At 43.3% G+C, this 103,443-nt stretch overlaps 2 protein-coding genes and 1 pseudogene across 9 annotated transcripts; all 3 read right to left on the bottom strand.

Annotated features, from left to right (window-relative positions):
* Nucleotides 1-10,037: 10,037 nt before the first annotated feature.
* RCOR3 (REST corepressor 3) lies at nt 10,038-68,295 on the bottom strand. 8 transcript variants are annotated; one of them, XR_009867916.1, is made up of 13 exons: nt 68,056-68,295; nt 67,656-67,712; nt 59,041-59,118; nt 56,184-56,236; nt 52,095-52,256; nt 50,623-50,747; nt 49,874-49,952; nt 37,624-37,842; nt 34,100-34,177; nt 22,419-22,476; nt 16,661-16,813; nt 13,539-13,671; nt 13,219-13,307 (listed from the first exon to the last, which is right to left on the bottom strand). XR_009867916.1 is itself a non-coding variant. In XM_062210289.1 (12 exons), the coding sequence occupies exons 1-12, from the start codon at nt 68,225-68,227 to the stop codon at nt 12,254-12,256; spliced, it is 1,668 nt and encodes a 555-aa protein (XP_062066273.1). In that variant the 5' UTR covers nt 68,228-68,293; the 3' UTR covers nt 10,038-12,253. The 8 variants fall into 8 exon arrangements, 6 of the variants coding, with proteins under 6 accessions (XP_062066273.1, XP_062066274.1, XP_062066277.1 ...); XM_062210289.1 differs by lacking the exons at nt 13,539-13,671; nt 16,661-16,813 and adding an exon at nt 10,038-12,598 and having other exon boundaries at nt 13,066-13,307; nt 68,056-68,293; XM_062210290.1 differs by lacking the exons at nt 13,539-13,671; nt 16,661-16,813 and adding an exon at nt 10,038-12,598 and having other exon boundaries at nt 13,066-13,307; nt 68,059-68,292.
* A 206-nt stretch (nt 68,296-68,501) lies between these two features.
* Nucleotides 68,502-72,182, bottom strand: LOC133773391 (skin secretory protein xP2-like). The gene is made up of 2 exons (XM_062210759.1): nt 72,118-72,182; nt 68,502-69,171 (listed from the first exon to the last, which is right to left on the bottom strand). The coding sequence occupies exons 1-2, from the start codon at nt 72,180-72,182 to the stop codon at nt 68,502-68,504; spliced, it is 735 nt and encodes a 244-aa protein (XP_062066743.1).
* An 11,012-nt stretch (nt 72,183-83,194) lies between these two features.
* On the bottom strand, nt 83,195-83,678 carry LOC133773390 (U1 small nuclear ribonucleoprotein C-like; annotated as a pseudogene).
* Between the last annotated feature and the right edge of the window lie 19,765 nt (nt 83,679-103,443).

Here is a 103,443-nt window from a genome sequence, read left to right as displayed (position 1 = left end):
CAAGGCCTGTCCGGCTGTTGGCCTACCACTAGCCATGTCTTAGAGTTACAGAGTTTGCCCTGGCAGCAGGGGCTTGCCAAACATGTCAGGTGCTCCTGCCCAGCCATCTGTGGTCCAGGAAAGCAGGGCCAAGCCCCGCGCCCAGGCTGCACACACTCAGGAAGTGCCACAACTGGAGTCTTCCCACTCCTGAATCCTGCGCTCTGACGGTATTTTTACTCCCAGCGCCTATGTTCTGGATGATACTTCCCGTCGATATCAATGGACCAGAATTCCCTGTAGCTCTTTTACTTTGAGTTAGGCAGCCAAGGGAAAGATACTAACCTTTCAGCTACTCAGCAGTAAAAGGGGAGGATGACGCCTGCGGGGGGGGGGGGGGGGCACCACCCAGATGCGCCTCACAGCTGGGCAGGGACAGGCAGCAGGGAGCTGGAGGCTGTGGTCATGGGGAGGGGGCCAAACTGGCTGGCCCTAAAATGCAAATATGGGTTCTGGAAGAGCAGCGGGGAGCTTCCTGCCAACAGCCAAAGATCCAGGTAAAAGTAAAGGTTGGTTTACCTACTCCACTTGTGGGAATTGCTTTGGGAGTCTGGATCCAGCTCACATTCTACCTGGGAGCATTCAGTGAGCACTGCTCTATGGTTGCCACCATGTTGGTGTTCAGTGACCCTTAGCTCCTTCCTGTTCCTGTCCCCCAAGACGGTACACCTTTTCTTATGGCTGGCACCCTCACGCTGTACTTCTCCCCTGGCCCACACGATGTCTGTTTTGTAGAAATTCTGCCTCCTTTCCCGGCTGGAGACATCAGGCCGAGGTTGCAAACTTGTGGGTGTACCCGGGGCCCTGGGACTATCCTTGACTGAGTTTCACTTGTCTTCTTCCCATCAACTGGGAAAAGCAGTCAATTTGTTCCAGACACGATATCCAAGGTTTAAACATGTTGAAAGCAAGTTTTGTGTGTGTGTGTGTGTGTGTGAGTGAATCTGCATTATGGTAGGAGGTGGGGCCTGCATGACTCCAGGGCTGGGTGTCTTAACTGGGGAGACAGAGGGATTTTAGAGTTTTAGTCAGAATTCAAGGACATGTTCCCAATTCTTTGGATCACATAATCCTGGGCAGGATGTCTGGGCGAATAGAGAAGACAGACCCTTGGGGTATCCCAGCTGTGGCTTAACCTACTGGAACACAATGCCCACTCCTGTGTTCAGTGTTCAATCCACAATAACCCATTGAATCATCAGTCCTGCTGCATAGATGGGAAAACTCATTCATTAGACAATTTGGCCCAAATTGCAAAACTCTCAGTGTGGGAGAGGTGGAATTTGAACCTGGGAAGTCTGGTTTTCTTGTGCTCACTCTACCACCCTACCTCTCAAAGAAATGGATGGTGTGGATTACAAGAAAACACTATTAAAACAAATCATAGCAATTTTAATGTTCTGGAAATATTTGTTATTAGTTCAACATTATCTCTGTTAGGAAAAGAGTTGCAGAATAGAGAGGAGGTGGTACGTGAATTTACAGCCAGACCATATTTATTCAGAGAAAATAAATCCACAGAGCTGGGTGACCAACTGCCTGTGTGTACAAGATGGAGCGTGTGGCAGAAGGCCCCCAGGGGCCGGGCCTTTTTAAGGAGGGCTAGGGCTGGGGGTGGGGGTAGGGGGCAGCAGGGAGGGGAATTCCAGGAACTGGGTGGGGCCTTGGGAACCTGGAAAATAATGCAGGGTGGGGTATGAAGACAATAGGGTGTGAGACCCAATTGAGTTTCAAGGCCAAGGAGTACATTCCAAGTTTATCTCCTTTGGGCAATGAGGGAGAATGGCTGCGGCTTATGTCCTTGTTCCATCACTAACATTCAACACACTCCAGTCTTCAAACTCAATTCATCTACAAAATAACAAGTACATTTCTACAAAAAGGGGCGTATCCTTTCATCTGTTTGCCCAGACTTCAGAAGACATGGGTTTCAGGTGTTCAGTTTGCCAGGTAGTTTGAAGGGATGAGAGAGAACGCAGGAGGGCCACTATGGAGACAGAGCTGATGGAGAGGAGACCGTGCCACCTACTGGAATAATAGAGGCATGCATTTCCTTCCTCTGACTGCTCCTGTCGGAGGAAGTTGGGTGAGTTGAGCAGGACCAGGGGTCATACTTTCCATCACCCAGAGATCAGTGAGATCAGACAAGGAGGGAAAATCCTCTCCTCGGGCCCGAGGTTGCGCTGCTAGCTTCCATTGCAAGTTGCAGTGGAAAGTCTTTGCCCACAGCAGCGCCCCGCATGGAAAATGTGATTTAGCAGCAAACCACCCGCAGGCAGAAAGCAAACCTCAGGGTCTTGCGCACACGGAAGGCTCATCCGCTCACCAGGTGGGTGTTGCATGGAGACAGTAAATGCTCTCCGTCTCCCTCCTGACGCAGTGCCATGGGGTTCCTTTGCGTGCATCAGGTAACCTTTGCCCCTGCTCTGCTTGTCGCTGGGCAGAGCTCTGCAGGAGCTTTGCCTCGGACTGAAAGCAACAGCCTTTGTGTGCACCCAGCTTCAGAGACCCATGTCTTTGTCCTTCTACCTTATTTCACTGTTTTGCTATCTGATTAGGTTTGGTATCAATTAGAAAAAAAGCAGACCTGTACTGCACCTGTGGCCATATTTTCTATATTTGTTCTAGGGAGTCCCCCACCACACACACACACACACACACACTGCTTCATGGTGGTCATGGTTTGAGTGTCTGATGTAGTCAGCCTTTCTGTTGGAGAAATGAGATATTATTATTATTTTAAAACCAGGCCTGCAGTCTTCATTCTATGCCTGGCTAAAGGGGAGTCTGTCCATTCCAACAACAGCTTTGATAAGATTCACAGATGCATTCCTATGACTGCTCATAAAACATCTTACCATGTGAATTCCTAAGGTGGTAAAATACAAAGTTAACACTTAGGTTCAGGAATCACGAAGTAGGATCATGTGTTGGGTTGGTTTTGTTGAGTTTTAGAACAGGCTAGCAGCTAGGAAGACTGTTTTTCCACTGCTTCTTTTTGAGAAGGGTGCTTCTGCTGTCTGGAGAGATTTCCAGCGACTCTCTTGCAGCGCTGCGTAGTCACGTCATCGGCTTTGCAGAAGACAAGACGGAAGGAGGGGCACTCACTAAGGAAGAACCCGTTCTGGAAAAACCAGACAAATACAGCCCAAATGTCCTGGACTCAGCCACCCCTCATTCTTCCAGGACCTTGGCCCCACTGTCCTTTGAAATTCCGTGCTCCCTCCTGTCGGCACAGCAAGGGGTCGCACTGTGGGGCTGCCCCCGGGTTTGCTGCATCCGTAGTCCCACGCCTTCTTTCCATGCTTTTTCCTTTTCCTTTTTTAAAGTTTATTTCTTTATTTTCATTTATCTTCAAGGCTGAGTGACAGAGAAAGAGGGCAGAGAGAGGGGAGGGTGGCTTTTCCATCCATTGGTTCACTCCCCAAATGACCACAACAGCCAGAGCCTAGCCAGGTGGAAACCAAGCGCACCAACGTCAATGCAGGTCTCCCCATGGAGGCAGGCACCCATCACTTGAGCTGCCATTTGCTGCCTCCCAGGGTGCACGTGAGCAGGAAACTGGATTGGAAGTGGAGTAGCAGGGACTCAGGCCGGGTATGGGAAGCGGGTGTCCCGTGCAGTGACTTAAATGCTGGGGTAAGCCAAATGTCCACCCAGACACTCAAGGTTTGTGGTCTCCGCTGGCGCCGCGGCTCACTAGGCTAATCCTCCACCTGCGGCGCCGGCACACTGGGTTCTAGTCCCGGTCGGGGCGCCAGATTCTGTCCCGGTTGCTCCTCTTCCAGTCCAGCTCTCTGCTGTATACCGGGAGTGCAGTGGAGGATGGCCCAAGTGCTTGGGCCCTGCACCGTATGGGAGACCAGCAGGAAGCACCTGGCTCCAGGCTTTGGATCGGTGCAGCGCGCCGGCTGCAGCGTGGCGGCTGCGGCGGCCATTGGAGGGTGAACCAAGGAAGACCTTTCTCTCTGTCTCTCTCACTATCCACTCTGCCTGTCAAAAAAAAAAAAAAAAAAAAAGGTTTGTGTTCTCTTGATGTCAAACCACACAAGGATTAGGGAAGTGTTTTGTCATTTTTTTTTCCCTGTGTGTTTTCTGAAAGTTTGTGAGGCTTAGTTTTCTTTCTTAAGGGTTTGGGAGAACTTATTGGTAAATTTAACTGGGCCAGGACTTTCAAATTCAATTTCTTTGATTCAGTATTTCTGTTTGAGGCAGTTTTGGTAAGAATTTGTCTATTTCATAAAGATTCTCAGATCTGTTAGCATGAAGTGTTGATAATTTAATCTCGGTAGGTTATGTAGTGGAGGACTCTTTCAGTCCAGATTTTGATCATTTTTGCATTCACTTTTATTCTCGTCATTCTATCTCACCTTGTGTTGATTGTCTTCATGATTTCAGTGGTTTTCTGTATTATTTGTAACTTGTTTATTTTTACTGTTATTTCCTTTCTCCTGTTTGAGTTGGACTCACTCTTTTTTTTTTTTTTTTTTTTTTGACAGGCAGAGTGGACAATGAGAGAGACAGAGAGAAAGGTCTTTCCTTTTGCCGTTGGTTCACCCTCCAATGGCTGGAGGGCTGCGGCTGGCGCACTGCGCTGATCCAAAGGTAGGAGCCAGGTGCTTCTCCTGGTCTCCCATGGGGTGCAGGGCCCAAGGACTTGGGCCATCCTCCACTGCCTTCCCAGGCCACAGCAGAGAGCTGGCCTGGAAGAGGGGCAACTGGGACAGAATCTGGCGCCCCGACCAGGGCTAGAACCCGGTGTGCTGGTGCCGCAAGGTGGAGGATTAGCCTGTTGAGCCACGGCGCCGGCCAAGGACTCACTCTTTCTAAAGTAGCTTTTCAAGAAGAAAGCTCAGACGATTGGTTTTAGAACTTTCCTATCTAATATAAATTTGGGATTTTGCTTTAAAGATACAAATTTCCTCTGAGCACTGCCTTGCTGCATCCAGAGACTGTGGCATACTGTTCTCACATTCAAGATATTTTCTAATTTCCCTTTTATTTTTTGACTCCTAGGCTATTTACAAGTGTGTTAAATTCCAAATAGGAATTTTTCAGACTCTTGTAGTTGATTTACAATTCCATTGTACTCAGAGAACATACTTAGGATGATTTGAGTCCTTTCCCACTTACTGAAATTGGTTTATGACACAAAATAGAGTTTATCCTGGAAACAGCTCAGGGACACATGAAAAGATGGTTTATTCTGGTTTTGCAAAGAATGCTTTGTGAACTTCAATTAAGTAAAAGTGGCTGATAGTGTTTTCAAGTCTTCTATTTCCTACTAACTTCTGGTTCACACATTCTACCACCTCCTGAGAGATGAGTGCTGGCATCACTATAATGGTGAATGTGCCTGCTTCGTTTCGCCTTTCTGTTGGCAATCCTCTTGATGAACTCACATCCTTATCATTATCAAATGCACAACTTTATCCCTGGTAGTATTTTTTCATTTTGAAGTTTTTGATCTTAATATTGCACACAACAAATGCCCCAAGCCTGAGCAGCGCAAAATGCCACACATTAAGCCAGAGTTTCTTTTCTTTTCTTTCTTTTTTTTTTTTTTACAGGCAGAGTGGATAGTGAGAGAGAGACAGAGAGAAAGGTCTTCCTTTTTGCCGCTGGTTCACCCTCCAATGGCCGCCGCGGCCGGCGCATCTCACTGATCCAAAGCCAGGAGCCAGGTGCTTCTCCTGGTCTCCCATGCGGGTGGGACTTGGGCCATCCTCCACTGCTCTCCCGGGCCACAGCAGAGAGCTGGCCTGGAAGAGGGGCAACCAGAATAGAATCCAGGTCCCAACCGGGACTAGAACCCGGTGTGCCGGCGCCGCAAGGCGGAGGATTAGCCTGTTAAGCCACGGCGCCGGCCAAGCCAGAGTTTCTGTAAGGAGCGTGGCCACAGCTTAGCTGTGTTCTCCACTTCCGGTCTCACGTAGGATGCAGTCACATGTGAGGCGGGCTCTAGTCATTCCAAGGTCTCGCTGGGGAAGGATCAACTTCCACATGCACTTGGCAGGACTCGTTCCTGGCAGCTGTTGAACGGAGGGCCTGAGCTCACTGCCGGCTGTTAGAAGGCCGGCTGAGCGCCTGGCACGGGGGCCTCGGAAGCCTGCTTTGCGCGTGCAGTGCTGAGGAGTCTGGGAGCAGTGCAGAGGTCAGGATCTCATCCCAGCTGGTCACAGAAGTGCCATCCCCGTGCTCCTGCTGTGCTCTGCGGGGTAGAAGTGTGGGCCACTCACAAGGGCATGGACCAGGAGGTAGGAGTCATTGGGGGCTCTCAGTCCCCCCTCAAACTTGAGGTTATTATGGGATCCTTCTGAGAACATCACCATTTTCCTACTTTGCCTTTATCAAGTTGGGGGTCCCTTAGTTCTGTGAGATTTTGTCATAGATTGTCCCCATCTGCTGGTAGCACCTCTTTGGGCTTTCCAGTACTAAGGATTATTTCTGTTTTTATACTTCCAGTATTTCAGAAGTTTGGAGCAGGAAGCATCTTGAACTGGAATTCTATTTCTTTTTGCCCTGCACTTTAAATTTTTGGAATACAAACTACACTCTTTCCTTATTAAGAAGGCTGTAGTGTTAAATAGGAGATAAAAATTTCCTGCAACCACTGTGAAGTATAGTTCCCAATTTACAAATTAGGAAACTGAGGCCCAGAGAGGGTAAATAACTTGCTCTGTCGAGTTGAAACAGACTCATCAACTTGCAGTTTGAGAACAACTGGCCTGCAGTGCTGGTATCCCATATGGGTACTGATTCAAGTCCCGGCCTCTTCACTTCTAATCCAGTTCCCTGCTAATGAGCGTGGGAAAGCAGCAGAGGACGGCCCATGTGCTTAGACCCTAGCACCTGCGTGGGAGATCTGGATGAAGCTCCTGGCTTCTGTCTGGCCTAGCCCTGGCCGTTGTGGCCATCTGGAGAATCAATCAGTGGGTAGTGGACCTCTCTGTCATTCTTTCAAATAAATCACACAGAGTAAGTTTAGCTTTTCTCAAAGTAACTCAAAGGCATTATCTAATAAAGCCGCTGGGACGCTAACTGGTGATGCCCCTCAGCCTCTCTACTTTGGCTTTTCCTTCAGAGACCTGGCTCACCAAGACACCTGCTTCAGAATTCTCAAGTTTAACAAGTTATTGCGGGGCTGGTGCTGGGGCAAAGCGGGTAAAGCTGCTGCCTGAAGTGCTGGGATCCATATGGGCACCAGTTCAAGTGCCGGCTGCTTCACTTCCGATCCAGCTTTCTGCTATGGCCTGGAAAAGCAAGTAGAAGATGCCCAAGTCCTTGGGACCCTGCACCGGTATGGGAGACCTGGAAGAAGCTCCTGGCTTCTGATCGGCACAGCTCTGGCCATTGCAGCCAACTGGGGAGTGAACCAGAGAATGGAAGACCTCTTTCTCTCTCCCTCTCTCTCTCTGCCTCTCCTTTTCTGTGTAACTCTTTCAAATAAATAAATAATCTTTCAAAAAAAAAGTTATTGCATCGTAAAGATCTATTCCCCTATCAACAGGTTAACAGTCTACTTTAAGTCTGATTAATTCAACGTTAATACCTGGTTTTCACTTTCTCTAATTGCAAAGAACTTAAGAGCACAGTCCAGGCAGATAGTGTCCAACAGCCTTTACATACTCACATATCTGGGAATGTTCCATCTAATTTATAACTCCTCAGCTCTACTGCTACTGAGACATGTTGCTGCCCAACATTCCTTCACCAAGGCAGTTGGTTACCAAGAGAAAAATGGAGGGGCGGGCACAGCAGTGCTGTGCTGAGGGTTAAACCACCACCTGTGAAACACCAGGGACCCATGCAGGAGAGCCAGATCCCAGTCTCAGGTGCCCAGGGCTGTCACAGCCCCGCCCATACTCCTCTCTCCCAGATGGCTCTGCCCTGCTGAGGCTCTGACTTGGCCGGAGGGCTGGCAGAGAGATCCTCTTGATACACAGGGGAGGGGCAGCGTGCCTCCTTCTCTTGGAAGCTCCCAGCTGCTGCAGGATCAACGTCAGGTTCTCTCCATGGCCTGTGTGCCCTGCCTGCTCTTCGGTCTCCTTGTCGCTCACTAGGTCCCAACCCCCATTCGGCACTGTTCCTTCAACAAGCCAGACAGGGTCCCAAGACCTGTGCGTGTGTCCTCCTCTCACCTCCTCCAGGTCTCTGTTGAGACGTCACCTTTTCCCAGAAGCCCTCCTTGGCTACGTCACCATCCTCTCGTTTCCCCACGACACGGTTCCCAGCAGCATCCCTGCTTGACACAGGTTTATCCCGGCTGCACCACTTCCGATCCTGCCCCCTGCTAATGCACCTGGAAAAGCACCAAATGATGGGCCCTGCCACCCACGTGGGAGACCCAGAGGGAGCTCCAGGCTCCTGGCTTTGGCCTGGCCCAGCCCTGCCCGTTGTGGCCTTTTGGGGAGTAAATCAACAGATGGAAGCTCTCTGCCTTTCATAAATAAAATCTTAAGAAACAAGTAAGTTGGAGGGAGATTTATGTGACCTATTCTTTCCTGAGAGTAGGCAGTATGTTTTCCCATAAATCACCTTTCAGAAAATGAGATAAAATTTCTTATAATTTCCAATATGGTGTGGTTTCTCAAACTTGATTCTCAGATTCTTTCTGTATTCACTTATTGTATTACCTTCTTACAAATAATATAATTCACAGTGAATGGTTAAGTTAAAAAAAATACACATTTTAAGTTTCCTCTAATCCGAATGTACCCATCATTTGGTTTTGCGAGCACAAAGAATTCCAAGATATTCTTCCTGAGGAGACTCTGACACCTGTATTAACTAGTTAGCAGTTACTATGGGTAGCAGTCTTTTGATAACGGGAGTGAACGTTAATATAACATACTAACAAAAATTGGCATTTTAATCAAAGTACTTGCAACATTCTTTATATATTTTTTTGACAGGCAGAGTGGACAGTGAGAGAGAAAGACAGGGAGAAAGGTCTTCCTTTACTGTTGGTTCACCCTTTAATGGCTGCTGTGGCCGGTGCACTGCGCTGATCCGAAGCCAGGAGCCAGGTGCTTCTCCTGGTCTCCCATGCAGGTGCAGGACCCAAGCACTTGAGCCAATCTCCATTGCACTCTCGGGCCACAGCAGAGAGCTGGACAGAATCCGGCGCTCCGACCAGGACTAGAACCGGGGGTGCCGGCGCCGCAGGCGGAGGATTAGCCTATTGAGCAGTGGCGCTGGCCATCATTCTTAATATTTTAAAAAATTACACTTAGTTCTTGCTTTGTTCCATATCCATTCCTAAAAGAATGTAGTCATATATTAAGATAGAATTTTTTTTTTTTTTTTTGACAGGCAGAGTGGACAATGAGAGAGACAGACAGAGAGAAAGGTCTTCCTTTTGCCGTTGGTTCACCCTCCAATGGCTGCTGCGCTGCGGCCGGCGCACCGCACTGATCTGCTGGCAGGAGCCAGGTGCTTCTCCTGGTCTCCCATGGGGTGCAGGGCCCAAGGACTCAGACCATCCTCCACTGCACTCCCTGGCTACAGCAGAGAGCTGGCCTGGAAGAGGGGCAACCAGGACAGAATCCGGCGCCCAGACCGGGACTAGAACCTGGTGTGCCGGCGCCGCTAGGTGGAGGATTATCCTGTTGAGCCATGGTGCCGGCCTAAGATAGAATTTTATATTCTATTTCATATTGTACCTTTTATTTTATATTTTACTCTCTTAATGTAAGCTTATTAAGATGAAGTTTTGATCAATAACTTACCTTTACTTCATCCATATTACACTGGAATTAAAACACAGAAAGTATTTTTCATTAATTTTACCAGACAGATCAACAGTGACTTGTTATGTAATTAAAAAGTTAGCATAGATTCCTCAAAAATGATAACCTTGAAATTAATGAAAATGGTCATTAAAAGATTTTTAGGTTTTGCTTTTTTATAAAAGTTAATATTTAGGATTTCATGGTGAAGAGGTCCTAAATTACTCATATAACATGAAATTATATAAAATAGAAGACATAGACATCTTTAAATCTTTAATCCTTTGATTAAGCAGCAAGCATATCAATCTTCCAGGCCAAACACTGCTTAAACAAAAAAGTAAAATAATGACGTGCAAAATATTTACAAAATATGCAAAGCACACAATAAAGACATCTCACTATATACATGTGTCATATTACTAATGAAGCTAAGGTTTTTCTACTGTGTGCTCTAATGTAGGTAAATCAAATTACAGCACATCCCTCAGACACAGCACCTTGGTCCATGTCTTTGTAAGTGAATCACAATATACTTAGTGGCTGGGCAGATGCTGGCACTGACCACCTCGACTGACATATCCCACACACTGTGTACGGAAGGTCTACCGACAAGAGACAAGACATTAAAAGCTGTAAAGATATAGTGTGCACAATGCAAGACAATCTAAGTGCTTTAAAAATGCTTTAGATACTTTCTCTTAAGATATGTAACTGTCCCCCATGACTTTTAAAGGAAAAATAAGTATAAATTCTTGAATATTACGAATTTTAAATCAGTGACATTTGATCTGGTTATAATCCAGGACAGGAACTAGTTAAGATGATGAGAAAGAATAGGACCCAGCCAGGAAAGTTTCAGATTATGCCAGAAATTAGGGTTCACATGGAAGGAAAATCTTAAAACCAAACCTGATCAATGAATTTAAGCCTACAGCTCTTTAAAGCTATTGAGCCAATGGTAGAGACTATTTTCCCAACATTTGGGAATATATGACCTCTTAAAACATAAATTACGGTTTTATAACTACTTCACAAAGTAGTTCTAACTGCAATGAGAATGTGAATGTGCAAACATTCAGCCTTAGGTCCACTAGTATAGCAATCTGAGTGATCTGTCTCTGCACAGGTCATGATTCCAATATGAAATCACTATCAAAAATACTAGTAACACGTCGTTGAAATACTATCACTTGTAAAATACTTTTTGTAGGTGCTTAATGGTTGATTGTGTTGAATTAAGAAGACTTGAAATGTCTTTTGTTATAAAAAGGGGTCTCAGCATTTTGAGTTAACAGGACAAGGGTGACAATATACTGATACACATTAGATAACAGACTCTTAATTTTATGGAATAATGTTGATGACTTAACCCTAAACCAAACAAGGAATACACAAATGTGTCCAAACAGTACAACAGATTTATCAAGAAAACACCTTCATAGTAAATGCAGATCATTTTAATAAGCATGAGGGCAATTTTAAGTTCAGAATCTAAACATAAAAAAGATACTGTAAATAAATGCTTCCATAACCACCATCTCTACATAACTGATAAAATATAATAATTCTCTTCTAATGTCCCCAAATGTAGGCAACTACTACTTAAAAGCAGGTATCATTTAGAAACATTAAAAAAAATTTCCATAGTAATCCTATTTTCAAGGAACTTAAAGACATTATGTTTCAACACATTAAGTCCTCATTTGTGTGTAAAAGTATTATTCCAGTCCTCTTGTTACTGACAGATGACGGGCCAACGACCTTTAAACAAGGACTTTTCACTCGGACCCTACACTGTATATTAAAAGGGTTAGTAGATTCAGTACATTCTCTGTGGTTTCATATAATTGCTTTGCAATTGATAAAATTGCTTTCTTTCAAAGGAATGTATTTAAATTCCTTTAAGAAAAAAAAGCAACGTTTTTTTTTTTTTTTTGAAAAAAGGGGTATGTAGCTATGGTGAAATATGCAGAAAATGAACATATGTCAAAATATGAAATGCAGGCTATTTATTCTTGCTCTCCTAACATAGGAAAATGTTTTTTTAAAAATTAAATTAAAGAAAAAAAAAAAAGCCAAATGTCCTTAAGAAACTTTCACAATTCCTAAGTCAATGTTCCTGTACTAAGAGGTTGACTATGAAGAGGCAGGAATATAAAGAACCTCAGTAAAATAAATACAGTAAAGATGAAGCCGAACCCCGTGGTGTATAGAAGACTTAACTCTTTTTGCTTTTCCTTCTGTGAGACCACGTTGGTGAACACACACCCTAGTAGGAGGCTAACTGAAGGCTTTCTGCTGGGTAACACTCTCGCCTAGCGAACTGAGACAGCTCATCCACTTCTGCTAGTGCACTGCCACACAACTAGCTCTCAGCCTCATTACCTAAGAAGAATTATTCTCTCCTCTTTCCAATTAGTCAGATGAGCACTGGTAAAATGATGGGGTGCAAAGTTACTGCAGCGCTGTCCAATTAATTTTTAGTGCAGTGAGGACTGTGAATCTGTCTGAATTCCAATAAGTGACGGTGGCTGCTGACCACCCACTGTGGACAACACTGGTCTTGGGTTTAGACGGGGTGGCATAGAATTAGCAGGGCGAATGAGAGGTGGTGGAGGCTGATTTAAAGTTGGCCGGGGCTGGATGAACCGGGCCTGCTGCTGGAGTGGAGGAGGCTGCCGGTGAAGAGCAGGGGCAGCAGGCAGTGTTGGACGAAGAAGTGGTGGAGGCTGGTTCAGGGTGGCAATGGGGGCTGTTGGTGTTGGAGTGGATGATGGGGCAGGAGGTGATGGACCCAGAGTCCGAGGAGCCTGTGGGGTCTGTGCCTAGAGGTGAGGAAACAAAAACACAGGTGTAAGATGTAAATCCTGATGAACTTAGTACAACATAGTTTGGGCTGTCACAGGAAAACCAAACAAAAACATAACACCAGTGTTTATTGGAAGCACAAGCTTCTTTTATTTTAAACAAAACAAAACAAAAAAGCAAACAAACAAACAAAATAAAAACTGAGAAAGCAATGAGGCTACCAAACAGGCATCTTTATTAGTAAACAGCTTAACACTGGAAATAAAAAATAAGACTATGATGAAAGAACAATACACTCTCCATTCTGCCAGGATCAGAAATTAACATGTCATTATGACTTAAGAGTCATGAGATGCACCACTAAGTGTATTGTCAACCTTTCATGCTCATTTAGCTGGTCCTCTGACACATTACCCTTAGGGAACACCACAGAAAATGCTGAGTCCTCAGCTCATATTAGCTCAAATTCCATACACAAACACACCTCCTCTTCTTCATCAGTGCTCTTCCCTGATGGCACATTAGAAGCACTTTTTGTCTCCTCCCCTAAAGCAGAAGCATCACCATTAGAAGCCTGGGTTCCTTGTTCTGCTTCCCACTCCTGCAATACCTCCTCTAAGTTAAACCGACGCCTGTAGTTTACAAAGAAGTTCTTCACTTGGCCAACAGTCTTGTTGCCAATTACATCTGCAATAGCTTGAAAATCTTTACCATATTTGCGGACACCTGGAAGGCAAAGTAAATAATACACCTGTGAAGGATCAGTAAGGAGAGCTGTGTGTACTACACATCATGCACACACACAAGATACCAGCAATGAAAACCCTTTCTGATAAACTCTGCTCATCTCTCAATTCTGAGATAGAGGCCAAGACATCAGGTCACAGACGAACACTATCAATTATGTCATTTTATTGAGCCAGTCACTTGTCTTCAACTGAACAATCAGAAACTTACCATTTTTTACATACTCAGTTATTCTCTCCAATCCTCTCTTGAACTCTCAAATACAGTCCATTTATTGTAAAGCATTGAATTCTTTGTTCCATCCTCAATTCCATATTCATTTATTTCCCTAGTAGCCAGTCACCTAAATTTGAGCAACACCGTTTGTAAACAAAACTGGATGGGAACAGGCCATCTCTCTTATCCCCTCAATGGACTGAGTGAGTAGCCTTGAGCTCCCCCAATTAAGAAAAACATTGTCAATTGGGTCTTAATACTAACTTCAACAGAATACCTGCCTATCCCACCAGGTTACCAACAGACAGAAACAAGAATTTAAGCATAAAAAGCAGGAGAATCATCACAGTCTGATAGATTAAAAAAGGGAAGATTTTTTTTTGGAGTAAATTGTATTTTAACTCATCCAGTAGACCTAAGCTACGCTTTACAGCCTAAAGAATAAGAGTATATTCAAAGAGCACCTGTGTGCTCTGTTTTGAATCTAAGAATGGTTGTATCTTGTCTGAAACCCTAGCTTTTCATGGAGGAGACGTCAATATAATGAAGGATGATAATGAATGAAGTTGAGACTATCACTTATGCTACAGAATTAAAACGAGCAATTTTCTCTAAGAATTCGAGAAGAAGCTCACCAATTCATTTTAGGAAGAGATGCACTCAGTGCAAAGTGTAAAAGTTGTGAAAGATTTTTCTTCCATTATTTGTTAACTGCTTTTTAAAATGCCAGAAAACAGTTAACTTATTAATGACAGAAATGAGGAAAGAGACAAAAATAGGGGAGAATTAAATAAACAACATGTATAGAATCACAGATGAGAGAATAATTTAGGGATATATTAAGATCCCAGCAGGAGTTCTAGTTCAATTGTGTTTATTTTGATAATATTAAGATTTAATAATTTTAAATATTTTGCCACATTTACTTCATAGGCTGCGTATATTCTGATACCAGTTACTATGAAAACCAATTACCTAAAGAACCATCATGATGTGATGTAATTCTACGGCCAAATTCTGCCCTTACTTTAAAATGAGAATTTGGAAACAGGTATCTCTGGCCACACTCAACTAACTGAGCTTGGTTTATGGGGAGTCCCTTTATCTTAGAGAGTTTTGGGCAGGAGGTCTGACATTATTTACCCTAACCATATCCCATTTTTCTTTTTAATGTAGTTTTAGATTTGTAAGTTATGTTCACTTGCTCTGTTTCCAAAGGAAAGATATGCAAGGCAACAAAAAGACATTGTTTGCAATGTCTTATGGTATAAATGAATTTATATTTTCTTTAAATTCATGAGCTGAATTCCAGTTTGAATGTCACATTAAGGAAGACCTCTAATTGTGACTAGATTCCAATGAGGGTTTATTTGGCAATAAAATTCTAAGGTTATTTTTAGCAGTTACTGTTAAATATTCAAGTACTTCTCTACTACTTACTCCTTTAGAAAATATTAATCTTGGGATGGGCACTGTAGTGCAGCGGGTTAAACCGCTACTTGGAATACCTGCATTCCATATTGGAGTGCTGGTTCAAGGCCTGGCTACTGCGCTTCCAACACAGTTTGCAGATAGTGTACCTTGGAAGGCAGCAGATGATGGTTCAAGTGCTTGGGCCCTGCCATCCACATGGGAGACTCGGATTCAGCCTGGCCCAGACCTGGTTGTTGTGGGCATTTGGGGAGTGAATCAGTGGACGAGAAATTGCTCTCTCTCTCTGTTGTTCTGCCTTTTAAGTACATAAAAACCAACTTTTAAAAAAAGCATTAGGGCCGGCGCCGTGGCTCACTTGGCTAATCCTGCGCCTGCGGCACCGGCATCCCATATGGGCACCGGGTTCTAGTCCTGGCTGCTCCTCTTCCAGTCCAGCTCTCTGCTGTGGCCCGGGAGGGCAGTGGAGGATGGCCCAAGTGCTTGGGCCCTGCACCCGCATGGGAGACCAGGAGGAAGCACCTGGCTCCTGGCTTCGGATCAGTGCAGCGTGCTGGCTGTAGAGGCCATTTGGGGAGTGAACCAACGGAAGGAAGACCTTTCTCTCTGTCCCTCTCTCTCACTGTCTAACTCTATCTGTCAAATAAAAAAATAAAAAAAAAGGCATTAAAGAGGAAAACATTAACTCTTAAAAGACTGAGTTTCTGCCCCATTTCTTAATTTGAGATTGCTGCACTGAAAAATAACCACTAATTACAAACCAGACAGCATTCTATTAGTGTACTGATTTCCATAAGGGATACTTAATTCAAATTCTAAAAATGGCCAAATCTACTGAATACATGAGCTTAAAAATGAAAACGTTAAGTAAGTCTGGGATTGGATCTTCTGTATTCCTATTAGAAGTCACATTCCAGGTCTGAAGGCATAATAACCCTCAGGACACCTGCCTTAGAAAATACCTTCCCAAACCTTAGCTGTCCCCAAGTCCTATCCCATTATGTAACTGTTCACTGTTCCTTTTTTTTTTTTTTTAAACCTAATTCTTAATTTTCTCTGGCTCAATGGACTTTACCCTGTCACCAATATTCTAACATTTGCAAAATTATAGATTCTAACTCAAAACTACTTTCCCTAAGAGTTTTAGTTTTTCTAGGACTTTGGCTTTTCCCCAAGTCACCCAGGGATGCTTATTAACTCACGGATGCCAGTCTAGAGTCATTAAGGCTCAGAGCACCACAGTGGACTTTTGTTGTCCTGCAAACACACGTGACCCAGGTATTCATCCCCTCAGCCTGCAGGCTGACTGGCAGGGTCTCAAATAGCCGAGTTCCTTGGCAGTCTCCTTGGGGACAACCAGCAAGCCTCATCTATTCACTCCCATGTGTTGGGGCAGATTTCCTAACTTTCTCTGTGTAGCAAGATGTGGACAAGGTTGGCGGGCACCTTGGAATACCTTGGTCCTGTGGAATACCAGTCAGGACCAGCACGACTACAGTGCTGAGCACATCCCGCATGAGCCCCGAGGCTCTGCACCCGTGGCCAGCTCAGGCTCACTTAACAGAGCTGCTGCTTCAGGATTCTCTCCAGCCAGGTTCCTGGAGGACGACCTGTGTGTGTGTGTGTGTGTGTGTGGAGCAGCTAACAACTGACAGCACCACAGCAACCTTATTTTTAATTTGTACCTGGAGGAAAAGGTAGTCCATTCTTTTTTAATAGTTTACAATAAAGCAATCTGATTGCCTTCTCAGCAAGGGAGTTAAATATGATGATGGAATCAATCTCTTCCTGAAGATGTCAAAGGCTCAGGTATAATAGTTGCTAAATTAAAGTCTCACCTGTAGGGCAAGAGATCAATTTTCAAGGATTAGTGGAATAAACATTCAGAGAACCCTGGAAGAGGCAAATTATAAACTTCACAGGGAAAGGAAAAAACTGTTTTTAGTCAAATACCTAAATTTCATTTGAAAGTTACAATGACATAATTTGGCTTCCTATGATGATACCATCTTTTATATATATATATATATGTTTAAAGTTTGTTTGGGAACACAAAAATATAACTCAGTAGGGTATTCTGTTATGCGATTAATGAAAGCCTGCACTTTCCAACCAGTGCTCTGTGACCCAACACAAAACATCCATTTGTGTAACATCCATTCGTATGCTTGTTCACATTTCTTATTTACATGTCTAAGCTGCTATAGATGATATTTTTATTAATAGTAGATACTTCAGCATAGCCACAAGGCATGAATTAGTAAAGTTTGTCTATTCACATATTTTGATCTTTGGATCATAGCTAATGAGATGGTAACTTCAGGAGCACTTAATGGTGTTTTGTAACTGTACCTAGCATTTTATTTTTCTTTTTTTTTTTAAGCTACCAGGATAGCACAAAGCTGCTTCTGGTATACTTAAAGTCATCTTAAATTTTTGATTTTGGACTACAAAAGAAGGGAAAAATATGTATAGTGGCAAGCAGCTACTAGACAGTGAAATATCAGGGTATCCCTTTTCCTGCTTTTTACAGCAAAATTTCTTAAAGTGAGTATGTACTTAATATAATTAGGAAATACTAATTTTTTAAACTATTTCTGAAAGAATGGGAACAGTGACATCTAGAAACTCCAGGAATGTAGTTCAATCAGTAAGACCCTGCGAGTGCAGGGAGGGCTCCAGTATCTGGGTCCCTGCTGCCCACATGAGACCAGGGTTGAGATCTAGGTTCCTGGCTTCACCCTGACCCAGCCCTCACGGTTGCAGTCATTTGGGGAGAAAATCAGTGGAAGGGAGCTTTGCCTCTCAAATATAATAAAAATAAAAAATGCTAAAATATCAAGAAGAAGGTAGAAAAGATCTTAATAGCAGTAAACAGTAATTGGTGGACATAGGTGAGGGTTATAATCAAAAACCATGTATTCTGTTTTCAATGTCTATCCTTTCTCTTCTGGGTCTTGCATCCTCATCTTCTTAATTTTAAGATAAATTTTAAGATAAATTACCAAAACACTGAAAACTCTGAATGGCTAATTATTTGAAGTAAGGATCAGAGGGCTGAGGATTATACTTTTAGATCTCCATTCTTATGGTCATCTGTTAAAATAGAAAAAAAATTTTCCAAAGCAAAAGGCTGCATTTCAGATGCAAAGGTATGGATCTTCCATTTCCACTTCTTTTTGATCACTTGTGTACAGGGCTACTATCCTTAAACTTTAGTCACCTGACAAATCTACCTTTTATTCCATGTTATATACCATTCTAGCCTTTTCTTCTTTTTTTTTAAGTATGAGGTAAAGCTAGAAAGAAGACAATTTCTAGACCTGCAACTTAATTTCTGTTAAAAGGAATGAATATAAAAACTACAGGAAGAGAAAGTAACTTTTACTATAAGCAAAGCCAACTACATAGTTTTATCACTTTCTGTTTTGCATGAGATGGAGGCAACATGAAAAAAAGAACTACCAATTAAAGTTAATGTCTTGATGACATCAGAAAAACTCTCGTGGTTGTTTATCCTCAAATAACACAAAGATTTTAGTTGGGGAACATAATTGGTTTTTTAGTACCAACAGCTGGGAAACAAATACGTTTAAGAGGCAACCTGAAATAAGAATGGTAAATATTATAAACTGTGCTTCTGCCCCCTACAAACTTAGAGTGCTCTATTATTTAAATATTACTGTTTTATTAAAACAGCTAATAACTTCTATTTTACCTGAAAAAGAAAGGCATACCTAGAATTCATCCTTTCTTAATTCTTGCTCAATAAAGAATGCTTACTATATGACTATGATTTTAGGCTAACTTCTAACAGCATGATAGATTAGGAAAAAATACTTTTATATATGACAAGCTACAAACAGGAATAGTATCTTACTATCAATACAAATACATGAAGATAATAATTGGCTTCACTATTAACTAATTTGTTATAAAAGTTTAGACATTAAAGCTGGAACAGATGACAAAAACTGTTTAAGTACCATTGTTAGCAAATATTTTAAGAGGATTAAATTAGCGGCATTGACGATGTCCCACTTGATGAATGTTACTGAAACTGTTTAATAGGCAGAACTAGAGTTAATATAAAGTATTAAATTATAAAAATATAAACAAACATTCTTATTTGATCTGAGTATGATTTTCCGCTTTCCAATTAAGCGAGAAAGAAAGGGGGATGGGTAATTAAATGGCCAGCATATAGTTAACAACAATATGAGTAGGTGGAATACATATACTTAAGCCCCAGGAAAGGAACAAACTTAATATGTTCATTTGATTTTAAAAGAGTTAGAAGAAAAAAAGCGAGAGTTACAAATTTCACTACTTGCACTAGAGTCATTAATTCTTTCTCTGGGTCACTGAAATACTCTATTGTGAGCAAGATAAAATAAAGCATTTAATGAATGAGTGTCAAATAGAATATATGTCTAAAATGTGTTAATATGTTATACAAATTAAAACATTTTCGTGTCAAAACATAATTTACTGTTACTTTGTGAAACCAAATGTTCCTTAGGATAGTATCACATAAAGGTTTGCCATAAATAAAGTCTGGAAAAAGAAGAAAAAACAAAAGTACCTGCCCTCTAAGAGGCGTACTTCTGGAGTGCAAACCATGACATGTGAAAACAGATTCTGCAATTATGTGCCTTAACCACACTGACACTTAGGTACAGGTGACGCCACTACGTGATTATACTGCTTCTAAGACACGCTCCTGAGCACTACATAAACATGGGGGTATATGATACCAAATGGCACCTTGTAATTCTAAAATAACTATTTTGGACACCAATGGCTTTACATTGTTTTATTTTATGTAAGAATACAAAACAAAAAAACCAAAATGAAAACAAAAATTCTAAATAGTCAAAATAAATACATTAATACATTAAGGAAGTGCCTTTGAAATGCTTTAAGAACATCATGTATACTATACTTCCATACAAACTGCTGCTACACCAGTGTGATTTATTTAAAGGGTTACTTTTAAATGTGTAGAATACTGAATGTCTTACTCTAGAGAAAATATCTGATTATATGTATTTTTTTTTTAAATTTCAGTATTTATAAACTATATCCACATTTATAGCTCAAGCAATATATATATAAATCTTACCACTGCCTTTCCTTTGAATGCAGCTTTACACAATACCCAAGTCGGCAGTGTGAGTCAATGGACTCTACCACTTGTGAGTGAAGCAGTGCCATAGAACAGCATCAAACCCTAACTGTGCCGGTGCCACGGCTCAATAGGCTAATCCTCAGCCTGCGGCGCCGGCACAGCGGGTTCTAGTCCCAGTCAGGGCGCTGGATTCTGTCCTGGTTGCCCCTCTTCCAGGCCAGCTCTCTGCTGTGGCCTGGCAGTGCAGTGGAGGATGGCCCAAGTGCTTGGGCCCTGCACCCCATGGGAGACCAGGAGAAGCACCTGGCTCCAAGCTTCGGATCAGCGCGGTGCGCCGGCCACAGCGCGCAGGCCATGGCGGCCATTGGAGGGTGAACCAACAGCAAAAAGGAAGACCTTTCTCTCTGTCTCTCTCACTGTCCACTCTGCCTGTCAAAAAAAAAAAAAAAAAAAAAAAAAAAAAAAAAAACAAAAAAAAAACCACAAAAAAACCCTAACTGCTACATACACAAACATTTATCCATATTTTCCAAGATCCTCTTCAGAAAATCCTTACATTGGGAAAATCCCTTACATTGGGGTACAAATGGAACACACTAACTGTTAAGCAACTGAATACTGCAAACCAGGACTCATGTCTTAGCAGGATCGCTATTGGGATGGAGAGACATAAAGAAGAGCAACACCTACTCAAAATAATCACACTAGCACCATGAGCTAAAGCTCTGAGTATGAAGCACCCACTTATAATCCTAATTTTAAAACAAAAAATAAGCATATCATAAACAAATTTTAACATTAACTTACACTATAAATGAACTAAACCTTGCTCTGATTCACTCAGAAACTTAATTCCACAATGGTGGATCTGCTCAATGTGCATCCAGGACCTGCCTCTATATAGCATCAAGTATTTTCCCTTATAATGCCTGCATTATGCTCTACAGCCCAAAGGGGAGGCTGACATGCTGCTGGTACCCTCCAGTGACATTTGTAAAGCATGCTGACTGGCTATTCTTTTTCTCTCTAGAACAAACTGCAGAACCATCTATCAGTCCATCTTTAATGACATTATTCCGATATGTGCACGACATTTTTTGTATTAACATTTCCTAATGAGTATTTGAAAATATTTTCAAAAGTATGCTCAGCTATTTCACTGGGGCCTCACTCTCTCATAGTAGTTAACCTAGGTAAAACAACTATCAGTGGGTGGTAGTTAAGACCAGTTTGGGATGCCCACATCCCATATCAGGGTGCCCATGTTAAAAATCCTGGCTGGCTCTGCCCCTGATTCTAGCTTCCTGCTAATATTCACCCTGGGAGGCAACAGGAGATAGGTCAAGTAGTTAGGGACCTGTCACCCATGTAAGAGACCTGGATTGAACGCCTGGCTTTAGCATGGGCCATGCTCAGCTGCTCCAGGCATTTAGGAAGTGAACCAGCAGTTGGGAAATCTCTCTCTGCCTTTCAAATGAATAAAATACGTAAAATTTTAAAAAGCTATTAGTATTTAACACAAAGAGGGCTCAGCCAAGAAGAAACAAACAAACAAAAAAAATGCGGAACAAACTTTGTTACATAATCAGTCCTGCAGATAATTTACCTCTAAGAGAAAAAAAAATCCACAACACTGAATAAAAATGTGCAGTTTACCCTTCTTTAAATAGTTTAAATGTGGAAAAAAAATCCCAATCTATAATACTTCCAATTTGTCCAATTATTAGTATTCAGAATACAAAGTCTTCTGCCACATAACTCAACAAAGCATTCTTATAAACAGTGTATTTAAAATGCTTTTGTGTATCTTTTGATATGTCTCAAGTTTCTTTTTAAAAAAATATAAAGTCAGATCTCTAAACATTCACTGGTATATCTCTAAAAATTAAGTAATATAAATATTTCCAGTACCTTACATTTATCAAAGGGAGAAATACAAAGTAGAGAAACCAAAAATGTATCATAGTTGATTTATCTCTTAACTATATAAGTTATCAAAGTGTATGGTAAGAGTGAACCCAACAGCAGCAACACTGAAACAGAGGCACAGAGAGCCCATGTAATTTGGTCATGCTGTCATCACCATCAATTATTTAGAGCTAAGGTGTGATGTGCTGCTCAGGACCCCAAATGCACATCAGACTCAGAAGAAGGTCACGTCCACAAATCAGCACAGAACTCCTGGTCACCAGGACTTTGTGGTGAACCCAGGAGCCCTTTCTTGATGCATATCTAAACGAAGGGTAGAACTACGGTCACCTTTCATGACAAGTTCAATCATTAACAACAATAACTGCTTATCTTTAATATACCTTGCACTGCTAGAAGTTGCTCCTCTGTGGTCCAACGGGCATTAATTTTCTGATTTGACTACAAAATTAAAGAGAAGTTTCCTAATGAGGATATGAAGACAGACATTTTTCCAAAGTGCTTATTTTTTTTAACTTTTTACCATATCACAGACATGAAATTACTAAAAGTCTAATTACAAAGACTTCATTTTCAGAAGGATTAAAATACATGTATTTTAAGCTAGCTTTCACCCCACAGAAAGATAATGAAAGGGAAATTTAATAACTTGGGAGAGTAAACATTAGTATTTATGTTCTGATCACAGATTTTAAAACCTGAGCAAATCTATTAGTTGCCCACAACGTTCTATCACACACTATAGCGTAACTTTGGCTTAGTTTTAAATAGTTAAGACTTTATTTTCTTTTGAGGACATTTCTATCTCTAAAATGCTTTCTCAAATTTCTGAAGCAGAAAGTGATCTGCTAATAAGAGTAAGTTTCCTTCTCCCAAAACCTACCAATGTTTTGATAAAAAAAAAATCCTGTTTAGAATTTTTACTATAGTAATATTACATCAAATACCTAAACAGATGTCATTAGTGCATACCAGCTGACCCAATAAACTAAAAGAGCAGCAGCAGTAGATGGGGGATGGGGTGGGGTACAGGAGTAAGTACACCAGCACGCAGGTCTAAAGAGAACTGTCAAGGCAAGCAGCTCTGTGTAACACAGGGACTGCTGGGCAAGACAGAAAAGAGGCCTCCTTTGAGAAGGGAAACACTCTGGCCTCACCTCACCCATGGTCTCAGTATAGGAATCTACAGCACACAGCAGTTCTGGGAATACCAACTTTTTCACCATGAGTGAAGTCTAAGTAATTATTCATGAAGATGAAAAAACAAAAATTCAAAGTTAAAAACTGTTTTATTAGAGGACAAAGATATAATAAAGGAAGGAAAAACCTAAAAGAGAAACTGCTGGGTCTCAGATGAGATTTAAATGGGACAGAGAGGCAGGCAAGATGGTGGACAGCAGATATGCCTCAAGGTTAGCATACTGGCGACCAGGCAAAGGAACACCAGTAACAAGGACATGAGAAAGTGAGAGAACAGGAAAAACTAAGGGACTCCAGAATCAGAAATAAAAAGGTAAGCCAAAATTAAAATGGTTAACATGCAGCTTAAAAACATCCTCTCTGCATGATCGGAGTGCCTGAGTTTAACTGCTGGCTCTCACTTCTCTCTCCACCTTCCTGCTAATGCAGAGCCTGGAAGAAGTGGTGATGGGATGATGGCTCAAGTAATTGGGGTTCCTGTCACCTAGGCATGAGACCTGGAATGAGCTGTTTGGCTCTGGCAGGCCACTGAGAAGTGAACCAACAGGAGCTCTCTTTCAAAGAAGTAAATACAAATTTAAAGAAAAAATATATAGGCAATTGTTTCTTACTTAAAACAGGTATAAATATTTCAGAGTAAACAGTGAAAAACTAAAGGGATGATTGCAAATTAATCTGAAATATGAGAATAAAGCTTATGAAAATTAGTTTATTCCAAAAAACAGGGGCTGGCACTGTGGTGCACTGGGTGAAGCTGCTGCTTATGATGCCTGCATCCCATAGTAGAGCACCAGCTGGAGCACTGACTGCTGCACTTCTGATCCAGCTCCCTGTTAATGAGCCTGGGAAGGCAGTGGACAATGACTCAAGTACTTGTGCCCCTACCAGCCATGTGGGAAACCAGGATGGGATTTCTGGCTCCTGGCTTCACCCTGGCCCAGACGTGGCTGTTGCAGGCATTTTGAGAGTGAACCAGTGGAAGACTTGTCTGTCTCTCCTACTCTGCTGCCTTTGAAATGAATAAATAAATCTTTTAAAAAAATGATCAGTTAATTCGTTTTATTTTTTGGCATATTGTTTTTCATCGTACAAAGATACGACATCCTTTGGCTTTGAAGGCTTCAGTAATTTTTTCAAGGGCCCTTCATTGTTACTCAAATTACTTCTCTTTTAAGCACTTGCCTATGAGTTGTCATCTTTTTCTTTAATTGTTAATTCTGCTGGTTATACATCTGTCAACAACTGTTTAAATGACTGAAGTCATTCTCTTGTACTTTAACAGACTTCATGAAGCTTTTCCACATTTTGTAAAGCTTACAATTTCATTTACTTTTTTTTTTTTTTTTTTTTTTTTTGACAGGCAGAGTGGACAGTGAGAGACAGAGAGAAAGGTCTTCCTTTTTGCCGTTGGTTCACCCTCCAATGGCCGCTGCGGCCGGCGCACTGCACTGATCTGAAGCCAGGAGCCAGGTGCTTCTCCTGGTCTCCCATGCGGGTGTAGGGCCCAAGGACCTGGGCCATCCTCCACTGCCTTCCCGGGCCACAGCAGAGAGCTGGACTGGAAGAGGAGCAACCAGGACAGAATCTGGAGCCCCAACCGGGACTAGAACCCGGGGTGCTGGCATGGCAGGCGGAGGATTAGCCTATTGAGCCATGGCGCCGGCCAAAGGATCATCCAGGACTTGAACCGGCGCCCTGATAGGATGCTGGTACCACAGGCGGAGGATTAACCTACTGCACCACAGCGCTGGCCCCCTTTGTTCTGTACTTGTATTGTATTAGCAAGAATGACAGAGAATGACGCTGTGATGGAAGGGATTAACGTTACAGCCAAAGTCAGACAGAGTTGGTGAACAGAGCCTAATTTTATAATCACTAGTTTAACAGACAATGTGTTTTTATTTGGCAACTTTTACTTTTTCATGCATTCCTTAGATTGGGGTTGGATACTGTCCGGCCTGTGGGGCTCACTGGCTCTGCCAAGGAAACCACAGATGGGATGCAAAATTCGGTAAGACTACAGTAGGCTATTTTTAGGTGATAATTTTGTATGGCCCATGAATGATGTGATACATATCCAATGGCCCTTGGCAGAAAAAGGTTCCCCACCTCTGCCTTACATTAGTGAGTATCTGGATAGTGAGGAACCCCTATTCGTGAAAGTTGCAATACTTACATTGCAAGTTGTTCTGAGGGTTAAATTTTAATAGTTAAATGTGAGGATATATATGTAAAGAAAGCAGCAGCTATTACAGTGCCTGAGCAAACAAAAATTAAAGTTGAAACAAACTGGATACAAAGGTATGGTTAATGAAATGGGAATAAAAAATGAAATAGAAACAACGTGTGCTAAAAAAATTAATAAAGCTTACCAGAAAATCAGGAGATTGGATGAACACAAATAACTTTAATACAAATTTCAAAGTATAGAGTACATTTGGAAATTTAAGAGAGATATTTCGGAAAGATGAGAAGACATTCCATGTGCAGGAAACAACAGGATTTGTGCCTGGAAGCAATGATAAATAAGCTTGAAAAGTTGGGGATATTTAAACTAAAAAACTAGCAGAACCTCTTTTGGAAGGGCAGTAAAAATCAACATTGATAAGTGCACACCCAATTCAATGAGAAAACAGTTGTGTTATTTTGTTTTGTGGGGACCAGGGAGTAAGAGATATGAATAGAAGCAGAGTAAGACCTTTAAGTCTGGAAGCTGAGAGAAGGGAGCTGTTGTTGAGGGCCTGGGAAGCCATGAGATGCTGATTTGGTGGATGTGGGAAGACAGAGCGCAGATGAATTTAATTTGGGAGACACTGAGAACGTGGAACGAGCCAGACATGAAGGTGGATCTTGGGTTCCACTAGAGCCCAAAATATATTCATTAATTAAAACATTCTTTTTTCTTTTTTTGACAGGCAGAGTTAGTGAGAGAGAGAGAGAGAGAGAGATAGAAAGGTCTTCCTTCCATTGATTCATCCCCCAAATGGTTGCTGCGGCCGGTGCACCGCGCCAATCCAAAGCCAGGAGCCAGGTGCTTCCTCCTGGTCTCCCATGGGGTGCAGGGCCCAAGCACTTGGGCCATCCTCCACTGCCTTCCCGGGCCACAGCAGAGAGCTGGCCTGGAAGAGGGGCAACCGGGACAGAATCCAGAGCCCCGACCAGGACTAGAACCTGGGGTGCCGGCACCGCAGGTGGAGGATTAGCCAAGTGAGCCGTGGCACCGGCCTCAAATACATTCTTGAAGGTCTGGGAAATGTTTATAAGGGACAACAATAGAGCTGTATCTTACTTAGATGTAAGGTCATAAAATCAGGGGCAGGTGTTGTAGCGTAGCGAGTAAAGCCGTCAACTTCAGTGCTGGCATCCCATGTGGGAGCTGGTTTAAGTCTTAGCTGCTCCACTTCCGGTCTCGCTTTCTGCTATGGCCTGGGAAAGCAGTAGAAGATGGTCCAAAAGTCCTTGGACCTTTGTACCCATGTGGGAAACCCAGAAGAAGCTCCTGGCTCCTGGCTTCAGACTGGTGCAGTTCCAGCTGTTGCAGCCAATTGGGGAGTAAACCAGCAGATGGAAGAACTCTCTCCCTCTATCTCTCCCTCTCTCTGCCTTTCCTTCTCTGTGTAACTCTTTCAAATAAATAAATAAATCTTTAAATAAATAATAAATCAGCCTATTTTTAAAAACTGGTTATTTTCCAAAATTCTTTCTGAAATGTCTTTACAAAGATAGCTGCAGGGACAGGCAGAGTGTCTAAATACATACACACAGCCGAATATTCTTCCAGTACTAGAACAGACCACGAGGTTTTCATTGGGACACCAAATGAAAACTACCGGCTTAAATTTAAGCTAGGGGCCAGCATTGTGGCTTAGTGGTTGAAGCCTCCTTGGCACTGGCATCCCATATGGGTGCCAGTGAGAGTCCTGGCTGCTCCACTTCCGATCTAGCTCCCTGCTAATGTGCCTAGGAAAGCATTGCAGAATGACCCAAGTACTTAGGGCCCTGTACCCACATGGGAGACCCTGAAGAAGCTCCTGGCTCCTGGCCTGGCCTGGCCCAGCTCTGGCCACTGCAACCATTTGGGGAGTGAACCAGCAGATGGAAGACACCCCTCTCTCTCTGTTTCTCTCTCTAACTAACTAAGCCTTTCAAGTAAATAACATAAATCTTTATAAAAAAATTTAAGGTAGTGTTATTTAAAAATATATATTTATTTACTAGAATCTCCTTCAGCTCAAAGAGATGCTCCTCCAGGAGGCCACGTGAAAGCTATGACTGATGAAGGGAATGGTGGATTCAGAGTTTCCGGGACATGAATGCTTACCTCAGGGCATGCAGACGGAGCTCAGGGAGAACTGTCAGCACTACTACCTCCCCTCCCCCCAATTTAGCTGAGTGTCTAGGTCGAACATCTGTCATTTAAATGTATATGTGATGTGACTTTAATAAAGTGAAGTGGCAGGCCGGCGCCGCGGCTCAATAGGCTAATCCTCCACCTTGCGGCGCCGGCACACCGGGTTCTAGTCCCGGTCGGGGCACCGATCCTGTCCTGGTTGCCCCTCTTCCAGGCCAGCTCTCTGCTGTGGCCTGGCAGTGCAGTGGAGGATGGCCCAAGTGCTTGGGCCCTGCACCCCATGGGAGACCAGGAGAAGCACCTGGCTCCTGCCATCGGATCAGCGCGGTGCGCCGGTAGCAGCGCGCCTACCGCGGCGGCCATTGGAGGGTGAACCAACAGCAAAAAGGAAGACCTTTCTCTCTGTCTCTCTCTCTCACTGTCCACTCTGCCTGTCAAAAAAAAAAAAATAAATAAATAAATAAAAAAATAAAGTGAAGTGGCAAGATGGCGTATTTCCAAGAGAATGGAGAGAGAAATGAAATCTGAGGATAAGAATTTGGAGAACACCTGTATTTATGAATAGGAAGGAAAACTACAGTTGAGATGGGGATGTAACAGTTATAAAAGAGAGCATAACCTCTCAAAGAAGAAAGAGGAGGTAATCCCTTGGCTCACGAGCTCAGAGGAGCGCAAAGGAATCAGAGGTTGAAAGTTGTGGAACTGTGGTCATGAGAACTTGGTCACCAATGCTAACCTCAGGAAGCTGCTTCTGTGGAAATGACAGGAAGCAGAGCTGAAGCTGTCTGGGAGTAAACAGTCTGTGTAACAGAACAGGAGCAACAGAAGAGGGGGAAGACTGAAGGAGAAACACGGTAAAAAGTTTTTATAAAAGAATCCTCTAAGTTGACTTTTACAATATTTATTTTTTACAGGATTTATTCAATTTAAAGAAGACAACTGGAATATACCTATATATCTAAAACTGAATAGTAACTGAGGTTCACTAGGTGGTACCATACAGTATATTCTATGGCAAACCCCGATCTGAAATGACATTGTCTTAATAATATAAAACAAGACAATTTATAACAGTAATATATAAGGTCCCAAAGAGTCTTCTAGAAGAAACAAGAGTTTGCTTGTTTGACATCCCTAGTGAATTCAGCATTTTTAACTGCACTCTTTCCCTACTAAATTAATCTGTCTTCACATCCCTCCCATGTTTTTTGGTGGTAGATTCACACTACCTCTGCATTGGAAGAATGAGAAAAGGTTATCAAGTTAAACCTCTACCCAGTAATGCAAACCCCTTTTAACATCCTTGCTGAAAAAGGACGTTACTCCACCTTTGCATGAAGACACCCACAGATGGGACATTCTCAGCTTCACAAACACCCTTTTTCACTTATAATTCTTCTTCCTTCCTGATTAATCATCTTGTCCCTCCCTATCTACATGCATCCAAAACAAATCAGAGCATAATAACATGCCACCATCATCCCCAACACTCTCATCTATTTTCAAGGAAACACAGTATTTCCTATGTTGCAACATTCTTTGGATTTATCACTCGCTTCCATTCCCACAACTAATGCCCAACTCTACTCATATCCCTTTTACCATTCATCACTCACACACTTAGCATCTTAGCAGCTATAAAGCTTCCGTTCTAATTTATCCTGCTTGAGACTGCCAGCATACTTTCCCTACAATCAACAGTTTCCACTGCATCCTCCTATACTGAAGAAACTCCAGGGTCTCCTGTATGACTTTTTTTAAAAGGCAAACTTCTCCTTCTAGCTTCCACAGGACTTTCATACTCTGGTGCCTACCCACTTATCCTGCCACAAAGAAGCCCTGCTCCATCTCATAGACGATGCTCACCTCTTTCTAAGTAGACAATATGCTCTTGAGAAAAGATGATTTTTTTACTTCCACTGAATTCTTGCTCAGGACCACCTGCTGACTAAGTTTTAAAAATGCTTTTAACTGTCCCCAAGGATTTCTATTTTGAATATGCTGTTCAACAATGAACCACTGCTCATACTGTTCACTCTGGCTGGAATGCCCTGCCCCACCACTCTGTGTGTGTGCAAAAATCCCACTGATCCTTCAAACCTCACATGCAACATCCCACCCTCCAGGAAGTCTACTCTGATCACCCCGGCCAGATGAACAAAGCCCAGCTCTACTCTTGCAGCACTTCGTTTCTAAATCTATCAGAAAACTTGTATCTGTCTTAGAACATCTAGACTCTAAGTTGTTTTTTTTTAAGCAGGGGGAAAATATACCTCATCTTTATGTTTCCCTTCTCTCTGCATATACTCCTCAGTGCCTAACACAGTGCCTTACATGAAATGGGTGATAAATACTTGGGAGTGAATGGACTTTTTTCACCAAATTATTCCTTAAATGAAAATAACAAATACAACCAAGTTAATAAGCAAAGCATTTTAGTAATTATTTATTTTCAGTGGAGTTACCGTATTTAGGTCTATGGTAATTATTCCAAAGATTATCTTTCTTTGTTTAGGAATAGTCTAACTTAAAGGTAAGAGGGTAATTTTTTAAGGGCTCTCCTGTGATGGTCAATTTTGAAGTCTATCTATAGAAATTGCTCTCCTCTTGAAAGCAATAGGAATAATAAGATAAATATATCCCAGGGACTTTCTAGATGATAAAACATATAGGCATTTTTCAGATCACGTGAGTTCAATTAATCACCTTAAAATAACACCAAAACTTTAACATATGGATGGTACAATGATAAAATTTGGGGTGTTTTGGGGCTGGCATTATGGCATAGTGGGTTAAGCTGACACCTGTGATGCCAGTATTCCGTATGGATGCCAGTTTGTGTCGTGGCTGCTCCACTTTCAATCCAGCTCCTTGCTAATGCACCTGGGACAGCAGAAGATGGCCCGAGTTTGTAGGCCCCTGCACCCATGTGGGAGGCCAGGATGGAGTTCCTGCTTCCTGGCTTCAGCCTGCCTAGCCCTGGATGTCGCAGCCATCTGGGAAGTGAACCAGATGGGACGATCTCTCTCACTCTCTGTAACTCTGACTTTCAAAAAAATAAATTTAAAAAAATGGGGGACTGGTATTGTAGCACAGATTAAGCCACAGCTTGCAACTTTTTTTTTTTTTTTTTTTTGACAGGCAGAGTAGACAGTGAGAGAGAGAGAGAGACAGAGAGAAAGGTCTTCCTTTGCCGTTGGTTCACCCTCCAATGGCCACTGCGGCCAGTGCACTGCAGCCAGCGCACCGCGCTGATCCGAAGCCAGGAGCCAGGTACTTATACTGGTCTCCCATGGGGTGCAGGGCCCAAGCACTTGGGCCATCCTCCACTGCACTCCCTGGCCACAGCAGAGAGCTGGCCTGGAAGAGGGGCAACCGGGACAGAATCCGGTGCCCCGATCGGGACTAGAACCTGGTGTGCCGGCGCCGCAAGGTGGAGGATTAGCCTGTTGAGCCACAGCGCCAGCCTAACAGCTTGCAACTTTAACATCCCATAATGGGTATCAGTTCAAGAACTGGCTGCCCCACTTTCAATCCATCTCTCTACTAATGGCCTGGGGAAGAATTGGAGACTGGTCCAAGTGCTTGGGGTCCTACACCCACATGGGAGATGCAGAAGAAGCTCCTGGATCCTTCTTGATCCAGCTCCAGCTTGGTCTAGCCCAGGCTGTTGTGGCCAATTGGGGAGTGAACCAGCAGATGGAAGATCTTTCTCTCTCTCTCTGTAAATCCGCTTTTCAAATAAATAAATAAATAAATATTAAAAAACCATTAGGGTGTTTAACAGCCAGAGTTCCATTATTTACTGTGTGTGACCTTGCAGAAGTCAGTTAAACTCTCTGAAGCCTAGTTTCCCCATGTAAAATAATAATATCTGCCTCATCTACTTGTATGGAGTTACGTAAAGATCAAATGAGGCAGTATTCGGGAAAGGTAAAAAATACTACTGTACTTGATCATCTTTTTTGTTTTGTTCTGTTTCTCTTTTAAATTTTTTTTTTTTTTTTTTTTTTTGACAGGCAGAGTGGACAGTGAGAGAGAGACAGAGAGAAAGGTCTTCCTTTTGCCGTTGGTTCACCCTCCAATGGCCGCCGCGGTAGCGCGCTGCAGCCGGCGCACCGCGCTGATCCGATGGCAGGAGCCAGGTGCTTCTCCTGGTCTCCCATGGGGTGCAGGGCCCAAGGACCTGGGCCATCCTCCACTGCACTCCCTGGCCACAGCAGAGAGCTGGCCTGGAAGAGGGGCAACCGGGACAGGATCGGTGCCCCGACCGGGACTAGAACCCGGTGTGCCGGCGCCGCAAGGTGGAGGATTAGCCTGTTGAGCCACGGCGCCGGCCCTCTTTTAAAATTTATTTATTTATTTGAAAAACAGCGTCAGAGAGAGATAGTCCATCTACTGGTTCACTCTCCAAATGGCTGCAATGGCCAGAGCTGGTCTGGTCTGAAGCCAGGAACTAGGAGCTTTTTCCAGGTCTCCCACATGGGTGCAGGGGCCCAAGCACTTGGACCACCCTCTGTTGCTTTCCCAAGCACATTAGCAGGGAGCTGGATTGGAAGTGGAGAAACTGGGACTCAAACAGTGCCCATATGGTATGCCGGCACTGCAAGTGGTGGCTTTACTTGCCATGCCACAACACTGGCACTGTCATTTTTCTTTATACAACGTTAAGGAGGAATTTTTCTCTAATTTTAAATTATTATAATTAAATATTCTTTTATTTTATTTAGTGAGTATATATTATCCAGCTTTTCTTTTGTAACTTCAAGATATTTTCCTAGAAATTTCTATATTTTGTGTAAATTCTCAAACTTGTTAGCATAAAGTTCCTAATTCCTACATTTTTTAATATGTGCTGTTAATTTTTAATTTACTTCTTAAACTATGAAATTATAGAACTTTACATTTTTTACTTTTATGTATTTCAATACATAATTAAATATAAAATTAAAATAATTTAAATACAAAATGTAAAATAATTTTGTTGCAATAAAATAAACTCATATTTTTTGTATTATACTGCCCTTAAATAAACGCTAGTAGAATGTTTGTCAATTCACTTGTACATTTGCAATGATATCAGTCTATGTATTTTTCACTTTCTTCCATGACCTTTCCATCTTTCAAAGATTTGAAACAAACAAAAGCACTTTCTTTATAACAAGTCTTCCCTTCTAAAAGATTCTAATTAAGATGGCATATGGAGGGCTGGTGCTGTAGCGCAGCAGGTAAAGCCACTGCCTGCAGTGCTGGCAACCCATGTGGGCACCGGTTCCAGTCCTGGCTGCTCCACTTCCGATCTAGCTCTCTATTATGGCCTGGGAAAGCAGTAGAAGATGGCCCAAGTCCTTGGGCTCCTGCACCCGCATGGGAGACCCAGAAGAAGCTCCTGGCTCCTGACTTCGGATTAGCGCAGCTCTGGCCGTTGTGGCCAATTAGGGAGTGAACCAGCGGATGGTAGACCTCTCCCTCTCTGCCTCTCCCTCTCTGTGCAACTCTTTCAAATAAATAAATAAACAAATCTTAAAAAAAAAAAAAAAAAAAAGATGGCATATGGTGCATTATTTCTGTAGCTTTACTCTTCTGACCCCCCCCCCCCCAGCACTTCACAGATTATTTCATCCGTAACTATTTCAGTCTATGATTTTGTGGGAAAAAAGTCCTATCAGGATGAAATGAGATTATTTGATTATCATACTCAAATCCAGGGTATGAATAAGAACATAGGAGTTTCAGGAAAGCTCCTTGATTGGAACTTATCAGCATTTAAGTATTCTTACAGCTACATCACAAATATCAAATATCTATTTAGGTTTCAGCTGAAATACAAGTTAGGCTTGAGAAAATCTGTATCTTGTTTTTTATATTTTAGATTTTCAGGGACAAAAGTATATGAATGTAAGTCCACATCCTAAAACTCAATTGGAAATCTGAGCCAAAAGAGTGTAATTACAATAAAAACTTGTGAAAATAAACTCCTTTTCTTGGGATTTTTTCTTGCTATTTCCTCCAATTCACAGGAGCAGGAAAGTGCTTTGGGCACACACTGCTGTGGACCCAGAAATCCACTGATGACCTTCTATCATCGCATACACTGTGTCTACTCCTAGAGCCATGTTCCCCAACTACTCTGCTTGATAGGAATGCCTAGAGACAGGAAAGAAAGAATTTTACTTAGACACAGAATTAGTCAAGCTTCAAAAGTTCAACTATCTAAATCAGGGAAGGGGAAACTTTTCTTTGCTAAGGGCCATACAAAATTATCAACTTAAAAAATTATCTTGCTATAGACTTATGGAATTTTGAGTCCCACCTGCAGATGAAATGATTTTGTGAGCTTTATCTGGCCCACAGGCCAGATGTTCCCCACCCCTGATCTAAGTGAAAAAATAGAGATAAAACAAATTATATCACAACTAACAATACATGGGACCAAAAGAGTAGCTGAACACTGCATACCCCAAAGAGCAAAGTTTCACTATACTTAATCACATGTATTCTCCAAAAACATACCTCAGGAGGTTTGAATTCTTCAATTCCACCTTCCATTTTCTGTTTAAGGGCACTGTTTACTTGCTTAGCATTCTGAACCTTCAAACAAAATAACCCAAAAAGTGAATCAGATTATGTACTTGGGTAAATTAGTGAGTACTCAATAAATGAAAAAGATACATTCCAAAAACTTCTTAAATATTTCAGAATCGACATTACACAAGATGTGATATACCATTCACTCAACTAATACACATATTAACGGGCCCTACAAATATTTAATAAATTCAGACTTAGACTCTCTGAATGTAATAAGTCATACTCTGAGTTATCTTTTAACAATGTATGTTATAACCAAAGGCAACAGGCACACAGAGTGAATTTCATCAACAGTTCTCATTACCATATGTTTAAGCTAAACAACTGTTCTAGTAAGAATGACGATGTTGATGGTAGCTAATATTTCCTACATATTTTATTGTCTGCAACATCGTTCTTGGTGATTTGTAAACTGGATTTGCATACAAACCCTGTGAAGTAAGCACAATCAGCTCTGCTATAACACAATGTAAGTCTTCTTAAAAGTCATTGTTTTATGTAAGGACTCAAATAAAAACCACAGGGTTTATGGGGAAAAAGATGATAAGACACACACTCAAAAACTTCATCAGTGAATATATTAAGAAAAAATAAGAAACTAAAAAAAATGTGAGCACAGTTTCACATACCCTAAATGGCTAATAAATCCATAAGTGCTACAATAACAATGGTAATTTACCTTGTAAAACATCTGAAGGTTGCTTGTGGAAGAAGGCGTCAAAATGGTTGCAGCTTAAGAATTATTGTTAAGTGGTAGAAGGGTTATTTGAAGTCAGATGAAAAAGTCTATCACCAGCTGTATGTGGTTCCTAACACACAAAGAATTCACATAGCTGGCAGACGTCTGAGGGATATGTGTGTGCATGTGTGTGTACACGTGCACCTTCACCTACTCAGTTCAACTGGGTATAGTTTTCCCTAACAAAAATCATACATAAGCAAACACAAAATTCATACTATGTTCAAATTGTTCCTAGTGTATTAACTGCATTGGAACAAATTCAAATTTTCCAAAAGTTACAGAACTGGCTCTACTTTTATTATAACCATTTTACAGAAGCGAAATGTATAGAGATGTTAAGAAACTTTCCTAAGGCCACAAAGGTAGGAGGCAAAACCACACTATGCCAATATAAATTTTATCAAGTTTTAAACTACTAGCAATATTGTTAGTCCTCATTTAAAATATTAAGGGTTTGGGTTAGTTTACTTTTCCCCCAGGTATGTTTCTTTTTTTCCTCCTGTATGCACAAACCAAATACTAATTAAGTGATTCTGAAATTTTTATTTTTACCAAAGATCTTAAAAACACACCTAAAACATAGACAGCTAGGATGGTTCAGGGGCAGTAAGGTGGCCATTGTTAGACATACAGAGATAAAATATTAAGTCTCAGTTATCTTTTTTTTAAAGATTTGTTTATTTATTTGTAACAGTTACAGAGATGAGGGAGAGGGAGAGGGAGAGGGAGAGGGAGAGGGAGGGAGAAAGAAAGGGAGAGGGGGAGAGAGGAAGGAGAGAGAGATAGAGATCAATCTTCCATCTATTGGTTCACTTTCCAGATGGTTGCAATGGCCAGGGCTGAGCCAGGCCAAAGCCAGAAGGAAGGAGCTTCTTCCAGGTCTCCTGCATAGGTGCAGAGGCCCAAGCACTTGTGCCATCCTCTGCTGCCCTTCCAGGCACACCAGCAGGAAGCTGGGTTGGAAGTGGAGCAAGCCGGGACACAAACCAGCACCTACACGGAATGCTGGCACTGCAGGTGATGGCTTTACCCACCATGCCACAGTGCCAGCACCCAAGAATTTTCAAATTTCTTAACATGACCTTCATATAAACCCCTTTCTACCTCTACTATAACCTACTGATGGCAAGTAGAAACTAATGAAGAGCTTTAAGATGCACGACCTTGACCAGAACAACATTTTAAAACCATAACACGGCAACTACATAAAACATGGAGCTAAAACAGAAGTGGAAAAAAGAATCCACAAGACAGTTTTTGTTAGACAACAAGTGATCAGGATCTAAACAAGGGTAAAAGTAATGGGATAAAAAGAAGACTGACAGAAATTTCAGCTATTAAACTCATGATAACATGGTTGCCATTTGGGTTTATATGTCCTTACGGGAGGGATATTGGGAAAGGATGTATCAGAGGAGATTTTGATGTTTCAAAACACAAGAACAGAGGACAAAAATCTTTTGGGAGAAGATACAGCAGGTAGCTGGAACTACAGATTTGGAGAAAAGTCACAGCTTGAGAAAATGTTCCAGGAGTTACTGGCATCTAATGTAGGGCTGGTTGATGTAGATCAAGAAAATACAGACTTAAAGGAGCACCTACATTTAAGGAATGAGAAAAACAAACAGAAAACAGGAAAAGACTAAGAAAGGCAGGCCAGAGACCCAACACTCATCATCAAGTGGTGAGTGCTTCAGGCTCTGGTGAAAGCACTTACATGTCACCTTGTTTAATTCCTCCCAGCCATCGTATTACGATGCTCATTTCCAGGTGAAGAAACAGGGGACAGGAGGAGTAAACCGCAACCCTCGGTTTACACAGGGAGGAGATGTATCCCCAGCATTAGAGCTTAGAGGTTCATTGGCTTAAATCCTGATTCTCAACCGACAACTGATTATGGTGATTATACTCTTACACTATTACTGCCACTACTACTGATGATGATATTGATGAAGACAGCAGTCACCATTCAATGAGCACTCAAAATGTGCCAAACACTACTGCACAATATACCTGTACCACTGTAAATAATTCTCAACAACCCATAAGAGAAGACCTCGTAAAAGTATCTTCTATTTTATATATAGAAAACTGAAGCCGGCCGGTGCCGCGGCTCAACAGGCTAATCCTCCGCCTTGCGGCGCCGGCACACCGGGTTCTAGTCCCGGTCGGGGCACTGATCCTGTCCCGGTTGCTCCTCCTCCAGGCCAGCTCTCTGCTGTGGCCAGGGAGTGCAGTGGAGGATGGCCCAAGTCCTTGGGCCCTGCACCCCATGGGAGACCAGGATAAGTACCTGGCTCCTGCCATTGGATCAGCGCGGTGCGCCGGCCGCAGCGCGCTACCGCGGCGGCCATTGGAGGGTGAACCAACGGCAAAAAGGAAGACCTTTCTCTCTGTCTCTCTCTCACTGTCCACTCTGCCTGTCAAAAAAAAAAATAATAATAAAATTAAAAAAAAAAAAAAAAAAAAGAAAACTGAAGCCTAGAGAGCCTAGATAATTTATCTTAAATTGCTGAGCTAACAGGTAGCTGTGCTGGTATTCAAATCCACAACAGGCACCCTACAAATCTGAAACAAGATAAACATTAAAGAGTAATACTTACATAAATAGGTGGCTGAGAAAATCTGTAAAAACTAAGTTAAATGTAGGTAAAAGTGGATAAGCAAAATGGACAGCATCATTACAAATATTTTAATAAAATACCTGACGTTTTAGAGAGATCAACTCCATGTCCAGTTGCCTCAGGATGGTGTTGGCTGCATTGGGGCTACAGGAAACAGCTACTACATCTTCCTGGGTTAAATACATGCCCTTGGGTGGACGGCACTTAGAACGCTGAGAATGATGGCGATGTTGTAAACTCTGATACTCTCTCCTTCCAAGTCCAATCTTGCTGCTTTGGACAGGCTGTTCAGCATTACCCTAAGAGAATAAAGGTAGAATAACAGGTCATTTGGTTGTTACACACATATAAGCTGAAAACCATCTACTAATAGGTACTTCAATTAATATGGACAAATTACTAACCAATTATATTCTGTACAAGTCCAAACACACACACACAGCACTCTCCAGTTGAGTGAGAAAATATATAATATAATATGTCCTTGATTAACCCACTCAACCAAATTACTATGACTTATTAAATATAAAGCTTTCTTTAAAAGTAAAAACAGAAGGTGGCAAATTAGGAATTTTGACATGTGGCAGATTAGACAGATGATTAAAAAGGTAATATTTCACTTTCACTCTATTTTAAAAAATGCTTCTTTATTTTCATCTATCTGAAAGGCGGAGAGGGAGGGAGACAGAAAGGGAAAGAAACATATGCATCTTCCATTTACTGGTTCTCCCACATGGGTTGCAGGCGTCTAAGCATCTGAACCATCACCTGCCTCCCAGGATGCACTGGCCAGAGCTGGACTGGAAGCACAGCCAGGACAGGCACGCCAATATAGGATCCTAAGAGAAGGCTTAAACTGAGTTGTTTAAAGAACCATGATGCAAATGATTAAAAAGGGCACAGAATTATCTTAACTCTGACATTTCTAAACTCCAGATCTATGAATAAAATAAAGCATGAATTTAGAGGTTAGGCAAAATTGTTTTTTAAAGGGAAAATCAGAAGTTCACACCTTAAGGGTATGTGCATGTGTGTATTATAATAAAAGTCCAGCTACTGAGTAATGACAGAGTATGGTTTGAAAGGGGGATCAACAGAGAGAGAGAGAGAGATCTTCCATCTGCTGATTCATTCCCCAAATCCCTACAACAGTCAATGCTGGGTAAGGCTGAAGCCGGGAGTCAGAAATGTCAGTCAAATGTCCTATGTGGGGGTGGGGACTCAAGTACTTAAGCCATCATCTGCTTCCTCACAGGGTGTGAACGAGCAGGAAGCTGGATCAGAAGTCAGGGTGAGCCCCACACCCAGCATTTCCATATGGGATGCAGGTGTCTCAAGTAGCAGCTTAACCCACTGTGCCATAAAGTCCACCCCAGGAAAGTTCTGTAACAATGACCAGGAAGCCTTACATAGTATATTATTAAAATCTGCAATATTCTTTTTTAAAATAAAGATTTACTTCTTTATTTGAAAGGCAAAGTTACCAAGACAGAGAGACACACAGAGATCTTCCATCCACTGGTTCACTCTCTGGATGGCCACAATGGTCGGGGCCGGACCAGGTGGGAGCCAGGAGCTTCTTCCCGGTCTCCCATGGAAGTGCAGAGGCTCAAGTACTAAAGCCATCCGCTGCTGCTTTTCCCAGGCCATTAGCAGGGAGGTGGATCAGAAGTGGAATAACCGGATCTCGAAACAGGGTCCATAAGGGATGCTGGCAGGCAGGCAGCAGCTTTACCTGCTACACCACAATGCCAGCCCTGGCAATATTCTTAAGGTGTGATTTAAAATGCAATGTTCCGTCTTTCTGAGAGAAGAATCCATTAGAAAATGTGTCTACTGGGTTGAAGGCCATTTCACTGAATAGATTTAACAATCCAATTCTTTGAAAACGAACTCTGAGTAAAATTCCTGAAACAACTGTATAATGAAGCATAATTTACTCCACTACTTAAAAACCCAGTTTCAAGCAACAAATGACAGGTTTGATGTTCAGAGAAACTTCGCCCAGTATGGCAGCCCCAAAACTGCCAGATCAAGTATTTTCTAAAAAGTCTTTTAAAATTCATTTCTAAGCTGGCAGGAAAATTCCTCAGAGGCCAGAAATGATGAGAAAGCAAGAATTCAGGGGATAAGTATGCAAGAGCTGGTATCTGCCAAAAGCCAAGACGTCGACAGACAACAGGTACAGGGCACAGGAGACAAAACCGGAGTCCTGGAAGGGGAACTCCATCAATGTGTGAAGTAAAAACAAACAAACAAACAACAACAACAACAAAACCCTGCTCTGCAGAAGGAGAGGATGATTAAACTGAACCATGCCTATCTTACCCTTGGTTTGTGGAAAGGAAAGAAGTAAAAAAAAAAAAAAAAAAAAAAGTCTCTCCTGCAAATTCCTAGCTACAGACCTGCATTCAAGTAGGTTTGGGGCCAAAATTTATCTGTCTGGCCTGAAAAACCCCAAACCAAACATTCGAAGTATCTGAGTTTAACAGTGGTTTAGACACTTAGAAGAAATGAATGCAAAATCTTCTCTAGAAAAACGTATTTAAAATCTAGGCTCAGAAATGTGAACAACAGGACCTCATTAAAAGAACATTTAGATGGCCGGTGCCGTGGCTCAGTAGGCTAATCCTCTGCCTGCGGTGCTGGCACACCGGGTTCTAGTCCCGGTTGCCCCTCTTCCAGGCCAGCTCTCTGCTATGGCCCGGGAGTGCAGTGGAGGATGGCCCAGGTCCTTGGGTCCTGCACCCTCATGGGAGACCAGGAGAAACACCTGGCTCCTGGCTTTGGATCGGTGCAGTGCACCGGCTGCAGCAGCCATTTGGGGAATGAATCAATGGCAAAAAGGAAGACTTTACCTTTCTCTCTGTCTCTCTCTCTCACTATCCACTCTGTTAAAAAAAAAAAAAAAAAAGAACAACATCTAGAGCAGGGGTGGGCAACAATGGCGCTGTGGACTGTGTAAGGCCAGCAAATCTTTTGGTCTGGCCCCTCCAGGGCAACCACAGGTGGGACTCAAAATCCAAAAAATCTGTAGCTGGTTATTTTTCTGAGTTGATGATTTTGTATGGCCTGCAGATGATATCATAAATATCCAATGGTCCTTGCCAGAAAAAAAAGTTCCCCTTCCCTGTTGGAGAGGATTTACTTCAGGAAAAAGGGAATTATTTTCAAAAAAAAGGTTTAGGAGTCAAGTAAGATGGGTGGGTAAAATAATATGTGAGTTAATATAAATAAATGCTGAATATGTTTAATTTCAAGAAGATATGAAATTTCTAGAGTATATAATAAGAATAGAAATATAAAAAGAACTCAAAGTAGAAGAGAGGGAAGAAATGGAATAAAGATAAATTCTTAATTCTAACAAGTAGGCTACTGAAGGAGAGGACAATTAGAAAAAGCAAGTCAAATAAAAGATAAAAACAAAAATGAACAAAAAACCCAACCAGATCAGTGATCAATAAAAACAGGCAACGATTCTCTACATAAAATCTCAGCTGTATCATCCTTATATGACACATACTTAAAATGTAAGGACAAAGAAATGTTGAAAGTGAAATCATAAAAATAGACCAAGCAGGCCGGCACCGTGGCTTAACAGGCTAATCCTCCGCCTGGCGGCGCCGGCACACCGGGTTCTAGTCCCGGTTGAGGCGCCGGATTCTATCCCGGTTGCCCCTCTTCCAGGCCAGCTCTCTGCTATGGCCCGGGAAGGCAGTGGAGGATGGCCCAAGTGCTTGGGCCCTGCACCCGCATGGGAGACCAGGAGAAGCACCTGGCTCCTGGCTTCGGATCAGCACAATGCACCGGTCGCAGCAGCCATTGGAGGGTGAACCAACGGCAAAAGGAAGACCTTTCTCTCTGTCTTTCTCTCACTATCCACTCTGTCAAAAAAAAAAAAAAAAAAAAAAAGACCAAGCAAATACTTAACAGAAGAAAGGTGGTGGAGCTATATTAGACAAAAGAATCTGTAAGGCAGAGGTTGTTACAAGAGATAAAAGGGTCACTCAATTTGGCAGCAAGATGTAAGAATTCCAGTCTTGGATGCATAAAAGTATTACTTTTCGATAATTAATTGGTCAGAATAATTGATCAGGTAAGAATTCCTTAAAAACCAAGCTAAGCATGTAAGCAAGCAGTAAAAATATGGATTTCAACCACGGAAGTGACAGGCTGACCTTAACACACACAACCTTGTAACAGAGTCCCGTCCTCCTCAAGCATGGAAGGGCACCTATGAGAACTTCATATTCTAGGTGTGGAGGTTTAAAATACGGCAGCAAATTTCCCATCACCCCTGCCATGACAAGTAGGGGTCCACTTCCCCTTGTTTAGTGACTCTTACCCACAGAATATAATAGAAGTGACACTGAGTAATTCCCAGGGCTGGGCCAGCAACAGCTGCGTGGCTTCTACTCAGTGCTTTGGGGATTAATTACGTGGAAGGAAACCAGCCATCATGGGAAGAAGGCAGACTCCTCAGAGACCACCAGGCTGGCGAGACCACATGGGATTGCTCAGCTGACAGCCAGCATCCGTTACCAGCGATGTGAATGAGTCAGACACCTTCAGTCACACCCTACCTGATGTTGAAACACAAACATCATTCTCTTCAAAATAAAGAATTCAAAAAAAGTTTGCTACCATAACTTCTATTCAAGGTTATACTGGTGATGTTAACCAGTTCAGTAAAGAAAGAAACAAGAAGTGTAAAGATGGAAAAGAAACAAAATTGCCATTATTTTTAGGTAATACAAAATCTCTACAGAGGAAATCCAAAATAATCTACGAATGAATTACACAAGTTTCACTTCCCCCCAGTTGGTAAGTTCAGGGGAATGTCTAACAGGGTTATCCTAGACCACGACAAGCTGAACAACAGTCTCAAGAATGGCCAAGGTGTTCACTCCTTAAGAAAAACCGCCAAACAGTGGAATCTACCCGCAGAGTTTCAAGTCTTACTGTAAAATTAGAGTAGAGGAGATAGTACAGGATAGGCAAAGATTATTTAAATGCTAAGAAGAGCAGAATAAAGAGCTATGCGTTTATAAAAGCCATATACATATATATATATATATGTATGTGTGTGTGTGTGTGTGTATGTAATAGTAAAAACATAAACCACTTCCCACCCAGCTATCTGCTATGGTCTGAGAAAAGCAGTGGAAGATGGCTCAAGTGTTTGTGCCCCTGCCACCCACACGGGAGACTCAGATGAAGCTCCTGGCTTCAGACTGGCCCTGCCCTGGCTATAGTAGCAGCCATGTGGGGAGTGAACCAACAGATGGAAGATTGATTTCTCTCTCTCAAATAAAATACATAAATCTTTAAAAAAGATGGAAAAATGTTCAATCTCATTAGTAAACTGATGAATAAAGTTGAGAACACAATGAGGTATCATCTTGTATTGTCAGATTTGTAACATTTTACAGGTCTCATCATATGAAGTACTGGCAAGGAAGCGGACAGAGTACTCCCGCAGTCCAATGGAAGTATGCCAACTATACACAATAATCTGCCATCAGAGCCAGCACTGCGGCACAGCAGGTTAAACCACCGCCTGCAGTGCCGGCATCCCATATGGGCACTGGTTCAAGTCCCAGCTGTATCCTAAAATAGGCTATATCCTAAAATACAGTAATCACACAACAAATATTTCTGGGGCCATATTACTTACTATGTCATTTGTGATTTTTGATGGAACAACCTGTGCTGTGTATTTCAGGACAACGTCATCCTTCTTTCCTGACAATGGTACCCTACCATCATGACAAAAAACACCTTTATAATTTCTAAATGCTGCTCATCGGGATAATGCTATACCTAGCTGAGAACTGTGGTCCCAGAGGAACTCTTACACATATGTACCTCGGACATGATCATATTGGCATTTCTCATAACCATAAAAGACTGGCAATAATGTCCACTAGCAGAAGAGTGATTAAGCTGGAGTATATGTGCACAATGGAACAGTGTAAAACAGATTGAAAATTAATTTCCAAAACAAAAAGTACTGAAGAATACATATAATATGAATCCATTTGAATAAAGTTTGAAATGGACAAAAACAGTCAACTCAGATAGATATAGATGTAGATACAGGATAGATGATAAAATTTTTAAAAAAGGAAATGAGTAATTAATAAATTTCAGGAAGGAAGTTCCCTCTGGAGAGAAGGGAGGTGTATGCAGGTACACATGATTTTTGTTTTAAGATTTATTTATTTGAAAGGCAGAGTACGGAGGGAGGGAGAGACAAAAATCTTCCATCCGCTGGTTCACTTCTTAAGCAGCCACAATGGCTGGCAGGCCGAAGCCAGGAGCATGGATCTTCATCTTGTCTCCCAAATGGGTGGCAGGGGCCCAAGCACTCAGGCCATCTTCCACTGCTTTCCCAGCCACATCAGCAGGAAGCTGGGTTGGAAGTGGAGCTTCCGGGACTCAAATCAGCACCCATATAGGATGCCAGCGTCTCAGGTGAGGCCCAACCCACTGCACCACAACACTGGCCCCTGACTTCTGTTGTTTAAGCTCAGTGGTGAACACAATGGTGTTTTTAAAATTATCTTTAAACTGCATATAGTTGATAGTGTGTGTAACTCACAATTTGTATAAGTTAAAATAGGGGCCTGCAGTGTGGTGCAGTGGGCTGAGCTGCAATCTACACCACCAACATTCCAAATGGGAGCGCCGGTTTGTGGCCTGACATGATTCTGATCCGACTCCCTTTAATGCATCTGGAAGGCAGCAGAAGATGGCTTAAGTGCCTGACCCCCACCACCCATGTGGCAGGCCCAGAGTTCTTGGTTTTAGCCTGGTTCAGCCAGGGCTGTTTGTAACCATTTGGGGAGTGAACCAGCAGATGGAAGATATCTTTCTCCCCACCTCTCCTTTCCTCTCCCTGTCTTTCAAACAAAATAAATAAATTAAAAAAAAAAAGTTAAAGTAAAACATCCTATGTAAAGCTAACAACATGCAAAAGCAGCTATAGACATATATAGGGGCCAGCGCTGTGGCATAGTGGGTAAAGCTGCTGCCTGCAGTGCCGACATCCCATATGGGCGCCAGTTAGAGTCCCAGCTGCTATACTTCCAATCCAGCTCTCTGCTATGGCCTGGGAAAGTAGTAGAAGATGGCCCAGGTCCTTGGACCCCTGCACCTCTGTGGGAGACCTGGAAGAAGCTCCAGCTCCTTGCTTTGGATCGGCGCAGCTCTGGCCATTGCGGCCAACTGGGGAGTGATTCAGCAGATGGAAGACCTCTCTCTCTGTGTAACTCTGACTTTCAAATAAATAAATAAATAAATAAATAACTCTTTAAAAAATGCTTACTATGTAACTGGTTCTGGAAGTCAAAAGACAGGCATGACACAATTCTTGCTCTTAAAGAGCAGACAGATTTGGGAAGAAAGAGTTCCAGAAAAAGGGACCAACATCCCATGACCATGGGATAAAACTCAGAGACATATCTAACTATTCTAAATATGAAAAATAGAAGCTGGCGTATAGAGTGCCTAGCTGGAGAGTTTGTGTTTTACCCTATAGCAAAAGCCTTAGAGGGTTCAAGCAGTTTTGTTTTCATGTTGGGGGTGAGTGTTGTGGTGCAGCAGGTGAAGCCATGGCTTGGGATGCCCACATCCCCCATCCCAGTGCTGGGGATCAACTCCTGCCTCTGCTTCAAACATGCCTTTCTGCTAAAGCACCGGGAGGCGGCAGACGATGGCCCAATTACTCGGATACAATTTACTTGGCACAATTACATGGGATCGTCCAGGTGGGATACTGGAACGGAGCTCTGGCTTTGGCCTGGCCCAACTCTGGTTGTTGAGGACGTATGGAAAGTGAACCAGCAGCTGGAAGACCTCCCACGCTCTCCGTCACTCTTTCAAGTAAATACTGTTTTCTTTTTGTTAAAAAGATTGTTTTAGCAGCAGGGTAGTCAACAGACTGGGAAAGGTGGTGTGAGAAGTCTGGAGGCACAGATAGGAGAGAAAATACTCGTGATAACTCCGAGATGAGAACCTAAAAATAAGGCAGCCAAAAGGATAAAGAGGACAAATCTCAGTTATCTGAGAGAGAGTTTAAAATAATCATGGCAAAATGAACAGAGAAAGTGAGAGAGAAAAATATATCACTAAAATTGATATGCAATGGTTAAAAAGGTAGACAAGAATCAAAAGATGGTGTTACAAAGTCAAAGGCAGATTTTCAGGAAGAAAAGAGAGTCAATAACATGAGATGATACAGAAAACACAAGTAGAATACAGTGAGAAACTGATCACTCGATGTGGCTGTTAGGTCACTGATAACTTCTTCCAGCAGTGAAAAGAGAAACAGAAGCCCAAGCGAAGCAAACTCGACAGTGATGTTATGCCAAGGAATATGGCTTTTTCTAGGCTGGTTAAGAGACAGCTATGTTGCTAAATTCAGAAGACTTGAACACACTTTTGGATTACAGTGGAAAGATTAGAAATATAGCAAAGAGAAAGAATAACCGATGGAGAAAGTTCCAGAACAGAGATAAAGGGATGGACAGGATCAAACAAGCAGGACACTGTACAGAACAAGAGAAGGGACTCTGCTTACTATGAGACAGAGGCACAAGACTGTAGTGAAAATCTACCATACACGATGTACTGTGCAGAGTGCTGGGGGATACAAACCAAATCATTCAGTCCCTGTCTTCAGAGAGCTCGCAGCTTAGTGGGCAAATGCAGTAACTGGGATACAGTGTTCTAAGTATGAACACACTAAGAGGAGGGCAGAACCGGAGCAGGGAGGTGAGCCGAAGAGCTGGAATTTCAGGGAGCTTCTCTTCGCATTCCCCCTGGGAAGCAGAGGAAGTCATCTGCCAAGTGTTGGGTGAGGCAGTGTCAGGTGATGTGTAGAAAGGAAGGAATGCTCAAAACAGTTGGCCAGAAAATAAAACACAACTTACATTCAAGATCTACCACGTCCTGGGTAAACCTTTTGAGAATCTTTGATTTTCAAAAAAAAAATCCTAGTATTTTCATTTTACCAGTGACAACACTGAGACTTAGAGGTTAAACACTGAAAGGCACTAAGGTCTAGCTGAGACTGAAAACTAGAGTAGCAATAATGTACATAATTGTGTCATACTCTCCTGCTGTGCCTCTCAGACCAAGAGTAACAACTGATCAACATTACGGGTTTATAGAGCTAGGGAAGTTTTAGAGGAAGGATAAAGCAAATGGGGTATTAAAGTACTGGAGAAATAGGTAAAAAAGCAATTGAAGTTGATCACTGGGCCCATGATTCTAGGAAGCAAAGATAAGGCAGATTTGGAGAGAAAAATGAAGGAATCAATGAATTCCAGAATATTAAGCAGTAGAAAGAAATTAGTCAATATAATGTTGAGATAGAGCTAGATTTTTAAATCTTTATTGATGGAAGAGTTTAAGGAGGTGACTGACAGACCAGAATAGGCCATGGCACTGAGTGTCTGAAGATGAAAGGAAATCTGAGATCAATTCAGATCTGCTGTCTCCAATTTCGATGTTATTTTCGGGGCCAGCGCTGTGGCATAGTGGGTAAAGCCGCCACCTGCAATGCTGGCATCCTATGTGGGCGTTGGTTCAAGACCTGGCTGCTCCACTTCCGATCCAACTCTCAGCTATGGCCTGGGAAAGCAGAAGATGGCCCAAGTCCTTGGACCCCTGCACCCACGTGGGAGACATGGAAGAAGCTGGCTCCTGGCTTCGGATCAGCTCAGCTCTGGCCGCTGTGGCCATCTGGGGAATGAACCAACGGATGGAAGACCTTTCTCCCTCCCTCCCTCTCTCTCATTCTCTCTGCCTCTCCTTCTCTCTGTGTAACTCTGCTTTTCAAATAAATAAATAAATAAATCTTTTAAAAAACGTTATTTTCATTAGTCCACAGCTGCCTGTACCTACAAGCCTCTATCATCATTCTACTTGTTTACAATGAAGTCAATTCCTTGCTGTATTAAACAAGTGTGCTATCAATGTAACCTCTTCTTACTGACTTTAAGTGATCACTAGCATCACCGCATCGAGGAGTGTGAGTGGTTTTCTGGTTGGAGATTCTCCCATCTGTTCTCCGAGGCAGCGTTCAATTCTTACTGCTGAGACACTGTGGCTATTGCTTTCTGAATGTGGCACAATGCAACACTTTCATGAAAAACTAGATAACAAAACCATAAAGCTTCACTTCATACCTAACACTGTAACATCTAAGGATGGCTTTCTTTTCTATGGATTGATGACGAGGGGTCATTGTAGGACTTACACACTTCTGAGTAGATGAGTTAACCAGAAACATTATTTAAACCACTGGCTGACTGAAGTCCAGATATTACCGTAATTTCAAAAACCTCTAAGTAGTATTGACTTTTACTACCTCCTAAACCATTAGACAAAAAAGCTTTTTGGCGTTGTAGCACATGGGGTGCCATCTGTGACACTGGTATCCAATATGAGCACCAGTTCCCAGCTGCTCCATTTCCAATTCAGCTCCCTGCTAATGTATCTAGGAAAGCAGTAGAAGATGGCCCAAATATGTGGGTGCCTGTCACTCAGGTGGGAGACCTAGCTGTAATTCCTGGCTCCTGGTTGCAGCCTGGCCCAGCCCTGGCCATTGCAGCCATCTGCGGAGCAAACTAGTAGAAGGAAGATCTCTCTCCCACTCTGTAACTCTGCCTGGCAAACAAGTAAAAACAAATATAATTTAGCACTCTGAACTAATAATCAGCCCTTAAGGCATTCTGATCTGGCTGAAAAGCCCATGGGAGCATTTCAGGCATGGAAAGCCAAGACATTGTGGCAAAAAAAAAAAAGTCCTACATGAAAGATCTCTGCGAGATCGCAGTGGAAAGAAGTGGCCATCAAAGAAGGATGTACTTTTCTCTGACAGGAGGAGAGAACTTCTACTTTGCTTATAGCTTTGTCTAAATACTGATGGAGATTGTGAATTCAAAAGGCTTCCATAGCTGTGGCAGCTCACATCAAGAGCCTCGGCTGATCATTGATGTCATACGTAAGAGTGTTAATTGTTAAATTAACAATAGGAGTCACTGTGCACCTATTTCCCATGCAGGACCTCTGCCCTCAATGAGTTGTATTATGAGAATTAACTATAAGACTTGTTCTCAAACAGTTTGTGTGGGTGTGTGCACAAATTGTTGAAATCTTCACTTAGTACAGAGTTGGTCTTCTGTGTATAAAGTTAATTGAAAATGAATTTTAGGGCCGGCGCCACAGCTCAATAGGCTAATCCTCTACCTGCGGTGCCGGCACACCGGGTTCTAGTCCCAGTCGGGGCACCGGATTCTGTCCCGGTTGCCCCTCTTCCAGGCCAGCTCTCTGCTGTGGCCTGGGAGTGCAGTGGAAGATGGCCCAAGTCCTCGGGCCCTGCACCCGCATGGGAGACCAGGAGAGGCACCTGGCTCCTGGCTTCAGATCAGCACAGTGCGCTGGCCGCAGTGGCCATTGGAGGGTGAACCAATGGTAAAGGAAGACCTTTCTCTCTGTCTGTCTCTCTCACTGTCCACTCTGCCTATCAAGAAGATAAAAAATAAAAAAAAAAAAAGAAAAAAGAAAATGAATTTTAGGCCGGCACTGCGGCTCACTAGGCTAATCTTCCACCTGAGGCGCCGGCACTCCAGGTTCTAGTCCCAGTTGGGGCGCTGGTTCTGTCCCGGTTGCTCCTCTTCCAGTCTAGCTCTCTGCTGTGGCCCGGGAGGGCAGTGGAGGATGGCCCAAGTGCTTGGGCCCTGCACCCATATGGGAGACCAGGAGGAAGCACCTGGCTCCTGGCTTTGGATCGGTGCAGTGCGCCGGCCGTAGTGGCCATTTCGGGGGTGAACAAACAGAAGGAAGACCTTTCTCTCTGTCTCTCTTTCTCACTGTCTAACTCTGCCTGTCAAAAAAAAAAAAAAAGAAAGAAAGAAAGAAAATGAATTTTAATAGAGAAGGGGACAAGGAATGGGTGAGAGGAGACAGGGTGGGAGTAGGGGTGGAAGGGCAGGTATGGTGGGAAGAATCACTGTATTTCTAAAGTTGTACTTATGAAATTTGTACTCATTAAATAAAAGGTTTATTTAGGAAAAAAAAGAAAAGAACTGTTAAATAGAAAAAACCTATCATGTTACTAATGCTATATGTTAATACTTAAATACAGAAAATCAATGCAATATGTAGTAACTTCACTATCAAAATAAGTTTCAAAATGCTATCATGCTAAATTAAATTATGAAAAAATCGACTAAAATTATAAAAACTATTTTCTTAATACCAAGCATCATTTTTTTTCAGTAAATTTGCAGAAAAATTACAAGCACTTCTTATCATTACCTCCTTTTTGGCTTCTTTCTTGGGATCATAATCACTATCATTCCCATCCATTGGGTGTGTTTCTTCCACATCATCATCACTGAGAAAAAACAAATATTAGTAACTTTAATTCCCTTCTTTTCATTTTACTCCAATTCTCTTACTAATGTAATGTATCTTCTGGTAATTTTATTCAATATTCTTTAACAGAACAAGAGTTCTTGGGAAGAGGAATTTTTCATTTAGATTTCTATAGGACTTACAAATATTTACCCTTTGGGGCTTATAAAATCATTTTAGAAAACATTTCTACCTAAAGCTTAGCGACCCAGTGGGAAAAGGGATTTAGAAAGAAATGTCACTTAGGGAAAAGAACATGTACAACTTGATATAATACTTCTAATTTCAGTTCTTCCATTAGAGAATAAAAACAGAAAAAAAAATCAGAAAACTAAATGATATACGACCAGAAAGATATAATCATAGTAATTCAGTTAATCAAGTAATTATGGAAAAGCATTTTCCACAGAATATAATCTTAATTTGTATGGAATACTAAAAGAATGCATTTATGATTACAATTAAGAGTTGAAGAGAGGTCTTAACTATTTAGACTTCTGGTCATTTGGCTCTTCCTATCAGAGCAGAAACAGGAATGTAAGGAAAAGAAGTCTTTACAATGTGTTTTGGTAATCTTTCTGTCTTAGTAAATATAAGTTGTCCAATACAACGTCCCTGAAAGTATTACTATACAGAGGTATACAACCTACCTGTCCCCCTGGTTGTGTCTATTGGCTAGTTTACGAGCCTGGCGATCCATCAAACTTGTCCTAGAGCGAGTTTTTTTCCAGGAATAATAATATTTTACAAGACTTGCGATTGTCTTATCTGGAAGCTTAAAAGAATCATGTTAATATTGGTAACTGTTAATTCATAAACTGATGAACAAAATACGTAATATTTTTAATATTATTCTTTGATAAAAGCATAAATGAAAAATATTTCTTGGGTGTCTTTATGAATTACAGGATTGAAAAGGGGTGTTATAGTCACAGCATCCTATCCTGCTAATGTCATTTCTGAATGACGTTCCTGTTCTGTGGGGAGGAGAGGATATCAAACACTCTGAGAATTTCCCAGAAGTCCTACCATAGCATGTCTCCATCCAGTATTGGTTTTCCTTAAAGAGCTATTCAATTTTTTTTTCCTCTGTGAATTGGACTTTTTTGAGATACAATTCAGATAACATAAAATTCACCAATGCTCAGTGATTTCAGTAGGTTCACTAAGTTCACAAGGCGGTGCGGCTGCCACCTCTAATTCCAGAACATTTTCATAACCTCAGAAAGAAATCTTATACCTAGTAGCAGTCATCCCTCTACTCCTCCATTCCCCTAGTCCCTGGCAACCACTAATCTACCTTCTGCCTCTATGGACTTGCCCATTCTGGACATTTCATATAACATTTCATATAATATGTGTCTGGTTTTCTTCATTTTGCAGTATGTTTTTTTTTTAAGGAGAGCTACTTTGAAATATTTAACAATAGATTTTTTATTTGCTTAGTTTTAAATCTAAGTTTTAAGATGGCAAATAATGTAAACAGGTTTTATCCACCAAATAGTCTTTGAGTATTAAAATGATAAATGATCATGCACTGATCTGTCATACCAGTAAACAAGGATGCAAATTGCTCACCGAAAATACTCTCTTCAATTATGGAAGGCATCTAGATATATTTGCAAACATTAGCTAATTTTTTACCACTCTGGTTAAAATGGTTTAAATGTAGAAACTTCTCAGATTTATATTATTTTGATATAATACTAAGAATCTAAGAACTAGAAATAGTAGTTTTTTTCTTTAAAACAAAACTTCAACAGCATCTGGACAATACTCAAACAATTCAGAAATTTTAAAAAATGGGCTTTCATATCCAAAAAAAAGCATGAAATAGAAAATGAAATCATAATGTCAAAATTAAAATATTTAAAAATAAAGTTGAAATTCAATTACATATATTTAAGTCATATCAAAACTAGTTTGTTATTACAATGCAGCAGCACACAACTCTCATGTATGGGTGTAGAAAACAGGACTATTTGCAAATATACCAATTTCAAAATATTTTAATAGGTAAAATCAAATTGGAGAACTTTTATATTTAATAATTAGGGAGTATTCAACAGTAGCGTAAGATGTCATTAAGGTACGAAGCACATGAAGAACAAAATTACCATACCATTTGCTGAATCCTGTGAAAGCTCTTCCCATGGAAACTAAATGCTTGTTCAAATAAGACTTTATCTTCCACTGTCCACTCATCCGGGAAGGGAGTAAAATTAGGGAGATCAGCAAGGGACTTCTCAATGTTATGTTTATGCCAGAACAACATGCCAAGTGCCTTTGAAGAGAAATATTCCTCTTTGGTTTTAATGGACTTACAATCCATCACATTTAAGAAAGTTAAACACAACTTTGATTGTAATCTTAAACCTACGACTCAGACTGAAAATAAACTCACAGTTTGAAGCTTTTAAAGGTGGTGCCCAGGCAGCAGACCTCATGTATCTAGTTCCCTTAAATCAGAGATCCCAGCACAACCAGTGTTCATACATGCCATATCTGTTGCAGAATCTTGGAAAAACATCGAGCTGAGCAGGGTGACTTTAAGTTCTGAAGCAGGTTTCTATGCTTCTATCAAGATTTTCACCCAGGGGCCGTGCTGTGGCGTAGTAGGATAGGCCTCCGCCTGTGGAGCAGCAGCCCATATGGGTACCGGTTTAAGTCCCACCTGTTCCTTTTCCAATCCAGCTCTCTGCTATGGCCTGGGAAAGCAGTAGAAGATGGTCCAAGTCCTTGGGCCCCTGCACCCACATAGGAGACCAGGAAGAAGCTCTTGGCTCCTCACTCTGGATCCTCCCAGCTCAGGCTGTTGCAGCCATTTGGGGAGTGAACCAGTGGATGGAAGACCACTCTTTGTCTCTCCCTCTCTGTCTGTAACTCTACCTCTTAAATAAAAAAAATCTTTAGAAGAAAAGACATTGACCCATACTTTATGGTGAAATTTGTCAATGTGCAAGGGGAAATGAGCTAAAAAGAAGATATCCAGTACATCCACACTTGAACAGTCATTGCTTGAAGGACACAATCAATTATAACACAGAGCAGAGACATTCAGTCAGTAGTTAGTAGAGAAATATTTAAATTTTAACCTTTTAGAAGTATGTCACAGGCTAAGCACTTTCAAGAATACTTCCATTGCAACTTTAACAATTTTGTATTTTGCAACTTTTATTTTTAATGCTCTTTATTATCAAACGTATACACAGAATTATCAAGATAAATACAAATAATTTCAATGACTTGATTATCAATCCAAGTTTTAGGAAGGTCTGAAGTGGAGAGTTTCCAAAATTCCCTAACTTTCCCCTCTATAGTCAGCAGTGCCCTTTATCTTTACTGCAAGTATTGAGTATCCCTTAGGGGATAAACTTTTGCATAAACAGAGGCATAGCAACTTCTTAAACAGTGAATTTCAATATTGTTTTATATACTTTGATAACAGTCTTTTAAAATAAAGAAGAAGGGTCAGCATTGTGGCGTAGTGGGTTAAGCCATCACTTACAATGCTAGCATTCCAAATAGAAGTGCTGGTTAGAGTCTGGGCTACTCTGCTTCTGATCTAGCTTCCTACTAAAATGTCTGGGAAAGTAGCAAATGATGCCTCAAGTGCTTGGATCCTGCCACCCAGGTGAGAGGTCAGGATGGAGTTCCTGGTTCCGGACTTCAGCATGGCCCAACCCTGGCTTCTGAGGCCATTTGGGAAGTAAACCAGCAGATGGAAGATCTTTTTGTCTCCCCTTCTCTGTTGCTCTTTCAAATAAATACATACATATTTTTAAAAAAAGATGGAAATGAACCTGTGGGCAATCACATAATTAAAGGATTAACTTTCTCAAATTTAAAACAGAAAGGCAAAACTTTAAAACAAAATGGGCAATCCAAAGTTTCAAAATCCACAAAAAATTGTGTTTAGATAAAGAAAAAACAAACAGCTCCATTTAACAAAAAACAATACTTTATCATGTTACTGATTATAAAGTTAGCACTTGATAACCTAGCTTACAGATACTTCCCCTTTCTTATGTCTCTACAAAGAAATTTATTTTACTATTAATTCTAACGGTTAGCACAATACTTAGCTGAAAGGAGATTTAAGAATCTGTTTTGGGGCTGGCACTGTGGCATAGCGGTTAAGCCACTGCCTGCAATGTTCACATCCCATTCGGGCACCAGTTCAAATCCAGACTGCTCCCCTTTAATCCAGCTCCCTGCTAAAGTGCCTGGGAAAGCAGCTGAAGATGGTCTAAGTGTGTAGGCCTCTGCACCCATGTAGGAGACCTGAAAGAAACTCCTGGCTCCTGGCTTCAGCCTGGCCCAGCTCCGGCTGTTGCAGCTATTTGGGGAGTGAACCAGTGGATAGAAGACCCCTCTCTCTGTGTGTAACTCTTCCTTTCAAATAAAGCTTTAAGAAAAAAAAAATCTGTTTCATTTTGATTTTTTCATGACCTCCATTTTCTCATTACTAGGGATAAAGAACCATATGGCATTGTTGCTTAGCAGATAAAGCACCACCTCCAATACCAGCATCCCATATGGGTACCAGTTCACATCCTGGCTGCTTCATTTCCCATCCAGCTCCCTGCTAATGGGCCTAGGAATGCAGATGGCCCAAGTATTTGAGTTCCTACCACCCTTACGGGAGACCCAAATGAAGCTCCTGGCTCCTGGCTTTTGTGTAGCCCAGCCCTGGCGATTGCAGCCGTTATCAGTGGAGGGAAGATCTCTTTTCCCTGTCTCTGTCTCAAACTCTGACCTTCAAATAAATAAATCTTTAAACAAAACAAAACCATATGATGAGGAATCCTTTGGCTCCTGGCTTCAGCCTGGCCCAGCACTGGTTGTTGCAACGATCTAGGGAGTAAACCAGCAGATAGAAGGTATCTATCTCTGTCTCTCCCTCTCTCTCTAACTCTGACTTTCAAATAAATAAATAAATCTTAAAAAATGATGGCCCACTATACATATATGAGAAATCACACTTAAGTATTATGTATAGATGTTTCCTTTCAAAGTTATTTAATTAAAAAAGCCCTTTCTGAAAGTTCTTTTGAAATTTAAAAATCATAAATATTTCTTTGCATGAAGGGTCACTTTTACATCTTTTAGATCAAAAAATCAAGAGAATTACCTGTGCTCTCAATTTTTTTCTCAATATAAGAATACAAAAGGGGGGGGGCACACTGTGGTATAGTGGGTAAAGTTGCCACCTGCTGTGCTGGCATCCCATACGGGCGCTGGGTTCAAGATCTGACTGCTCCATTTTCAATCCAGCTCTCTGCTGTGGCCTGGGAAAGTGGTGGAAGATGGCTCAAATCCTTGGGTCCCTGCACCCATGTGGGAGACCCAGAGGAAGCTCCTGGTTCTTGGCTTCGGACTGACGCAGTTCCAGCCATTGTGGCCATTTAGGGTATGAACCAGTGGCTGGAAGACACCTCTCCCTCTTCCTCCTCTCTTCTTTCCTCCCCCCAGCCTCTCTGTAACTCTGTCTTTCAAATAAATAAGTAAATCTTTGTAAGAAAAAAAGAATAAAAGAAATCCTAGCCATGTTTATTTACCCCACAACACACCAAAAAGTTATTTATCAATTTGGTAATACTGAAGACATTCAGAAAGTTTCAGAATTCAAATAAGAAACAGAAATACTAAGAGAAAAATGTTGAAGCCTTTGAGGTGAATGTTTATAAAAAGAAAAATTTTTTAAAACAAGTCCTATTAGTTCTACCTTCTACTTTTCTCTTGGATCTTTTTTAAAACCTTTATTTAATTATTTTCTTTTTATCTGAATGGCGAGGACACAGAAAGAGGTCGCCCATCTCCTGGTTTGCTCCCCAAATGCCCACAATAGCCAGGACTGACTCAGGCTGAAGTCAGGAGCCTAGAACTCAATCCAGGTATCTCAAAATGGCGGCAGGAACCCAAGTACCTTGGCCATTACACGTGTTTCTTGGGGTGCACATTAGCAGGAGGCTGAATTAGCAACAGAGGAGATGGACTGGAATCAGGTATTTAATATGGAGGGAGTGTCCCAAGCAGCAACTGCTATGTTAAAGACTCTTAATTTTGCAAGGTCAGGTTTTTGTGGGTCTATAAAACTGGTCAAACTTATATACTTTCTTAGGGCAGAAACAGTTGTGAGGGACTCTTTAGATGTGGTAAACAGTGAAGCTAGCCTTAATATCCCTAATATTAATGTTCTAATACATACCTGTTCCACATTGTAGCCGTGTTTCTCCTTTGCAATTGCAATATATTCATCCACTGTAATGAAATAACATATAATTATTCTCATTTACCTGGATCTACCTTTTTTTTTTTAAATATCACATATTCCAGTTTAAAAAAAAAGTAAAATGATATTCCATGAAATGTTACCAAAAAAGAGACTAAAAAGGACTTAGATGAATAGGATTAGAAGCTCACTTTGTTTAAAATTTTATTTAATATGACATCTCTGTGACCATCTACCACACATTTATTAAACCTAGTGATATTATTAGAATTATTTTTGTATGTAGATGAACACCAACTGATGGGTAGCTATCAGAACTTAACTGTAGTATAAAATATTAAAACGTCTTTTTTTGTTGTTCCAACCTTTATTTGACGGCCTCAGCTGATTACGACCCTTTCTTATATTTAGAGTTGGTCCGAAGTCTTTACCATCCCATCTCTGGTTGCTGTATAAACAATGATTTATTTGTAATACTGCCAGCTAGACATAAATACATTTAAGCATGCTTCAGTATCTCTAATGTTCTCTCCAGTTTTTTCTGCTTGATACACAAAGTAAGTTGATACATGAAAAGATATTTTTATTTTCATGTATCCTCTATATATAATTACATCAACAGGATAATTTAATGATGATAATACTGTTATTCCAAGACCTCGCTGCTGAAAATTTGCCTGCCACACTCAGCAAGACTGAGTTCTATGTGAAGTCCACATAACCACCCCTTTCTGATCCTTTAAAATCATTGTTATAAAGTAATTCTTTACATTTGTTTTTGAGCTGCACTGGTTAAGAATTCTGATCCTAGGATAGCTAGTCTAACCTGGGCTTGATTCTCAGCTTGTTGCTAGTTTTCTAACTTGGATCAAGTAAGGTAAGGTGACCTTTTTGTACCTTAGTTTCTTCACTCCAAATCAGTGATAAAAACAGTAATTTTCTATGATTAAATGAGTTCATATTTGCGAAGTGCTCAGAACAGCACCCTGGCAGATTTTAAGTACTTCTAAATATTTGCTGTTTACTATCAGTCAGAACAGTTAAATACATGAAAATGCTATTATATAACAATAATGCAATTATCTTTTATGGATCTTATGTCTTTCCATTTGAAATTTTAGGGCATAAAAAAAAAGCAATAGTTGGATTTAAGAACCCTTAGCACTTATATATATGACAGGCCTAAATATATGCTGACTATATTTAACAAAAATATCTAAATAGTCCTACAGAATGAAAGCTAAGCAATACCAACAGACTTGTGATTTTCAACCCAAACTATGCATTGGAGTCAGTGTGGGAGCTCTACTCCTGAAGAAGCAGATTTCACTGTTTTGAAATGGAGATTAGGCAGACATATAAGTTTCCAATTAAAAAAAAATGTTTTATTTTTGTAAGACTTATTTATTTGAAAGGCAAAGTGACAGAGAGAGGAGAGACAGGGAAAGAGATCTTCCATCTACAGGTTCACTCCCAAAATGTATGCAACAGCTAGGGATGGGCAGGCTGAAGCCAGTAGGCTAGAACTCCGTCTGAGACTCCCACATGGGTGACAGGGGCCCAGGTACTTGGGTCATCATCTGCTGCTTTTCCAGGTGCATCAGTAGGGACCTGGATGGGAAGCAGAGCAGCTATGACCTGAACCAGGCTCTGATATGGGATGCTAGTATTGCAAGCAGTGGCTTAACCCGCTGCACCACAATGCCAGCCACCATAAAACTTTTAAAAGGGTTTCCCAGGTGATATTAATGCACAGTCAGGGTTGAATGCCACTGACCTAGACTTTCAATTAGATATTCCAAGTGGATACCATACTATGAGGACTTGCTAGCTTTCTAAATTTTGCTTTCCATTTGGCTAAGAAATGAACTACTGTACAAAACAAGGTCAAAAACAACAAAACTCAGTGACACCCTGATGCTTGGTTTGTGAATGAAAACCTCTGCCTACAGAGGAAAGGACTGAACTTGGAAAGCCGAGCTTTAACGCTTCAAGGATTCACAAGTCCTAGACTACCAGCTCGATCTTTTACTGATGTTCTACAGTTCTTACATAGGAAGAACCACCATGTATGCAGTAGTACACTCAGTTTTCAACTTTCAGTTCTCTTATTGCATCTATAAGCACAATTACACTTACTATGCACATTTTCATGGGACTAAATAAACCACCTTTAAGATGTTAGTGAATATTTTTAAAACATAAGCTATTTCACAGCTTCTCAGTGTTGTTATTTAATAAATTCAATGATAACCAAATGGAGGGGTGGGGATCTTAGTGTTGTTACCTGCACGTTTCCTATATCTGATGTGCCGCAAAGGATCAGGTCCGCTACATCACTCTGAAGTCTAAAGCCACACATGATTCAAGAAGTGCATGGTCAATGATCCAGAAGGTCTCCGTCCAGAAATGGAGAGCACAAAGATGACCTGATGGCTGCTGAAGTCAGTTCTTTCCCTTTTCCTCTTTAAAATGGTAATGATAGTGGGCTCTCTGAAGTCTGAAGGCCATGTCTTTACAGCTCCACATACTCAGGAGAAGCCTGGGCAGAGGTCTACATAGCAACTCCCTCCCCTGCTTGAAGATTCAAGCAGCAAAGCCATCAGATCCTAGGTTTTTTCATTCTTCATGAGCCTGACACAAATTGGCAAGATCAACCCACTATCTTTCAAAAGGAAAAACATTCTAATAAAACAACCCTCCATTTAAAAACAAAACAAAATCAAAACCATTTTATTATGAGAGTCCCAAAGACCCTAAAACAAGTATGTTACATTTTGGATTGGCAAACAGCTCCCTGTTGATAGTAAACATTCAATCTTAGGAAACTTACATTTGGCATCTGGGATAGTGTGATATGGAGACCAGACAAGCATTCCTCCATTGTCTTTATCTGTGTACTTTGTGGCACCTGGGGAAAAATTTAGTTACTTTGAATATCATGGATCTTATTTACATTTCAGAACAAAATATAAGCAAAGTAAGCTTTATTTCTATTTTAGTACAGTACCTGCAAAGAAGACAAGGAAAAAAAAAAGTATAGCGGAAAAAAAAAAATGAAGGCAACTAGGCTTAAAGATAGTAAATATCTTGCTTATAAAAATTAGGGTAATTTTGAAAATACTTAAGTTTACTCTAAATTAAAAAGACTTTCTAAAGTATCTCACACATCCCTAATTCCTGACAAAATAATAAATCTGATTTAACCCTCTATGTAAACAAAAACTGAGGAGAGAGAAAAGACAAATAAGAAAGACACTATCAAAGAATTAGAAAAACTGTAACTACAAAATAAATCTAAATGCAAAAACGCTTTTGAGTTTTTTCTCTAATAACAGAAAAAAACTTAGAATTAAAAAAAATTTACAAGTTCTTTACCTAAAACTTACACTCAATGAAAATAAACTTTAGGATGTCTTTTAAGAACCTCAATATTAGGACATATGCTTAATTTTTAACTATGTTAAAAAATACAAATGCAAGATAGCTAACCCACTCAACGGAAATTCTATATAAAGTTGGTCAGAAGACTACTTGATAAAATGTTATTTTCAGAAACTAAAATCCTAAACTTCAATCTTTTATCATGAAACATTCTTTTTTACACAGTAGATTGTGACAACAGGACCTTTTAAATCCCACTGAACAGATTACGGAACACAACAAATTAAGTCTTAGGTCATCATGCTTAACAGTTGAATGTGTGTCCTTGTATATCATTCTTGCATTACAGAAATCTGAAAAGGCATTCACTAAATGTCTCTTCCCAACTGGATATTAAATTTTCTTGAGCATTTCCCCCCACGAATAGTACCACCTATATTTCCCCCAAAATTCTCAGCTCTGTAATTGAGGGCTGACCTGAGAAACTGGATCCAAGCCGTGTAGGCGGAGCTCTTCTACCTTGGGGATGGAGGATATGTGTGGAGCGTGAGCAGTCTGACCCCAGAAAACGCCCAGGGGAGCATTTCACGGTGTTCTTCCCCTAACTATGAACTGAACTCCACCATTTTCGATTATGCATGTATCATGTAGGCCCAGGAGATGACTGATGTTGCCAGAAACTGAGGGATACTCTAGGGTCATGGCTGTCACTCGGCAGCCAGCTCACTTGGGTAACCTACTTAACATGTGCCTCAGTTTTCCTCACCTCTGAAAACAGGGATAAGAGCACCTGCCTCACAGAGCTGCTCACAAGCCAAATCAAATGCTTGACATACAAGCTGAACATATAAGTCTTGATTACAACTATTATATGCTTATGGAAAACCACCTCATCTTATCAATCAACACATAAAAAAAGATGAATAAAAACCCTATGGAGCTCTAACTCAAATGACTGATACCCTCTCTCATCCACCCCCAGAAGATACTAAATGCCTAAAATAACCTTTTTGTTTTTCTGACCTGATTCATCTAAAAGGAGAAAACAACTAGTCTATTTAAATTATCCTTGGGATGCACCCAATAAAGTTTCATCCTTGCTATTACAGAAGTCAGAATGAACAAGAATATTTAAAGGACATAAACTCAATGAACAATACTTAGGGTTATACCTCAAAGCATCTGATATTCAGAAATAATACTGGAAACCTGACTTGCCAACAAAATAATTGAGTCTTAGAAGTATCCTTACCTTCTGAGCAAGTAAAAAACAAGCAAAGAAAAACTTACGGAACAAGCTACCGTAATTTTAAAAGACCACAGTAGTATGCCAGTTGGGAAAATAATTGTTAATCAGTTTTTAATTTTTAAATAAAACATTTTGAAAGTTTCAATTCCTTTGAAACCATTTAGTTTTTTTTTTTTTAAACTGCAGTTGGTAAAATACATTCATGAGACTCTTGGGCAAAACCAACAACTACAAAAAATATATATATAATTTGATAGGCTGACGTAAGTAAAACTCCTGGCATTTCAGTAAGCATCATGTAAGAATAACTATTAATGGCATAAATTTATGGGAGATAATTCTTTCTTAAATTGCCTTCTCTATCCAGGAAGGGTTTCTTCTCACCTTTAGATACTTTCTATATCAACAGAAAATTTTAAATCAAGTACAATAATAAAAATCTGTTACTTTTAATATTTTCTTTATTAAAAGTCAGTACTCTGGTGGAGATCATGGAACAAACACATAAAGAACTTAAATACTGAATGTTAAGCTGCTCCAAATATTTTTAATTCTATGATTTATATACTAGTTTTTTTGTTGTTGTTGAAGCAGGAACTGCTTTATTGAGGAAGCGTATAGGCCTATAAAGCTTACGAAGGACATGCGCAGTAGGGGAGCCAATCAGAGAAAAGGTCACACAGGCACGGGTGGACCACGCACAGGGTCACCTAAAGTACAGGGATCACGCACTGTCCACGTGTCCTGTCCGGAACTAAAGCGGACCTATCCCTGCTGGTGGTGGTCTGATCTTACATAGCTTAACCATGGCAGCTGCAGACACGCCCCTCAAACATCCGCCAAGTGCCATATTGTAATGGAGGTTTTAAGCAATGCCCAACATATTCCCCTTTTTGTTTTATTAAAGAGAAAAAGGAACTGAGCGGAGAGTGTGCCTGTCTTAGGTTGTCCCCTCTGACTGGGATAGCCCTTTAAGGAGCATGTCTGCCTTAGGTTGTCCCCCTCTGGGGATCTTACCCGTCTTTGACTACTACTCCAGCTGTTAGGGGCTGCCCCAGGGGAATCTTACCCGTCATTGGCTACCACCTCAGCAACTCAGGGTATGATGTATTATACCTCTACATTTTGGCAGTGGCTGTGGGCGGATGTATAGGGTTCCCAATCTGGCGCTTAAAGAGCAGCTATATATTAGTTTTGAGATTATATACCTAATATTAACTTCAAACTGGGGATAAATGAGACTTTCTTTGAGTACAGGGGCATGAAAGGGTTGTAGGGGAATTAGACTTTGAGACCTTCCATTTTCCTTTGTTCTCCTGAGGCCTCTCCTGTCCTTCTAATCTACAGTGATCCCTCTTAGCCACGGTTTTGCTTTCCCAAATCCACTGCAGAAAAAATTTTACATGGAAAATTCCCGAAACAAACAATTCTGAAGTTTTAAATTATGCACCTTTCTGCGCAATGTCATGAAACCTTGCTCCACTGGGGACTCAGTTATCAGACAGACCTCAGAGAATAAGGTGCTTGTATTTAAATAACCCTTATTTTACTTAATAATAGCCCCAAAGCTCAAGAATAGTGATGCTGGCAAGTCAGATACCCAAAGAGAAGCCATCAAAGTAAAGAAACCAACATAAGAAAAAGAATTGCTTGCTGAGATTGCTAAAATCTACAGTAGTTCCTGTTGTTGATCTTACTGTGTCTAGTTTGTAAAATAAACTTTACTATAGATATGTACACACAGAAAAAAGAAACACTACGTATATACTGCATTTGATCTCACCCTTTTCAAGAATCCAAGGGGGTCTTGGATGCATTTCCCATGGGCACAGGGGGCTACTGCATACCTCCATCATTCCTCTTTACAAACGTCCTTCTCTCACTTTAAAAAGGCACGTCTCCTACCATCCCAAATCTTGCAGGAAACATGGCCCTAAATTTTAAAGCCTCCAGGGTTCCAACCAGGCTACCAACAAAGTTCTCCTTGACTGAAGGTGCCGTAACCATGATGTTAACCAATTATGCATTACTTCATACCAGAAGATGTAACATCTAGATCCTTATATTCACAAGGATACACGTTACTAATAGTCAAGTATGGGGCAGCGCTGTGCCGTGGTGGGTAAAGCCGCCGCCTGCAGTGCCAGCTCCCCATACGGGTGCTGGTTCGAGTCCCAGCTGCTCCACTTCTGATCCAGCTCTCTGCTATGGCCTGGGAAAGCAGTGGAAGATGGCCCAAGTCCTTGGGCCCCTGCATACACATGGGAGAGCCAGAAGAAGCTCCTGGCTCCTGGCTTCGGATCAGCGCAACTCTGGCTGTTGTGGCCAGTTGGGGAGTGAACCACTGGATGGTAGACCTCTCTCTCTCTGCCTCTCCTTCTCTCTGTGTAACTCTTTCAAATAAATAAATAACTCTTTAAAAAAAAAAGTAAAGAAGTAGACAAGCTGGGCTGGTGATCAAGAAAGTACTTTCGAGCACAAAAATGAATTATGAAAAATAAAATTCTGTGGGGAAAATGCATTGAAATGGTTTCAAAGAAATAGTGTAGGCCGGCACCGCGGCTCACTAGGCTAATCCTCCGCCTTGCGGTGCCAGCACACCGGGTTCTAGTCCCGGTCGGGGCACCGATCCTGTCCCGGTTGCCCCTCTTCCAGGCCAGCTCTCTGCTGTGGCCTGGGAGGGCAGTGGAGGATGGCCCAAGTCCTTGGGCCCTGCACCCCATGGGAGACCAGGAGAAGCACCTGGCTCCTGCCATCGGATCAGCGCGGTGCGCTGGCCACAGCACGCCTACCGCGGCGGCCATTGGAGGGTGAACCAATGGCAAAAGGAAGACCTTTCTCTGTCTCTCTCTCACTGTCCACTCTGCCTGTCAAAAAAAAAAAAAAAAAAAGTGTAAACTTCTAGACTTAAGACACTATGCATTTGTTTTCTAAAACAGTTGCTATAATGTCATAATAGTATCTATATTTAATTGGATGCATCTGTGATAAGGTAAGGACACAATAATTTTATTTCAAAGTGTTAACATTTTCAATACATGAGATTACATTTTTTTTCTAGCTATTTAAACTGAGTGACAGGTATTACTAGGCACTTCTAAAAGTGCCTGGAAATATGGAATTAAAAGATAAGTTTCTTTGAGTGCAAGAAATTTTAAAACCATGAAATTTTTTCCTAACCACACCTTCATAAAGTGCGTTTTCTTTTCTTTTTTTTTTTTTTGACAGGCAGAGTGGATAGTGAGAGAGAGAGAGACAGAGAGAAAGGTCTTCCTTTGCCGTTGGTTCACCCTCCAATGGCCGCTGCGGCCAGCGCATCTCGCTGATCCGAAGCCAGGAGCCAGGTGTTTCTCCTGGTCTCCCATGCGGGTGCAGGGCCCAAGCAGTTGGGCCATCCTCCACTGCCTTCCCGGGCCATAGCAGAGAGCTGGCCTGGAAGAGGGGCAACCGGGATAGAATCCGGCGCCCCAACTGGGACTAGAACCCGGTGTGCCGGCGCCACAAGGCGGAGGATTAGCCTGTTAAGCCACGGCGCCGGCCCATAAAGTACATTTTCCACAAGCTTACCACTGCTTTCTACCCATTATTTTTCATTTAATCTTATCTCCCTTTTACAAACAAGAAACTAAGATCTGTAGAAGTCAGATGGTTCTTCTAGGGTCATCTGTGATGACTCTTAATCACCACACAAAGCTGCTGCTGAGACTAGGTACAGAGTAAACACTGGAAAGATCCAGTAAATAACCTGTTAGTAAATTATAAAGACATTAACAATGATCTCTGAATGAAGGCAAATTATCTCTAGCCTCCTAACTTCAGTAATTCCAATAAACCTCAATTCTTCTAGTTTCCAAAATAATGTTTAGTATTTTTCTTTACATGATTAATTTCTATCACCATTATTATATCGTCAATAAAAATATCCTCCATATGGATCTCTTTTTAATTTTCTTCTTCCTGACCGTAATAATCATAGCACCTAAGAAATATTTCTTCCATATAACTTGCAGGGATATGGATGGATAATCTCCATAGAGATGAGATGGTTTATGAGATAAAGATAATAAAACGAGAAACAGAAAAGGAGAAGAGCTGACCATTACTCAATTTCTATTACTAATTAATAAATATTTATTTTCCCTCTATTTTCTTTCCCAAGGCAATGTTTTAAAGTTCTGTTAATTCCACTGAATTGATGTGAAATAAAGGCTACACACAACAGCACAACACTTGGAATAAAACAGCGATAGTACAATATCAAATGGTACAGGAGCTCAGTATTTCTTTGGAAAAAACAGTCTAGGGACCAGTGCCGCCATCCCACATGGGCGTTGGGTTCGAGTCCACGTGGGAAATCTGGAGGAAGCTCCTGGCTCCTGGCTTTGGCCTGGCCCAGCCCTGGTCATTGTGGCCACTTGGGGAGTGAACCAGCTGTGGTGGAAGATCTCTTTCTCTCTACCTCTGCCTCTCAAATGAATAAATAAATCTTAAAAAATAAAAAACCTAATAATCGATAACGTTTGCTTGACAAGACTGACCTATAAAAAGGTAAAAAAGGCTCGGGGCCCGTGCTGTGACACAGCAGATAAAGCCGCTGGCCGCCTGTGGCATCAGCATCCCACATGGGCGCTGGTTCTAGTCCCGGCTGCTCCTCTTCCAATCCAGCTCTTGGCTGTGGCCTGAGAAAGCAGCAGCAGATAGCCCAAGAGCTTGGGTCCTTGCACCCATGTGGGAAACCCAGAAGCTCCTGGCTCCTGGCTGTGGATCGATCCAGCTCAGACTGTTGTGGCCATCTGCGTAGTGGACCAGCAGATGGAAGACCTTTCTCTCTTTCTCTAACTCTACCTCTCAAATCAATCAACAAACTTAGAAAAAATGGTCCACCTAAGTTTAAGTAGCAACTGGTTTTAATTGTGTCCTTTCATTTGGTGTGAACAAGTGAATTTAAAGAAGTTTTATCCTTACTGTAGTAACAAATATCAGTTACAGTCTGAGTAAACTGAAAATACGACTTTATTTAAAAACAATAACATTTCAATTCTTTTTTCCTCCACAAAGAAATTAAAATAAAGTTTAAAACCAGTAAAACACGATCATCAACTAACTTGGCTAATCACGTAACGGCCATTTAAAATCTAAAGCATCTTGTTAAATGAGTTATTCTTTACATTTTGAAGTGTGCTCCATGGTGGAGTTTAATCACTACAAACTGGTTCACGGTGCAGGCCACGGCAAGTGTAAGTGCTGAGATGAGGACGCCCTAAGACCCCATCAACACGCACACCACTGCCTAGGAAATAAACACCGACTCAGAACCCTGCCCAGCGGGGCCAACACATAGGCTTGTTTACGAATTTATGAACGAATTCTGGCTGCGGAGTTCTAATGTGGAAAAGACTTTGTCCGTACTCCCCCCAAAGCACACCGTGCCGACGAAAGCTCCCAGCGAGAAGAGGGTAATTCCAGCCAGGATCACTCTTCCTACCCAGGAAATTCAATCTTTCCTGAAAAACTGCCATAGGCTCATTCGACCCCGGTACGAATTCCACGAAACACTTCCCACAGCTAGGGAAACTGAGGCCCGGGGAGGGCCAGGGACTTGCTCAGAGCAAAAACACAGAAGCTGGGAACTGAATCGGGTCTATCTGAAAGCCAAAGTATGTGCTTTCTAAATGTCAAGCTCAACCCCGAGGCAGCACGGGCAATGCGAGAAGTGCCATTCGCCTACCAACTGCATCAGCTCCGCGGAGCATCGCTCAGCCTGCGGAGCCCCCCAGGCCACGGGCGGGCAGCCCGGGAGCCAGACTGCACAGTCACGGCGCCGAGACGGCGCCCGAACCACAGGGCCGCCACCCCTCCGGGGCCGCCAGGCGCCGCCACGGGGGCTCCGGGACGGAATTCCGGGTCCGCTGGTCCTAGGGGCGCAGAGGAGCGCCAACGGCCCCCGCGCCCTCAGGCTCGGACCAGCACGCCGTCCCCCCCCCCCGACCCCGAGAACAGCAGACAGGAGTCCGAGGGCCGGCACACACCCCGCCACGGGAGGGCACCCCGAGCCGCTCCAGAAGAAAGGGGGCGCTGGGGCGCGCGCCGCGGGCCGCGGGCAGGGCGGCCGGGCAGGCGGGGAGCGCTCGGCCGGAGGCTCCGGCAGGGGCGCCGCCGTCTGCGGAACTCTCGCCCAATCCCCGCGCAGGCTGCGATCCCGTGACCGCCGGGGAGCCTGTTTGGAGAAAAGTAGACAGGGAACCCGCAAGCTGGCTTGGCAGAGGCCGCGGGGACCTGGCTGCTCCGGGAGAAAATGTCTCCCTGGCAGCCGCGGCCGCTGTCCTGCGGCCTCGCCGCGCGCCCCCGCCGCTGCCCCCGCCGCGCGGCGCCCACGCTCCGCAGCGATCCGCGGCCGGCGGTGTGGCCGCCGACCCCCGCAGGTCCGTCCGCACACGCACACGCGCACACACACACGCACCGCCGCCCCTGCCGCCCTCGGCTCCGCAGCCGGTCCTCCCCCACGCCGGCCGCCGACCCCCGACCCCACCGCGGGCCCCGATGCCGCCCCGGGCTCCGCGGGGCCAGGAAGGCGATGCCGGCGGAGGGCAAGTGGCCTCCGGAGGAAACCATGTTAACCTTGCGATGCACGCCTCTGCCCACACGCCCTGTGTCACGGCGCGGCCGAGCCTGACAGCCTCGGCGCCGGGGGTGCGTGCCCTGCCCAGCCCCACGCCCGGACACCCCTGCCCGACCCTCCCCCGACCCAGCCCAGACCCGGAGTGGGGGTGGGGGGGTGGGGGGAGACGGGAATTCGCTAGAGCAAATGTATCTACCTGGATCAAATTCAGGGATCCGAGCTTGGTATTCAGCCCCGACTCTCATCCCAACATCTGCAAAGCAATGCCAAGAAATAAAGAAAAAAAAAAAAGAAAAGAAAAAGACACACTTAATAAAAAATAAAAATTGCGGGAGGGCGGGCAGGAGCGGCGGGTGGATGGGAGATCCTAACTCCGGGCGCTCCAGGAGATGGCAGCGGTGGGGCCGGGGGCCGGGGGGCGGGCGAGGGGCGGGGGTCGCGGGGGTGCTGCTGCACTGCACCGGGAGTTCGCGGCTACCGCAGCGCCCGGGCTCCGAGGGGAGGGAGGGAGGGCGCGAGCGCGGCGAGGGGAGGGGGCTGGGGGAGGGGTGGAGGGAGGGGGGCAGGCGGGCTGGCGGGGAGGAGTTCGAGGCTACCACCGTGCTCGTCGTCGCTGCTGCAGCCGCTCTCGGGCTCCGAGTAGTGCAGCCCGCCGTTGGTGGACGAGGCGCCGCCGCCGCCGCCGCCGCCCGCCGGGCTCTTGGCGCCGCCGTTGGCCGGCCGGTTCTTCCCCAGTAACTCGGGCCCTTTCTCCATCATGCCGGGCATGGTGGAGCAGGGGAGGGGGCGGGCGAGGGGCTGAGGCAGGCGTCCGGGGGAAGGGGGCGAGGGCTCGCGAGCGCGGGCGGGAGGGACAGGCGGCGGCGGCGGCGGCGGCGGCGGCGGAGGAGGCGGTGTTAATATGGAGCCGCCATAACCGCCCCGGTCCGGCAGTAGCGCAGTCGCCTCACAACAACCCGCCCGGCCCCGCCTCCCTCCCCTCCTCCCCGCGCCGCCGCCCGCCCCGCGCAGTCCCGGGCGCCCCCCGCGGCCGCGCCGCGCTCTACGCCGCCGCCGGTATCACTCCGCCCCGCAGGGAGGTTCCGGCCGCCGGGGCGGGGGCGGCGCGGCCGCGGGGGGAGGGGCGGGGAAGCCCCGCGCGCCGCCGGGCGCGGCTGCCGGCGCCGCAGAGGCGCGGCTGCCGCGTGGGCCGCGCTCCTAGGGGGCGCTGCGGGGCGCGGGCGGGCTGCGCCCGGGGAGGCCGCGGGACTCTTTGCCTTCTCGGGGCGGAAGGAACGCGGGCAGCTGGAGGCAGGGCCCTGGCGACCCCGGGGGCCGGGGCCGGGGGGCAGCGGGCTCCTCCCGCGGGCGCGGCTGCGGGCCCGGGCGGCCGGGACTGCCGTGGGCGACGGCGGCGGCCCGGCCCGGGCGCCTCGGGCTGCTGGGAGCGGGGGGCGCGCGCGGGCTGGAGGGGCGGCCTCTGGGGGCCGGCGCGGTGGCCTGGGCCCTGCTGCCCTGGACGCTTCAGGGTCAGGCTCTCTGGACCTCGGCCTCGCGGAGAGGCCCAGCGTGGCGCATGAGCGTCCGCCCCCGAGCCGTGCCTCTGCGTTCCCCGCCCGCCCTCTCCCGCTCGCCCCACTCTTCCCTCCGCTCTTTTCCGCTGTGGGTGAGGCCGGCGGCCCGGCTGGGAGCGGCGCTGGCGGAGCGAGGCTGGCCAGCGCCGAGATGCTCTTCTGAATTGCGTTAGGCGAAAGGGAGTGGGGCCCGGACTTGCTCACTCGGAGACCGGGGGCCGCCTGGCCATGGGGGCCGCTTACAGATTTGTCACCGTGAGGAGGGGGAGGACTCCAGACGTTGAAAGTAAAGCTTGTCCTGGAGCGGTCACTGCGGATCGCTGAACCAGAAATGAGCGTGGGTGGTCAGAGCCAGCCCTTCCTGAGAGAACGAACACCCCTCGCTCAGGAGTTGAGCCCAGAAAGCCCGGGAAGCAGGTAGCAGGCAGGGTCCCCGTGGAGAGGAGACTCCTCCAGCCCAGGTACACGAGCTGTGTGGTTCTGGAGGTGGAGTTCTCTCAGAGCGTGGTGTGATTTCACTACCTGGTTAATCACACAGAAACCCTTCTGTCCTTCCCTCAACAAATGTGGTTCTTAGTATTGGAATGCCGATATGTCTTCTACCAGGAGAGAAAGCTGGGCCTAATGGAACGAGTAGCCATTTCCCTCCACGTTTAGGTTTCCTTCTTTTTTTAAAAAAAATTTATTTATTTGAAAGTAGAGTCACAGCGAGTGGGAGAGACAGAGAGGTCATCCGTCCACGGGTTCACTCCCCAAATGGCCGCAAAGGCCACAGCTGCCCCTGGTGGAAGCCAGGAGCTTCTACCGGGTCTCCCACGTGGGTGCAGGGGCCGAAGCACCTGGCCATCTTCCACTGCTTTCCCAGGGGCATTAGAAAGAAGCTGGATCGGAAATGCAACAGCCAAGGCTTGAGCCGCTGCCCATATTAGGTTTCCCATTGTATGCGTTGGTAAAATTTTTTGAAGATTTATTGATGTGACAGGCAGATCACCCATCTTCTGGTTCACTCCCCAAATGACCACAATGAAACAGGAGCCAAGAACCACAAGTCCATCTGGGTCTCCCGTGTAGGTGGGAGGGGCTGAAGTACTTACTTGGGCCATCATTTGAGGTTTTCCCAAGCCCACTAGCAGGGAGCTGGGTCAGAAGCAGAGCAGCCAGAACAGAATCCTGGTGGGAGATGCCGGCGTTGCAACTGGGCGCTTAACCTGCTGGGCCACAACACTGGCCTGGCAATTTGGTTTTTCTGCAAGGGAGTCTAGTGAATATGACTTAGCGTCTCTGGTCCTATACCATGAAAATCAGACTCTGAGCTGAGGGACTTCATCAAGATAAATGTACTGCTTCCATCACCGAGGTCTCCCAGCCAACTCACTTTAAACACCCCAGCTTTTCAATACGTCCATTCGCTTTAAAGAGTCTGCCTACAAACCAGGAACCTAAACATCAGGAAGATTTGGGGCCTTTGTAACTTATTTCTGGTTTTTAAATGTAACCCTTAAAGGCAAAGATTTCCATTTGTGACTACAGCAAAGAGGACAGATGGGAGGGGAAGGACTTTAGGGTCTTAAAAGTTATTCAAAAGGCAGAGTTACAGAGAGAGGGAGACAGAAAGAGATCTTCCATCTGTTGTTTCACTCCCCCAAATGGCTGCATTGGCTAGGGCTGGGCAGGGCTGGGCCGAGGCCACGCGCTTCATGTGGGTATCCCATGTGGGTGGCAGGGCCCAAGCACTTGGGCCATCTTCTGCTACTTTTCCCAGGCCATTAGCAGGGAGCTGGATGGGAAGTATGAGCTGGGACACCAACTGGTTCCCATTTGGGATGCCACTGTTGCAGGCAGCAGCTTTACCCAGCATGCCACAACGCCACGCTGGCCCCAGGGTATGGCTTGTATTTATTTTTGTATTTTTATTTTTTTAAGAGCAAGGAAAGCAGGCTTCAGCCTTGCTTTTGAAGAAGCTGGCCTGGTTCTGAAGAATAATGTCTTAGATGGTTTCTCAACAGTTCACAGGGACAGTATAGAAAGAGAAAAGGTCTAAGGAGAAACTCTTGGGGATGCCTTTCTCTGAGAGGGCTAGGGGAGGAGGAGAGGAAACGGGGTAAGAAAGCTTTAAGAAAAGCCAATAAACAACATGAGGTGAAGAGTCACAGGAAGGGATTCTGTGATAGCCTTTGAATTGCTATCTAGAAGGACACTGGTCATTTCACTTGGCTGTGGATGTTTTTGTGTTTTGCAATAAAAATGTTTTAACTGTTTTCATCACCTTTTAAATTGGAACAAATTGCACATTCTCGTAGTTCCAAAGTTAGAAGTTATAAGAGGGGGGCTGGCACTGTGGCACAGTGGGCGCCGGTTCGAGACCCACTTCTAATCCAGCTCTCTGGAAGCTCCTGGCTTCAGATACTCGCAGCTCCAGCCGTTGTGGCCAATTGGGGAATGAACTGATGGATGGAAGACTCTCTCTCTCTCTCTCTCTCTCTCTCTCTCTCTCCCCCCTCCTCTCTCTGTAACTTTGACTTTCAAATAATTAAATAAATAAAATTTTAAAAAAAGTAAGAGGATATACTTCAGTGTTAGACTGGAGATCCCAGCAATTGCAAAATGGCAAGGAGAAATGTATAAGGATCGGAAAGAAATATATAAATCTGTTTTTTGGAGAACACATGATAGTTCTATTATATTTTACCCAGAAAATTAATCTACAAGCCTACTATTAAGTGAGCTTTAGCAAGTTGTTGGATGTAGTCAGTATTTAAACATCTATTTTTTTCTACACTAGCAGTAAGCAATTAGAATATTTTGAAGAGTGATACCATGTACAAATGTATTAGGAACACCAGACTTCTAATGTATTCATTTCCTATGGCTGCTGTAACAATTCACTGTCATGTAGAGAATTAGACATGAGGGACTGAGTGAGGCCATATGATCCTCCTCTAGCATGAATCCAAGCACCCTGCTCTCTGTCGGGACCCACCCACTTTGTGGTTTCACTTGTTAAAATATGTGAGCTGAGCCTGGGTGCTGCTGCCATTGCTGCCCGGGACATTGGACGGGGTGCCTGGAACCATAGCCCGAGGCCTAGCTCCCTGCAGGTCTCACCCATCAACCAAGTGCTTCTGGTACAAGAATGCTGTCTGGCCTGCCTTGCTGATTAAACTCTGCATGCCGTTCAGCCTCCAAGCCCAACTAGAAAAGTCTGGTCTGTAGCCATAAGCACAGGGAGCCCAGAGGTGTGCAACTCCCAGCTGGTGCAGTGGATTAAGCCTCTTTCTATGACTTGGGCATCCTATATCAGATTAATGGCTCAAATCTCTGCAGCTCTGTTACTGATCCAGCTCCGTGCTAATGCACCTGGGAAGGAAGCAAAAGATGGCTCAAGTACTTGGGCCCTGGGAAACCAGGATAGAATTCCTGGCTCCTGGCTACACCCTGGTCTGGTCCCAGCTGTTGTGGCCATTCTGGGAGTGAACCAGTGGATGGAAGACTTTCTCTCTCTCTCTCTCTCTCTTACTTTTTCAAATAAATAAATAAATCTTTTTTTTTTTTTTTTTTTTAATCACAAACACTAGTCGAGCTTCATAGCAAAATTGCAAGTCAGCACCCCTTCATACCTTAGGGATAAAAATTCCAATTCAGAAAGAAAGGTTGCCACATTTCTCTCAACTGACCTGTTCTCCCTTGGGACATTCTTCCCTCTCCTATCCCCACGGGAGGCCATGTGCTCTTTCTGGAGGCCCATTCCTCCCTTGGAATGTGTTTCAATAAACTTTGGCTTTGCTATCTGTACTTTCATCTCTCTGAACTGTAATTCATTACTCCATCAGTGAAAAGGAACCTAGGCAAGCCGGCCACTGCTGGTGACATTACCACAACCTTAGTAGCTAAAACAGGTTTGTTCGACCACAGTGCTGGAGGCCCAAGTCTGAAGTCAGGGAGTCAACAACACTCCCTCCAGAGGTTCCCGGTGCAAATATGTTCCTTGCCTTTTCCAGTTGCTCCTATCTCCTGGCATTTTTTGGCTTGAAGCCATGTCACTCCAACATATTTTCACATTGCCTTCTCTGTGTGTGTCTCAATTTCCCTCTACCAGTCTTATAGAAGGATAATCTGATGGCATTTAGAGCCCCTGGATAATCCAGGATTATCTTCTTGTCTCAAGATCTTTGTCATATCTGCAAAGACCCCTTTCCAAATTAGGTAACATTTAGACGTTCTACAGTTAAGACCTGCTAACTGGGGGGAGGGGACTATGATTCAGCCCACTGCCCCTAGGAATAAATTTTATAAAAGGTGTTTAAGAACTCAATACTGAAAATGCTCATAGTTTGGAAGATTCAATATCATATAAAAGTTCTACCCAAATTAATCTGTACGTTTAGTCTAATCCCAACAAGTGTGTGTGTATATATATTTTGACTAATCCTAAAAGTTACATGGAAAATAAAAAAGGTTAAGAACGGCCAAGATAGTCTGGAAGAACAAAGCTGGAGGTTTTACCCTACTGTTTTAAAAGCTACAAAAATTAATTCACTGTGATACTGGCATAAAGATAAAAAGTAAACCAATGACGTTCCCAAACTGATACTTATGTGAACATTTTATTTACGCAAGAGTGACACTGTTGCAATGTGGAGCAAAATGGATGTTACAATAAGTGGTGTTGGGACAATTGAGTATCCATGGTGGAAAAAGAAGAAACTTTGGTTCCTACTTATAGCAAAATGGGCAACCAAAAACCTTTTTCAAATACACTGTAATGTAAAAAAAAAAAAAAACAAAAACAAAAAACAGTGCTTTTGTAACTTTGAGTAGTCAAACATTTCTTAAGCAGAGCATAAAAATCACACTTTATAAAAGAAAATACTGAGCATTCTGGATACAGAAAATAGTCTGGGAAAGGCAAAGAACTTTGAATTAAGATGTCGTGCCAGAGAACTAAAAATCATTTTGTATTCCTAGAGCATGAAGTGAACTCAGGTGGACAAGGTCTGAACCACATCATGTCTTTGGTGTCATTCAACAGGTTAGACAACTTACATGTAATGAAAAAAGGAGCAGAGAGATCTAAGCAGGAGTATGATTTGATCCAGTTGGAATTTGGCAAAGAAAATAATTAGGCTATATTGAAGTAGTCAAGAAATTATGAGACTTAAGTTATAGGAATGGTAGCAAGTCCGGAGGCAGATAAAAATATGTGATAGGGAAAATTAGCAAAGTCTAGGGATTTATTGAATATAGAAAGTAAAATGGATGGGACCAGCACTGTGGCTTACTAGGTTAAGCTACCTACAATGCTGGCATCCCATATGGGCACCAGTTTGTGTCCTGGCTATTCCACTTGTGATCTACCTCCCTGTTAATGTGCTCGGGGAAACAGCGAAAGAGCACCCAAGTCCCTGACCCCTGCCACCCACCTGGGAGACCTGGAAGAAGCTCCTGGCTCCTGGCTTTGGCCTGGCCCAGTCCTGGTCATTGTGGCTGTTTGGAGAATGAACAAGTGGATGGAAGATCTCTGCCTCTGTATTTCCCTCCCTGTAACTCTGCCTTTCAAATAAATACATAAATCTTAAAAAAAAAAAAAAAGTAAAATGGAGGGAAGAAATCTAAGCTGACATTGGAAATTTGGCTTGAGTATTTGGGTAAATGATTGTGCAACAACTGAGATGGTGAACATTGAAAGACAAGGAGAAGGAATACATTTCTGGATGTATTGGATATTCCATGGGGGATTTCCAGCATTCAGTTGGATGTACAATTACGATCAGGACTGTAGAGAGGGATTTGGTAGTGACTGGTCAACAAAAGTCATGAGACCTGTGTTAGTCTGTTCCAGCTGCTATAACAAAATAACTTGCTACTGGATACTCTATAAACAATAGAAATGTATTTATTACAGTGCTGGAGGGTGGGGAGCCAAAGGCCAAGGCACCAGCAGATTTGGTGTCTGATGAGGGCTCTTTGATTCACAGATGATGCCTTGTTGCTGGGTCCTCATGAGACAGAAGAGGCAAGACTCCCTTGAACCTCATCCGTCTAATCCTATGCATGAGAGCAGAACCCCCATGACTTATCACTTCCCAGAAGGACCCCACCTCTTTAATAAATAAAATTTACTTATTTATTTGAAAGGCAGAGTTAGAGAAAGAATGCAAGATCTTCCATGCACTGGTCCACTCCCCAGATGGCTGGAATGTCTGGAACTATCCTGGCTGAAGCCAGGAGGCTAGAACTCCATCCAGGTCTCCTATGTGGGTGGCAGGGGCCCAAGCACTTGGACCACCTCTGCTGCTTTCCCTGGTACAACAGCAGGAAGCTGGATCTCAAGCAGAGCAGCAAGGGCTCAAATGGCACTCTTACATGGGACACCAGCATCACAGGCAGTGGAGTAACCTGCTGTGCCACAACTCTGGCACTGGCCCACCTCTTCACACCATCACATTGAGTGTTAGATTCTACCTTATAAACTTGAGGAGAAAATACACATTTAGATGATGGCATGACCCAACTAGATCAGGAAGAGCATGTAAAGTAAAAAGCAGGGGACACCAACATTGACGGACTGAAAAGAGAAAAAGAAATGCTTAAAAGAAAGTGAAAAAATAGAGAACTAGAGTGTGTAACTTTCTGAAACCAAGGGCATGGAGAAGTCCAAAGACAAACCACCACCAGGGCGAGAGAGAAGTCCAGTAAGGTAGGAGTCAAGTGTTCACGCAAGTGAGAGGTAAAGAATTATCCCAGTAAGAGCGGTTCTCCTGGACTTGGTGGGTCCAAGAGCCAAACTGCAGCAGATTGAGGAGTAAAATAAGGAAGTAGGAACAAACATGGGAACGTGAGCCTTCTCCAGGGAAAGAACTCGTGGATGAGAACAAGGAAAAAACGGTGTTTTCAAGGGATGTAACTCTGAAGTTATAGCCAATATGTGTACATGTAACATTTTAAGAGTTGAAGTATAAAAGGCTGTTATTTCTGCCTATTGTCAGTTGGCTATTTAAAGCTACAGCTTTATGCTAAAGAAAAGAGAAAATAAAAGTAATCTGGGCCTGTGTACAAAGTAATCTGGGCTTACAAAATGTTTGCTGACTTGAACAAAGCTGTCAGCTCTAAATTGAGCTTTTAAGTTTTTTTTTTCTGTAAAAGATATACTGTGTAATAAAAATTTTTTTTTTCATTTCTGTCTTCTGTTAATGCTGTTAATGGTTTTTAGCCTTTAAGTTAACACATATGTGGACATACAATGGACTATACGTGATCTTTTAGAAAAGAATGAAATATGAACTTATGCAAATGTAGAGCAGTCTTGAAGATATTAAGTGAAAGAGTCAAAGTTCAGGCAGTTAATAAATTTATGAATATTCATATTTGTGTGTATATAGCATATATATATTAGGGAACTTCAAAATATTTATGGAAAATGAAATCAAATGTTAAGCTTATTTTTGTGCACAAAATTTTCAATCCATGCATGTTTTCATAATATATATTTTTCATGAACATTTTGAAGACTCCTCACTGCATGAATTTCAAAATTTTCCTATTGTTCCATGAAGTTTTTGAAGTATCCTTTTATATATCCTTTATAACATAACACCCACGTAAACATATGTAGCTGCCTAAACATGATCAGAATATTTCCCAAAGTACATAAATGGGCTAGAGTTGCAACACAGCAGGTGAAGCCACCACCTGTGCCACCAGCATCTCCAATGAGTGCCAGTTTGAGTCCCTGCTGCCCTACTTCTAATCCAGCTCCCTGCTAATATGCTTGGGAAAGCAGTAGAAGATGGCACTTGGGCCTCTGACACCCATATGGGAGACTCAGATAGAAGACCTCTCTTTCTGTGTGTCTCTCCCTCTCCATCACTCTGCCTTTCAAATATATAAATAAATCTTTGGGGGAAAAAAAACTACATAAAAAAAACTACTTAGCTCTGGGAGAAGGTACCAGAGTCTCAGATGGAAAGGGGATTTTATCTTCCCATGTATTGCTTTGCACAGTTGGGATCTGTTATGTGTCTATTTTATTATTTCAAGGAAATACTCATGAATGTTTGCGGAACTGACTAATAAAAACATGGTAATTATGGTGTAAGTCAGCTTTTCGTTACTTTAAGATAACTGAAAGGAGCAACTTAGGAAGAAGGTTTATTAGAGTCGGGAGGCTCACAAGCAGATCAGACAACCCTGTCGTCTGGGAAGGCATTCGGACGGCTGAGGAATGATGGTGATGGTGAGCCAGGAGCGGAGTCAGGGGCCACACTCTGCAGGAGCCCTCTGTGTGGGCGCTGTAACGCCATCATAATCCAATCTCGGCTCCACCCCATCAACCTAATCCAATCCGGCCGCTTCCCTAAGGCCCTGCCTTCAGACACCATAATTTGATCAAGCTTCCTCTCTAATCCATTAACTGGTAATGTTAGACTTTGCGGTTTAAAATTCTGTGTGAATTTAGGGAGCTAACGCCTATTCTAGCCAAAGCATATATTTTTTAAAACCAAAATAAGCCATAAGATTTTTTTGAAACCTAAAATAGTATTAAAATAATGTGCTAGGCAGTTTACAGCTAATAGAAGTTGGAATTGAATGGAAGAAGGAGGAGGATGGGGATGTTTGTATTTTCATTTTACTGCTGTGCTATAAGGCCAGCCCCTCTCATTTTACAAAAGAAGCAAATTTTCAGATGTCTCATGGGACAATAATTGTGGACTTGATTCTCCACCATACTAGGCACACAGGAAGGGCTTCAACAGAGACCCTGTTTTATTCATTTATCCAAGCTCATAATGATTTTCTCTATGACACTAATTTTCCTGAAGTGTTATTGAATTGCTCTGTGGTTTTTCCTTCATTGTTGGATTAGAAGACAGGAACTTAGAGTAAGTTTAACTCCAAACAGAGAGGTGATTCTGGGAGGCATAGCCAGAAGACTACTAATGTTAACCCAGCTCATATTGGGCCCAAACTGGTGGGGACAGCTCAAATATATTTCTGATATTTCTTTACAGGGAGAAGGAGCTTTGAAAGGTTTTTCAAAAAAATCCCCAAAGCAGGAGGAAATCATACTCTTTCTTCTCTTGAAAGACAAAAAAGAGACAGAGAAAGACAGATTATTCATCTACTGGTTCACTTCCAAAATGCCCCCAACAACCAGAGCTGGGCCAGGCCAAAACCAAGAGCCTGGAACTCAGCTTCTGTCTCCCAAATGAGTGACATGGATCAAGTAGTTGAGCTGCCTCCCAGATGCACATTGACAGGAAACTGGGTTAGAAGCAGGGTAGGAGACACTTGAAACAAGTACTCCATTATGGGATGTAGTTGTCCCAATTGGTGTCTTAACCACTGTGCCAAACACCCCTCTCCCAAACCATGCAAACTCAAATATTTACCATTTTGAAGCTATTGTTACAATCTCCATTTAAACAGATAAATAAATAATTCTGTATAACAGAGTAGATAATATTTTTTAAGATGTTAAGTTTTAGAAAAATCTTTTTTTTTTTTTGTTCTCAAAATTCTTCTAGATACAAAAGAAACTCCAAATAGCAGTGTCTTAAGTAAAATGAAATTTTATTTCTTTTCATGTAGAAGATTGCCAGAGGTAGACAGTGCTGGGCAGAAATGACAACAGCAATGAATTTGTCAGGGATCCGGGCCGCCTTGATCTCACCCCTGCACTGTGCCTGGAGCATCCTTTATGCCCTTACATCCAGGATGGCTGCTACAGCGCCAGCCGTGACCGTGCCCCCCGCAGCAGCACAGGGAGACCGGCAGAAAGGCACACCACTCTCTTGAAGGAAACTCTCTGGAAGCACTGTGTACCGTTTATGGTGGTCAGTCAATGTCCAGAACCTGGTCACGTGGTTCCCTGACCCTCAGAGGAGGCTGGGTGTCCAAGTGCCCTGCTGAAACCGAGGGTTCCAAAGAAGGAAATGTGTGCTGAAAAGGCAGTTAGCACTCTCTGTCACACTAGCTCTTTAATATCTGAAAACAGCAATCATGTCCCACGTAAGCGTCTCTTGCAGACTAAACATCATTATTCCTTTGACAAGTCTGGATTGATATATTTTTGGATCCTTCACCTTTTTGATTGTCCTGTGAATATGCTCTAATTTGTACTTAAAAGCAGGACCCCCCCCCCAATTCTGTGAGATCTGATTCGTGCAAAATCAACTGGAAATATGTTGGCCCCTTTTCTTTGCATATTTTTATTAATCTATCCCAAAATTAGCTTTCTTGGCATCAACTGCACACGGTTACTAAATTTGGAGTCGATGGCTTCCTCTGGGTCTGTTTTACATCTGCTGTTGTTTGGCTTGGTCACACTCCACTTATACTCCAGCAGGTTTTGTGTTTTCCTCTTTTTTTTCAACTTCTGAGTATAAATGTATTATTTAATTTCACTTGGTTTGTTTTAGCTTACCTGAATCTTCTGGGAATTTTTTAAAATCCTAATTTTTTAATTTATTTATTTGAAAGTCAGAGTTACACAGAGAGAGGAGAGGCAGAGGGAAGAGAGAGAGGTCTTCCATCCGATGGTTCACTCCCCAATTGGCCACAATGGCCGGAGCTGCGCCGATCTGAAGCCAGGAGCTTCTTTGGGTCTCCCATGTGGGTGCAGGGGCCCAAGGACTTGGGCCATCTTGTACTGCTTTCCCAGGCTGTAGCAGAGAGCTGGATCAGAAGAGGAGCAGCTGGGACTAGAACCAGCACCCATATGGGATGCCAGTGCTTCAGGTCAGGGTGCTAACCCACTGCACCACAGTGCCGGCCCCTAAAATCCTAATTTCTTATCCAGCATATTTTATGTCTCACTTCTGGCTATTTGCTGAATTTTTATGTAAGGGCAGGGACAGAACCTTAATTTATATCCTCAGCACCAGGTGTAATACCTAGTGCATTGTAGTTTCTCCATGTTTGCTCAGTGGATGAATACTGTAATTAGAAATAAAGAACATTTTCCAGAAAAACTTTTTTTTTAATTCTAAAATTATTTAAAACAGGAAACTGAAATCTATCTGTAAAAACATTAAAAGAATTATTTAAATTTTATTTGAAAGGCAGAGAGACAGAGCAATACGGACAGAGATCTTCCATTTGTGTTTCACTCCCTAAATGCCCACAATAGCCAGGGCTGGGCCAGATGGATGCTGGGAGCAGGGAGCTCAATCCCATCCACCTGCTCAGTCTACATGGGTAGCAGTGACTCACCTGTTACAGCAGGAAGGTATACGAGAAGCAAAGGAGCAGGAACTTGTAATAGACTCTCTGATATGTGATGTGTCTCAAGCGCAGTCCTAACTGCTGTGCCAAATGTCCACTCTTTCCTATCTTAAAGGATAGAGACTTTCATCTACCATGGAAAGCTATATTGAAATGTGTGTATAGTCTTCTAAACAGTTGGTTTAATAGTTTTGATCACTCCTTCTCATCGTACGAGTTTTTATTTTTATTTTATTTATTTTTTTGACAGGCAGAGTGGACAGTGAGAGCTGTCTTCCTTTGCTGTTGGTTCACCCTCCAATGGCCGCCGCGACCGGCGCACTGTGGCTGGCGCACCGCGCTGATCTGAAGGCAGGAGCCAGGTGCTTCTCCTGGTCTCCCATGCGGGTGCAGGACCCAAGCACTTGGGCCATCCTCCACTGCCTTCCCAGGCCACAGCAGAGAGCTGGCCTGGAAGAGGGGCAACTGGGACAGAATCCGGTGCCCCGACCAGGACTAGAACCCTGTGTGCCGGCGCCACAAGGCGGAGGATTAGCTTAGTGAGCCACGGCACCGGCCATCATACGAGTTTTTTTATTTTTTAATTTTTTAATTTTTATTTTTTATTTTTGACAGGCAGAGTGGACAGTAGAGGGAGACAGAGAGAAAGGTCTTCCTTTGCCGTTGTTTCACCCTCCAATGGCCGCCGCGGTAGGCGCTGCGGCCGGCGCACCGCGCTGATCTGATGGCAGGAGCCAGGTGCTTCTCCTGGTCTCCCATGGGGTGCAGGGCCCAAGCACTTGGGCCATCCTCCACTGCACTCCCTGGCCACAGCAGAGAGCTGGCCTGGAAGAGGGGCAACCGGGATAGGATCGGTGCCCCGACCGGGACTAGAACCCTGTGTGCCAGCGCCGCAAGGTGGAGGATTAGCCTACTGAGCCACGGCGCCAGCTCATCGTATGAGTTTTAAAAATGATTTGTCTAGGTAAAAAGAAAGAAGATAGTGAAACACCTGAAGTTAACATCTTAAGTCTTTCTGTGGTATACTGCAACTGTATTCTTTTCCTCAGTTTCACAAATTATAAAATAGAATTTGGGCCAGCACTGTGGGGCAGTGGATTAAGCCACCACTTGTGGTTCTGGCATCCTATTCCTGAGGACTTGAGTTTTACCCTGGCTTCTGATTCAGCTTCCTGCTAATGTGCGAGGGGTGGCAGCAGAAGATGACCCAATTACTTGGTAAAAGGTGAAAGATTTATGCAATCTGAAGAGAAACCAGGGCATATGACCCAATTACTTGGACCCCTGCCATGCATGTGGGAGACCAAGATGGAATTCCTGGCTCTTAATTTTGGCCTGGTCTTGCCCTGGCTGTTGCAGCCATTTGAGGAGTGAACCAGCAAATGGAAGCTCTTTCTCTCCCTCTTCCTTTCTCCCGCTCCCTCTCCCCTCCCACAGTCCCTACCTTTCAAATAAATAAATCTTTAAAAAAAAATTACAGGCAGATGGATACCCACACTCCGATCCTCTGCATGGGACAGTCCTTCCACCAGGCCAGAACAGACTTCCCAGGCTGGCCTTAGGCTGCCCCAGGCCTCGCTTAGATTTCTAGGCTTTAGAAAGGCAGAGTGTTCTTTGCTCGTTTGCATTCCCTTCACTGTAGCATTAGCTTTGGCCTCGATACTGTTCTTAGTAGCTTTTCTCTGAAATCATGAAAGAAGTTAACTTCAAAATTATTTTAAATAATAGAGAATTCTTAGTACCCCCAAGCCTCATACACTCCCAAACAAAACTGTGATGAATTTTAAGTCTGGGAAAGCCAATATTTTTTCATTTATATCCAAATAAGAATGAAGGCCTTATTACTTACTGGCAAAATTTGTTTCCAAGCCTCAGAAACCCACTATCCAAAAATTTATCTTCTTTTCAGCTGGAACTTAAAGAGGGTATGTGATACTTAATTACCAAGAATTCCTGAATTTCCCTACTAAACTACCAAATCAGCATCATTGTAGCAGGTCATCTTTGAGTACTCCACTAGAGATTTGTTCTTGGTTGGGGGAGGGAAGGGAGAGAGGAGGGGGAGAAGAAGAGGGAGGAGAGAGAGACAGAGAGAGAGAGAGATCCTACTTCCACTGTTCACTCCCCAAATAGCTGCAATGACTGGGTCCAGGCCAGGCCAAAGCCAGAAGCCAGGAGCTTCATCCAGGTCTCTCTGGACCATCCTCCACTGCTTTCCTAGGCACATTAGCAGGGAGCTGAATTGGAAGAGGAGGAGCCAGGACTCGAACCACTGCCCATATGGGATGCAGGTGTGCAGGCCATGGCTTAACCCTCTATACCACAACACTGGCCCTTTCGATTTATTTTTTGGAAGATTTCATCTCTTTATAATACAGAAAGAATATAAAGGGGAAGAAAAAGAGAATACCTTTTATAGCTAAAAGTTAACAATTTTAGTTTTGACTTTCACAATACAAATGAAAACTGCACTTTTTAAAATCCCACTTCTTCCCTCCAAATCTATTCTTTCTTTGCTAGGAAGGGGGAGCAAGTCTTCTTTCTCATGCTGTTAGAAAGCACCCAGAGTCTCAGCACCATGGTCTCCTGGTGACACAGAACAGCTAGGAAGAGGCCTTGCCCTCTGTCTTTTTTTTTTTTTTTTTTTTTTTTGGACAGGCAGAGTGGACACACAGAGAGAGACAGAGACAGAGAGACAGAGAGAAAGGTCTTCCTTTGCCATTGGTTCAACCTCCAATGGCTGCCGTGGCCAGCGCACCGCGCTGATCCAAAGGCAGGAGCCCAGGTGCTTCTCCTGGTCTCCCATGCGGGTGCAGGGCCCAAGCACTTGGGCCATCCTCCACTGCACTCCCGGGCCATAGCAGAGAGCTGGCCTGGAAGAGGGGCAACCGGGACAGAATCCGGTGCCCCGACCGGGACTAGAACCCCTAGTGCCGGCGCCACAAGGCGGAGGATTAGCCTATTGAGCCGCCACGGCGCTGGATTGCCCTCTGTCTTTATCTGTCTGACCAATCACTCCTGGTTGAGCAGGCACCATCATGGGATGGGTGGGAATTCTCACCATTGGGAGCCCCGGCATCATTGGCAAATGGCCTCCCACGGTGGCCTCATTCCAGGAGCGGGTCCTGCTGGCATAATCCCAGGAGGAGGAGGATCCTTCATTGGCATCATGGGAGGGCCTCCAATAGGGGGTGCTGGCATCACACCAGGCAAGGCAAGATCATCGCCCCTGCAGGGGGAGGAGCAGAGAGTGGAGTAGGAGGTGTCTTCCTCCTTGAGATGCAGCGGCTGTTTTGTTATCTGGCTCCGGGCCTGCTCCCCATCCATTTCTGACGGTAGACTTTCCCATTCTCTTTGTGTTTCCTGCCACTGCAGTGTGTCTGTCATGGACAGAGAGCAGGGGTGAGGCGCCCACCGCGGCAGTCACAGTAGAACTTGGGCATGTTGCTCTGCAGGCCGTTTCTAATGTATGTTTTATATGAAACTAGGCAAAACTAGTGAGGAGGTATTGCAAACTACGAAATTGGTAATTATTGCAAACAGCTTGTTGAGATTATGTGACACAAGGACAGAGGGCCATATTCCACAACTGTACAAAGTCCTCTCAAGTCTACCACAGTCCTACACTCCCTGGTACACGGACGGTATTTTAAAATTGTGGTAGCTTAGGGGCATATAAAAAAACACATTCTAAGTGAGGTCAGAGAAGGATTTTCTGAAGCTTTTTCCATGGTTTTTAGAGAATAACCTTCTTGTTCAATATCAAGTATTTATGAGGTTCTGATAAAGTGTCTTAAAATAATATTTTATAAAACATTTAAGATCTTTGAAAGGAGAAATTGCTTTTGAAATCCCAGCCATTCCTCCTTTCTCGGTTTGCTTTTCTCATCATATGATCTCCAGGTGCCATGGGTGGCCATTGAAACAAGAAGAAAAGCCCTCCCACACCTGAACTTGAGAAAATTTGAAATATCAACTCTGCGGGTACCCAGGGTGTAGCCCAAGAACAAAGCTTCATCTGTCGCCTGTTCTTATGCATGTTAATGGCTATATTCTAAGACCAAAGGGGGAAAAAGGTTTAACAAGTTTCTGACTTTTGATGAAAACGCTTTTGGAGAGTTTTTCACATAAACATTTTATAATCCAGAGAGTTAAGTAAGGATGTTGTTTTTTCAGAAGAATGAGCCAAGCTTTGAAAAACATTCTCCCAGAATCCTAAAGCTTTGCTGGCCGCCTTGAGGTTTTAATCTATTTCTGTGATTAACAGGATACCGCAGTAGGGGGCATCAAAGAGATGGTGAATTTGTGCCTAGAAAACAATAGTATTTTTGTATTGAGTATTCAGTTCATCTTTACGGAGAGAATAAGTTTACATTTCAAATAGCAAGACAATTCAGTTAAGGACCTCTTTCACCCTCCAACCAAATGATACGCAGTCCACCACCTCCAGTGACTCCTTTGCCAATCACCCTGGGTCTGCACTGGAGTTCTTATAAGGGCATTTTAGGCATTACAAGGAATGGCTGGTTAATACTAAAGATATGCACCCCAGAACGTGAGAACTCTAGGTTATGTTTCTGAGATGTCTATGTGTGAGGAGCAGAGACTGGTCACGGGGATGGAATGAAGAGAAACAAGGAAAGGGGAAGGAAGCAAATGAGCGAGTGAAGCTGTACCTTCTGGCTCCTGCCTGCCGGTGCAACCTCGACTCATGCCACCCTGTCCTCCGCTCGCTGTGTTCCAGCCACCCAGGTCTTGTTTCCGTTCTCCCAGCATCCTAAATGCTTGCCTTCTCTGTTACTGTATCAACAAGAGCACCTCTACTGCCAACACTCCATCGTATCATTAAAAACTTTTTTTTTTCTTAATTAAAAACATTTCAAAAAATTTATTTGGAAGCAGAGCCTGAGAGAAAGGGACAGAGATAGAATCCATTGATTCACTCCCAGATGCCCACAGTGACCTACTAGGGCTGAAACTGGGGAACTGGGAACTCAATCCATGTCTCCCACATAGGATGTTCGGTGGCAGAAACCCAGCTGCTGGAGCCATGGCCACTGGCACTCAGGGTCAACACCTGCAGGAAGCTGGAGTCAGGAACTGGAGCTGTGAATGGACCCCAGGTGCTCTGTTATGGAGCAGACTAAACACCTGCTCCTGTTCTATCATTTTTGTAGAATTCAATCACAGCATGCAACACAGTATGCAGGTGCTTCAATACACTTGAAAACAATGATTGCTTCTCAATTGCATATCCTTCGAGTCATGACACTCGTCCCCAAGAGCAGGACGCATGTTTACTTGTGACTACTGCTCATGTTGCCTTGAGAGGAGGTATCCTTTCCTGCGTTGTTCAGTGAGAGTGTGCACCGGTGTGGGCAGAGTTGACTGATTCCCCAGTCATCTCATGGCACTCTTTAGAAGGCTTTTGAGGTTTTATTGTTAGCTGGCTTCCCTGCCCATGGAGAAAGTAGAAAAGGTTAAACTGCCTGAGTTCTCGTCATTGCAAACTCATTTTGGGGAAAACAAAATCTATTTGAAAAGAGTTCACATCTTGGTCCATACTCCATATTCTGCGTAAGATTTTGACCACAAACATAAGCTTAACAGTTTGGACCTTAATTTTACTATCTATGGTCATGAATCTACAGGAAATACTTTGTTTGAATTTTATAGTAAATCATTCTATATAAGTAGAATCTTACTAAGAGAAATGAAAATTTAAAAATATCGCAGCATTTATAGCTTATCCTGATTACAAAAAAGTAGAAAACTTTGAAAAATGAAAAGCAAAAGGAAAAAATATAAGCTGCAATTTTAAACTACCTTCTGCCCATTTTCAGGTGGGCTTTACTTTACTTTTTTTGTCTTTCCCGAAACCTGTTCTTGTTTAGAATTACCAAGACCAACATTATTTGCTCCTACTACTTCTAAGTCCAAAAAACAGCATCCTTCAGTTGTTTCTTCACCAGGAGATTATTAGTACTAATGTTCATAGTTCATTTATGGCTAAAATGCTTTTATTTTACTCTTATTCTTGAAAAATAGTGTAGTAACCCCCCCAACCCCCACCTATTTTTGGCATCAATATCATATATTTTATTTCCATGTGTTTTGCATTTATTTTAACCTATAAGAAATTATCATTACTTTGACAGTCATTATTCCATTCATTTTAATTACATATTTACTTTTCTTCAATCTTCGTACCTTGTGTTGCTGTTTCAGTCAGGAATTATGCAAATATTTCTTATGCTTGGGGAACTCTTTTGGTATTTCTTTTGGTATAGCTCTACTGAAATTAAATTAAATTCCCCTACATTTTTGTATGTATGAAATTTTTAAAATTTCAGCTTCACCTTTGAAGTATATCTAACTGGATATAGGTTTCTAGATTAGCTGTTACTCTTAGCATGTTGAAGGTTTATTCCATTGTCTTCTGATTTCCATATTTTCTGTTGAAGAGTTAGCTATCAATTTCATTGTTATTCTTTTCAAACTATGCATGACTCTCTCAAGGCTACCTTTAAGAAGTTTATTCTTGCTCTTTAATTTTTCACAGTTTAACTTTAATATGTCCTTTTGTTTGTGTTTATGAGTATCCTTCTTGGGATTTTTTTAGAACTTCTAGAATCTATGGTTTAATATCAATCCCCAATTTTGGAAACTTTTGACACTACTTTTTAAAAAAATATTTATTTATTTGAAAGAATTACACAGAGAGAAGGAGAGGCGGAGAGAGAGAGAGAGAGAGAGAGAGAGAGAGAGAGAGAGAGAGAGAGAGAAAGTCTTTCATCTGCTGGTTTACTCCCCAATTGGCCGCAACGGCCAGAGCTGAGCTGATCCAAAGCCAGGAGCCAAGAGCCAGGAGCTTCTTCCAGGTTTCCCATGTGGGTGCAGGGGCCCAAGGGCTTGGGCCATCTTCTACTGCTTTTCCAGGCCATAGCAGAGACCTGGATCAGAGGTGGAGCAACTGGACTCAAACTGGCACCCAAATGGGATGCCAGCACTGCAGGCGGCGGCTTCACCTACTATGCCACAGCACCGGCTGCATTGGCACTACTTTTTCAAGTAGTATTTTGGCCTTTCTAAATGTAATTGATACAACCCTGCATTTCCACTGGAACATGTTGGTCATAATTTTTAATACTTTTTGTGATTTGGCACCAAGGGGGTTATCTAAGATTCAGTGATTGAACGTCTGTCTTATTCCAGGCACTGAGTGTGTGGTGGTAAACAGACACATGGTTGCTCTAGCCTGTGACAAAAATGACATGCTGCAGGGAGATGAGACAGGTGGAACTTAACCCCTGTTTCTCCTGAACACTGCCAGCCTGCTGTACTGTCTCGATCTGCAGTCGCGCTGTCTTCTCCCTGACTGATGCCTCTGGAATTGTGTGGCTTGTAGGGCTGGGTGCCTCCACATCACACGCCGTTAGCCTGCTTTTGGTGGTGATGATGTCTCCTTTCTTGTCAGTACCTCTCTTTCCCATGGTTACTTCTTGAAGCTGCAGAATGATGTAACTTCTTTTTCTCCCCCTCTGTTCTGCTACTCCTGCACAGTTGCTAAGGGAAACCAGATAAGTAAGTATTAAATGTAATATTAATTTAAATATTTTGTGTCTAGATAAAGTGCATGACTTTTATGACTTCTATTTTAAACTAGCTTCGGGCTCTTCCTGCATTTCTCTTAAGCTTTTTATCAGGGTTACAGATGTTCCAGAGTTGAGGTTCTTAGAGTTTAAGCATGGAGGGGAGAGTTCAGATAACGTTGCTGGAAAAACTAGGGGACGGGCAAAGCATTGCGGCATATTTAAGGTAGTTCTATTTTAAAAAAAGAGGCTATGGGACTGGTGTTTTGGCACAGTGAGTTAAGCCACTGCCCACGAAGCTGGCATCCCATATAAGCACCAGTTTGAGTCCTGGCTGCTCCACTTCCGATCCAGCTCCCTGACAATGGGCCAGGGAAAGCAGAGGAGGATGGACCAAGCGTCTGAACCCACGTGAGAGACTGGGAAGAAGCTCCTGGCTCCTGACTTCAGCCTGTCCCAGACCTGGCTGTTGCAGACATTTGGGAAATGAACCAGAGATGAAAGATCTCGCTCTCTTTCTGCCTCACCCTCTTTCTCAGTAACTCTGCCTTTCAAATAAATTAATTTTAAAAAATTTAAAAGGTGATAATATTAATGAATAAGACAGAACTAATAGTATTTTTTTACTCATTCCTTGCAGCTTCTGCCACCAATTCCCAAGTGGTAAAGTGGTAAATAACTAGTGGGAGGAAAGACCACTCACTGTATACATGCTGTTCACTTCATCCTGCTCATGTTCCCCCAAACACCCTTTTGGAAAGGATTTAGTATTTAATTGAAAGGCAGAGTTATACAAAGAGAGAGAGAGAGAGAGACACGGGGAGGGGAGAGAGAGAGAGAGAGAGAGAGAGCAAGAAAGCAAGGAAGGAAGGAAGGAAAGATGAAAGGAAGGAAGAAAGGAAGAAAGAAAGGAGGAAAGAAAAAATCTTCCTTTCACTGATTCACTCCCCAAATTGCTGCAACAGCTAGGGCTGGGCCAGGCTAAAGCCAGGAGCCAGGAACTCCACCCAGGTCTCCCATATGGGTGGTAAGAGCCCAAGTAGGACTTCCTCTGATTTCCCAGGCTCATTAGCAGGGAGCTAGATTGGAAGTGGAGCAGCTGGGACTTGAATCAGCATGAGTCTCCAACTCCAATATGGAATGCCAGGCGGCATGTTGTGACGGTTGTTAACTAATTTATGTCCCAAACCCATTATTCTCTTCCGTGCTTTGAGTTGTTGGATTCTGCAAACCACATTTTCCTTTGCCAGCTGCTCCCTGACAGTAGGCAATGCTAGGAGACTGAAGGGACTTGCTTCTTCCCCTTTACTGTCATTGCCGTCGATCTTCACCTTGTCCAGTGGGTTGCTGCAGCACCATTTGGTTTCTGTTTGCAGTTTTCCCCTATTTCCAGTATCAGCCTTACTGTGCTAACTCAGAGGTACTGACACCTGCTGATCGGTGTCCTTCTCAAAGACTGTTCTACTCCAGGACTCTTGTTCCAATCCGTACATTTCAATAATCCCAATCTGTTCCTTCTATTTCCCCAGCCCTAAGAGCAGTACTTGCTTCTTGCAGTTACATCCCAAAGCGATGCACATGGGCTCCACAGGGGCCCATAGGTCCTGTGTTCCAGGTGGGAGCCAATGCAGGAGCACAGAGCTCTTCTGTTCAGGCAGGATCAGAGTGGTGCGGTCACTAAATAAAACACATGCACATCTCCCCTTGTTTTAAAAGATTTATTATTATTTATTTGAAAGAGTGATAGAGAGAGGAAGAGACAAAAAAAAATCTTCCATATGTTAGTTCACTCCCTAACTGGCTGCAAAAGCCAGGGATGGGCCCTGCCAAAGCCAGGAGCCCAGAACTTCAACTGAGTCTCCCATGTGGGTGGCAGGGGCCCAAGCACTGGGTCCATCTTCCCCTGCTTTCCCGGGCTTATTAGCAGGGAACTGGGTTGGAAGTGAAGAAGCCAGGACTCAGATCAGTGTTCTGATATGGGATGCTGGCAACACTGGTGGAGGCTTGACCCACTGCACCACAACAGTGGCCCCATGCATGCACATTGCTATGAGTAAATTCAGCACAATGCAATAGATGTGCTGATAGCATGGAAAATGAGATGCGTTGCCATCCACTGAACTTTCTTTTGATTCTCCAAGATAAATTTTGAAAGGACCTGATGGCTGAAGCTTGGAAACTTAGCTGAAGTCATTGTTATCCTGATTCTCATGATAACTTGCACTTAATACTTGACATATGGTTATCAAATAATTGCTTGAATAATTTTTGTGTGTGTTTGTTTTCTGATTGGGATGCCTCCTGAAGACCGTGACAATGTTAGTTTCTTTCCTGACTTCCAATTCTCAGCACAGTGCCTGGCACAAATATGTTCAGAAAATTTTATTGAATGAGAAAGAGGAGGAAAAAGATAATTTAAGGTCTAAAGGTTACAAGAGACCTGTTCTAATCAACTGAGAATCACCAAATTACCTAGGTGTCCAGGGTCTCATTTTCCTCTCTCTTTTTTTTTTGTTAAAGATTTGTTTGTTTGTTTGTTGATTTGAAATGCAGAGTGACACAGAGAGAGGGAGAGACAGAGAGACAGATCATCTATCTGCTGGTTTACCCTTAAATGGCTGCAACCGTCAGGCCTGGGCCACACCAGAGCCCAGAACCAGGAACTCCACTGTGGTCTCCCACATGGGTCTCAGGGACCCAAGTACTTTTACCATTCATCACTGCGTTTCTCAGGTGCAGTAGCAGGAAGCTGAACTGGAGACAGATCGTCTGGAGCTCAAACCATTGCTCTGAGTAGGGATGCCGGAGCCCCATGCCTGGCTTGACCTGCAGCACCCCAGTGCTGGCCCCCTGCTCCTCTTGCTACTTAAGGACATTCGCCAGCCAGGGGTAGACTTATGGAGTGGGTCGGTACATATCAGTTGTTGTCATTTTATTTGCCCTTCCAAGTAACCTAATAAAAGAGGACTTTAAGATTTCTGGTACCAGAAAAATAGTAGACCTGAAAACCTTTCTGCTTAAAAGCACTTAGAAATGCTAAATCAAAGGCAACAAGCGTTGTTTAAATACATCTCTCAGTTAACTATTGCTTTTAACCTGTTCTGATGCTGCTACCTCCCACATAACTTAGAAATGTTTAGCCCATTTACATTGAATGAAATGATTGATATAGCTTGATTTGAGTCTGCTGTTTTATTATTTATTTTCTGTGTGTCCTTCTTTTTATGTGTGTGTTTCCTCATTTTATACTCTGTTTAGGTTATTTTAATGTTTTTGGAATTCTATTTTTATTTCTCTATTGGCTTTTTGCTAGACATTTTTGCATTACTTTCTAGTTGTTCACTCCAGAGATCATTAAGTTTTCACAGTCTATTTGGAGTTAACATATCATGTTACATAAGATGTTTAAATCTTCATTTTATTGTCCCTTTTAACACTCTGCCTGCCACTATGTACTATAGTTATCATATGTATCACATGCACTTACATTATAAATTTTAAAAGATAATGCTGTCAGTGAGACCCTGGGTAAACCACTTAGACGTGCCTGGCTTCAGTTCCCTCACCTGTGAACAGAGCCCACAATGCCAACCTTACTGTGAGTTTGTGAGAAAGAAATGTATGATAAGGAATGCACAAGAGTTAATAAAACTGAAAAGCTATTCAGTTGGTTATCTTTTTAATTAATGAGGAAGTGATATTAAACAATAGCTTGTATATGTTTGTGGAATGTTAATATAAAGCCATACTAAAATCAACTAGTACAAACTATATATGTGTTTAAAAATACCTTGAAGGATGAACCCTGGTTTGGTTTAAGTGTTCCTCAAAGCCCCATAAATGGATTAATGTAAAATGATTGATGGGCTCATATTAAGGCTTAATGGATTAAGTGTGGAAATAATCCACATACGGTGTCTGAAGGTGCGACTTTGGGGAAGTGATTAGATTGCATAGATTGGGCTGGGTTGTTAAGTGGAGTCCCTGTGTTACATTAAGGAGAGACCGCTTAGGTATAGAGGAGAGTGCTTCTTGTCTCTCCCCCTCTCTTTCTTGGTTCACCATTTGATCCTCTGCACATGCAGCACCATCCATCACCCTCGTCAGATGTGAGATTGATGAGGCCACCCACCTGTGAGCCTCCAAAACCATGAATCAGAATAAACCCCCTTCCTTCGTAAGTAGGTTGTTTTAAGGATTTTGTTATAGTGGAGAAAATCTGGCTAATACAAATCCCAAAATGTTGTTTATTTTGGCATCATAAAATTTTAGGCAATTTTTACTATTTATGGCGATATATATATTCTCTTTGACAATGAACATGTATTGCTTATATAATAATAAAAGAAGTAGAACTGAAAAAAGGTAATGCTGTAATTTTTGCTTTAAACAATCACATATATTTTAAATAAATTAAGAGGAAATATTACCATATATATTTATTCCAATATTTACCACTCTTGATGATCTAAATTAATTCATGAAGATCTGAGTTTCTCTTTGGTATCATTTTTGCTTAATGTGATGGACTTACTCTACCATTTCTTTTTTTAAAATATTTATTTTATTTATTTGAAAGTCAGAATTACACAGAGAGAGGAGAGGCAGAGAGAGAGAGAGAGAGAGAGAGAGGTCTTCCATCTGTTGGTTCACTCCCCAGATGGCTGCAACAGTCAGAGTTGTGCTGATCTGAAACCAGGAGCCAGGAGTTTCCTCCAGGTCTCCCACGTGGGTGCAGGGGCCCAAGGACTTGGGCCATCTTCTGCTGCTATCCCAGGCCATAGCAGAGAGCTAGATTGGAAAAGGAGCAGCCGGGACTCGAACTGGCACCCATATGGGATGCTGGTGCTTCAGGCCAGGGCTTTAACCCACTGTGCCACAGCGCTGGCCTCTCTACCACTTCTTGTATCATTTGGTGATAATTACTTCTCTTAGGTTTCCTTTATTTGAGAATTTATTTAGTTTTCCTTCATTCTCATAGGATATTTTGACTGGATATAGAATGCTGAATTGATAGTTTTATTATTTCAACACTTGAAAAATATTGTCCACTGCCTCCTGGCCCCAGTAGCTTCTGGTGAGAAGTCCCAAGTCACTGAATGATTTTTCTCCTGGAATGAAATGTGTAGATTTTTTCTGGTGCTTTTCCAATTTCCTCTTTATTTATTTATATATTTATTTGTTTTTTGACAGGCAGAGTGGACAGTGAGAGAGAGAGAGACAGAGAGAAAGGTCTTCCTTTTTGCCGTTGGTTCACCCTCCAATGGCCGCTGCTGCTGGCGCATCTCGCTGATCCAAAGCCAGGAGCCAGGTGCTTCTCCGGTCTCCCATGCAGGTGCAGGGCCCAAGCACTTGGGCCATCCTCCACTGTCTTCCCGGGCCATAGCAGAGAGCTGGCCTGGAAGAGGGGCAACCGGGATAGAATCCAGGTCCCAACCGGGACTAGAACCCGGTGTGCCGGCGCCGCAAGGCGGAGGGTTAGCCTGTTAAGCCACGGTGCCGGCCTCCAATTTCCTCTTATTTTATTCATTTTTTTTTAGTTTTAAGTATTTATTTATTTATTAAAAGGTTGAGAGAGAGAGAGAGAGAGAGAGAGAGAGACTGATCTTCCATCTGCTGGTTCATTTCCCAATTGGCTGCAATGGCCTGGTCCAGACCCCCAAAGTGGGGAGCCAGAAACTCTGTCTGGGTCTCCCACATGGGTGTCAGGGATCCAAGTACTAGGATCATCATCAGCTGCCTCCCAGGTGCATTGGCGGAGTAGCCTGGCTATTCACCACTGCTCCAGTATGGGATGCCCTCCCGGGCGGCAGCTTTGCCTACTGTGCTGCAATGGTGGCCCTTCTTCTTCTTTTATTATTTTGATTTTCAGCACTATATTGTTATTTCTTGCTATGTAACAAATTATTCCAAAATTTAGCATCTAAAACAATACATATTTATTATCTCATCATTTATGTGGGTCAGAAGTGTGGACACAGGGGCCAGCGCTGTGGCACAGTGGGTTAAGCTGCTGCCTGAGATGCTGGCACGTGAGCACAGGTTTGATCTTGGCTGCTCCATTTCCAATCCAGCTCTCTGCTAATGCACCTGGGAAAGTGGCAGAAGATGCCCAAGTACTTTGGTCCCTAAGACCCACCTGGATGGAGTTCCAGGCTCCTGGCTGCTGCTTGGCCCAGCCCTGGCTATTGTGGCCATTTGGGTAATGAACAAGTGGATGGATGATCTCTCTCTGTCCCTCTCTCTCTCTCTCCATAACTCTGCCTTTCAAAGAAAAAAAAAAAAAGAAATAAAGAAATGTGGTCACAGCTTTCTGGGTTCTCTGGCTTTGGGTCTCTCACAAGACTGTAGCCATGCCCAGCTTGACTGCACAGCCCACCCATGTGGTTGTTATCAGCAGCCTGTCTCTTGTAGGCATTGGTCAGAGGTCTGTTTGTAATGAGCTCTTGGCCAGAGGCCTCCCTCATTCCTTGACACTCAATCCTCTCCATAGAACTTCTTTCAACCTGGCCACTTATTCATCAAAGCAAGCAAGCAGGGGCCGGTGTTGTAGTGTAGCAGTGCCAGCATCCCATATAGACACTGGTTCTGGTCCTAGTTGCTCCACTTCTGATCTGGCTCCCTGCTAATGGCCTGGGAAAAGCAGCAGAAGATGGCTCAAATCCTTGGACCCCTGCCACCCATGTGGGGGACTAGGAAGAAGCTCCTGGCTCCTAGCTTTGGCCTGGCCTAGTCCTGGCCTTTGCAGCCATCTGGGGGGTAAACCAGCAGATGGAAGATCTCTCTTTGTCTCTCTGTATTTCTGTAACTCTGTCTTTCAAATAAATATATACTAAAAAAAAAAAAAAAAAAAAAAAAGCAAGCAAGGGGAATGAGGAGGGAAGAATAAGGAGAATAAAAGGGACAACCAACTTCTATTTTATGTAAGAAAAAAAAGAAACAATGGATTCCCCCAAATGTACTGATCATTGACCACCCAGGGGAACTCTTCAAATGGTATGAACTTCAAAGCCCTGCTCCTGATTGCCGCGGGCGAGTGGGGCTCACAGAACTCCCAGACCCTTTCCCTGGTTACCCAGGTTCGGACACCTCTGGGGAAGTGCATTTTGTAGATGGCGTCCGGCTTCCCCTTCCCAAACAGGTAAATGCGTGATTTCTCACAGAATGAACAAAAATCAAGGTGTGTGACTGTCTACAGGACTCTGGGCTGTCCACCTTGTCCCCAGGGTACTGCCATAAGCAAGAAGCCCTTGCCATGCCCTCCCTGCTGCTTGGCCATGGAAACCCCAGTCCTGGAAGCAGCCACCAAACAGGTGCACCTGATCGAAGGGGTGAAGTAGCCGTATCCTGGTTGGGGAGACCAGTTTGCTTTGTGAATGCCATTTGACACTTCACGGGAATTCTGAATCAGGCTGATCTTGTGCAGGAGGTTTTCCAACAGGATTGAAAACTCTCCGGATAACACGAAACATTCGTCTCCAATCTGCTCGGGCGCTCAGGTATTGGTTCAATGAATCAGGAGGCACACGTCCTTGACACATATGTGGGATAATTATGAGTTTCTTTTTTTTTTTTAAAGATTTATTTATTTTTTACTTGAAAGTCACAGTTACACACACAGAGAAGGAGAGGTAGAGGGAGGGAGGATCTTCCATCCGCTGGTTCACTCCCCAGATGGCCACAACGGCTGGAGCTGTGCTGATCTGAAGCCAGGAGCTTCTACTGGGTCTCCCACATGGCTGCAGGGACCCAAGGATGTGGGCCATCTTCTACTGCTTTCCCAGGCCATAGCAGAGAGCTGGATTGGAAGTGGAGCAGCAGAGTTTTGAACCGGCACCCATATGGGGAGCCGGCACTGCAGGCGGCCGCTTTACCCGCTACGCCACAGCGCTGGCCCCTTGAGTTTAATTCTTAAAAGTAACTTGGCTCCTTTTCTACTTGGTACTTAATTGCCAGGCTTTGAGCTCGCTTTACGTGCTGGTGGAGCATAGGGTCGGGCCTCCTGAACACAAGGAGGAGATAAGCTGACTCTCCGCTCTCTGGCTAGGAAAACAGGGAGAAAACACTCATGTCCAGATGCTGAAGGCTTAGGAGAGATGAAAGGTTTGCAGTGCTTGGATATTCAGGAAGAGATAAGGAGGAGGCAAACTGAGACCACAGGTCTCTAACTAGCTTGTTAAGTCTGTCTCATCGTGGAACGCAGAATCAAATCGACAGACAATTAGCATTCCAGAGCAGTTTTCAAAATTTCCCTGTATTACAGCCCACAAGGTTTGGAATTTACAGAGATCCAAGGTAAAATAACTCCCCGCTCATACTTCACAGTGGTAAAACCTGCTGAGAAAAATAAGTAAACCTAAACTAAGAATGTAAGGATACACGTCTCTTGTCCTTTTCCCATTTCAACGGCTGGAAAATCCCATCTCTCCCACTGTATCCTCAACATCTGTGCGCCTGACCTGGATGTCATCTCACACTCCAGGCTCTGCACGCTCTACCCGAAGTCCTGACAGGTGCAAGCATCCCCATTTTAGCCACAGATCTGACCAACTCCTCCCTTGTGTCAATAACCAGGAGTGCCAAGATGTGAATGCAGGACAAATAAAAATGTGATGAGAATTACCAGTGAAAACAAAAGTCACCAAACTCTGACAGAGTCTGCCTCTGCGGAAATGTGCTGACAGTGGCCTGGGCAGCGCCACAGAGCTGCGGCCGGCCCGTTCCTGCCCTCAGGTCTCCATCCAGGGCTGGCCCCTCGCAACATGCCACTCAACTGTGCTAAAGGTGGCAGTTTCCTTGGACGCTTGCTGTCTTCCTAGAGACAATCTATACAAATGCAGTGCAGAAGGAAGAAATACTGCCTCCCTTACAGAGGAGCAGACACAACCCGTGGATGTTGATTCACTTGGTAAATTTTCTTGTCCTGATTTACTCAGTCATTGTATGAAAAAGCGGCTACACAGCACTTCCAGTCTGAACTGGTAAAACGGGCTGAAATCCTTTGAAATGAAGGGCAGCTAGAAGGTAGTATGCCAGTTCCGTCCACAGATACCATTTGTTTTCCAAATTGGATTGTTTTCAGCTTTGTTCTGGGGTCAGCCTGGGCTGCTGTGGTTAAATCAGTCTGGAAAATAAAAAGATGAGAGCAGTTCATTTTTTTCTTTTTTGCACTAGCTGCTATCCGTTTGTAAGAGAAGAGTTTGTCTTGTAAGGAAAAGAGAGTGGGTTAGAAGGGTTCTGTCAATGGGGATATGGACTAGAAGGCTGCTGGTGCAGCCATTCTCCCCGTGGCTTGAGAGGCACATTTTGCAGGAAACTTTCCCTCTTGCTTTACGGTTACTTTTAACAACGCGTTAAACTGTATTCTTATTCCAATCCCCAGGAGAGTGATCCAGAAAGAGACATCAGAGGGCAGGGAAGGTTCTGGAATGTGGACAACCATTTAATGGTTTACTGACTTGAAAGGCAGAGTTACAGAGAGAGAGGAACACACACACACACACACACAGATCTTCCATCTGCTGGTTCACTCCTTAAATGGTTGCAACAGCTGGGGCTGGGCAAGGAGGCTAAAACTCCATCTGGGTCTCCCACGTGGGTGGCAAGGGTTGCCTTCCGCTGCTTTCTCAGTCACGCTAGCAGGGAGCTGGATCAGGAGTAGAGTAGGTGGGACTTGAACTGGTGTCATAAGGATGCCTACTGTGCCACAGCACCAGCAACTGTTTAAAAGCACTGGGTTAGATGTGATCATTTCTTTTGTCATTCTTCCTGAAATTGAGCTTTTATATGTATCTTGTTTCTTAAACAAACAAAAAAACACAAAGTTTGTTTTTGCATTAAGAGAAGACCAAAGAATTGCTTGTTTTTAGTGCTGAGGGCTTAACTGTATCCAAATTTCCAGAACAATTCAGAAAATTTTCATTATTTAAGAAAACTGTAGATAGTGTTATGGCTGAATACTTGCCTCTATTGCAAATTCCAATGCACGGCTAACCTTCCAAGTGATGACATTTGGAGGTGGAGTTTTTGGGAGGTGATTAAGTCTAGAGCAGGTGAGGAAGGTGCTCTCATAATGGAACCGGTGTCCCTAATGCTCTGCTCCCCTCCCCACCCTCACCCTCACCCCCAGCCACTTTCTCTTTCTCTCTGTCTCCCATATGAGGATACAGCAAGAAGACAAGTGATGGGGCACATAGTTAGAGCATATAAATAAATATAGGTGGGCGCTGGGTTCTAGTCCCAGTTGCTCCTCTTCCAGTCCAGCTCTTTGCTGTGGCCTGGAAGGGCAGTGGAGGATGGCCCAAGTGCTTGGGCCCTGCACCCCCATGGGAGACCAGGGAAGCACCTGGCTCCTGGCTTTGGATTGGTGTGGTTCCGGCCATAGCGGCCATTTAGGGGGTGAACCAATGGAAGGAAGATCTTTCTCTCTGTCTCTTTCTCTCTCATTGTCTAACTCTATCTGTCAAATAATAAAATAAAATAAAAAAAATACAAAGAATTTCAAAGTGAAAGAGTGGCAAAGATATACCAAGTGACCAGTAAACCCAAGAAAGCAGTCATGATTATATCAATGCAAACAAAGTGGATTTCAAGACAGGAAGATAAAGAGGGATATCTTTTTTTTTTCATTTTTAAAAACTTTTATTTAATAAATATAAATTTCGAAAGTACAACTTTTGGGTTATAGTGGTTTTTTCTCCCATAACCACCCTCCCACCTGCAAACCATCCCATCTCCCACTCCCTCTCCCATCTCATTCTTCATTAAGATTTATTTTTTAAAATTTTTATTTATTTATTTATTTTTGACAGGCAGAGTGGACAGTGAGAGAGAGAGAGAGACAGAGAGAAGGGTTTTCCTTTACTATTGGTTCACCCCCCAATGGCCGCCGCGGCTGGCGTGCTGCAGCCGGCACACTGTGCTAATCCGAAGCCAGGAGCCAGATGCTTCTCCTGGTCTCCCATGCGGGTACAGGGCCCAAGGACTTGGGCCATCCTCCACTGCCTTCCTGGGCCACAGCAGAGAGCTGGCCTGGAAGAGGGGCAACCGGGATAGAATCCGGCGCCCGGACCAGGACTAGAACCCGGTGTGCCGGTGCCGCAAAGCGGAGGATTAGCCTATTGAGCCATGGTGCTGGCAAGATTCATTTTTAATTATCTTTATATACAGAAGATCAACTTAGTAAACTTAGTATATACTAAGTAAAGATTTCAACAGATTGCACCCACACAGACACACAAAGTATAAAGTACTGTTTGAATACTAGTTTTACCGTTACTTTGCATAGTACAACACATTAAGGACAGAGATACTACATGGGGAGTAAGTGCACAGTGACTCCCGTTGTCAATTTAACAATCGACACTCTCATTTATGACGTCAAGAGAGGGATATCTTCTAATGATAACAGGATTGATTCTGAGTTGGGCATTTGACTAACCCTTCAAATGCTGGTTGGGGTGGCTGAGTTTCACACTGGAGTATCTGGGTTCAATACCTGGCTCCAGAATCTATTCCAGCTTCCTGATAATGTGGACCCCAGAAGGCAGTGGTGATTGTTCAAGAATCTGGGTCATTGCCACCCATATGGATTGAGTTCCTCGCTCCTGGCATTGGGCCCCTGGCCATTACAGGAGTTTAGAAGCTCTCTCTCTTTGTCTAGATGCCTCTGCCTCTCTGCTTCTCAAATACATAAATAAAAATGTAAAAGAAAAAGGTTATTTTTCAGGAAGACATTAGAATCCTTAACATCTATAAACTCAATTACAGAACTTCAAAAAATATTGATAGGAACTAGAATGGGAAACTCAGGTAGGTAGAGGGGGTGAAGGGCTCCTCCCAGCAATGTGACAAGTGTTTTTTCTAACCTACCTGGGAACCAGGCTTGGGCTAAAACAACCCTGACAATGTAAGGAATGCAGGAAACCTCACCAGTCAGTCAGGAGAGCAGGAGCTGTGGCCCCAAGGCCGGTGCTAACTGGCAGGTGGACATTTATGACAACCGTTTTTCTGTGCCCAGTCTCGGTGAGGAGAGGCAGCGCCCCAGACAGGTCCTCAGATAAAGTCCTTTCTTTCTTTGTTCTGTAGAAAACCCATTGCACACATAAAAATGCCCAGCATAAAAAGTGTGGTGGAGCTCTTTCCCCTCCCAGCCATATTCACGGGAGTTCTTGTCTTTCCTTTTAATAAAAACTTTTGCTAAAAATTGCCTTCTGGGTTGTTCATCTGCTTCGTACTTGATCGTAGATACAGCAAGTTCCCAGGGTCGCTCTCAGCTGTTACAATCTGTGCAGTAAAACAGGGACGATGTACACACTACAGTTTCTGACACCTCTCTCACTCAGTAACTGGTATAACAAGTAGACAAAAATCAATAAGGATATAAAAGCTAGGCCAACTAATTTGAAATTTATAGAATATTTTACTAAGTAACCATAGAATATATATATATTTAAGATTTCTTTTTACTTATTTAAAAGGCATAGTGACAGAGAGAGGGAGAGACAGAGAGAAAGAAAACTTCCATCTAATGGTTTACTTCCCAAATGGCTGCAGTAGCCAGGGCTGTGTGAGGCTGAAGCCAGGAGCCCAGAACTCCAGGGGCCAGGGACTCAAGTAGTTGGGCCTCCTCTGTTGCCTTCCTAGGCACATTAGCAGGGACCTGGGTCAGAAGCAGTGCTGCAAAGACTCAAACTAGCACTCCAATGTGGGATTTTGACATGGCAGGGCTGGCCCCCAATACGTATTCTTTTAAGGCAACTATGGAAAGGTTGCCAGGGTAGACCATATGCTGGGTCATAAAATAATTCTCATTAATTTTCAAAAGGTTAACATCTTACAGAGTACATTCATTGAACAAGTGAAATTAAATTGGAAGTCAATTACAAGTAAATGCCTGAAGAATTCCCAGATAATTTGAAAATTAAACAGCACATTTCTATATAACCCACGTGTCAAAGAAAAAAATCAGAGATGAACTTAGAAAATATTTCACACTCACAATAAAAAATGACCTAAAATGTTATGGGAAAAGATTTATAGTGTAGTTTATTTTTTAAATGTTTTTATGTGAACATGGGACAGGTCTTTAGTCAAGGATTTCAGATAGCCAGAAAAATATCTTATTTTTTAAAATATTAATTTATTTATTTGAAAGGCAGAGTTACAGAGAGAGAGGGAGAGACAGATCTTCCATCGGCTGGTTTACTCTCCAGATGGCCGCAGTAGCTGGAGCTAGGCCAATCAGAAGCCAGGAGCCAGCAGCTTCACCCAGGTCTCCCATGAGGTGGTGAGGCCTGCCAGTGGGGTGGGGGTTCTGGGGGCCCTCAGACGTAGGTAGAATGTCCTTCACAAGCATGACACCAGCTCTGGCTGGAAAGCTTGTGTCCAGGCTGTCTGGCATCTCACCTACTAACAGCTTCTTGAGCTTCATGTGTGATCTTGCAGTTTTAAATCATGCTTTCAAGTTAGCAGCAATCTTCCAACCAGAACTAGCAGAGGAGGGGACAGTCTCCAGGAGACCCCCGCTATCTCCATGAGCCCCAAGCGAATCAACACACCGTAGGTGAAACCCCATCCAATGGGCACCCCCGGTAGAATGACCCAATGAACGGAGAGCAATGCCTTAAAACCTTTGGGCACTTCCTCAAAGCCAGTGTCTCGTTCGGGCACTGCACCTGCTCTCCTCTCTAACCAGACGCTTTTCTGTCATTTGCCGATCAAATAGAAGTTTCCACTTCTTTGCAAATTGTTTCCTGGCTTTTAATTTCTATACTGAGCTGAGGAAAAGAACCCACAAAACTTGCTCTGCCAACCGCTCTCCCCTGGGCGACCAGTAACTGTGGCAAGGGCTATCCGCCATTATTAGCACGGAGCTGGATCAGAAGTGGAGCAGCCAGGACTTGAACTGGTACCTCTATGGGATGCCAACATTGTAGGCAGTGGCTTAAGCCACTACACCACAGTGCCGGTCCCAGGCAGAAATAAACAGCAGAAAAATATATAAACTATGAAGAATGCTTTAAAAATTTTTCTTTTGGAAATAAGTAATAAAATTGACCAAGAGAAAAGGAGAGAAAGCACAAATTATGAAAACCAGAGCTGAAAGAGGTTTTTCACTATGTAGATCCTCTAGCTGTTAATGAACTTTCTGGGGGTGATGGGAATATTGTGTGTTGTGATTGATATATTGTTCCATGTGTCTGCCATTTGTTACGACTCATTGAATTACACAGTAAGATGTATGCATTTCACTTTAAGTAAATTTTACCTTGACTTAAAAAATTAAGTTGAATGTATCATGTTCTCAGTCGGTTTCTTTCTTTCCTTTTGTGTGTGCTTTTGTTCAAAGCAGTGTTTAGGTAGGACTTGAACTTATTCAACCCGTTCTCTAACTTGCAAATGTAGTCACTGGCCTACTCATTTTGTCGTTACTGTAATTGTAGGTTCCTGTTTCTTTTCTTCTTAGATTATAAACTCTTTTTAAGAAGAGAACTGGGTCTTCTGTACAACTTGTTCCCAGGACTTCCCGTGGTACTGTGCACTTGGTGGGTGCGTTGCAAATATCACGATTATTTCTCGGCTCTCAGCGTCTGATCATAACTGAAGTCAGCAGAACTGAAGCAAGACAGAGGAAGACAGCAGGCATCCGGAGGGGGAAATCACAGCGTGCCTGGGGTGTCTGTGTGCGTGTCTCTGTGTGTGAAAACAGACGGCCTCATTCCAACATTAGCACTTTCTGTTTGTAATGGACCTGGAAAGTCACCTCAAAATGTTATTTGGTTGCAAAAGTGTCTTTAGCAAAGGTAAAGATTATGGTGAGCACACTGCTTTGCTGGAAACTTCACGCACAGACGTGCTATCACATGAGATACGCAGGACAGAACATTCCCTAAGGTAGTTAAATGAGTATGAAGATGTGCACAACGCTCCCACGGGAAACACGCACGAAAGAAATACAAATGGAAGGAACAACATCAGATTTCCATAGGTGTCTTGAGCCTATGGGAGTGGAAACAGTAAACTTCCAGCAGTGTGCTGGCTGGGGACAAGGAGGGCTCAGAGCACACAGCTGCAGGCAGGCATCGGGAGTTTGAGTCGATCAATGCAGGGCTAGGTTCTCCTCCCCGGCCTTTCTTGTGTATTGAATTTGCACCAGTTGCTTTGCAGTTAAATAGGCTCCACAACTGTGGAAACCGACGAATATGTCAAAGGATCTCCTGTGTCTGCACATCTGGGCAACTTTCTGTCTTACTGTGTTTGTTCCTCTGTGGATTCTAGTACTCCAGCCCCCTCCCACATTTAGATTTCAAACTCTCATGGAGAAACACGCTGTGTCCTATAACCCCGTCTGCAGTTTTCCACAGCCCTTAATGCAATGTAAGCAGCATGTAAACACCCTTGGAGCGGCTTTGTCTTGGGCCCTCTGACTACGGGGGCTCCATCCGTCGCAAACATGGACACTTGGTAGGGGAGCCATGGGCAGGGCAGTGATGTGCTATCAGTTGTGCCCAGCATGACCTAAATGGCCCCTCTCGAGGCCAGCAGCACTCACTCCCTAATTGGCTGCAATGGCTGGAGCTGCGTCGATCTGAAGTCAGGAGCCAGGAGCTTCCTC

Source organism: Lepus europaeus, chromosome 14 (assembly GCF_033115175.1).
Source record: "Lepus europaeus isolate LE1 chromosome 14, mLepTim1.pri, whole genome shotgun sequence".
NCBI lineage: Eukaryota > Metazoa > Chordata > Mammalia > Lagomorpha > Leporidae > Lepus > Lepus europaeus.
This window is presented reverse-complemented; position numbering and strand designations above follow the sequence as displayed.

Bases quoted from the DNA above. Each gene is read 5' to 3' on its own strand.
- LOC133773391 (XM_062210759.1), bottom strand. From the start codon at position 72,182: ATGCAGAGTTTAATCAGCAAGGCAGGCCAGACAGCATTCTTGTACCAG. The intron at 69,172-72,117 runs GTGAGACCTGCA...AACGCAATTCAG, and splicing joins CAGAAGCACTTGGTTGATGG to AAGAGCATCTCGGCGCTGGC.
- RCOR3 (XM_062210289.1), bottom strand. From the start codon at position 68,227: ATGCCCGGCATGATGGAGAAAGGGCCCGAGTTACTGGGGAAGAACCGG. The intron at 67,713-68,055 runs GTAGCCTCGAAC...ATTGCTTTGCAG, and splicing joins CAGCGACGACGAGCACGGTG to ATGTTGGGATGAGAGTCGGG. The intron at 34,178-37,623 runs GTATTTTATTAA...TTTTGTTTGAAG, and splicing joins TGATCTCTCTAAAACGTCAG to GTTCAGAATGCTAAGCAAGT.